This window comes from Simochromis diagramma, unplaced genomic scaffold (assembly GCF_900408965.1).
Source record: "Simochromis diagramma unplaced genomic scaffold, fSimDia1.1 OVJJ01000612.1, whole genome shotgun sequence".
In the NCBI taxonomy this organism is placed as follows: domain Eukaryota; kingdom Metazoa; phylum Chordata; class Actinopteri; order Cichliformes; family Cichlidae; genus Simochromis; species Simochromis diagramma.
In genome coordinates, this window is record NW_024387419.1 from 673,468 (window position 1) to 817,646 (window position 144,179).

The 144,179-nt window shown below is 39.6% G+C and overlaps 3 protein-coding genes and 2 long non-coding RNA genes across 7 annotated transcripts; 3 read left to right on the forward strand and 2 right to left on the reverse strand.

Moving 5' to 3' along the window:
• Window positions 1-19,271: 19,271 nt before the first annotated feature.
• tnfsf10l (TNF superfamily member 10, like) lies at window positions 19,272-96,494 on the reverse strand. The gene is made up of 7 exons (XM_040012519.1): window positions 95,997-96,494; window positions 65,982-66,131; window positions 31,948-31,984; window positions 31,739-31,846; window positions 28,340-28,503; window positions 27,902-28,012; window positions 19,272-27,788 (listed from the first exon to the last, which is right to left on the reverse strand). The coding sequence occupies exons 1-7, from the start codon at window positions 96,237-96,239 to the stop codon at window positions 27,603-27,605; spliced, it is 999 nt and encodes a 332-aa protein (XP_039868453.1). The 5' UTR covers window positions 96,240-96,494; the 3' UTR covers window positions 19,272-27,602.
• LOC120721883 lies at window positions 64,887-84,918 on the forward strand. Its single transcript, XR_005693281.1, has 3 exons — window positions 64,887-64,983; window positions 75,713-75,716; window positions 84,908-84,918. It is a non-coding gene; the product is annotated as an uncharacterized LOC120721883 (long non-coding RNA).
• Window positions 96,495-96,688: 194 nt separating the features above from the next.
• LOC120721884 lies at window positions 96,689-99,867 on the forward strand. The gene is made up of 2 exons (XR_005693282.1): window positions 96,689-97,038; window positions 99,490-99,867. It is a non-coding gene; the product is annotated as an uncharacterized LOC120721884 (long non-coding RNA).
• An 8,731-nt stretch (window positions 99,868-108,598) lies between these two features.
• On the reverse strand, window positions 108,599-115,376 carry si:dkey-171c9.3. The gene is made up of 2 exons (XM_040012543.1): window positions 115,308-115,376; window positions 108,599-111,108 (listed from the first exon to the last, which is right to left on the reverse strand). The coding sequence occupies exon 2, from the start codon at window positions 111,100-111,102 to the stop codon at window positions 110,239-110,241; it is 864 nt and encodes a 287-aa protein (XP_039868477.1). The 5' UTR covers window positions 111,103-111,108; window positions 115,308-115,376; the 3' UTR covers window positions 108,599-110,238.
• A 3,861-nt stretch (window positions 115,377-119,237) lies between these two features.
• On the forward strand, window positions 119,238-128,418 carry ccnb3 (cyclin B3). 3 transcript variants are annotated; one of them, XM_040012541.1, is made up of 12 exons: window positions 119,238-119,517; window positions 119,706-119,888; window positions 120,119-120,202; window positions 122,956-123,070; window positions 123,184-123,356; window positions 123,449-123,547; window positions 123,675-123,767; window positions 123,854-123,991; window positions 125,302-125,457; window positions 125,573-125,722; window positions 127,859-127,989; window positions 128,078-128,418. In XM_040012541.1, the coding sequence occupies exons 2-12, from the start codon at window positions 119,805-119,807 to the stop codon at window positions 128,145-128,147; spliced, it is 1,293 nt and encodes a 430-aa protein (XP_039868475.1). In that variant the 5' UTR covers window positions 119,238-119,517; window positions 119,706-119,804; the 3' UTR covers window positions 128,148-128,418. The 3 variants fall into 3 exon arrangements, with proteins under 3 accessions (XP_039868475.1, XP_039868474.1, XP_039868476.1); XM_040012540.1 differs by having other exon boundaries at window positions 119,239-119,517; window positions 119,746-119,888; XM_040012542.1 differs by having other exon boundaries at window positions 119,252-119,517; window positions 119,743-119,888; window positions 122,956-123,068; window positions 123,185-123,356.
• Window positions 128,419-144,179: the final 15,761 nt, after the last annotated feature.

Genomic DNA, 144,179 nt, shown 5'->3' on the forward strand with positions numbered 1-144,179 from the left:
AATAGTGAGGTGAATCTTTGTTCTATTCAAAGACGTCATGTAGGCACAATTTTTCCGATGACTAACCACCCAAACAATTTTCAAATGAACGGAAAGTGATAATTGTTCAAATTTTAGTTGTTTAATCAGGTTTGAAGCTGAATTTAGGCATTAACATGGTGATGTCAAAGTATATTACTCTGTAAATGAATCTGTATGCCATTAAACCCACCTCAACATTTTAAAATAATTGTGTTAATTTATAAAATGTTCTCACAGGACTAAATGCATCCCATGGCCCTCTCTTCTTTATTACAGGGTTTTGTTTTGGGTTTGTTTATCAGCATTATAACCAGGTCTGGACTTGGACATGACCATTGCAGCACCTTGATCCTTTCCTTTTTCAGCCATTCTGTTGTAGATTTGCTGCTGTGACTGGGATTATTTTTTCTCCTGCCAACCTTTCCAAACAAGTCATATTTGTTCAGGCATTTTCTAATTTGACAATCATGAACTAACTGAGGCCTGTGGAGTCTGACATGTTGCTCTTTGTTCTTTTACATTTTCTCAGAGCATTTCACAGTGAAGGATCTCAGGAGTGAGTTTGCTGAATGTTCACTCCTAAGAAGATCGCTGCTTTGTGTTAACACATGGCTGAATGCCCCTTATTGCTGATCAGTTAATCGAGTATATTTGATTAGCAGGCTGGCTGCTACGTACCAGTCATAGTACGGATTTCCCCCAACCCAGTTTATTTCTCCAAACTTATTCTTTTTTATTTTGCTTAGCACAAAATTACAGAAAGGAAACAACGGCTAACAGAAACCATTTTATGAGCTAACTGGTGTTTATTTCAAGTGTCTCATGGCATATTACATTAATTACAGGTTCATTCATTTCTTTCTTTGTTTTGAATTTTTGGCAGCTTTGGTCCTCCACACAAGTCTGAATGGAGAGGGGGAAGCAGCTCATATTATCTCAGACGTTATATCACCATCCAGAGAATAATATTATTCTGGGCTATTTTTAACTCTTTAGAAATTCAGCGGGTCAGTTTGAACTTCATGTGCTACCCTGTAAATGTTGGCGGCCCGGGACTCGTAAAGTTTCACCTCCTCTCTGAGCGCTTTGTTTAGATGGTGAATTGATTTTCTTTTTTCTCACAGGCTGCTCTCTGCAGCCAGTAAAAACATAAAGTAATGGTGAAAGTTTAGAGAAACCATCATGTGTCCTGGGAACAAGCACCTGCTAGAAATCCTGTACGTTATGTTGACTTAATGGGACTTTAAAATGGAACGAACCCTGTGAGCTGGCGAGGTCCTGTTTATTGAGCCTTCAGAAATACAAAGACAGAGATGCATAAAAATGTAATGTTAAAAAAAAACACACTGGGTGAACATCTTAGAATTCATTTGGGAGTTTTTCCAGTCCACACAGGATCATACAAATGTACATACATATAGATACAAGTTGTAAAGTGTGTGTTTAACTATGACAATGCCTATTAAAATTCAGTTGTATTTATATAGAGCCAAATCTTAGCAACGGTCACCTCAATGAGCTTAACATACAACTGGTAGGTCTTTGTCAGCATGAAAGGGATTTGTTTGACAGCAGTCACTGACCAACATTCAGAACAGTGGAAAAGTCCAAGGAACTCGGGAAGATCTAAGCTGGAGAAAGGTAGATTTACATAAAATAGGAAGATCTCCGGAGACACCCTCAATGCTGGAACGCCAGCATCGCTGTCCACAGAGAATCGGCACCTTCCAGCTTGACTGAAATTTGCAGCTGCCCACACGGAGAAGCCAAATGCTTTCTGGAGAAACGTTTTCTCAGTCGAGGCAAAGATGCAGTCTTTTGATGCTGTGTGGATCATAGAAAATCCCAAAAAAACTTCAAGCTTTTGCACCCAATTCTTGTTTGTTAAAGGCAATGAAAAAGAACAGTTCACATCTTTAAATGCCCAAAATTACAATGATTTTCATGCCCGTGATGACTGTACAGCTGTAACCTACAGAATGCTTGTCCTGCTCTCACCTGTATCCACCAGAAGGATCTGGGAGGATGATTTACTCATCACTGCCCAGTTTTATGAGCTGCATAACTGCAGGGAGTGGTGAGCTCTGAGATCCCTTTATCACTCCTTGTATATCAGAGTCTGCAGCTCATCGACTCGCTCTCAGCACATTTATATAAGTGTTTAAAACTAGTTAAATGAATGCTTTTGTTATATACAGGGATGAGATGAGTGTCTCATTACCACTGTATTTTGGTTGGCCCACTGCTGCAGCAGCTTTATTGATTGTGATTGACCATTTCCTTTTAAACATCATTACCCTAAACAAGATCATCGCCATGATGATGATGGTGATTTAAACTCTAAAATCAGCCTGATTGAAACATAAAAGCACCAGCGTTCATCTACGTCACGTCCCACCTGACTCTGGCGTGGTACATCCCCTGCCAGTATTTGGATGCATCTGTATCGATGCATCTGTTTCCAATTGAGCTGTAAGAGAAACTTGCTGCTTGCTTGCTTTTTGATTTCTTTTTATGAGCTGGTGCCAGAGAGACGGCAGGTTCGAAGCTCCTACCATTTCAGTTAATTCAACATGCTGGTCACTGATAATGAGCTTCGATTTGCCTGCAAAATAGAGTGCAGAATAGACACATACAGGGGATCGCTCCAGAGAAACGGGCATTTAATGACCAGAAAATGAACTGTAGACTTTAATTCTAAGCACGGAGACCTCGTTACTGATTATTTCATGGCTTAGATGCAAAAAGTGACTCATTTTGGACAATACACGAGTCCCTTAGAGTAATTATGCATTACCTTTCTAAAGGATTTTGGCTAATACATGGTTGTAGCTTGGTTTACCTCTGCATATATAAGCTGGTGTGGATAATTGATGTTGGAGGCATATATAGTGTTGGATGGTAACGGAGTAGGAAAGCTGCGTTAATTTAAATCAATATTTATTCATTTGAGCCACATTTCACATCATGTGAAAGCACTTTCAACTTCTCCTGTCTTATAAATGATGTGAAGTGGGTAGGGAGAGGTCTATGGTGTCGGCACAAGACCCAAAACATGATAATTTCAGGAGACTGGCTGGTTATTGATCGGCGGACAGAAAAGCTTGTGCAACAGGCTGACAGGTTAGACAATGGTTTAAGATAAATTGATCATTTTTACTGTACTATTAACAAAAGTGCCTGACTTTTTTAAGAATACTCCATCCTGGCTGTGCTTTCTTTGGTCACAAATAGAAACTGACTGACATACATCTCACTCAGTCATAACTGTGGAGGACCAAAACTGCCAACGATTTGATGAGGTCCCAGTAGGCAAAAGAGCGAATTACTGCGGCCGTGTGCAATGAACATGCGATCATGTTTTCTTTGACATCACAAGCGCTGAAGATTGAGACCAGGTCTGCAACACCTTCATTCGTATTGTCTTCAAAGTGACTTTTGTGCTAAAATGACAATAAGATGGATTCAGTCTGCCATCAATTTAGAACTAAATCAGTTTTGATACTATGGTGATAAACAGCGATAAATCACCGAAAATACCACATCTGTTGAAACTCTATTGACATGCACATTTTAAACATCTAAGCATTTTTATTTTAAATGGAAATTTGCATTAACTATTTACAATCGGTCCAGACACAACCTCATAGATTTGAAAGAGAAATGTAGAAATTTCTCCTCAAAATACTCACATGGGTCCTGGAGAACAGTGATTTAAAATGACATGGGTGCGGTGCCGCTTTGGTTTCACTGCTGGCAATTGATTGAAAAATGCAAATATAACTAATGCAATCAGTAATTATAAATCAAGCAGTAATTGATTTAAAAAATATGATGGAAGATAAAATACAGTACTGTGCAAAAGTTTTAGGGAGGTGAGAAAAAAATGCTGTAAACAAGAATGCTTTCAGAAATATAAAAGATTGTTTATTGGCCCCAAATGTATTCTGCAGCAGGATAATGACCCCAAACATACAGCCAAAGTCATTAAGAACTATTGTCAGTGTAAAGAAGAACAAGAAGTACTGGAAGTGACGGTAAGGCCCCCACAGAGCCCTGATCTCAGCATCATGGAGTGTGTCTGGGATTACATGAAGAGACAGAAGATCTGTGGTTAGTGCTCCAAGATGTTTGGGACAACCTACCAGCCAAGTTCCTTCAAAAACTATGTGCAAGTGTACCTGGAAGGATTGATGCTGCTTTAAAGGCAAAGGCTGGTCACACCAAATACTGAATTGATTCAGATTTCACTTTTGTTCTTTCACTGCATTTTGTTGAATGATGAGAATAAATGATTATCACTTCCATTTTTCAAAGGATTCTTTGTTTACAGCATCTTTTTTTCCTCACCTGCCAAAAACTTTTGCACAGTCCTGTAAATACTTTTTTAAAAACCAAGTTCTGTGTTTATTTAGTGATTTCAGTCCTTCATAATATGTACTGAGGCATTTAACCTTTATTTTTATGACAGGTCAGTAGAGCGTGCAGGAAAAGAGGGCGAGGATATGACCCCTGCAGGAGCTACAGCAACGCCACCTTCTTTTTAATGGTCAGCAGGGGGCGATGTCTGTAATTTTAAAAACACTTGTGTTTCTTACAGAAGCCTACGGGAAAACTGGCTTCTGGCTTGATTGCTAAGTACATAAAGTAATAATTAAAGTGTTCTTAGTCACTTGTCTTATTTGATATCTAAAAACTAAGTAAATTTTGTTAATTTTGGTCATTGATAGAGTGTGAAAGTAAGAATGGTGTTTCGTCAGAAAGGGCATAATACTTGGCCAAATCTGAAACTCTGTGACAAGAGAGCAGCGCTGATAAGGTAAAAAAAAAAAAAGGCCTTATCCAGCAAATCTGTCAACCACAGGTTGTTATCCAGTGAGATTACATCCATCTCACTTAGATCCTCGTCACATCCATTTTTAAAAAATGGTCAACCTGAGGACTCGTTACGAGACTTCGCCAGTGGTTCGGTCATACTACAGTAAGAAATGCACACCATCCTCCTTGTTACAAGGAAAAATTAGGAGTTGCCTCGTGACGCCCTCAACCTCTGGACCACCACTTTTGATCGCAAGACAATTTTATAGGTCACCTGGTGGGAGTATGTCTGTGAAGGTTCTCAGTCATCCAGGGCATCATAGTCTAAGGAGCTTGGTAAGAAAAGCGTCTGGACTTCTTTGAGTTGCTTGAAGATGTTTCACCTCTCACCCGAGAAGCTTCTTCAGTTCTAAGGGTGGGAGGCAACCTGTCTCCAGTCAATCACAATTAAAATGCCTGCGATCACTGTTTTTCCACCAGTGGGTGAGGTCACAGTGACTACATCCATCTTTTATACGAGTGATGTTGATCTCATTTTACTTCGAGGGTCATACTCGGGCAACTTTGCTATGAAATGGGCTGGATGAGTAAAGATCATCTTTCTGTTAGCGTAAAGATGTTTAACTACACATTTAATCCCTGAGATTAAGTCTTAATGTCAGATTTTAAGAACTGCCGTTTCAACAGATTTGTCAGGCCATTTCTCGTTCCTGAGCCTTATGTTTGGCACCCCTGTTTTAAACTGTCGTAAGACTGAGAGCTAATCATCTTGGTCACTTTCTTACTCTGTCTAATATTTATATTTAGAGTTCTTTTACATGTTTTTCCTTACACACTGGAAAAGTGCATGCCAAAGCTTAAGGAAGCAAACACTTTAACTGCTAGGCAACAGTTTGCATTTAAACAAAATAACGCTGTCGTGGGTACTTAAGCAAATAACTCCACCTTTGACTCGAAAAGGTATAATTACCTGCAGGCGTGACTTTACTGACATTGTTGCCTCTGCCCTCAGAGGTCACCGTCCACTTTAGGCGCCACTTGCTTAGACGACCTCGTTGGCCCTCGGGTGTCAAAGGTGTCATGTGGTCACTCTTGACTCAGCGTCTTCGAAGTTGAGTCAGAGCTCGTTTGTGGCCACATAATCTCTGTGAGAAGGAAGTCAGAGGCATGAAGATGGAGGGGAAGCATGGGTTTATGCGTGCGTAGGCGTCTGCATATGGATTCACTTTTTGCACATGAGTGGTTAGCATCTGTGTGTGTGTATGTATGCGGGTGTGGGTGTGTGTGTTGGGGAATGTGAGTGTATTGTAGCCAGCTAGTAATGACTCAGTGTATTCTTGAGTTCAGTTCCTGCGGCTGAGCCTTCACATGGGGCTCGGGTTACCTGCCTGCTCATGACTTCTACACTCTCACACCTGAAAAACGCTACACTCGCACACACAGGTTATACTTTATACTTTTATATTGTCTTTCCTTCCTACTTTTTTTCCGTAATAACTCTGACTTTTTCTTTCCTGTGTTCTGTTACTTTCCTCTAAGATAAGCTTCCTTGCCTCATTTACTGCTCTTTGTGTCATATCAGTCATCCAGTTCCCAGGCTCACCATTGTGTCTGTGCACATTACAAAGCAGCAAAAACATCTTGATGTGGTAATAGGCCAAACCGAGTTGTCATCCTACACCCTAAAGTGTCAGATCTCTCTCTATCTCTCTGTTTTTATGCCTTACCTGTCTGGGTCTGTGTTCATCAGTGCAGAAGGAACAAAGGAAGCATGCAAAGATGACTTGTTTGTTTTCCTGAGGGCTGTACAAAGTGAGCAAATATTTATGATCAATCACTGCCTTTGTGATTTAAGTGTCTATGTGTATGCAATCCAATCTGCACCACAGTGCTGCCCTGCAAGGCACACCTGAGGTTATCAGGTGGAGTTTCCCACAGTTGCCTGTTAAAAGATGTGTAACTCACAAACTGACCTGTCATGAGAAACAAGCTAAGGCCAAGATATTTTAGCAATGGATACCACTGTGTGTAGTCTTTGAGGATGGGGGTCGAACAAGAAGCATGTACTGTAAATTCATAGCTAAAGTGACCTGCCTAGCTTAGGTTGCTCTCCTACCCTTCGAAAAAGTCAGCACATGAGTCCTACCTTTTAAGAAAGTAATAATTATACAACGTTAAGATGTTTAGAGGTGCTGTCCGGAGGATTTTGCTTTCTTTAGCGGAGTACCATCTCATAAAATATTTGGCTCTTGAAGTACCGCCCTAACACTCACATTAAAGTACAGTAGTATATTTACCACCACATACAGTTTACATGAGACAATTTTATTTCTTATATGAATGTTATTTATTTTAACTGTCATAAACAGGATGTGACAAGTGTAATAATAACAACTGTAGTGCATTAAAACATTCACAGCAGGTAGGATATCCAATCTTTAAGTGATGACTTGATGAAACCTGCTTCCGGGTCCAAACTACTCTGCGTTTATTAAGACTGTTGTGTTTTTAACATGTTTTAATGCTTTATATTTTGTTCTGTCTGTAAAAACAGTCAGTGATCACTGTCGGCCGCTCTCGGTTTTTATTACCGCTAATCATTTTAAAGCTCAGTTTTTAAAACCTTATCGTGTAACTACAGCCCAGCCCATGCAGCAGTATATTAATGACTAACCTCACATTATGGATGGATTATCTCAGTTGTTCTCCTGACGAAGTTCGGTCCGTTTACAGCATCGTGCTATGCGATTGCATTTGACCCTAACCATCAGGGAACCTCACATTAACTTTTATTGAGTGGAAAAAAAGTTAGCGTTCAACCTCTAGCGTCACTGTGTTTATATTATGCTAACCATAGCTGTGTAGTTAGCCACCACGCTAGCACATCATTAGCTAGTCCAACTTCAGTAACCCTACAAACGCCACTGCTGTTTAGTTTTCTGTCTTCACTTTTGTCAGAAGTGACAGCAGAGCTGTATGTTTTGACTTTTGCTTTAGAGAGTCATTGTAAATATATTGGTAGTTGTTGCACGCTTCTAGCTTAGACTGCCAGCCAGCGGGTTAGCATAAAATGAAAGCCACTATATGGCTGCGAAATGTGGCACGCAGGTTGAATGTCCTTAAAGAAGCCTGGACAACTATCCCTAAAGACTGCTTAAAAAAACATTACAAGAAGGCTAAAAGTTTACAGGAGTTCAGGCTATGTTAAGGAATAAAGGTGGTCATACCAATTATTGCTAGAAATGTACAAAGGAAAATATAAACTATTTTTGCCTCATATACTATATTTCCATGTATGTTTGCACATATTTCAATTAATTAATGTACCTATTTCCTATTTTCCAAACAAAATATAAAGAAATTATGGTTGGCTCAAGACTTTTCCACAGTACTATATAGCAGAATTAATATATCTATTTTAACTTATGTAAATCTACCAATATTTTCGATTTACTTTCTTTTTTAAAACTGAAAAATTAATACATAGGTTATATATAGTTTAAAAATATATATATTTTTTATCTTTGTTCATACACTAATTAATGTCTATCTATAGTTTTCTTTTTTTTCTTTGGTTTTTGTTTCCATTTTGTATCCTTATAGTATTATATAATTCAATTGATTTCGGCAGCTTTGGTCCTCCACAGCCAGCTGCTTGTTTAAGAGGTTTCTCTTTATAATATTATAAGGTCTTGGTCTTACTCTGAGCTAAGTCAAAACAAACAAATTTTTTTTTTATAGATATGACTACATGGGACTGCTGTTAAAAAGCCATGTAGCCACTACTCATCCATCAAATATCACGAGACTTCAGGTTACTAAAACACATCTGCAGAGTGTTTTGGAAAGGCTAAATAGCATCCAGACTGGGAGCAGGCGAAGTGTGTGGGGAGCATGTAGAGTTTCTGTACAATGGTGTATGGTATGAAAATAAACTTGACTTGGGGTTACTGCAATGTAAATCTGGCTCACATTATTGAAAAGACTGGAAAAAACATCAAGAAAAAATATGCAATGCAAAACAAAGAAAAAAGTATTGCATAGATTTTAAGCCACATTGCAAAAAGTATGATTATTACAGCATGAAAAATGTTTGTAAAGACAAATGGCTAAGGGCAGCGCGGTGCCACGGTCGAGTGGATTGGTCGCGGTGGCATTGTTCATTAACTGAGCGGCAGGCGTGACGGATTGTGGCACAAATAAAGCTCACTGGTTGTTTGTGGAACTGAAATCTGGGAAAACTTCAGAACAGTCTGAAATAATTTTCAAACAGATGCTACAGCAGTGAGTAGTAAGCAGAGAGGAGTAATGAGATGACAAATATATTTAATAAATTACAATATTTCCTACACTAAAACTGTGAAGATGCTTATGGTGGAAAACCTCAATCGGCTCATAATCTTGATCAAATCTATTCTGCAACATTTCCGCTTTAACATCAAAAAAATAAAGTAAGACAAACAAATACTGAGCCAGTGAGACCTGTTTTAGTAAAATACAGCACTTCTCACATATGAGGCCTACTAAGAGTTTAGCAGGCACACCCTCCGTAGAGAAAAAGTGCAAACAGATGTATTTTAAACACCATTTCCATCCAGTTTTCATGTTGATACACGGTGCTGCTTGTTTCAACCAGGCAAAATCAATGTGAAGGCATGGAAAGCACAGGCTGCACTATAATTTAATACAACCATCGCCATAAAGCTAAATCAACGTCTCTCTAACGGTATAATATTTATTACGGTGTTGGCCTGGATTGCGTTACAGTGTGCAAATGCTTGTATTTTTCTGGTCACAGTATTTAAAATGTTACAGCCAACATGTCATCCTGATCCCCGGCCAAACATTCAGCTAAACCTGCAGATTTATAGGATGCAAAAGAATTAAGCTGTGCCATATTTCTGTCTTGTAACTGTTTATAAAAACAAGCACCGAAAGCACATTTTTAGACATGAGGAATTCTTGGCAGGACTGGTCACTCATCAGCATTTGGCAGATTGATTTAAACCTCATTTAGTCCATTTGTGTCGAGCTAAAGTCATCAGTCTGCTCATTTTACAGTAATTAAGCAAGCAGTGCATGTGCTGTCTTCCTAAAACGTAAGGTATTACGTTGTGCTTTGCACAGATGTAGTAATTCTGAAATTCCCTTTCTAATCATCTTCAAAATAAAGTTTTTCCTGATGAGAATTCTGTCACAGTAGATGATCGACATGTTTCGGGTTATTTTAATGTCTGCTAGGTCTGTTTGAATGAACGGAGCAAGAAAATGTAACCAGTGGTTGAAGTGGGATTTGGCAAGTGGTGGAACCCTAACACTGGATGTAGTGGTGAGGGAGGAGGAAATTAATTACTCTGAAATAATAGAAATGTGTGAGTCTATGATCAGCTGACCTGTGCTCCAGCTCTTTGGGGATTTACTCTACTGAATTTGACAATATATAAGCCAATAGGCAGATGTTTCACAAGTTGTAAGGCTGATTCTCTAGTCCCTGGACGCTATACTAGCAAGCATATTTGAGTAAATCCAACATTTCTGACTTAAATGCATGTCTACATTAATGTCTGCTATCCTTGATGTAACATCACCACCAGTTGTTATCAGTCCAACATATGGATCTCTATAAACTTCACCATCATGTAAAGCTTCAGTATCTGATTTAACAAACTGAATGATGATAGTTATATTTCAATTTCTAGTCTGGCACCTGTCACTTGCATAGTTCTTTTGAAAACAATCTTTCAAATTCATTTAGCTAGCTAGATACTTAAAGTTACTGCGAAAGTAACTTAGCATCTGCACCATGAACGCATCACAGAAACGGGCTTTAACCCGTGGACATAGCCACCATAAATTCACATTGTGAAGCCCAAGTTTCACCGTTATGGTTGTTGCCATGTTGTTTTGTTGGAGCCAGATGTTATATTTGAACTAGAGTGAAGACTCTAATAATTTGTGCACAGCAACATAATGAAATAATAGATTTTTTTTCTCACTTTAGCTGAACTTCAACAAGAAACTTCTTGGAAGGTCTGCAGGACTGGTGAGTGACTCAAATTAGCAAAGGTGAGGCTTGGCAGACTCTGTCAGTAAAATCAGCCATGCTTCTAACTGTAAGCCCTTCCAATGCGCACACGGATGGATCTTAAATATTTTGCCCGCGGTACAGAAATTATGCAGGGTGAGACTAACCACACAGGCTTAAACGTTTTCTTCCTCCATGCTGTAAAAATGTTTTTTGATGCTGTAAACTTGGGCATTTAAACATGACAGTCTATGGGGGCTAAATTGCTTTGGTGCCAGCCTCAAGTGAGGAATTTTAGCCATTTCCCTGTTGGTTTTGTTTTTCAATTTTTTTTGAAAAGCACAGATTTCGACAACAGATGTTTTCCATTTAAACTCTTCCATGTCACAGCACTGGTATGTATGCTGGCTCACTGTAACGACAAACATTTAGATAACATGGAGCCATTGTTAAAGTTTCAGTAACACTTGTTCTTAAAAGCTTAGAAAGCTGAACAGAACAACAAGTAATTTAAATGAACTCTACCAATTCTGCCAAGAAGACTAGTCAAATATCCAGGCAAAATTATGCCAGAATGGCCCTCGAGGCCTGGAGTTGCCCACCCCTGGTGTAAATGTTAGCCCTGCGACAGACTGGCGACCTGTCCAGGGTGTACCCCGCCTCTCCAGAAGAATAGCTGTAGTTGAGTATGTTAAAAGTCTGGCGTGAGTTTCATGAAGTTACACAAAAGGCTAGATTTTTGCACAAAATGGAAAATATTTTAGCCTGGGGACAAAAATTGGCTCTGTTGCTTTCAGTGACCTCAATTTAGCTTCCAGTGTCCAGAGAGGAAAATTACGACACACTGTTTAACACTGGAACAACATGCTGGATAAAAACCAACATGATTGCAACCACGGGTCTATTTTCTGGCTTTGTCACGGAGGTCATCACACGATGGCGTGACCCAAGCCCCTCAGTGATCAGGATTCCTGTACGTTATGTGTGTAGGGTTCAGTAAAACTACCTGAGAGAACAGAAACCCGTTCCACCAGTACATTTAGATCACTTCCAGAGTACGTGTTGGCCGTATGTAGGATTTATTTTCCATTTCCCACTTCTCTGGATTCAGTCAAGCTTTTTTTCACCTCTTTAACCTGTGTTTTTGATCAGAAGTCTGCTCCCTGCGAGCTCTTAAAACAAAGAGGTGCCGGCTCGTGCCACCTCAACCCAGCTGTTCCATTTGATAAACTATGAGCAGAAGCCTAGAGGCTACAAAATATCTGATCCGTGCATTGCTGCAAGAGACTAATTCAGCACATAAATATCAGTAAAATAACACACTTTTATGGTAGCACTTGCACAAGCTGCCAGCACAACCCGGGGTTAAAGGTGTAAGGCATGCTTTTGTGTTGAAAATATTATCATACAGGCTCATAATTCTGAGGTGCTCCCAGTCCTCCTCAAAAGCTTCTTTAAAAAAAGCAGCTTCATGGAGCATAAATAGTTTGACACCTACCTATTGACACCTTCCTTAACAGGAAGTAAATGTTACAGAGCATTTTAATGTCTCTAAGTTGGTTCCCAAGAAGCGGAATCTGTTCATTTGGATGTTCTCAGTGGGAGAAATGTTTCATCACTCATTCAGGTGACTTCTACAGTCTCATCAACTTTTTAGGATTTCCTTACCCGGATGATTGAGCACACATCAAGACACTAAGCTGGTTGTTTTTGGTTGAGCTCAAGCTTTCTTGTTTCAGTTGCCCTTAACACTCTCATCAATGCAAAGTTTGCACAGCCAAGATAGCATGGTTGTTCGTGCTAAACCTGTTGGTCTCAATATTTCACAAACTGGTGATCTGCTGGGATTTTCCCACTCAGCCATCTCAAACGTTTACAGAGAATGATCTGAAACAGAGAAAATATCCAGTGAGTGGAAGTTCTCTGGGTGAAAATGTTGATTGTTGATTTTAGAGGTCAGATGAGACTAGCGAGACTACTTTGAGCCCCCAGGGCACTTTATATTCTAAGGTAGAGACCCTGCAATAATACACAGAAAAACCCAACAATCAAACAACCCCTATGAGCAAGCATTTGGCAACAGTGGGAAGGAAAAAAATCATTTTAACAGGAAGAAACCTCCAGTAGGACCAGGCTGAGGGAGGGGTGGCTGTCTGCCGCAGCTGGTTGGGCGTGACACAAAGGCTCATCAAAATTTGGAAATTGGAAAATTGGAAAAATGTTGCCTTGTCTGATGAGCGTCAGTTCCTGCTGCAACGTTTGGATGGTGGGGTCGGAATTTGGTGTAAACAACATGAACATTTGGATCCATCCTGCCTTGGATTAAAGTTTCAAGATGATACTGTGTGGGCGATATTATCTTGGCACACTTTGGGCCTGTTAGTATGAACTGAGCATCATTTAAGCCTAGCTGAGTAATGTAGATGACCATGTCCATCCCTTTATGACCACAGCGTGACATCTTATGGTGGCTGCTTCCAGCAGGATAACACACCATGTCACAAAGATCAAATCATCTCAAACTGCTTTCTTAAACTGTAATCAGATGGCCTCCGCAGTCACCAGATCTCAGCCCAATAGAGCAACTTTGGGATGTGGAGAAACAGGGGATTCACCTCATGGATGTGGAGCTGACAAATCTGCAGCAACTGTGATGCTGTCATACCAACATGGAAAAAAATCTCAGAGGAATGTTTCCTGAAATAAGCCACGACTAATGAAAGCACCTCTGAAGGCAAAAGGCGGTCCAACCTGATACCAATAAGGTGTAACTAATGAAGTGTCCTGTGAGATTATATAGTTTGTTCTCATAGTTATAAAAATATCAAACACATAATCTCTGTGTGAAAACGCACTTTCTCTGATGCACACACCTTTTTATTTTCTCATTCTCTGTGGGTAGTTTCCTGCAGCTTCCTGTGACAAACCCTTTGTGTGCCAAGGAGGGCTGCTTTAAAGGCCTTATCAAAGGCCTAATAATGTTTGTTGCTCCGCTGCAGGAATAACTGCATTGTTTAGGTGCCCTGTAAGGTATTCTGATAGCACCACTCCCACTGATTCTGAAATTCCCATTTCCAATGGCCGGTAGTCAGGGCAGCGGGGTTGAAGCAGTGGTATTGTTCTTCCAAAAAAAGTGTGTGTGTGTGTCAGGTTGAACGCTTGTCTGGCCCCACTTAGTCTCTTCAGGATGTTTGGGATTTTCTGTGTGTGTCTGTGTGCATGTATAAGTTTGTGCATGTCTGCTTTCCAGCTTTATAAAACTCATTTCCTGGCTGGCTCTTAGGAAAACAGAGTGTATGTTGGGCAATAATACAGGCGACATGGAGAGAACGGCAGCGCTGCTGATATGCCGCAGTGTTATGATGGATGTGTGTGTGTGTGTGTGTGTGTGTGTGTGTGTGTGTGAGAAAGAGAGAAGATGGAGGGAAAGCGGGTCCAGTATGAGGAGAATGCTGATATGAAGATAACAGTAAGTAGGTGACTGCACAGTGCGTGTGTGTGTGCTTGTGTGTGTGTCAGGAAGGGTGGTACTCTATGGATGGGGGCAGGTTAGAAAAACCAATAGGTCTTTTGTTAACACTTCTATGCAAACACAGCAGGTCAGAGAAAAAGCCGTTTAAGTGTTTAATATGACCAATGTCTCCATTAATCAAAACGTCTGTCTGGTCTCTGGAGCTGCTTGTATGCCTGTTACTGTACTGGTAAAAGCAGTTTGTTGGTTAAAATTGGCACAAAAAGAAAGTGTTTTGACAATTTCTACATTCCTGGTACAACTTAGGTATTACTAATGCTTCAATTATACTCAGTTTTGGACACAGACAGGTGGAGACCCGACAGACATGTAGTTGCTTCTGTTATACTTCTTTGAAGTCTGCTTCTAATGTAAATTCTCCACAGATGAGTCTGTTTAAAAAAAAACGGCAGGGTCAGGGTTAAGCAGGTAGGCCTAAATCTGCACGGATCCTCTGTTCACCCTCTGATAATGAAATTTACATGGCATGGCTCTATGCAGACTCTAGTGGACTCATGGATATAGAAAGTATAATACTCGTCAGACAGGTAGCCAGGAACTGCTTGGTAATCAAGGATCATTAAGTCCCAATTATTATTATAAAATGAAAACCACCTCCACCTGCTTCAGTTCGGTTGTAGCCTCACCAGGTGAAATCTCATGCTCAATCTTGAAACTCTACACCAACAATGCAATAATTTATGTCTATGTTTGACTTTGAAATGCACTCTTCTGGTCAAACACGTGCTTTTCTTAGTTTCAGATTAGGTCTTTATTAGTCTTGGAGCCAGTTATCACTGATGGATCTACATGCTGTCCAAGCATGCTGAAATTACACACATTCTTAGCCCTTCTGCAGGGTAATGAAACTGAGCTTTCCTTTCATTTACCAGGATGCACACACTGTCCCTTTGTCCACACAGTCTCAGGGGGAATTTACACTACTCGTTATGCGTCTTCATGAACCAGCCGTCTTTGTTATTTAACCAGTTTCTTTTGTCTGGTAAGTTTTCTACTGTGCCCACTAAAACACACATAAAGCAAACCTCTTGAGTTAGGAGTGACTGATTTCATGTCGATTTCCTCAGATTCAGGAAAAGAAAAATGTCTAAAGTCGGCTTGAGTTGAATGGTTCTGGTTTATGCTAATAGTCTTTCAAACATCAGCAGGACGTTAAGCAAAGCCAGAGACAATGTAAACTTAACATGAAGCTCAGATGTTAATGCGGTTTCCCTCAAGTGTTTTGTGTCACCGTGGCTGTCCTTGCTTCACCCTGGTGGTCTGTACAGAACCATCCTGGTTACTTTATTCATGTGGCATGCAGAGAAGATGAGGGGCATCAACAGGGAACAGCTTCATCCGCCTGTCTGCAGCTTGCCTAAAATGTCCATCAGTCATTTGAACCCATGTATAGGCAGCAGATTTTACCAACTTTAAGAGCCTCCAAAGAGCTTTGAGCATCACAAAAGTGTTCACGTGTTTGTGCTTCAGATGAAAAATGCCACTAAGAAAAGAGAACAGCTCTTTCTGCTTCTCATGTTCAAAATAACTCACTGGTTACTTCGTTAACTGAAACTGGCTTGTGGTCCAAGCAAGAACCACATCTTTGGTAACTTTAAATTTACACGGCAATTTTGGACGGAGACCTTCCTTAGTTAAGCTCCACTGCTCTGTTGATTCAGATCACAGGGCATCGTCGGCATTTCCTGCATCTAAGATGAAAGAGGAAGGAATGTTGGTGTTGTCTTTTTTTCCTTAAAGGTGGGGCAGTCAGAAATGAGATACTCTAAAGCCATCCCCAGAGGATAAGATGGGCATGCACAGCATAACTTCTCATCAATTAAGTAATTTTAATAAATAAATAAATATTCTGCTTAAGAACGAGCCGTCTTTTGTGATGTGCTGACATGGTACTTGTGGCCCATACAGTCCTAAAGCAGCACACACAAATACACACACACTGATCTTATTTGGATTGGTGGATGTGTGTTTGGTTCATTGGTTCAGAGAAACAACGCTGCTGGTTATTATCTCTCTCTGATATAACACAGAAATGAACCCAAAGAAACGCATATCGAGTTTGACAGGAAGATATCCGTGCAATTCTGGCCTGCTCCACATCTCTGCTGCTTCCTGCTGTTCTTCTTTTTCAAGCCGCTTCACTGGCTCAGTGATGGTTGGTTTAGAAAGCAGCAACGAAAATTACTCCATAATGTCAAAGAAAAATGCATTACATAAGAAACCGAAGGTACCAAAGTTCAAACCAGCACAGCACAAGACTCAGGTATTGAAGTGGCTTATGTTATATAAGGTTAGATTCTAAGGTTACAATTTTAAAAGTCTCTTTTCTCATAAAACAAACAAACATACCAAATACATTTTGGTATCAGTCACATAGTATGTGATATCTAACACGCCTAACAGGTACATAAAAAAGAAGGTAAGAAACAGATAAATAAAAACAATAAAAAAGCAGTTATATTAAATATTTGTATGGAGCTTTTGGGCATAATTTCCCAGTGTCTCACCAGTGTATTTCATCGTACAACATTGTACAAAAGTCTTGAGCCATCTCTTGTCCCTAATTCTTTATATCTTACTTCCAAGCAGCCAGACTTTCTTCTAACTTCTAACTCTGTTAAATTTCATAAATTCTGTTTTCATGGATGCCTGGATGTTAAACTTGATTGTTACACCTGGGAGGCTCCTGACTACAGTATCTGTAATACTCCAACAGTCCATCAAGTGGTGCAGCTTCGTAGCTTACCAAAGTCGTACTAAAACATTTTTTGACACATTTCTGATCTTGGTGTACCACGTAAAATCAGTTCAAGGTCAGTAAGCACAATCAGAATTCATACATAAGGCGCACGGTCGATTTTTGAGAAAATTGAAGTATTTTAAGTGCAGCTTTTTGTCCAAAAAACAGGGTAATTTTCAGTCTGGAGGAATGTTTTTTCAGATTTTTCTTTTGGTTAACACTGAACTATTAATCATTTACATATAACAGAAAACCATTTCTTGAGCTGAGAAGCATCTGGCCCTCCAGTAGACCCATCTGCTGTTTGCTGAACTCTCATCAGAAATGGTCTCACTGGAAGGGTGGCTGTAAAAAAGCCGGAAGGGAAACAGGGAGAAAAGGCTGAGGTATGACGAATTACACAAGAACTGGAATGAAAGTCGATGCAATACCATCTGGAAAATATCTGATTGGCAACACCTTCATTTTTGTAGCATGACAATGATCTCAAAAACACTGTTAATGGAGTAGAAGCATACCTGAATAGAAAAATACACAATGGAATGCTATCAGTCCTGGTTTGGCCTCCCAAGAGCTCGGACTTCGACATTACTTAAGGGCTGTGGGATCATCTTGACGAAGAACAGAACAAAAGGCAGCCAACATCCAAAGAGTTTTGAATGTCCTTGAAGAAGCCTGGAGTACTATTCATGAAAACTGCTTCAAGAAATTACAACAATGATTGCCTAAGAGTTCAGGCTGAGCTAAAGAATAAAGGTGGTCATACCAAATATCAACTTTCACACACATTTTCCTAGTAAAATATAAGAAATAGGGGGTCGCCCAAGACGTTTGCACAATACTGTAAGATGCCATGTTAAGATACAGAAGTTTTAGTTGAAGATTTCTTTGTAAAGTAAAACCAACATTTCCTTTGGTCATTAATTTCACCTCTGTGGCTGTATTCCCCTTGATGAAAATGGAAGTATCCTGCCAAAATCCAAATTACAGCTGCAGTTACAAAGTGCTCAGTTTGCACAGGATCGGTGTTATCAAGAGACCATCGTAAGGAAATTGTGGTGGGCAATTTGTGTTGGAATTTGTACTTGACAAACTGGAGACATTTTGAATTCACAGAGGGTTAAAATTACTGATAGAGTCAGCAATTATTACAAATTACTGGATATCCTCAATAAAATTCCTGTGTTGAGACGTAGAACAAAGGTGAGCCTTGGTTCTGGATTAACCTTTTAACCAGTTGGACAGAGGGAGCAGTAAACATGTGTTGTAATTACACTAAAATCTTGTAATTGCAGTGCCAAAGAGTTTACATCTGCAGCCAATCATAGTGGCAGGCAAGATAGCTTTGAGAAACTGGGTCTGTTGTTTCAAGACAAACCGAACAATCTTCAGTAAGAGTTTTAGATCCTAAATGAACAATTGGTATAGGTTGCTGGTGTTACCATTATAACACCAGCAACCTATAACATCCATACAAGACAGGATGAATTCATGCTTTTGTATTTTTTTTTACACCAAATTCTTACCCTACCATCTAAATGTGGCAGCAGAAATCGACCCCCATGAGACAAGGCAACGTTTTCTGTTGTCCAAATTTTGGTGAGCCTGTGTGAACTGAAGCATCAGTTTGCTGCTATTATCTTATCAGGCAGGAGTGGCACCTGCTGTGGCTTTCTGCTGCTGTAGCATGGCTGCTTCAAGTTTTTTGTGCATTCAAAGATGTTCGTCTGCATAACTTGGCCATAACGAATGCTTTTTGTTACCTTCCTGTCGAGTTTGGCCATTGTCCCAGCACGTTCTCACTCCTGAGCGTACATGTGTAGATTCATTCCAAACCGTTCTCACGTTTTCATTTTTTCTGATCTCGTAATGTAGAGACATGTTGGGCGCCTGGAAGCGTAATATATCGACGATTTGTCACCTAGCGTAAAATGTTACGCTTTGGGAGTGAGAGCGTGTTGATTCTCCTCACCTCTGAAATCAAGAAGCCATTTACAGACCATTCTCTGTAAATCCTAGAGATGGTTATGTGGAAACATCCCAGCAGATCAGCCCATGTGACAGCAACAACCATGCCACATTCACTTACACAGTCACTTACATCGCTATTTAAAGCAAACAACTTGGCACTGATATTCCTGTTTGACAGTAGGCACTTTATTTGAGCACAAAATAACACAGAAGAGCATTATTTTTAAAAGGCACAAGGCAATCAGCAGAACTTTACATGTACATTCTTCAGTTGGTATCAAATGTGATTTTAAGAAAAGCAAAAGGATATGTGTTGAACAGTATCTACATTCATAAACCGCTTTAATGGAGAACTGTTTGTTTCACTGATCCCTGTGATGAGAATCAGTTTGTAGTGTATTAACATGTCATTTTTTTTTATAAACTAGAAGACATATATGAGCAGAAACAATCATGAACGAAAATCTCCACCTCGTGACTGTAGTGTACCAGTGACCTCATAATCTCAGATTCAGACAGTGATAGCTTCATACGCTGCAAGCCTAAGAAATCAATTCATCAATGTAGCTGATTTGTCAGAGTGGGGAATTGGAAACAAGCTTTATCTAACACTAACAACACACTAGAAGCTGTTTCATAATGAAGTCTAAGATTTATGTTGTCTATGTGCACTTGATTCATTTCAGCTCAGTGTAAGTCTGCTGCTGTTTAGTTGCTCTCTGTTTCACCGAGTGTGTCCTCTGCTAGACTGTTTGTGACGCAGAGTGGAGAAGAGGAGTGAAAACCACAGTAGCCGACTTGAGGAAAATACAATACGCTACTGTGACTGTAATAAAAAGTTTCCAACTAGTGCTAATCCACCTAAATTCTTTGCTTGTGATGATAGTTTGCTACAGGAACTGTAAACATTTTCATGCGCTCAGGGAGTTTTTTCTCTACTCTGACTGACAGGAACAGAATACTATCTCTGTTATGGGTCTGTCTGATTCACAAATTCAGCCCTGCATTTTCTTCACACAGTGGGGTCTAATGCTGTTCTTGTTTGTCTTCAAAGAAATCTCGTGAGTGAGTAAATGAGTGTAGCTTCCGTGCGCCAAAGGGTGAGGTTGGGGCTAATTTACATATCTACTGAGCCATGAATAGTAAAAGTGATGTTTACATCATTTTAGGCCATGGAGCGATTACTTTCTTGGGAAAAATTCTAAATGTGTAATTTAGTGGTAGAGTGGGTCACCGGAATTCAAAGCACATTCACTCTTGTACTCTTAGTCAAGCTAGCATTGGAAAGGAAATGTGTTCATTTTTGGAAAGAACAGAATTATATGTGAGGTTTTGGACCAAAGCTTAGACAGCCAGCTGATTATGAGATTGCTTGTTTCACATCCTTGGAAAACACAGGCATACAGGCAAAGCATAAACAGCACTTGTTCTGCTTTTGTGCAAAACATTTAATGTTTAATTATGCAAGCGGTGCTGCTTAGTGACAACTGATACAAATCTGCATAGCGGTGCACATCAAAGTCAGAAATAGAAGCAGCAATTTAAAAAAAGCACTCTGCTGTTTTCAGATGCTTGTTTGGCATATGTTCGACAGTGATTGTCTTTTATTTGTAAGATATTCAAATATGTACACAGTTCCAATCCTCTGCAGTGGGGGAAATTTGCCTGTCCTCGCCTCCTCGAGGGCTGTTTCGGTGCTTGCAATAGAAATAGAATATAAATGTTTGAGTTCTGACAAGTACGCCTGTGCAGATATAAAGACATTTGGGGGATCTGGTTGTGTTTGTCCTCTTCAGTTGCCGTGTTCAATAAATTTGCCAAATAATACAAAACAGTATTTATCATTGTGTCAGTTCCCTGCAAAAACTGGCAAAAGGAAAACTAATCTGGTCCTGATGAGTTGATAGAGTTAGTTGTTTCATGTCGGTGCCAACAGAGCACTGCGGCATATTTGCTGTGCATGTGGTACTCCACCAATATTTGGGGGTGTATTTCAAAATCTGCCAGTCCCTCGAGCTGTTAAATAGACTTAAATTTGATTATTTCTTTAAGTGTCCTGCAACATGCAGCTATTTAATAAGCAACAGATGTTTCTTAGAGCTGGTGTTGAAACCAAATATAATGGCTGGGTTGCACCTGGGGAACAACTTGAACCATAGAAAATTAGCAAACTGGCAGGAACTGTGGTCAAATTATAACATATAATGGTCTCACTTGTGGTTCTGTGCAAAATCATTATGGTAACATGTTAAGATATGTAAGGTAGATGGTTGCTATGAATTTAGAATGTATGCTTCAAGTTCTTCCAAAATTTGGCTCTCAGTGTGTGTTTTATGAGAAAAGATGCATTCAGCTTGTTTATTAGTGTCCAAATGGTTTATTGTGTCGGGGAATCACGACCTCAGACCCTTAAATACAGCTACATCCTCACCGGGATCAAAAGAGGAGCTCGAAGGTGGTGTTTTTCCCACCCCGTGTAAAGCCAAGACTGGAGAAGCTGTTGTGTTTGGACACCCAGTTTGTCAAAGTGAAACTGGACTTGTGAAGCCCTCCCCTTCAAAATATATATCTATGTTCCACAAGCTACGCTGCTTGCAAAATATAAACACAGCATGAATCTTGGATGGGAGCTCAAAACAGAGCATAACTGGAAAAGATCTCAATGCTGACTTACATGAGGTCTAGATTTTAGAGTGCCCCACGGTGATGGCTTAGTTTCTCTTTTCAGGTCTTGTAGAGAGCAAGAGATGGACATGTGTGACTCGCGGTCTGGCAGTTTCAAGCGCAATGCTTTCAACTGTTGTCCAAAACCACTTTTGTGCATTTTTGTGCACACACACACACACACACACACACACACACACACACACACACACACACACACACACACACACACACACACACACACACACACACACACACACACACGCACAGGAAAACAGACAAGATCTGATTTCAAACTAAAAGCAATATTTTACCAAAACACATCAAAAACAGGCCTTGCTCAATAATAAGAACTGAACTACAAAGGTAAACATCGCTGGGTGGTGATGTTTTATCATTCACAATCCAACAGATTTAACCAAACACGTGTTGGATTCACAGCAGACCACACATATATTTGTACTCTTCCTATCTCACAATACGACCCTTCTAATTATCATCTGCTGGATGAGCAGCATTTACATATGATAAACTTTGGTTTTACTTTAAGTCGCCTCATCAATTTAACTTTATGCTCTTGCTTTCTCATGCACTATACTTTCAATCTTGCCAATATAATAGCAACGATTTTGTATTTAGTAAGGCTTAGAAGTAGTAATTGAGACCATAAACACATCAGCAATGTGTTTAGAGTGAGATAAGTTAAAAAGTTAGACTTTTTGCTCATTGGCCTCCATACAATCTGACTTCTTTTTGCGACCACAAGAGTCGCCCCCTGCTGGGGATTAGTAAGACTGTAGGTTTAAGGCACATGAACGTTATGTCCATCTTATGTCCAACACTTAAAAGAGCGCCCACAACCACAAGACTAGACAGTGGCAATACCTAATCTTTGATTCATTTCAAGTTGTAACATTTTTGTCATTGTTTTACATTACTATCGTGTTAGTTAATATTTCTGTGATAACCTTGAGTAGTTTGGGGAAAGCTTTTTTTATTGACCCAGTAATGTACTCTGAGTTTAGGACCGACTATTGTTGCTCATCAGCCTAGTAAAATCCAATGACTTGGATTTATTTCACCCCCACCAAACACCATCTGATGTAGATGTTTTGAGTTACTTGGATGATTTGTTGTGACATTACCCCACAGTGTGCTGACAAGCTCATGTTTTATGTTTTTAAATGATAAACTAAAGCAGCATGTGTCCTTATTTATACATTATCTAACAGAAAGTGAAATGCTGAGAGATGAACACACTCACTCTGCAGGGTACTCCACATGAAAAACATTTTAGCTTCAGAAATTTAATTAACCAACCAGCAGGAGTAACGAGTGTGTACACAGAAATGTAATGAAATGATCTGTAAATCAAATCATAACAGAACAACTGTCCAATTACTTGCAACATATGGATCTCTGAAAATCTTTGGCTTCAGCGTAATGAATACATCTCAGAGGACAATTATTTATGGATGGAAAAGTGACTTTACATGACATAAACTTCTCAGTTATTATCTTGTGACTCTGTGACACATTGTGAAACATTTTAAATCACTAAATCACTATGCACAGCGACCCCAACACAGCTAAATGCTGAAATATGTTATTTTATAATCCTTTCTGTTAAATCTGGAGCAAATTTGTAACATTGTTTTTGCCTGCAAATTGTAAAACCTAAGTTAGCCTAGCATAGCACAAAAAATAAACATGGAAGCCATTACCACGACTTTTCCCAATGCTCACTAATTGCTCACAAATAGCCTGTCTTCTATACTGTGAATTTAATAAAGCTGCTACTAGTACACATTTGAAAAGTTTCAATGCAACTTCTTATCAATTCTACTGTTTCTGATACCTATGCTAATCTAAGCTAATTATCTATTAGCTATTGCCAGCTACACCCCAGTCATACAGGCCTAGAGAATGACCTCTGTGGCAGCAACAAGTAAAAGTGTGAAGTCTCCAGTATGTTATTGAGTGATTAATGGAGGTTACTGGTAGTCACTATGTGAAACTGGCTACCAAGAGGATGTTGCACCAAAAACCTTGTTAGCAGATTGCTGCTGTTGCATGAGAAACACTGACTTGTCTGCAAACCCTCGCCAATTAGTCACCAAAAGGCAATGAAATTAAGGAAAGTACAACATGAAGACAGTTCTCCATCAAAGTAAAAGGTGTATCTTTTGAAATGCATTGGTTATAGCAGCAAAGCACAACATTTACTTAGTTAACTTTCTAGATTTCTGGTTTGAATCGTATATTTTTAAGTTTTACTAAGGCTTGGCCAGTAAATGGAACATCTTTGCAGATAATTCTACAACTTTCCTGCAAATTATTGGCAACTTCAGTAATTTGCTAGCAACCAAAGCAATCACACAGGTTTTTGTGTCTGGCTAACAGTTTAGTTGGCAGAAAGTAAAATTTTAGCTTTACCACAAATACCTTTCCACATCAAACCAAGATACTACCAAATCTTGGTTAATGGCTGACCTACACCTAAATCAGCAGATGAAAAGGTGTTTGTCTGTTTGTTTGTTTTTTCACTCAAAAAATAACCATTTAAACTGCAAAAGGTAGGAAAACTTTGTATACGTGGTACAGAGATTTACAGTTATAATATTATTTAACATGTTGCATAATTGTTGAAGTTACCATATATTGTTTTAACTGGAATATAACTTGACTTCACACAGGGAGCGTTAGAGCAACAGAAACATGTGCAGGTGCGTGCCACCCAGCAAAAATTGAGCTTAAAACAGTAATTTAATGCAATATGAGATTTGCCTTTAATTTTGTGATTTGAGTAGAAAATAAACCAGCTCTGTTGCTGTGTTTTCATAGCATGCCTGACAAAACTACACCATAAAATAACCTTCTTCACGGTATGCATACAAAGATATCCTGTGCTGTATGGGAAGGAGGGGCTTAGTCTGGAAGTTACCCTATCAAATGTGTGCTTAAGTGTACAAAGCAAACTGGAGCTCACATTTGCAAATAAACACATGTGAAAAACATTTTTTTACCGCATTTTCTGAATCATCTATGTGAACCAAGCCCTTTGAACAAACATATATTCTTGTGTGCGCACCCTCGCTGTATGCCAGATCACTGACAATTACCAGATGGCACAGGGAGGCTAGACAGCCCAGATTAATCAGGGCATATGTCTTCACGCTGGATGTGACATTGGATGATGTGTGTGTCTACATAGCACAGGTTAGCCTGGATGTAGTGTGATGTGATGTGTGTACTTTTTTTTTATGTGCGCACAGAGAAAAAAAAGCATGTAGGGGTTGTGTCTGTGCTAGGCGGTGGATGGTTTATGTCTGCAAATATCCTCTCTCACTCGTTCCAAATCTTGGGTCTGTGTTCGCTTGACTTGGTGTGGGATCCTGTGTTTCAGATTTGTAGCATCTGAGTGTGTTTGAGGATACAGTTTCTGAACTGCTCATAATGTTTGCAATTGTTATGTGTATGCACCAGTGTTACTAAGTGACTGTCAGCCAATTTTAGTCAGCTGTTTGTGTTTCTGAACAAACAATTTCAGCACCGATGCATTAAATTAGTTTCCATACCCTATTTCTTTCACTGTCACTGACGTCTACAATAATAACATAGCTGAGGTTACATAATGAAAGTATTGTTTATCTTCCCTTAACCTGGGCACAGGCTGCTTAAAAACCAGCTTTTTTGCCAAGTCAAGTGCTTTACAGTTGTAGTCGTTCTCATAACCAGCAGGGGGGCAAATCTCTTGTTGCAGAAACAGGTCTGATCATGTAGAAGTCAGTAGGAAAATTATCTCACATGACGTCTGACCTCAGTAAACAATCTCCTGATGAGTAAATGTTTGCAGACGCAAGCTGAAGGTACCGACCACCACAATGCTAAACTCAAAGCTCGAGAATGTCCACAAACCAGTGGGTGACTGTGTATTCAAACTGTCAAAACGTTCCTTTGAGTTTTTCTGCTAAACCCATGTTCTTGCTTAAGGTGTGGATTTTTTGCATTCTGAGTGTCCAGATGGTGGTTAAAATGTTTAGCACCAATCATTTTTCAGCAAATAGAAGGACAATATGTTCCACTCTAGCTAGCACAGAGAAAGCTTTTATTGGCTGTTCCCTTATTTAAAACGAGTCGCCACAGCAGATGCATCCACATATTTGATTTGGCACAGATTTTTAGGCTGGATGCCCTTCCTGATGCATCCGTCACAGGGATCTCCACCTTCTCTGTGTTAGCTACTATACTAGAGGATTTTTCTTTTTTTTTAACTGAAGCATTGACATTGCTAGAGGCTTGACAGGTTTTAAACTTTCCCCAAATGCAGAAGCTAGACCAACAATTACAGTGAAAGAAAGCATAGAAAAAAGTGCTCATGTGAATGGGTGAATGAGGCAAGCTGTATGAACTGCTTTGAGTGCACTATATAAGAACCAGTCCTTTTACTAAATGCTGCAGTCGTTTTAGGTAAGTGCACATTTTGCCATGTTCAAGTTGAGCTACTACCCTGGAAAGATAATGCAATACACCAATAACTATGTTAACTCCATGTATCCAAAATGAGATTTTTATGTTATGGAACCAATGATCATTGCAGTGAAAACAACAACTCCATGTAACCCAACCTAAATGTCACTTTAATCCATGCTCTCTGTGATTGTGAAACTAGAGTATTTGCATGTGTTTCTGTCATCTTCTTCTCACATTGTTGCTTTGTGGTTGGTTGCATAACTGCTCCATGAACTCAAATATAATGCAGCTTCACAGGTTCGACAAGATAGATAAAATAGTTAACATGAAAATATAAGAGAAGGAATCAAGGGAAAGAGAAAGAAAAGACATCAACCACGCAGAGTGGTCAGGCTGCATACTACCCACAGCATCGCTCTCTGTCCTTTAATCTTTCAGTGCCGGGCTAATTCTTATTGGCGTTATCAAGATTTCTCCCTCCTTGTTTTCACTTCTTCTTGGCTTGCAGACTCCTCTTCAAAAAGCTCTTGGCTCTTTCTACAGTTTGTCACAGAGGCAATCCCCTTCCTCCACTAAAGGTCTTTACATAAAATCCACAGTTTTAGTGTTTCGCAAGTAGGAAGTCTTTAGATTCCCCAAGTGGTTTTAAGTCCAGTCAAAGGTAAAATAAAAATGAATTACTTTTAAAATCACCACAGTCCATTGTGTAAATCTCATTCTCAGCCATACATATGTACAGAACTCCCATCGCACACTTAAAAAAGAAGTTTTTGCTTTGGTTTGATTGTTTCATTTTCTTCTGCAGCCGTTAGAGAGTAAAGTTTTTATGTTGTGTAAATTCTTCAAATCCAAACCAAGGGTTTAATTTTTTCCCATAAAAAGGTCACTGACATATTCACACATGTAGGGTCGTGTTATATTGAGATCTAGATAGCATGGTGGACTAATTTCTGAACTTCACCTAGAAGGTTGTGATTTTATTTTTTTCCTGTGGCAAATTCCCCCTTAAGAATCAACTGTAAATCAAAGTCCTCACATTTATTTATTTTTCATAATTGCACATGTCTTTTATCTTGAAGTCTTGCTTTCTCTTAATCGAGAGAGTAGAAAAGGCAAATCCACTATCCTCCTGCAGCATTCTTCACCCATGTAGATCTTTCAAACCCCAGTTCTTCCATCCTTCAGTGCATCTGCCCAAGCAAACACTGACGATCCAGACCTCCATTTCCTCTTCTGTCTATAGGACCATTTTCTCCCCCAATCAGTGGATATTCAAAAGGCCCCAAGCTCTCCAGCCCATCTGTTTATCCATCCATTGTCCCATCGCTTCTTTTTTTTTTTTCTCCAATCCTTTCCTCTCAGAGGTCCAGACGGAAGGCGCCAAAGTAGCTAGCAGATTCTTCTGCATTTACCATGGTGGGGGAAGAGACAGAGACGAAGATCTCGTCACCGGCCCTCAGTTCAAAAAGTCCTCCCTGGTAAACGGAGTGTAGGGCGTACTCAGCGTCTGGAGCCCAGCACTTGGTTCCCACACCTTTCAGGAGCTGGAAAAAAATTACAAAGAAGAGAAAATCATCCCAGTGCTAATGAAAGTGCTGAAAGGTACAAATACTTCAGGGTGATCTTTGATTGTTTTAGGAAAACAGAGATGCTGTACCTGTATGGGGCTTGGGTAGGATGTTTTCTTGTAGACGCACTGCACCAGTTGGTGGCTGACGCTGCGCTGGTCCCCCTCATTTGCAGATGGGGATGGATAACGGAAATACACCTGGACAAAGGTGGAAATAAGTTAATGCAGTGAGTTGTTTTATGTTTTTTCCTCTTTGACGTGCCCTTGTTTTTGACAGAAAAGCAGGTTTCCTGCAGTCTACCTTACAGGTAGACCCTACTTGTAAGGTAGACCCTACGATAATAAATCCAATCATGTTGTAAACAACAATTAATGGTTAATAAAATTGAATATACAACAGTCCCAGACACCTTTATTCAGCAGCTATCACTACAAGGTTAATTAATGACAAACTTGTCATGTTAAAACACACAAAAATATGGCAAAGTGCCTGGAGCATCTCCTCCATCTGCATAGCTTTCTCACCTGTGAGTACAGATAGTACCTCCCATCTTGGGGCACTCGGAGCTTCCCATTAGACAGGGTCATGTTGTGCAGGTGAGCTCCTAGGCTCTGATTGGCCCATGAGCGGACCAAATGGCGGCAGGACTGATGAAGACCAGGCATGATGCTCAGGGAGGAAGAAAACCCTGTAGGCAAAGATTAAAAAAGTGTCAAGAGACAAATTCTAAACAGAAGAGGGAAGAAAAACTGTCACATGGGGATGGAAAATAAAAGGAGTGGAGAAAAACAAGCCAGCTAAAGCCTAGAAATCATAGATTGGATGTAGTAAAAAAAAAAATCAATACCAGGTTTAAAAACTAAGCAAAGACACATATCAGTGAGTGTTTGCCCAAAGCTCAAAAGCGGCAGCAGCTGGCTAAATGAACCTTGAATAAATACAGTTTGTGACTCCAGAGTAGTGCTCTTCTTTCTTACAGCCGCCAAAGTTGAGCAATAGTTTGCCTTTTCCCCTAAAAATATTGCGAAACATCTGAAATACTGAGTTAAAAAAGATAAAATCCTGTGATTAAAAAAAAGCACTTTTAATTACAGTATTATTTAAAATTTTGGTGAACGATGTTTACATTACACAGTTGAGCCAGCTGCACCATGTCTATTGGACAATGCAGGCGATGTGGATTTTCCTTCTGAGTACTCTGTAACAGGGCACTCTGAAGTGCACATTCAAACTTGTACAATGGCCACTTAAAGCAGAAGTGGCGATTTAATCTTTGGTTAAGCCTGTTTCACCGGTAAGAGGCACCAGCTTGAAGCCAAAGTCCTGTAAGATGCAGGAAATACTGAATACTGCTGACTAGAACCATGTGTAGCAGTCTTCCTCATGGCAGAAATTAAACATTTAACACAAGTGATTTCTTGTGCATGCTGGCTTTATTTCCTCTGCAGCGTGTACTTGTGTGACTAGTGTGCAAATCTGAAACACTGCCATCAACAATAGAAGCTTAAGTCTATAACACTACAATGTAAATGCTGTGATTTATTAGCACATAACAATCACAGAGACCTTAACTGAATAAACTCTTCCATCTGATCCAACGCTGAAAAATGATTTACAATCCAGAAGTGCGAAAAACTGCAGTTCCTTTAGTGGCCACTTGAGGCTCCAAAAACAAGTCAGTTTCCAAAGGCTTGCATTAAAAAACATGTTTACAGCCTGATACCAAAAACTGTGTTAGCTTTTCTCTTCATAAGAACTCCATGCTGGGTGATTTTTTTTATTTTAGAACACATCCACCTGGATACTGAAGGGATGGGGGGGTACATTCACTTTAAATGAAAAGTTTTCCCAAAAGAGCTTCACCTCTGCTAGTCAATGAAGTGGACTGCACCATTGTGTACGTGCTGTTTTAGCAGGTACTATCCGAAAAATAATACGACTTACTGTATGGAACAAACCATCCAAGACGTGTGTTACTGACCTGTTGTCTGTGTGACAACTTGGTCTTCAAGATGCACTGAAACTGGAAAACGGTAAACGGAGATGGTGTGCCTTTAAGTACAAGTTGCATTTTTTGAAACTTGTTGGCTGCACCTCTGCAGTGCAACTTTTACTTTGAATGTAAAAGTAAATTTATTGTACAGTTTTTCAAGTTGCACTGCTGCTCAGCTAATAGTTAGCAAGCATTCGCAGACAAACATGAAAAACAGGAAACTGAAGCAGTTTGTTACCAAACAAATCGATTGCTTGGAGGTTTTTGGTGCAGCAACTTCCGTGCAACCAATTTCCAGCCAAGAACTATCAGAAACCCTAACAACCAGTCAGGAAAGACGCAGTTGCAAGTAGCAAATGGTGATGTCCAACATGGCGATAATTCACGGCATAACTCTTAATGTCTGCAAAATGTGTGCAAGCTTATCTTCATTAACTAATATGTAAGCATGCTGTGCTTTTGCTGTGCTTTTGCTGTGCTTCTGTCCACATAAGGTACCTTAGGGCTCCAAACAAACCAACGTGGCAGCAGCCAAAAGGCTAACTCTGAAGCTTCAAAACGGACAGTCCAAACCCAGATGGCAAAGTCATGGTGACTACTTCAGTTCTTTACACTCTCAGTTGTAATTAGTCGGGTCATAGCTTGTGTGTGCCAGCGTGAAACAGTTTTCTTCATGTGTAGGATAACTTCTCTTTCTAAGAAACACCCATCGCGGATCAAAGTTCCTCCTGTACTTCCTTATGAGAAATCCAGGCTTAATGTGTGAACCTCACCCTCTTACACACACACACACACACAGTCTTTCTAGCTCTTGCACACACACACACACACACAGCACATTTCTTACCCTTTGTCAGCTCAGTGGAAATAACATAAGGAAGGCTTTGCCAGATTGTCAACACCCTTCAGCTTGCACGACCGATTCAGATGAAACAATACCAAAGTCATGAAAAACACATTCCAACTTTAAATTCCATGTTTTATAACGTGTGTGATTCTGATCTGTGAGCTATATAAATATCTACTTTACTGCCACATACAGCATACTGGTAGACCTCACAGACTCGGCTTAAAACTTCAGTGTTTCTTAGTAAATGCCTCGGGCACACAGGAAGTGGTACGAAAAAGAGCAGCAGAGTAGACTTTAATGTGCTTCTAAACATGCTACACAGGAAAATGGGGAAGAAAATGTGATTTGTAACTTTAACAGATGGAATAACTTAATAATCCACCCATTCATCTTTTTTAATTGGTTATACAGATAGGACCAGTGGAAGGGCTGGAGCCAATCTCTGCTATCATTGGGCAAAAAGTGGGGTACAGGCTGGACAGGTTGACTTCCATCACAGTTCACTAATTTTGATTAAATAAATAATCAAACATAGATGTTTTTGGTTTCTGGGAAACCAGAGGCCCCAGTGTACACCAAAGAACTCAATAATAATACATTTTATTTCTTTGTGAATAATTTTAATAAACAAAGCTTCCTAAACAGGACTGTAGTGTGTGTAAATCTGAAAATAGCCACTGGGTGTGCGTGACACTCACGGACTGTAGCGCTACATTTCTGTGATCTAAGGAGCTTGGAAAGAAAAGCTCTAGACTTCTTTAAGTTTCTTGAAGATTTTTTATCTTTCATCCGAGAAGCTTCTTCAGATTTTTTTCTTTAGATATTTTTTAAACTTCATGAGCTGCTGCTCCCAATGCTTCTCAGTGTTCCTTAGTCTAATTCAGCCCAGATGTCTGCACCATGTAGGAACCAAAACTGTTTATGTGCTTATTGTTGGTTTTATCCATTCAACCCACAGTTTTGTGCATGCTCGGCACATGCAAAACATACGGCTCAGCGGCAAAACTTTCATTTTCCTCTCCGACTTCCCGAAATCTTTCGCCTAGATTAATGATGACCGCTTAAACACAGATGCCTCACCTTGAGAACTGGCGTCTCTGAGGGTCAAGTGGGCAGATGGCCTCTGGGTCACGGGGCTCATAAACTTTGACCCTGAGTTGTTGAAATTGTGAGGCATGGTTCTCGCCTCTAAGGGAGAAAGGGGATCAAAGAACATTAAAAAAGTTAGTGAGAAGGTGTGTGTCTGTCTGTGTTTGTGTGTGTGTGTCTGTAGACAAAGGGATGCTCACCAGTGAAGATGCGCTTTGAGATGATGCTATCTGCCACCTAAAAGAAAATATAGAAAAACATACAAGTCAACAAAAATGTGAGAATAAGAAAAAAAAGGAATTGTTCACTTTATGCTGTTAAATTTAACATCTTAGCGTGACCTAAAAAAAAAGAATGTGCAAACTCACTGCTGGATAAAAAGTAGGTTAATGTAACATGGTGAGCTAGACTAGCTTGTTTCATCTGAGTAACGCAAATAACAAAGGATTATTCACACAGGGCTGGATAGGATACAGCTGATTCATCTAATGCCATCCACCACAATTACCGGACATGTAAAACGATATAAAATTGTAATATTTGTGTAAAAATCTAACATTCAAACTTTTGTTGATAAGTAAACTAAATCAGCAAAAATAAAGTAATTTTTAAAGTGTATTTAATTTATTTTTGTATATTTTGTATACTTTTTGTTTTTTGTCCAAAATTAAATCTCTATGTACTATTTACATGTTTTAAATACATTTATTTATTTAAATTATTATATTTCTATTTTTTCCAATGCTTTTTCAAGCATAATAAAACATTAGCAATAAACAAATAAAATATAATGGTTAACTTAATTCTCTAATGCCTGACAGGAGGTCAACTTAGGTCTGATGACTGTTGTAAATACACGAGCATAAATCAAAGTTACATGAACTTTCCATAATGTTCCAGAGAGAGGGGAAACTGCTCTTTAAGTTAACTACAGTACAAACAGTACATATTAAATAACTGAGAAAACGGGATTGTAAATAGCTTGATTGAATTATTTCAGGAAATCAGAGTATCTCCAGTCACAGCTCTACATTGCATAGCCACAGGAGCACAACATCCTTAAACTATGCACGGAATCAGTCTTTAATTAATCATTAAAGCAATTAAACAGCACCACAATAAGGTTTTGAACTTGTGAATTATTGGTCCCATAAATCACTCCCCCACAAATGTTGTCTGTAATTGGATAAAGTACAAAACACTAAGTGTATGTAAGTCAATTTAAAGATAAATGCGCTGTGTTGTACTGTAAGTGTTGTCTGTCAGTCCATTTTATAGCTTTGTAACTGTTAATAAAGATGAGCTTGTCCAGCTAAAGTGAGAGTCGGTGTTATTTAACTCTGACTGTAAAGTGAATCATTAACCTGCAGTTGTTTCTTCGGGCTCCTCAGACAGCCAGAGCCAGTTTTATGGGTGTGAAGTGGCTGCAGTGGACACAGTTGTTTCGTTTGTGTCGACTGTTCTGTAATGAATTTATTGATTCTATAGTTGAGTAATATTTGTACAGCCCTAAAGTAGAAATGTGTCATGGTTGAGCTTCGTGATGTTTACGACACCGTCCCAGCTTTGATTCACATAGGGAAAAGAAAGTTTGCTAAGAGAGGAAACCTTAAGGCAACAAACATGTTCTAGGGACAAGACAAAAGGAGAAGTATTGAAATTACAACACGAATCATTGTGAATATATCAGATAAAGATAAAGATGTAATATTTGGTTTTTTAAGTTTAGCTGCTAAAAGGTAAAAAATATTTTCTTTTTTCACAGAAAAATCTTCAGTTGACCCAAAATGCTGCACTGAGAGCACTAACTGGGACTAGAAAGAGAGAGCATATTTCTCCCATTTTGGCTTTGTTTTGGCTCCCTGTTTAATCCAGAATCAAGTTTAAAATATAAAGTCTTTAATAATCAGGCCCCATCTTATCTTAAAGAGCCTTCAGCTTTCAGGCCCCTCATCTGTGGAAACAGCTCCAATTAAGGTTTGGTAGACAGACTCTTTCAAGATGAAGTTTTCCGTATAGTTATGCTGGACCCTTAGTTACGCTCCTTAAGACTGAGACTGCTGGAGGATTTCCCATGATGCCATTAGCACTTCTCCTCCAATCCCTTCTTTCTCCCTTTGTACACCACTATTGCATGTCATTAACTTTTGTCCCAGACTGCCTTTTGTCCTGTTTATTGCCTATGCTGCTCGAGTCCTCACTAAGACCAAAAAAGTGGACCACATCAGTCCAGCTCTGAGGTCCTTACACTGGCTGCCTGTCCGTCAGAGGATAGACTTTAAAGTTCTGATGCTGGCCTATAAAGCTCTGAATGGTTTAGGACCAAAATACATCAATGACCTCCTGACCCAGTATGAACCATCCAGATCCCTCAGGTCATCTGGATCCGGTCTTTTATCAGTTCCCAGAGTCAGAACCAGACACGGAGAAGCTGCATTCAGCTTTTATGCTCCTTATATCTGGAACAAACTCCCAGAAAGCCTCAGATCAGCTGAAACACTCAGTTTATTTAAATCCAGGTTGAAGACTCACCTGTTCTCAGCTGCATTTGAATAAAGCACCAAATCCACACTTTATGCTTAAATTTCAAAACTTACATTTAACTACTGATTTTATCTACTGTTCTGATTTTATCTGTTTTGATTTTATATACTGTTTTGTTTGTTTGTTTGTTAATTAGTTAGTTAGTTTATTTGCTTGTTTTAATCAATTTTAAATCATGCTTTTTATTTGTTCTTGTTTCTAATGTCTCTGTAAAGCACTTTGAATCACCTTGTTGTTGAATTGTGCTATACAAATAAACTTGCCTTGCCTTGCCTTGCCTATGGTCTATTACCCCCTCACTCCCAAACCAGTTGCAGCAGATGGCTGCCCCTCCCTGAGCCTGGTTCTGCTTCTTCCTCCCCGCCATCGTAAAGTGCTAGTGGAGCTCTTCCTCTAAGACCTTGCAGGTCTTCACGTCACAACAAAGTGCCTTGAGATGAGTGTTGCTGTGAACTGGTATAATTAATCTGAATTATTTTAGCGTAGCTCAACTAACTTTACTACACTTCTCTCAGTGAGAATGGGGGAGAGGGACCTGATCCTGATGAATAATGACTACAGGAGAAAGAACATTCAGGACATTTTCATCAGCGGAGAATGTGTGGAGAGGTTTCAGACTTAGCTTAGTTTTAAAATTGGACAATACACTACATGCTCTTTTTTTCTTTCATTTTACACTCTCCTGTCCATTTTGCCTTCTTTCATCATCTCAACTCTAAAATATAAACTTTCCTTTTCTTCCCTCAACAGCACACACGTCCCCGTCGTCCAGTCTCTGGTTTATTTCTCCTGCTCCTCTCTATCATTTATGTTCCCAGCGAGTGGCTTTTGTTTCATCCCAGGTGTAGACACAGCCAGGACCAAAATACAAACAACTGACAAATTCAAAGAAAAAAGAACAAACAGCCAAAAACCAAGCCGACCCTCAACAGCACAAAGTGTGTTCTAGTAAAGTGTTTGGGCACCTCGTGCTGCCAGAACAGCTTCGGTGTGCCTTGGCATTGATTCCTCAAGTCTCTGGAACATCAATCTAACAAACGATATTCCTTTATTTAGTGTTTTGATGATGTGGTGGAGAGTGCTGCCCAAAAATCTCCCATTGGTGTTAAACCGAACTGAAAGCTGGTGACTTAAAGCGAAAGCATATGATTCTCATCAAACCACTCGGTGGCATTGTCATGCAGGAGTCTGCCATGAGGATACAAGTGTTTTAAACTGATCTTTTCCTCTAAGGCAGTGGTTCTTAACCTGGGTTCGATCGAACCCTAGGGGTTCGGTGAGTCGGTCTCAGAGCCTCCACCATGACATGCACGGCTCATTTTGTGCACCAATAAAAAACATATCTATGTCTTGAATTTGAAAAAAATCATATTTTATTTTTCACTAAAGAGGGGTTCAGTGAATGCGCATATGAAACTGGTGGGGTTCGGTACCTCCAACCAGGTTAAGAACCACTGCTCTAAGGAATCAAGAAAGCCAACCCCTAACAGAGCCACCAGACCCCATAACGGCAAGGGTCAAGGGTTTAAGTTCTTCCTTTAATTTGTCACGCGTGCACACACACACACAGATGCGTTTTGTCTCTCACACACACTCAGTAAATCTTCTTCTCCTACACACTGCTTTCTCTACTGACACGTGTTCCTTTTTTTTTGTCTCTCCCACTTTGTAAATCAAGCTTCAGTTGCCTTTTGTGCATGAAATAGATTTCCCTCAACTTTAACTTACTTAGCGAGCTTTTAATTTATAATTCCTTTTACTTCTCTCCCCCCTTTTGCCTGTTCTCTCTCCTTTCCCCCCTTTCTACTACATGTCTGCCCACTCTGCCCACCTGTTGGGCTCATGTGGTCGATCTGAAGTGCCCCGAAGCTGGGCACTGAGCTCCTATTGAAATAAATCTCTGCCATTAATTTGCAGAAATACCACAATATCCTGAATATGATTAATTCCATTTTTAATGGTCACCCAGCTGCCCACGTGATGTTATTCTTGGCAGTGGGATTGTTTCTCCTGCACTGAACACTCAGCTCAACCTGCAAATTGAGCATGATTGCTCTGGGGTTCAGTATGTGTGTGTGTGTGTGTGTCAGCGTGACACCACTGCTTGTGTATATCCTATGTACTCTAAGGGGGGAACACAATATAGAAAAGCGCAACACAGAGTGTCGGCTGGTCTCGCTCGGCGTAGCGTGCCTGTCTCTGCCTAACGTTCCTTGGGTCCTGAAACCAGAAAATTACCCCCACACACACTTAAAGAGAGAAAATTGCCAACAGACTTTCTGCCCTGCATGTGGCTGCAGTTGAAGAAAGAAAGGGGGAAAAAAAACGACCCAGAAAAACACAGTGTTTCAGAAGCTTTCAAGCTCTTTCAGGGCAACTCTGGAGCAACATGTTTTCATTATGTCTGCTGTCTCTGATGCTTAAGCTCTCGCTTGGGAAACTATGGGATGGCTACAGCGTGACATCGGCTACATGCATAATGCTGCACACAGGATTGGAAGGTTTCAGTGGCATCCTGAAAGATTCTGGACCAGCAGCACTTTTAAATGTGAAACCAGTGTCACTTGGAGTTATAGTGCTTTGTTTCCTTTACTGCCATTTGCCATCTGGTTTTTATTTACAACCTTCACATATGCTCACTGGCCACTTCATTAGGTACAAGGTGTCAACCGCTCACTAATGCAATCAGCCAATCACATGGTGGCAACTGCATGCATTTAGGTATATAGGCATGGTCAATACGACCTTCAAATACCAAACAGGAAATAAAGCTGAGGAAGGAAGTAATAATAATCGCTTATTACAACCAAGGTATTCAGAAGAGTGTCTCTAAACAGACTGCAGGTCAATCCTTGAAGCAGATGGGCTACAGCAGCAGAAGACCACACTGGGTGCCATTGCTGTCAGCTAAGAACAGGAAACTGAGGCTACAGTTCACAGAGACTTATATATTGGACTATTGGGGAAACATTGTCTGGTTTAATGAGTCTCTTTCTGCAGCCACATTTGGATAGTTCAGTCAGAATTCAGTATAAACGACATGAAAGCATGGATCCATCGCGCCTAATAAAAACAAACCGGGGTACTAGTGGTGTAACGGTGTAGGGGATATTTTCCGACTGGGTTTTTGAACATGACAGTGTCACCAGATCTCGATCCAATAAAACACCATTAAGGTGTTGTGTGTTTTGTGTACAAGGTGTCAAACTTGCTTGAAATAAATGGCAGGCCCTGATGTGAAAAGATAAAGCACATTTTAGATAAAAATGATTCCTGCGGGATTTTTCCATAAAGACATAAAACACACAACTGGCCGCGGTGAAAGTAAATCATATTCTGAGCGAGGATGATTTTTCTTGCACTGTCCAAGTCCATTGCTATGAGAGTTAAGAAACACTTGCTGAAAAATGGAGTGTGAGGGAAGGAAAATGAGTTCTGACATCTTAAACATATAACGTAAAAACACATCTAAGTGTTGTTCTGCATAAGTAAACACAATATCAGGTGAGCCGATCGCATGAATTATACCTCAGTGGAAACTTGCATGGGTTGTTTTCAGTATGATGAATTGGTAATAAAGGGAACTTCTTTCTTTCTTTCTTTCTTTCTTTCTTTCTTCCTTCCTTTCTTTTTTTTTGATTTTCCAACTTTCCACTCTGGTTGCAGCTTGAAGTCATTACTCTGCCCTTTTAATGAAAGGTTAATTATGGCTAGGATCAAGAGATAATTCTAGGTAATAGGGGTTTGTTGTAGGAGTAAAACAATTTCAATTATTTAATTACACTTTTAAAAACAAATAGCTCGATTAAATTAAAAGCTGGAAGCTGCATTTGGATTACTCTGGGACACACTTTAATTGAATAAAAAACATGGAAAAGTTTTGCACAGAAAGCCACCCTGGTCTTGAATCCACGGGATATGAAAACTTCAGCATGCACACCTGTTCTTTAGCTGAGTTAAGGGCTGTTATGGCCTTAAATACAAGTAAATAAAAATAATTCCTTATATTCCTAATTAGGTTTGATTGTTGCTAAAGGGCACATGCTTGATCACAGTTAGTTTGAACTGATGCTGTAATGACTGACATTGTGAAATATTTCCAGCATGCTAACATGCTAAGTGTGACACTGACATGGAAGTCATTCCTGGTATGAAACTATAGAAACTATTTGAATTTGATCTGTTTTCCTAATTTGGCAGCAGACCTCCAGTGAGGGGACTTTTCCATTTCAGGCTTCACTGTTGGAACAAGAAATAAAAAGAAACTTGGACCCATCAGTATAGAAGAAGACGTATCAAGATTGTGATATGTTTTTCAAAGTTAGAACCTCTTGTAATCGTGCAAAGTAGCTGAAAGAAGATACTGATGCCACACACCACACTGGAGGTCTCCAGCCAGCTCATTCATGGCCTGCTGCCACCTTGTAGACTTTGTTGCTCAGCCAGTTTTTGCCAATAACAATTCACAAATGGCCTTTAAAGTGTGTTTTCATGCCCATGTCCACAAACAAAGAAAAATGAATATGCATGAATACTCATCAGTTTTGCATGGAGACTGTTGTGAGTGGGTACAAACATACCAGGCATGACAATGCTGGTGCTTTAACACCTGGTGCTTTAAGACCTACCATAGAACCAAGTCCGCCAGAGCTTATATTATATTTTTACATGCTGTGGAGGCCATTTTGGGGAGCATTTCAAGTTGCTATAACATCAATACAACCATATAGACACCAAATTTTAATAATATGCAAGGCATTAAGTGCATAGTAATTACATAAAACTGCAAAAAAGTCAATAAACTACAAAAAAATTGAAAATCGTTTTGTTTTTTAACATATTTTCTATTTAGAGAAAATTTAAGAGGCTTATCATCCTCAAAACTGTAAATACAAAAATGTTGCACAAACTAGTTTCCTACCACAGAAATTTATTTAAGTGTCTTCTTAGTTGTATTTTTTCAAATCAACCAATTTTCATACACTGCAGGAAAAACGAAAATAAATTTATAGTGCAAATTTTGCAAAGAAAACAGCATATGCATCAAAATCAACTATTTCCAGCATTGCAATATGAGTCCTAAGCATCCAGAAACGACACAGAAAGTCATAAAGTCAAATATTAACTTTAAAAACACAAGTATAGGCTCAGTAGGGGCACGGATGGTAAAAAAAACGGACATTTCCGCAAAATGACGATCACTTCAGTTTCGGGTTAGGTCATGGCGGACATGGGATAGTTCACGCTGATGGAATGTAGGAAGGTGTTATGAACAGCGTGATCGTATCGGGCAAAAAAACAGCGTGTTTCTGGAATATTTTGTTTTTGGTGCTGCAAGTGCTTTTTATGCAGTTTTTGCAAAGCTATATGTGGAAGGAAACCGTGACCTAGGACAAGCTGAGGGCATCAGATGTAAGTACAACTCCTCCGGTTTCATATGCAAAAAAAATTATTGCGCTAGCTTAGGTGGTTGACAGTGCCTAACCGGGATTTAAAAAATAGTTACGCAAAATTGAGCGTGTCCGCTCCGACCGGCTTCAAAGGGTTAAAGGTTGAGGTAAAATATTTTTATGGACATTTCATTAAAAAACAAAAATGTCAACCTGTTTGCGGCACTAGAGAAGCACTAAGTCGATTGCCTGTTTATCTTCTGAGCAATCTAGGAATCCACCTTATCTTAGCCATTTATCTGAGGATTGCTTCAGCCAATATTTTGGACCTGCGAGACCAAGACTTCCTGTTCCATCCACTGATCGCTGTTTACAAATGTAAATAAATTTACAAAAGCAACTAAACAGCAAAATGATGGTCGTAGAAAATCAGACAGCTTCTAGTCTAATTTACATTTCAGCAAATAGGTTCCTTCTCATGTTTTGTATCTGCATGCAACCAAAGCCTGGTCAAACATGAGTGATATTACTGGGACTACAATCCGCAACCAGAAAGGTATAAATAGTTATTCATCCATGGGATCACAATTTTAAGTGATGGTCATTCATTAAAAATGTCAGTTACACCAAATCATCAGATCTGCATCTATCTGTTATTTATTTTTGCCTCATGTAGGTCTGACACAGTATTGTTGGAGAGCAGAGAGTCATAAAGTCAGTACCGTAAATGAGGATAACACATTGGACTTCTTGCCTGGAAGTAAAATATAAAAGTCTTCACTGATGCACATCAGTTTCCTGTGAGTTACACTCCAGCCACTGAACCCCACTGGACTTTGCATTCCATGGAGCCCATCTAAAGTCTGAAGCCTGGAAAGAGTTACTGCGTGTCGGAGGTCGAGACAGTTATTTGAGTCATTCGCCACTTAAATGGCTCCCCGCAAATGACTAAAGGCTGCGTTGACAACGCATTGGAGCTGCTGCATTTCAGGTGAGGTTGTTTTCTGTTTTCAGGGGTTTTATCTTCTTTACTTTTGATGTTTCACTTGGTATTTTTATGTTTTTTTGAGAACTGTTTGCATTGATTCATTTATGGTGTATCCTGACAGCTTTTTAAATTTAGGACTCTTCACTTCTTCTAAATGATTTTTCTTCTCATGTCAGCTGCCTGCTCGTCTAATAAGATGGAAAAGGCTTTTTTTTTAAGCTGTCTTTTCTAAACTGTTCATTCATGTCCTTGGAAATCAATCACACACAATCCTTCTAAGTGCCTCCTTCACACGCATGCACACACTATCCTCCACACTCACACTAATGTTTTGTTCTACAGCTTCATATGTCAAGATTAAAAATGAGAACATCAAGAAAGGCTCAAAGATAAGGCGCCAATGCTGAGAAAGGAATTCTTTACCTTTTCACCCTACTGAACTTTTTTGTGCCATGCAGGAAGAAGAATGACAGGAAAGAAAGGAACAATCAACCAGAGATACTTAGTAGCAGTTATATAAAATTGTTCTGACCAATAGTTCTCTAGGCTTTCTAAAGGTCTTTCACTCATTTTCCCTTATTGTACCTGACCATCTCTAGAGATTTTGTTTTCTTCAAGCCACTTAACATTGACCTATGAAAGGATGAATCAATGTAGTATCACAACAGACAACTTCGCGAAGAACCAATTTTAAATTGTATCTTTAGGCACAGCAGCTTTAGCAGCAGCTTTTCACAAAAGCACATCATTTCTTCCCATTTCTATAGTTGAAGCTAATGAAAAATACCACCAACAACACAGTTTGACAAAAGTACAACATAACTCACCATGGTGTCCTCAAGAAATTGGTGGAAACTGGACAAATGGAGGACAAAAGAGTAAGTGTCAGGCCTAAGAAACTAGCACCTGAAAGTCATGTGCTTAAGAAACAGAAAAACCTCCAGCAAAAACCTCTATCTAACCCTTCATTCGTTCACTGAAGCCTCACCAGAAATGGTCTCAGTAGAAGGATGGGTGTTAAGAAGCCATTCCTAAAGAACGGAAATGGAGAAAGGGCTGAGGCATGGCAAATTACCAAAGAACCGGACTGAAAAGCAGTGGCAGCAGAGTGATAGATCCTAATTTGAAATGTTTGGTCCACGTTGTTGTCAATATGTACGGAAGATGTCAGGAGAGAGATAAAACCATGAGTGTCTACAGCCACCTTTGAAACATGATGGTCCACCATTGATCCACTATGCAATTTGCCTGATTGCTGATGGATTCATTTTTTAGCTTGACAATGATCCCAAACACACTCCCAATGCAGTAAAAGCATACCTGGATGGAAGAACATACGCAGTGGAACACCATCAGTCACCCTCAGTCATGGATTGACCTCCCCAGAGGCCGGACATCAACATTTTTGAAGCAGTGCAGGGCCATTAAAAAAACAACTATTCCTGAAAAATACTTAAAGAAGTTACCAGAAAGCTGCTTCAGACAGTTCAGACTGTGCTGAGGAATAAAAACTGTCAGAGGAGGATTAAAACTGTTTCTTTCAGATAGAAGAGAAACCGAGGGGCCGCACCAAGACCCAGTATAAGCTACATATGGAGCTGGAGCTGATAATAAGCACAATCGCTGCTCTTCAGACGGATCATTTGCAGTCAAATGTTGTTTGGTCATTGCAAATTAGAGTCTTTATGTCAGTGAAAATTAAAGAATGCCTATCAGTGCATGAAACCCAGATGAAACACTAAATAATTGTTATAACTCTAACAATAATTCATCTAACCTTACCAAAGGGCTCAATAAAACCTCTTTCTCACCATGCAGTGAATGCTTTTGAGCTTATTTTCTGCAACAAGGAAGTAAGTTTTATGTGTTTGTGGCTTTACCCTTAATGAGGATTTTATCAGCCACTGTGTGCTGGTGGTTTATGGTGAAAGACTACACTCCTGCCCTCGTTAAGGAAACTGCTTTTGTTTCCAGTAAATCACTATGGAGGCTCTGATGTGACAAGCCTCAAAGTTCAAGTTCACTGCCAACGTGACTTTATGCGAGTGCATGTTGATTACACCGACCTGAGGGCATTTGCTGTGGTGCGTCTGCGAACGTGTACGCATTTGTGCAAATATGCATGAGCTTTAGGGAAGCCTGAAACAGCTCAAGTCCAAAAGAACCCCGTCCAGCTGCAATAACAACAACAAATAAGCCCTGAACTTTCCTCTTTCACCCTGTTTGGAACAACAGACAGAGATAAAAATAACTGGATTTCTTCACGTCATGCTATGTCTGGCCAAAACCTTAAAAAAGAAAGAAATGGAGAAATCGAGGGAAAAAATGTAAGGTTACGGTACAAGGAGAGAGACAGAGAAAGAGACAAGATAGCGAGTAAATCCTTAAAAATGTCTTCTTGGAAGCTCTGCTTTCTGTCAGCACTGCCGATGTGGGGGAAACACTGGGCAAGAGGGAGTCCAGAAGGGTGTTCTAACTTTTAAATAATCTGCTGGATTAATTTGTCAGAATGCATATTATCTTATGCCTATGGATTAAAAAATCTACTTAATATGTCCTAATATTTCTTAATAAACTGCCAATTTTACTGGTTCAATCTATGAGCTTACATTAAAGTCTCCATTCAATAATGGGAGTTAAAGTACAGAAGTAGCTGCATGTATTAAGAGTGATACAGAGGAAACACGCAGCCTGGACATGGCAGCAGTGAAACCAGAAGCTGGCTTACTAACACCAGAGGCACACAGCTGGAATCACTGAAAATGCCACTTTAACTGAAAAGCACCCTTGCTGTTCTTTCTGGGATAAAAACTGAATCTAATGGGGAGGAGACCAAAAACTGGAGTAACTCTAATGGCCACTTGAGGCTTGCTCCATTAGTGAGTCAATCCCAATGTTAGACTCCCTCCTTTATACCATAAATAAACAGGTTTTTTAACCAGTTTTTCTTCCCCTTATTCCCACCGAAAGGCCCCAGCAAGCCTGTGGATTTAAACCCAGGACCCTCTTGCTGTGACCCCCCCTCCCAATGGTAACCACAATTTGAGTCTTTATGACTAAATTTCCTCATTTTGGAAATCTGTAAAGGGGGATATTACCACAACTTACATATATTAAGGCTTAAAGGGGGCGAGCGTGGTTCAGGAGGTTGGGAAGCTCATCTTGTAACCAAAAGGTTGCCGGTTCAATCCCCAGCTCTGTCTGTCTTGGTCATTGTGTCCTTGGGCAAAACACTTCACCTACTGGCATTGGCCAGAGGGGCCACAGGGCACCTGTGGATACATCTGTAGCTTGCCTCCAGCAGAGAGTGAATGAGTAGTGGAATTGTCTTCATTAACCAAAATTTTTCTTATGCAACAATACACATCACTTAGCAGGTCCACACGGGATGCACCTGCCGATCAAGTTAGCTAGCAAGTACTGTCCCTTCCCCAGATCCATCCTGGTGTACAAATATGGCCACATCCAGTCTGAAAAAGACAAGACTGTATCTTTCAAAACGAACAACAAATAGGATGAAATAGGACAAAAATCAGATGCTGGCAGGGTGAAACACCAGTGCCAAAAATCAGAAACTGGTGGGAAAAGAGGGAAACGGATCGACAATTATGGGAAATGAGAGAAGAAGAGGAATGATGATAAAAAAAAAAGAAGGAGAAGTTGGGAAAACACAGAGGAGAGTCACAGTGGACAAGTATGGAAAAAAAAGAACAGAAGGGGAACTGAAAGGGGGGATTGAGGGGGAAAAGAGGAGAGTGAAAGAGGGACAAGTATGCACATGAAGGAGCGTTTCTTCTGCAGATTAGCAGTAGCTGCAACCCAATACTTTAATATGCTGCTCGACCCCGACAGGCCTGGACTGGCAGTATGTGTGTGCGTGTGTGGTTCACTGTGTATTTCTGGAAGCTACAAACTCTTATCAGGTCTAGGAGGCAAGTCATACCTCACTGTCTGAGTGCAATAAAAAAATGACATTAACCAAAGACAGAGGTGAACTACCACGTTTATGTACCTAAGGGCTGTCAATACTCCTTAAAAGTGGGTAAAAGATTAATCTGTAACTCAAATGTCATTTAAGGCCATGTCAAAGGTGACTCTGTGACTTTGGTCTTCTTGGTAAAGCCATACTGTTCAAGACTAGCACCAGTTCCAGAGCGATAAGAGCACAAATGAAAATTTTATGGTTGAATGCTTTGAAGGTGTTTCTTTTTCACATTTGCCTTAATGTAAACCAAACACCTCAGTGTCAGGAGTCGGTATGCATCAATAATGTTTTGTTTTTCTTTGACAGTCTTTCCTTTCTTAAATCTCCCTCGAGCCAAACCACAAATTTATGCTTGACAGGGTAATCTCCATGGAAAGAAATCCGACCACATTACGGGCCATGCACACATTTGAACAGATGAAGATATTTTTCACATTTGATGGCAGGATTTATACTTTTGGTTTTTCATCAGTAAATAGAGTAACTGCCAGTTTACTTGAGTTTTGGCCTTTGGATTCATTGGCTGACCTTTTGATGTTCTATATCTGCTGAAAAACTGGTAAATATTTTTTTTATTTGCTTAAAAATTAAAAAATCATTTAAAAATGAATTTATCAATAGAGATGTGGCTTTAGCGCTACAGTCGTACAGGTGTTTCCAAATCAGCAATGTTGATACAGAGTTACAACTTGAAAGCAGCTTAAACATCCCCACACACTTCTTCCTTTCGACAGTGGAGTCAAACATGGTACAATAAAGGAATAATGGGCCATAACATTAGAAATGAATCAAGGCTCAGAACAGTGTTATTCTAATCCACATGAGCTCCATTTATGGTTTATTTAATGTATGGACTGTTTGGTCTGGAGTGGTGTCAGGACGGGTACTTCCAGCATCGCCACAGGAACGTTTCCAGCCAGTTGAGTCCAAGTGCAGGGAAAAAGAAAAAAAGAAAGAAAGATCATTCACTGCTTTTGTTGTAGAGAAGTCAGTGGAGCCTGAACTTGCAGACCCAACATTTTAGTGGTTCCTTTGCATAATCAGATGAGAGTAGAGGAGGCAGGAAGGTTTCCATGCGTCGTATTCCACAAAACTTTCCTCTCTGTGCTTAAACTTTCTCCAGCGAATACTAGAGTAGCTCTGCATTATTCACAATCTTAAAAAAAATCTGCTTTAGGCCTCTAGTCAGCAACCTCTACTCCCTGTAAATCCCGGTAATCCCTGACTGGTTGGCAAGTGATTGCTTGAGGCTGCTGCTAGTTTCTGGGTAAAGAGAGAGCTGCACCAAAAACCTCCTTGTGACTGCACTAGCAGATTGCCACCATATGAAAAACATTCATATATCTGTAAACACTTCTTGACAAACTACCGAGCATATGATGCAAAGCAGAAACTGACGCTGTCTGACTTCAAAGTAAAAGTTGGGCCTAACTGCTGAAACCTGTTTCAAGAGGTGCAACTTTTACTCTGAAGTGATATGGGAAACTGTCTCTGTGTCCAGTTTGTGTTTTTTTTTCTTGTAGTTTTGCTGCTGCTTGGCGGGTAGCTGTGCTGTGCTGTGCTAACTTCCAAACAAAGCACACAGATGTTTTCAGTGAAGCAGCGTATACGTTCTTGTGAACTTAGTAACAGCAAGTCAAGGAATACACATTTTTCCTGGTGAATGGTGGTTACCAGGGAGGTCACTGACTGGTCTCCAGGCTTGTGTGGCTGGGGCATTGGCAATCGATTTCACGTTGACTGCCAGCAACCACCCACATCTGGTCAGGGAATATATATTTTTCCCTAGTGATCGGTGGTTGCAAGGCAATCTCCAACTGGTCTCTAACCCCATGTGACTGAGGTCTTAGGTCTGCTCCCTTTAAGCTACCTTTCTTCTGACTGGCTGCCTCTTCTCACAGCCAGAGCCATGTGCCTGAGATCATTACATATGGAAACTGGTCTTATTGACCTCATAAAATCCAGTTGGAAACAGAGTGTTTACATCAGTCTGAAGCCTGAGCTTTTGGCTCACAGCCCTACCTGCACATAAGTTGGCCTCATTATTTTAAGTTTGGTCACATTTAATAAGAGCAACCACCAATGTAACAGTACATACACAACAGCAGAGAAACCATAAGAGGTCTTCTTTAATGCATTCCTTCTTATTTAATGTTCTTTATTGGCTTTAGAATTGGATGATTGACAAGATTTTCTTGGCACAAGGAACTCTTACTGGGAATTTTTCCAAAACCTTCCAGCCACGTGATAGCAACAATTCATTTGATTAACGCCGTGAGATGAGGCTGAACGCTGTCTTAAATTTGTGTTGTTATTCAAGCATTTAAAATCCCCTTTGTTTGCCTCACTGACATTAAAACAAGAGTATGCTATAAATGCCTAAAGTCTACAGTATATATCCTTTTTATATTTCTATTTAACTTGGAGCGGTAGTCCAAGGTCTCTGCATACAGTTGTCCGTCTGTGATTTATTCCCAGTGCAACCAAACAGGAGTCGTTCATTAGGTTTATCTCTGAAAAGCAGCAAGGAAAGGTTTCATGACAGGTAACACACCAGCGACCAGCTCGATGCCAGGAACTGATTACTGACCTCTTTTGCATGGTAGTTTCCTGCCAGATAAAATGCTGTGTACAGTTGAGAAAGCCATTGACTGTACACGCTTGAGAAGAAAAAACAACAACAACAAAAAAAAAAAAACGGGAGATTGGTATCACCCTTTATTGCTTTTGGAGTTTAGTTTCAGTCACATCAAGAGGACTCTGAGTTATTAGCCCTGCTGTTCTCAATAACTTTCACAATATAGTTTCACAACCAAGAACGCAAACAGGATAAAACTGTTTATACGCTAGAAATAGTGCATTATCGCTTCTTTCTTATGTGTATTTACCTTCCTATAAGTGTTTGTGTGTTTTTCTTTCTGTATTGTTCTCTCTGGCTTTGCTGCAAAAGAGCTAATCAACTGTAGGGCTGCATTCAAGGAAGCAGTTTACTCTCTTTCCTCCCTCCCTGCATCTCTTTATCTTTCTGTCAGTCTCCCCGTAATCTCTTTTAAAACTTGGTTATCGCCCCTAAAGAAGCAAACAACATTAACACAGGCCAGAGGCGGAGTTGTCTTACAGCCTCGGCCTTCTGTTTCTCTGACTCAGTATTGTAGGTTTCATTTCATTGCAAATAGTAATTATAAGGTATGTCATAATGAAGACAGCAGTGTCTGGGAGATCTCTGTTCTTTAATAAAGGACAAAAAGAATTTTCATGCGACACGTGTTTCTGAAAAAAGCATTTTCTTTTTGTGTTCCCAATAAACGTCCCATAACATCAAATTGAGGGAATAAAACAACAAAAAAATCTCAGCAGAACTGCAGCACGTACACAGCTGGAGTCATCAGTGCTGCTTTGTGTCATTTCCCAGCAAGAATTATAAAAAGCATTTCTGCCTATGACATGATAAAGCACTAAAACAAATACCACTGGCTCAGCAGTGACTTGTGCATGATAACTGACCTGCACGATATCCTCATATCTCCCATTGCAACCACTTTTCTTGTTTCAGGAAGCACTTTGGTCTCCTCAGTTGGCACCAACCCATAAGGACAGTTGGTGAAATGAAAGTGCTATTATAAAGTTATGATACATGTGTATAAAAATGTACTTCGGGTATGATATAGTATGATGTCATTTGTTACCTCTCAATCGCCACTAAAATCCCAGATCAAGCAACACTGTAGCATATAGTAGTCTTACTATAATTCACTAAATCTCCTGCCCGTCTCTCTGTTTGTCCTTCCTTGACTCTTCCTACGCAATCAAGAGTTAAGCAGCCAGTTGGCTAGGTACATCTTAACCTCTGAAGGTTTATATATACTACAGTAGAGCAGGGGCATTACAGGCAAAAATTGCCTAGCACTCAGTCCCATATTTCACTTTATTTATGAGGCATCTATCACCCTTAATTTATCCCTTTTCTCAATGTGATTAATTACATCAGTTTGCCAACAGCACAAACAGACCAAACAATACTGTTACATGGGCATGCACCAGAATCTGTGCTTATACACCTGCCCTACTTTCCAGGGTTGACATTTTGACACAAAGGCAAGGCAAGGCAAGGCAAGTTTATTTGTATAGCACAATTCAACAACAAGGTGATTCAAAGTGCTTTACAGAGACATTAGAAACAAAAACAAATAAAAAGCATGATTTAAAATTGATTAAAACAAGCAAACAAACAAACTAATTAACAAACAAACAAAACAGTATATAAATTCAAAACAGATAAAATCAGAACAATAGATAAAATCAGTAGTTAAATGTAAGTTTTGAAATTTAAGCTTAAAAGGAAAAGATTTGACCTGCATCTCGAGCACAAGGGGGACTGATCGAGTAACAAGGCGATGACCTTGAAGTGGAGATTGGCCAAATTTAAATCAAGTTTAAATTTGAGTTTAATACAGCTCAGATTTATATATGTAGGGTTATCAGTGAAGCATGTATGTATGAATAGTTTAGGTAAAAACTACAGGGTAACTATTGGGTAGCACTTGTAATACTGAAGGGAAGTCAGTAATGGACTGGACTGAGATGTGACATTTGGATAAAAACATTTGACATTTTTTCCAAAGTTGAAAAGTCTCAACCAGATTGTTATTGATTTCCTTCCTCAGCTGCTGCTTCAGTGTTTCTTTTAAGAATGTGTGTTTTAAAGTCTTCTGCTTTAATAATTAGATGAATTAGAACGATTGTGTGTCTTCTTTGTTGCACCTTGACTATGGCAAATATCCAAAATAAGAGCACACCATAAACACACTGACTCATCAGATGAATATCTCTCTCTAACTTGGCTCACCTCTCTGTGTTGTCCAGTGACCCCACCCATTTGCTACATCTGGCAGGTTAAAACAAAGCTCTCTGGTTAACATGACAGCTTTTTTCTTTTAATACCGTGAAAAAAAACCCAAGCCCTTAAGCAAAATATCTCATATGAAAAAAACAAATCTGTTGGGTCTTTCCAGACTTGGAAGGTGGTGAAACTCTAACTTATTCTGTTTATCCTGCCAAAAAGGACACATTTATCAAAAGTGGCTTTAGACTTTCTTACCGTGCTGTGACTTCATTGGGGTAACATATTACTATTTCATCTCCAATTTGCATTTATGCCAGTTTTTCCATTTTTAATTTTTATGCCAATAGCAGAAAAGGCAGAGTGTGCTCCAAGAGGTCAAAACACATCTAAAGAAATGCTGTAAATAAATAAAAAAAAGATAAAAGTAAGGGCTGCAGATAGGGCTGCCACGATTAGTCGACTAGTCACGATTACGTCGACTATCAAAATCGTCGACGACTGATTTAATAGTCGACGCGTCGTTTGAAGCTTTGTAAGATCACAAAAGACGCAGGAATAAGTAGCAGGATTTAAGGGTGTAATAACGGACTGAAACAGAAGATGGCAGCACTGCATGTACAAGGATGCCAGCTGCCGTTAAACACCAAAGAAGAAGAAGTAGCTCTGTCCCAGAATTCATAGCGCAGCCCAGCTCAGTTTCCAACAATGGCGGCAGCTAGTTAGTTTTAATGTTACTCTTATTCTTTCTGGGTCACAAAATAAACGTTTAACATATTTTCAGGCGAGAATGTAGCTGTGTAAACCTCAAATATCTGCTCAGTTTATCAAGACACCACATATTTTCAAAAGCGCTCCGACGTTTTTGGAGACGTCTGTTACCCACCAGCTCGATAGCTAGCTGGGGGCAAGGCTCACTAGAGCCGGTGAGAACACCGGACTCCCGGCCAATCGTTTTCAAACCCACCGCCGTCTTTCACTACTCAGGTTAAACATATATAAGTCACTTAGATAACTTAAAAATGTTATTGTTTGGCTTTTTTTTTAGTATTTTATTTGTTCCTGAGTAAATCTGTTTGGCTGAGATTAAAGTTATAGTTTTTACACAGCTGAATAAACGTAAAGCAGACAGCTGATTATCAGAAGTGTGAGATGCTCGAGAATTTACTCCGGTGTCCTGTTATATTTTAGATAGCAAGGAGTTTATTAAACTCCACCGAAACAATCTGCAAATTTCATTAAAATTTAATAAACTATCATCTTGTCTTTATTTTTAGTTAGCACCTTAAACACTTCAAGCTGTAAGCTAATGATAATTATATAAGAGCAGATGCTGCTGGTGCAATAAGCTGTACGTTTTACGTCCAATGGATGATGATCTGATTAGTCGACTAATCGCAAAAATAATCGGTGACTAGTCGACTATCAAAATAATCGTTTGTGGCAGCCCTAGCTGCAGATAATATATTATAAAACCATAGTACACAGCAGAGAAGCCACAGAGAAGCTCTTCCTGTGACTGTTATTTCCCCTGAAGGAAACTCAATAAACAATAAACCCTCAACAAGAGCATCCTTGATTGTGAGTATGAAACCATGACTTCATCAGACCCGACTCAAATGTCACATTTTTAAGGATGCAACAAAGCAGACAGTATGTTTTAAAACAGATACTGTTTATCCCAAAAGACAAACTGTAAAATTTTTAACCAAGGCTAGAAGCCAAAGAGAGGAAACCAACCAGTTTTGATGTTCTAACAATGTTTTGTCTGTGAACGCTCCATCAACAAATATGTGTGTGTGTGTGGAGGGGCTGTTTCCCAGAGGCTTTAGATCCTTATACGGGTTTATTAGAGCAACTTGCCTGTTTTACCCTCAAAGATATGTTTAAATCAGATTCTGTGAAAAAAAGCAAGATAATAAGACCACAAAAGGCACTAGAACCTAAACATTTGTAAAAAAAGTGTTGTAAAAAAAGACGATGAAACGGTAGATCAGACAGAGAGAAGGGGGGAAGAGATGCGGCAAAGGGACAGACTAAAACCCGGGCTGGCCGCTCTCGGCCGTATGACATGTGGTTGCCCGCTCAACGCACTCAGCGAAACGGGCGCCCAATGAGTTTGTAAATAAAATCAGCAGAAGAGTTTTCTCACTGACTTTCACCAGGCTTTCTGAAACCACAGGAATCTTCACCTGCTACCACACTAGAAAACCACTAACTAAAGCTAGCAAGCTCGGAGCATAATAGCTCACTTGAGTTGGTCGGAATTGCTCATGCAGCCTCTTTCTGTTTAGTCTGAGTTTTTCCATTTACTCAAGTCTGACATTTAGTTCCCTTTAAAGTCACCGTTGACAGTTTGTTTTTTTGGCAGTATGCCAGTGAATCCACTCATTGCAGTGATTTTCCAATAAAGCTCTTCCAATCAACTTTCATTGGATATGAAGTGTAATACCAAGATTTATGTGTGTTTTTGATCCCCAGGTGTGAGCTGAGTGTGTTGCAATCGGGTGACGTTTGTTTTACTCGTTCCAAGTTTCATTTTTAACCCTTCTGACTTCTATTTGCTAATTACTGATTCTGCTTATTGGTTCTTGTAGAAAAAAATATGCCTGCACTGGTTTTCTGCAGACATCCAATTGTTTCAGTATCTCTCACAATGGAGAAACAGTGGAAAAGTTTGCATATACAAAAACTCTGCTGTTATGAGTTTGACATCATTGTTTTTTCAAGGTGCAGCTGTCAGAAAATGATGCCAGGAACCGATAAACTCAGACATTTTGAAACATGTTATTAACTAGAAGGGGTTAGAGATCCCCGCTGCAGTTATCGATATTCTGCACTAAATCAGATTCTCTCTCTCTCGTTGTTTTTTTAGAAAACCTTTGAAAAAAACTAACACAACAACTTTAAAGGATATTCAGACTGGGTATATAAACAGGATTCACTGAGCCTAAACTGACTCACAGCTGTGCCATGGTCTCACCAACAAACCCGCGTCTGTTGGTTTCTGGTGAAAACCCTGCAGAGATCCACAAAATATTTTGCGTTTTCATAACGCTGGCCAGAGAGCATGCAGTGTAAGCCAATACAAGAACACGAGAGAAAGAAATACATCTGTTATGGGTTATTGGAAAGAGTGAAAAATTGATTGGCGCACCTGTACATCTTGTAAGCTTTGCTTTTTGTTAGCACCAAGTGTACAAGGTCACTGTAGGCTATTTTTTTGGTTGTTTTTTTAAGTTAAGGCATTGAAAGTTAATGTAAAATCTGTATGAAATCTATTACATGAAGTTGAAATACTTTAGGGATGTGCTATACATAAATGATGGATGCATTGGTCATGTGAGGAAAAACTTCTGCTTTGGGGAAAAAAATAATGTGAGTCTGGAATTTAGCATTTAATGGATATTTCGTGACAATATGAAAGCTTTTCTGATGCTTAAGAAACTCAGCAAATGTGAAAGCTACAGTGAGGTATTTAGGGATGTGAAGATGGAGGTAAGGGGGATTTTCAGGGGTTTGCTGGACAGGAACACGTCCCAAGGAATGAATGGAGAGAGAGAGAGGGAGGGTGGTCGACGCCAGACACAGAGGTCTTTTGTGTTTGTCTATCAGCTGGAAATCACTAACAACACAGCAGCCCACCACTCCACCCTGTGTGTGTGCTAGTGCATAAACAGTATGTCAGTGACTGACATTTGCTTTTCAATAGCCAACTGTAGAGCAGAATAAGATAAGGGAGTTTTGCTCAAAAGCCAACTTGTTCCTTTGGCATGAAACAAATCCTCAGACAAATCCAAGAGTCTGTCACTCCAGTTACATCATGCTGCCTTCAATCTCTTCATCACAGATGAAGGTCAAACAAGTGCCTTCTAATTTTTGTTTTTAAAAAAATATATATTTACATTTCAGTGAAATATGAATTAATGAAATTATGTTCTCCATGTTTCTCACAGTCAAAAAGTCCAAAGATCAAACCCAACAATGACCTCATCTTATTTCATGGAGACTAACGCTCATTCAAAAATTATTTAGCGACAGCAGTGAGCGAGATGTTCTTGCAAGATACTGAACACTGTGTGAGTATTTTGCAAGCCACTTTGCAACCCAGCATCAAAATCGAATCTGTTTTCATGAACAACTGCACAGCTTTCCATATTTTCCAGTGGAAGGATCGAGGAGTCCCAGAGCAGGACCATGCTACCAGATGCAAATTATAGTGTTCTTTTGAATACAGAAAACTTTATTTCTTTGGATGCAATAACCTTTGCACTCACTTATTAGAAAGTATTACTGTTTCTAGCTTGACAAGGTTGAAACAACTTACTATGTTAGTTTCAAGTTCATATTTTTTACTGAAATATAACCGTTCTTGCATTATTCATCAGCCCAGGCTGCGCTGTCCTGAGTTGACCACATTGAGTATATTCACACACATTGACTTCATCAACATCTACAAGGAGGAGAAACTCAAAGCAAGAATTTAGAGCAAACTGAAGGAAGAATTAAAATAGGTCAATTTGTGGGGTTTTCCCTGGTTGAAAAAAGCAAATAAAAATCCACAAATCATTACTGGGAGTTGTTTATTAAAGACAACGATGTCCCTAAAGGACACCACATGTTTGTCTCCATGGAATAACGTGACAGTTGATCTATTTCATTTGACAGCCAAAGAAACAGTTAAGGTACTGTAAGAGCAAATGTGTTTTTGCGAGGTCTGTCATGTGGAATATAGACCAGTTGTGTATTGTGACACTTTTCATGAGCAACAAGACACTACTGTTTTTTGTCGACAGTGGTACTTGGTGTTCTTTATGCCCACTGTTATAACAATGAAGCTCTTGATAAAATATAAAGTCTGATTTCTGCCTCTTTTTTCCTCAGGAACTTAAAAGGAAATACCTATTACAATTACACAAAGTATCATTTGTGCACACACTTGCTTCCTGCTAGTGTGCTGGTAAAAAAGGCTACAAAATGCATTACAAGCACCTGTGTACTTGTGACAGTCAAAAAGTTGGAACACTAACCATTATCAGCCATCATTTTACATGTAAAAATCGAAGGTGAAGGCCCACCAACCAGTTTTCAGCCAGAAGAACGAGGACACATTGTTGATGCTGTGAGTTAGCATTAGCTAGTTAGCCTTAGTAAAGTCAATGCTATCAAGCTAGCAGGACATGTGACATTATATGTATTTAACGTTATTTGGTGTGTATTCATGCTGAATTTGTCAGAACCACCATAAGGTATTTATTCTCAGCTAGCATGTGGCTAGCAACCAAATGCTAGCAGGCAAATTGCCCATTTCGAATCCTGTTGACCAACTTCCATTACATTATTTTATAAGAGTTTTCTGACTGATGCTAATTCTTAGAAGATAAAATAAAAGTCAGGGTTCTCCTCCAGCAAAATGCAGCCAAATCAGGTGCTTCAGCTTGAGGACAACAAAGGGACCAGAGGACACTAGCAAATACGTCCTTTAACTGTAAACACCAACGTTTTAACACTACACTGTCTTCATCAGAGTCCTAAAGTGAACTGGGACCATTGACTTTAATATCGGCAAAACTTATTTTAAGGACCTTTTCATCATCAAAGCCTTGCCTTGAGAACTCACAATGGTGATGAAATGTTCATGCTTAATAAATCGTGAGTCATGGGTCTGACTCTTTGACGTCTATCAGGGCTTTGTGAATTCATAACATACTGTTTATTGTTAAGTTTGACTCCACTTACTTTCCTTTATGTGTAGAGTATTATTTGAGTGCAATAAAAGAGTTATTTCAGCAAAGATTTTAAACCGTGCATTTATAAACCACAAACATCTTTCAGACACAGGGTTCGCTCAGACTTCAAGTGTCGAAAGAAGACGAGAGTGGCAGAGAATCAAAGACACACTTTTTTCTGTTATTGGTTAATATAATTAAAGACGTTTTGGTGTGGCATAATAAAGCTGTTGAACAAGACTGCATTCTTGTCTTAATAGCAGAAGTCACAGTGAATAATTAAGCTTCAAAGAGTAATTTAACACTACATTGCATGGTGCACTGCTATTTTGAAGGTTAAACCTTTGAAGCCTGCAGCTTGTCTATCCACACCCTAAACACTGATGTCAAAGCAGCTGTTTTGCATCAGCAGCCAAAAGCTAAATATTTGCTGTGACATCACCGCTTTGAGACGGGGGCAGATTTAGAGATATAACATAACAATGCTTTCACAAAGAGAGACCAACGGAGCTTTGTTTCCTAAGGAAACTGAGCTACGATTGCAAATAATACACTGGAGCGTAACGTGTCTACAGGCACAAACTATTTCATATTTGTCATCTGAAACAGTTCTGAAATTATTATTATTATTATTATTATTATTATTATTATTATTATTATTATTATTATTATATAACTATGGAGTAAAAAAAGAATTAAAGAGGCGAGAAATTACTTTTTTTTAACTTTTTTAAATTTTACTTAGTTAGTTTTTTTTTTTTTATACCAAAACAGGTCTTAAACTGTACACATTTCACATGGTTAGGTGTGGTTTCACTTTGATGTCATGTGTGCACACTAAACCCTATTTGAAATATCTAAGGTTGGTGTAGTGGTAGTAGTTTACTTACACCCACCCAAAAAGAACAGTTCAAAGAAATCATTAAAACCCTCAAATTATCTCAACATTCATGTCCATGAGGCGTGTGTGGAAAATTCTCACCACAACTTCCTCTTTTTCTTGTTTTCACCACATATCCAGTATCCATATGCTTCCACCTACTTGACACTGATGGGTTCCCAGATGGGCATTCATCTGACCTCAGCATGCTGTAAGCTCAGCAGGTAGCCTACTATTGCCAATTGGGTGAATCAAATAAAGTGAATGAACAACTTCCTTTTCTTAACGCCTCACATGCTGTTGATGCTTTATGTGGCATAACCATTCCATTCTCTCCCTCATCCTTTGAGAAATTCTTGTCTATTTTCTAACACATTGAACCGTTTTTCACATTAGGCTCTGCCTGCTCCTTTAACTGGGTGTTCCTGGCACCCATTTATATGCTATAACCTCTAAAAGCTGGCTAAACTTTGTGTAAGGCGACCGTGGCTCAGGGGGTTGGGAATCGCATCTGTAACCGGAAGGTCGCCGGTTCGATCCCTGGGCTCTCTGTCCTGGTCGTTGTGTCCCTGGGCAAGACACTTTACCCTACTTGCCTACTGGTGTTGGCCAGAGGGGCCGATGGCGCGATATGGCAGCCTCGCTTCTGTCAGTCTGCCCCAGGGCAGCTGTGGCTACAACTGTAGCTTGCCTCCACCAGTGTATGAATGTGAGAGTGAATGAATAGTGGCATTGTAAAGCGCTTTGGGTGCCTTGAAAAGCGCTATATAAATCCAATCTATTATTATTATTATTATTATTAAGCGCTGATATCTGCAGGTGAACATGCTGGCAAAAGATAAGATTTTTAGTAATAGAAAATGTTTGCAGTTAGAGGAGTACTGGCCAGTGCCTGGCTTATGGTTGTGTGTTGATATACTCCGCGTGGAGAGCAAAAATATGAAATGTTTGTTTTAAGTGCAAGAACACTAGCCATTGTCCAATCAGGATTCAGTTCTTTATTGGCTTTTTAAAATTTATGTGCAAAACCTTAAATAACGTCCAGCAGAGGAAGTCCTAAACTGGGATCCCCTCACCACACTGGAATCCCCGATATATTAGCTGTTGACCTCAGACATGTAATCAGCATACTAACTGATCGGTTCCCATTTTCCTGGATTACTGTAGGTCTCAATGTCTTAAACATGAAGAAAATGCTGGAACATTAAACTAAACCTTGGTTAGAATTTATCCAGACCAAGACAACTTTTTTTCATGTCACGACCGTTTGGCTATTTGTCCCAAACTGTGCTCCAGGGAAGGTTTCAGCATCTGTCTTTTTGGTCTGGAGAAAATCTATGTGTCTTGATACTCAAGCCTAGTTGTATTTTGTGAACTTTGGTAACCGTCAGACATTTGGTAACATTTCCATCAGCGAAGCTGTTCAACGGTCACAAACGTGGATCTGAGGAACATAAGTAAATGGGATTTCTAATGTAGTCTCCTCTTTCTGTTAACTTTTCACACATTGCTTGCATACAATGGCCAAGATGCAAAGCTAATAACAGAAGAATCTGAAGGTCATTAAATGTCTCTATGGGCGCTTTCCATCATCCCAGTTGTAAAGTTAGGGGTTTCAGATTTTCACTTTTTCTGAGACTCCCTCCATGTTGGCCAAAGATAAAGCAGCAGGTTTAGATAATAAGGTTAATGCTCCTTTATGTGGACTTTGACATGACAGAAAGGAAATGTAAAAACTTCTTCCTTTCCATGACAATAAGCAGCCCTGTCTCCTGATAACACCACATGAAAGCTCGTGTTAAATAGAAGCTGAGGTCATATGAGGATAGCTATGATAATGTTTCGCTACAGGTCAGAAAAGTCTTAGTAAATCTGCAGCTCTACAGCTGGGTGTGGATCGACTCACTCGCCCTAAATTGAAAGGTAAATCCTTTTCCTTTGCTCTGAACAGTCAAGACGAGCTGGTTTTGACCCTTTGACCTATAGCAGAGCGAGCAGCAACAATTCCCCCTCAAACAAAATGAACTTCTCCTCAATCCCTGTATTCATCTTTCCAGTTTCCTTCACTCAGTTTTCAGAAGTTAGCAAAATAAGACAAGAAGCCAGTCTGCAAGTCAATGAAGATAAAGATAGAGTAGCGCTGAGACCATGCAGAGGTCTAATACAGTTTCCTGCTGTGTTTTGAGTTCAAACCAACCCAGTCCCTGAGCGTCATCAATCACTGCAAACTCTGAGCTGTGAACTGATGCGCTGATATTGGCAAGGTTGTTTTATGCCATGAACCATCTGGTCTCTTATTTAGATACATACACCGGTAAGCACAGTGCAATAAAAGTGTTAGACAGATATACTACAGTCAACTAAATAATTTTATCTAGAGTGAAGTTTAACTTGGTCCCCTTTCCTCGCCTCTACACAATGTGTATGTTATTGAAACCGCGCTGTGAGACGTTTTATTGATTCTGGGTCAGCTTCTCTCCGTTTCCTCTTTCATCTGCAGAGCCCCTACGTGTTTCCTGTTTGCATCTATTCCTCCACATCTCGTCTCCCTCTCTTTTCTCTTTACTTTTTACTGCAGCTGAAGTACACATGAGGCTTCAACTGTATGAAATAGGAAAATCCATCTTCAAAAGTATTTTTGTGCAAATGTTTTTGTTTTTCCTCCTACGGCACATTGAAAAAATAAAATCAAGCAGACCTGACACATTTAAATGTGATATTAATAACAGAAAGAAACATGTTTGTTGCTACACATGAAGATATCTCATTTAGCAGTTACCGCTATTTGTTTTCGTGGAATCCACGGCAACTGCTTCAGTTTTCTCTGTTTCAACGTAATTATGAAATAATTTTATTTTTTACAATCTACACTCATGGATGAATTCACAACACATGTTTATCTGCAGTTGGAGATAGACAGACTGTTTTAAAATTAGCTTCATGTACAATAACTCACTCTCCTCCATAATGATAAGAAGTAATCAGTGTGATTTTTTAAAATAATTGTGATATATGCTACTGCCAAAAAGTAAATGGTATACAGACTGGTACTTATATAGAACCTTTCTACGCTACCTGAGCACTCAAAGTACTTTCTACAACATGACACATTCGCCCAAGCACTTCATCTACACTTACGCGCTTTTTTAACAACTTGGGGTATGCAGACTAGCATAGCCAAAGATTTAACCACCGACCTTCCAATTAGTAGATTGGAAGATTGTTCTCTATGGCTACACCTATCCTTCATAAAGTGTATAATACTGCAACGTGTACTCACGGTCTAAGTGTTGATATACATTATACAAAGCTATGGCGGTGTCACTGTTTGCAAGCAACACAACCAGTGCGGAAACCACAATGGACCCATGAGATTGTAATCAATGAAATGTCTTTTTGAAGAGTTGTGGTAGACTCATGTTCATAGCTTCCACTTCCATTCCAATTTGAAAGTGCCAAGAAGAGTGTTGACTAAGATGGATTAGGAACACCGCAGGCAGGTTTTAAGTGTCTGCAAGTTGAAATGAACCAAGAGAAGAGGTCTAAATGGTCATGAGATTTAATGGCGGTCAGAAGCGAAAAATGTCTGATCTCATGGTGTGCTTTTTATTTCTTTTCTCTCCTGCCTGTTTTCCGTTCTTCTTCAGCCTCTCATCTATATTTTTCCCCTTCTCCATTTGTTTCTGCCTGGTTGGGTTTGTTGGTGGCTTCTCGTTTTTCTTACCGGTTTCTATTTGTTACATCATCACCGCATCACTCATACACAGTTTGTAGGAATGTGCATTTGGTCCATGCGCTCCATGGATGAGGAATCTCCACGTGGAGCCAACGCATTTTATAAGATAAACGACAAGCCAGATCTGCTTTAATGCTACTTTTTTTTATCGTCGCCTCTTTATTAGTTTTACATTCTTTCCTCTCAAGCTCATTCTTAATACTTTGTCCTTCTCACACTCTCTACTCATCAGTCTGTTTTTTCTTTTCTAACCAAAACGTCACGGCCAAGCCCAAGCCTATCCAACACACATAGTTCATCAGTGAATCCCATCCAAGCATCTGTTTTGGACTTGTTGGATTGTCGGTTTCGTGCCAAATCTAAGAGGCACAGAGCCATTGCCTGTGCTTGAGCGAGAGTTTGTGAAGAAAGAAGTGAATTCTCAAAATTATTAGTGAAAGGTTAGATAGCTTTTTTTGCTTTTATGTGGATAACTAGAGATCTTAATTTTTTTTACCTTGGACTTGTCAAATATCTCTTTAATAATCTTTATCCAAGATTAACCATGTCCTCTTGCCATGTGCGTTTGTTTGTTAAATTATGCACTTAAATGGACATCACCCACTAACGCATTTTCACCCAAGCACAGTAATAAAAGTCAACAAAATGTCAACATGTCGCAAAAGAGTGCAGCACCAAATGGTTTTAAGTGGCTGCAGTGAGGATCCGCGATAAGCTCCTCGCTTCCAGCACCTGTTAGCTGCAAACAGCTGGTGTGCCTTACAGACACCAACAACATGCCTTATAAGTGGCTGTGGTCAGACGTGACCTATTTTTGTCATATAGAATTGTGCTTGTTGTTTGGCAGTGACTTTTTGCTTTATTCCACTTACACAAAGACATGCTGTGGTCATCAGTTGAAGGAGGAGAAGGAGGAATAAACGTCTCAATGTTAGTCAGTTCAGTGAAGCAGACTGTGTGAATCACAAAGGCTTAGCAAATCACTAGTTTAGCATGGGAAACTGACTCTGAGACTAACGGAAGAGCTCTCAGCCTCTTAATGTACTGACAGTCAGGTGATAAGTGGGTATATTTTGCCCTGTGCTACACAGATCACGACGTTCCCATCAGAGCTCTTGGCTTAACCCTGCTGTCATCTTAAACTGTCTGGCATGATGGGGTGGACGCTTGTTTTCTGAGTCACCTGTGTTGTGATTCCTGTGAAAGCTACTGATTAGCTTTAGTTTGTCTCAAGGACACAGTCTGATTGTTATATGACATTCTCGCTCTTGTAAAGCTGTCATAATTGAGAATGTATAACTGCTTTCCAGCTTCTCCATTCATCTGTTAAAAAAAATGGCAACAAAACTTTGGAGTTTCATCTCTGGTTCTCCGGTCACTTCACTGGAACATTTTATAAGAAAAGGGATGGCGCCTCCTTGGTCTGCCAGCTTGATTTAACCACCATCTTGGCTTTTTCGCGTACCAGTTCCACTCTTTAAAAAGTCAACCTAGTGACGCGAGCTGAAGAAGAACAGAACGTGTTGAGTTTCAAAACCAGCTCGAAGGAATCAGTAAAAGTGGACAGGCTTCCAATGGCTTACAAATGAACCGAAGGGAAATTCCGGGGGGGTTTCAATTAGCACGATAGTACGTGTGTCTGCATGTGTGAGCATTTGTAGGGAAGTAATGAGATGTAAACATGTTTAAGTGTTTGTCACCAGCGATTGCCCGCCTGCATTTTCTCTGTTATCCACTTATGCATTGGAGAAAAACTAGACATTCCTGTTCCCGTCCACTGAGGACCACAGGGGCATGGAGCAGCACTCTCTGATTGTTTCATACAAGTAGAGCAGAGAGAGAGGAGGGGGTGAAGAGGTTAAAAAAAAAGGTAGAATGTAAGCCAGACACAAAAAGAGATTTAAAAAAAGGAAAAGAGAGTTTATGAGTGGGGGCAACAGGAACTAAGGGGGCTGAAGATATACTGCTGTAAGCGTCCAGACATTCAGACTGAGGGGAAAAGTCCTGTTGGCAATGTCTGCAAGAGGATGACTTATATCAGTGGAGTGGGTTAGTGGGTTTATGAATGACTGTGTGTGTGTGGGTGTGAGAGCAGTGGTGGGATTCTCGAAGGGCTCTCTGGAGTCACTGGTATGTTGAAGCTGATTCAACATATGCACTGAGACGAGTGTGACGTTAATGTGTGTCAGCTGCAATTTGTTTACCTACAGCAGGGATGTTGTGTGGGTAATTGTATTGTGGTCTTACATTGGTGGTCTACATTGCTTATGCGGTGGCCAAGTTTGGACCTCTGAGCCCCAAGGAAACCACATGCCAGTCGACCACATCGACTGGCATGTGGTAAAACTACTGGACAAATACTGTGCAGTCCCCCACCCCCTTGTGTCAAATAACCAGATCATATTCATTGGGGTATAAACATATGACTTTCGGGTGTGTCCTGGGGCATCCAATGCCAGAAGGTTAGAAGCAGCTACTTTGGGCCCTGTGGTTTGAGAGTTTGGATCTTTGGCTCATTTTGGCACAACTCAGGATGGGATCTGGGTAGTTTGTAGCAGGGTCAGTGCATCAGATCGCAGCAGGATGCATTGTACTGTGGCTTGAGACCAGTGCCATCGGGGAGTTCACTTGAAATGTCACAGCGTACTAGGTCTCCACCAATATTTAGGTTGGTGGTGTATGTCAAAGTAACATCTACATAGCTGTCAGTATGCAAGGTTTCCCATCTGGTCAATGTTTTGCATTTCACCCTTCAGTAGTTTTAATGCTTTAGTGTATAAAAAAAAGCATGATTCATGACACGTGTGAGGTTTTTCACAAACTAGCACATGTGAGTGCAGCAGTATTTTCTGGCATGTCACGTTAGTCTGTCGTTAGGTCGTTGTTAGGCAAAACAATGACATCATATCATATTAAGCATAATTCAATATTTTGTAAATAGAATTCATATGTTGTGAATATAAATGACAAGTTACTGCCATGAAACGAAATGATACTAATCTTTTCCATGGTCTTTTAGGTGCATAAGCAAAGAAATTGTTAACTTTAGCCTGTTGGTTGCTAGGAAACATGATGCTGTCTTAATATCTGATATAGATAAGAACCCTTAGGGGCCTAAAATGAACTTGTGTGCCAGCTTTGGTTTCTCAACTCTTGATCATGTAGGAGAAGCTTGCAGGCAAACAAACTGAGAGTTTTTTCATCGTTAAAATATAAAACTACAATTGTATAATCACTTCTAATAAGTCAATGTCAAGGAAGACCACATTTTAAAATCTGATTATGGTTGAAAGAGATGAAGACTTCCCACAAAGTTTTATCAGTTCTATAAACAAACCCTCTAGCGCCTGAGCTGTGGGTCCAGGAAAACAAAACAAAAACAAGACACACATTTCTTTAATCTGCAAACAAAAGAACATCATTTTACAACTTCGAAATGATGACCAGAGAATGCAAGCTTTGCACAAAATCCATCAGGTATTGCACAAAATCCACAATTTTTTCAGTAACACAAGAATTTGTAACAACCCTGCATGAAGAATCTTGCCTGCAAGTCACTGCCCACATTTGTTTGACTGGCCAAGTGCTTTAAGAGAGCAGTTTTACAGATTACAATGATAAAGGCCAAACAGGTTTAAACCAAACATTTGGCAGGCAAACACACGCACAAAAAGAAAAACACATTTGCAAATCAAGCTTTTCAAATCAAGCTTGTGTTGACAAGTACAGAATTGCGTAAGATAGAGGTTACATATGGTAACGTCTAGCAAAACAGCGGTGTTAGATTATAAATGGATTAAGGCTCCAGTGGCACACCTGATGCAGTCAATTATTGACTGGTGTTGTGATGACTGCATGACTCTATAAACACCTGACAGTCTGTTGGGTCAAAGGTTAATCTCTACTAATACTATCAATAAACTTGCCACAGAATCAAAGAAAATAAGCCAAACTATAAAAAAAAACATGCAGGGATTCTGACTGTTGAGCACAAACTTAGAAAAATTAGGTGTTTTACTTACAGCGCTCTCATTTCCAGTACTAATAATGATTCCCTTTCACTTAATCCATCATAAACATCTGGGTTTCCAAGACATTTATATGACTGATATGGTATTCTTTCTTTATTTTTTTGTTGAAAGGGTACACTTGACCACAAAGCCAACACCATGAAGTAAAATTGAAAGAATGGCAAAACATCCTGCCATTTTCAGTAATAGAGAGTACAATGAACAACCAACGAGTTCCAATTAAACCATGAAAAAAGTTTAGAGTCGGAAAGCTTTCACAAGAGCCACACATACGATTGGTTTATTTAAATAATCTGTTCTGGATACAGCTATTAGGCCATTGAAACTTGTCACTCAGTAAAAGCCATTTAGCCATTTACTACACATACTGTATATTAGTGGACTGCTGTCAGATGCTGCGGGACGTTGTGTATATTTCAGACAAAAACCTTGGTTGGTATCTTTACAAACTGTCCATTCCTCTTAATTCAACTCACATGTCCTATACACATATATAGTTATCTGATGATTGAGTGATTCTCCCTTGGAGCTGAAGTTTTTTTTCTATTATAATGACAAATACACCCAATTACTTCCAGCCAGAGTTCCAGTTCTGCATCAGTCACTGCAGATGTTTCTAAATTCACTGTAACTGTGCAGATTCCTTCATGCTGAAACCAGGCTCCATCTGGTCTTTAACCCAGGGTCAGCGGAGTTGTCTGGGCTCACATCATTAGGGGCAACATTAAAAACTTTTAGTTGAGGGCTTTAAAAATTCAAATCTGGATTTCATCAGTTAACTTAATGGGATATAAAGATAATCATTCAGAAAAGTACTGGATGAGTCTTAGCTGGTAAAGATGCATTTAATGTACCATCCAGTCTACAAAAAGTATATTTGCAATATTTTTTCTTGAATGAGCAATACTACATTCTAACTTTTGTTCGTTGTTGGGGTTTTTTATACAAAGTACCAGACATACACAATAGCCATTGACTAAATTAGTATTCTTGAAATCAATTTTATAACATGTTAAGTGTATCTCAAACCTTCTACTTCTGTACTTGCCCTTCTTAAGCACATGAGTGCATATTCAAAAAGATATCTAGTCTTATATTAAGCACATTAAGAGTGTGCGCGTCATGTTGGTGATGTCATCACAATGATGTTTGCTAGTTAGCTAAGTTAATGCTAACTGGCTAGCATTCAAGAGTATATATTTTTTTAAATATGAACTTTTAACATATTGTGGCATTACTTGGGTTCATGCAGTTTTCATTGCAGTCTTTACCGTCTGTACTCTGTACCACAATAACAGCTGTTGACAACAGAAAGGTTTCTGCAACAGTTTGTTTATTGCTTCTGGTCTTAGCTAGTGTTTGCTAACACCAGTGACTGGAACTTTATTTGAAGTGGATCTAACACTGTCAGACTTGGGCAATTAGCCAATGAACTCTCATTTGATATTAGAATTTAATCAAACTCTTTATTAAAGAAAAACTGTACACACAAATCTTACGTGGTCAGATATGGTTTGAAAAAGCTATTTGTGATAGCTTCCAGTAGTTTTTTTTATATATATATTTAGGTGTTTGAAGTGACAATCAGATTTCCAGTTTCTTTCAGAATTCTTAGGAATCTGGAATTTTCTATTAGAAGTTTATTGGGTTGCAGAGGGTTAATGTAAAAGAACTAGTGTTGTGTTTGTTCAGGTGTTTGACAAATTGCAATTGTGAGATACACGCAGTAGTTAGGTTGAGTCACTGTCAAACATTGCACTTATCATTCAATCTTTTTTGATTTAAGACAACACTACTCTGCCAAAATACATGCTACATAGCTAAGTATTGCACACAGTGCACTCTTTGGATTTGTATTAATGGAAGAATGCAAACTGAGGCAGTTTTACGTCAGTGTGTGTGAAGCTATTATTTCAAGATAATATCGGCACTGTAAAACTAATAGACCTACAATGTTGAAGGCTGTATTAAAACTAAAAACAATGCCCTAATACGAGAGGCAATTAAATCTTTTAAATCAATTTATTAAACATAATGTTTTGCTTAATAATATTGTTATTCATTTGGTTGATGTGTGGTAAATGTAATGTTCCTTTCCTTCCATCTCTTACCTTGGAGATGTAAGCTTTGATGCCTTCGGCCAGTTTGATGCAGGGTTCGCCGAAGAGCTGGGCTAGCTGATCTGGGATGTCCTGGTCCTTATCCAGAGCATTTAGTAAACTCAGGCATTTTAACTCCTCTGTCACTCCCTGGCTACGCACCTATAAGACAAACATGAGACAAAAAAAGAGAAAGTTAAACGACTGTTAAATGACAGTAATTCTTGATGCAAATTGATCCTCATGAGATGCGGAACCCAAAGATCCAGCGTATCATATAATATTTATCAGTAGCTAGAAGACAATTGTTATCACAACTGTTTCCACAATAACTATCCCAAAATCAAGTCTTATTAATCATTTCTGATCGCTTACATGGGTCCATAAACATCCTTAAATTGATTTATTCTTTCCCTTTACCCTTGATATTTATGCATGTCAGTTAGTCATACTCTTGTGTATCATCACTCTGTCAGCATTTTCAGAGCATCAGCTCATGTGCTGTCAGTTTCCTTGAGCACGTGTTTCTAATTTCTGCTATTTTTTCTGCACCATTATCTTGAGGCACCAAACCTTTCTGCAGGTTTTCAAGGATGGAAATAACTGATATAAGCAGGTTTAAGTACACAAAAGTCAATCAGAAGCAATAACAACTAGGATAAAATAATAATTTGGGGATTATTTTAGAATTTGTGCATTTTTTTAAGTGTTTGGGGGGGGGGGATGGCATTCGTCTCGGATTGATTTGTAGGCTGAGACCAAACGTTTTTCCTAGTGTGAACATTTCTTACCATATGTGCAGACATACACACATATGGAGTCTAATAAGAGACAATTGAATCAACAATTCCTCAGTGGGCAGAGGGGAAATTGTTTGTTTTGCTACGCCTCCTGTTTGGCAGCGACTTCCATCCCAAATAAGAAATGTTTTCATGTAATTTTAGGCAGCATGGGTCAAATAAAACATCTTTGGGAACCGGATTGTCCACGGTGCTCTAGCTTTGGAGTTATGCACACAGATGTGTAAGTGTGTGTATCCGTGTGTGGATATCTTTCAGGGAGGTTGTCGGCATCACGATCTGAAAGCCCTGTTAATGACTCTGTAACAAGCACTGATGAGGAGAGAGATTACAGTCCTGCCCTCCTTCAACCCTCCTCTGTATTTTTATTAATTTCTTTCTGCTTGACCTCCATTTTCTAATGAAACCCTTTTTCTTCCTCTGTGTTCTTTTCCATCCCCTGCCTTTTCTTTTCCCACACCAGCTCATGCTGATGCAAACGTCTGTCTCCCTTTCCTTGCGACTGTGTGGGCAATTTAATTCAAACCAAGTGAGAAGGACAGAACCTTTACGGGAAAGACCACCGGGGCCACATCTCAACATTGCTGCCCAGCCCTGACAAAAGATGACTCACGTCTCTAATGACTTCACTTCAATTCAAGGACAAATCCCAACGAGTCTAATTAGACACACATGTCAGCGGTTCCAGTTGGTACACATTCCAGTTACAAGTCTATGTCTAGTTTGAGGTCAACTTTGAGAGGCTCTTATTATCCATTACAGTCAAATTTACAAAATGTGCAAAGCTGACAAAGAGGTTTTCTTGACCTATCTGACCTTTGCATGACCCAAAAACCTGTGTTTCATATAAGACGGTGTCAGTAGAAACACAAGCATGAACCCGACACAGTCAGCTTTTTGGGAGAAGGACAAGAAGACAAAATATCTAATGGAAAGTTGAGTCTTCACTGGATACATTACTGTTAGGGAGAGCATTTGCAACTCGACTGTTTCTCCTGTAAAAAACAAGTCGACATCTGAAGTTATCACATAGATCTACAAGGTTTTTATTTAAGTTGTAGCTCTACAGAACAAACTCTTTCAAAGTAGCTACATTTTGTCTAATTCAGCATTTTAAGATTATCTGTACAGCTTTTTATTTATATATTATAATACTATATGAAACTGAGCAGCCTCAAGTAGGTGCTTGTGGCTCGCAGGAATTAATTTTATATGCTGGCCCTGTTATTTGAGAGCTGTACTAGTGTATATATATGAGGCAGAAAATAAGGAAATGCATAAAAGGTCTTCTTAAAATAGCTACCAAAAAAGTCCCACGTATTCCTTGTTTAAACCTGCAGAGGGTAAAAATGTGCAAATCCTTAAACTTAATGGCATTTAATGTTATTCTCTGCATGTGATGAGGTTAAACTTAATCGCGCACAAAATTACATACTGCTGAGTTAATTAGAGTACACGCTCATTTTAAGCGTTTTGTGAAACTTTAAGGGTCATTTGTGACTGTTGGCGTCACTTTTGAAGACTTGGCTCAAAAACGTCTTTCTTTGAGAAGTGACTTATTGCGATGAGAGAAAAGGAAGCACAGCAGGTCATTTTAGATCATCCGAATACAAGCAGGATACATCCCAACAAAAACTGCTGACAGTGGAGTATGGGCGGAGACACCCCGTGCATTGCGAGGAGTGATGACAGCAGAAGTGATAGGGAGTTTCACACATGCATGAGTGGATCTGAGCTCACTCGGCACACGAAACAGAATGAAAGTGAGTTGCGTTTCTTTCTGGCGCCTTTGCCAAAACACACTCCCTGCTTTGGTGGATCTGGTTGAAGGATTTAATTGCTATTAAGGAGTTCCTTTGTATATAAAAATAAAAGATTTTACAGACCATGCTTTGCAAGTGTGTTTGCACGCAAGCATGTGTGTCCATTAAGTTTTGACAGGGCCGGTAGGGAGTGTTTGATCTATTATGGGAAACAGTCTTGTCCATGTTAGTGAAGAGATAAAGCCCATGCACATCACTGCACAGAGCTAAAAACAGGATTAGAAGTAATCTTTCTGCTCCATTAGTGGAAGGAAACGAGGCCAGAGGCCAAACTGAGCTTCCACAGAAACATTATCACAAAGTTAATGCACTTATTTGTTTCTGAATTTAAACTAATAGTAAGTTAAGTGTGAAAAAAACATCCTACGTCCTCTCACTGGAGAAATGATGACACCATCACTAATTAGGACTAAACCTTTGAATACTTAAAAAGACACAAATTGTAATTTGCAGTAAACTAACTGAATGTGAAATAACCTAAAGGTATTTAAATTGCACTTACAACTTACTATCAATTTACCACTGTGAATATATTTATGTACCTCCAATTATGATTGCATATGCTTTTCTTAATTTGTGATCATTTTCTTCTGATTCTGTGTCAATTGGCACTGGGTAATTGACCCTGAATTGGGAAACTGGAAAAAGATGGATTGATGGATGGTTTTCGGTTGTACACATACAATGAAATTGCAGGACAATATGAACCATCCACTGAAGGTTTGGCTACCTCAGCTGGAATTCTGTTATGTATAAATAATAAATACCTCTCCACAGACAAATCTCTGCAGTCAGAAAAAAAAGAAAATTGTTAAGAAAATTTTAGCCACTTAGATCTAAGGGACCTTACAGAAGTCATGGAAATGCAAGCTACGATACTTTGTTTAGGGTACTTTAATTTCCCCAGTGTACAGGAAAAAACAACCTGTCCGACCTGACTGATACCGACACGTTCAGTAGGTGATGTAGACAAACGTTAAAGGCAGCTGTGTGGAATAAAACCTTTGAAACATTGGCTAATGTTGGCTGTCTCTACAAAATTGTTCAGACACGTTAGTGAAGACCAACCTGACCAATAGTGGATTGACCAGCTAGCAAACCAACATTGCTGATTTTTGTCCAATGCTGTGCAATCTGACTAAAAGATCATTGTTTGAACAAACAACCCAATGACTTCCAGTCCCAACTGAGAGATGGGTTGGAGGAACAAATTTTGTCACATTTATTTAGAGTCTTCGTGCTGTAGCTCTCATGGTTACAATGCAAAAGCTGGCTGGTGTCTGGCTTCAGCTGGGAGCCAGCACCACCACAGAGCCAAGCACATCCTTTCTTACTTTCCATGTTTGGTTCCCCTAGAGGATCTTTCCATAAATACTTAATCTAATTGTCTGATCTGTCCGTGTAAACCAAATTCTTCCGATCTGTTGGTTGGCAGTTTGTCTTTCATTTACTCATTTTGAGGCCATAATATTGAAACGAGCTCTTCATTTAAGCGATTGCGTCGGTCATTTCCAGAACTCAAAATCCTTTTGATTTAGTAAAGCTGTTGGAAAAGCAAAGAAAATGTGAGTGTGTTTTTTTTCCTGTAGGCCAGTGTGGACATGCAGGCCTCTAGAGATGGAGGAATCAGCCCCTACATCATTACCATGCCCTGAGAACATCCATCTGGAACGGCTCCACAGGCTTTTAAGCATGAGCATTATGAAGAGGTCCCTCCCCTAATCCATCCTGACTTCTCCACTGACAGCAGTTTGTCAGCCAGTTCCTGAATCCTCTTTGCCAAAACCCCTAAATTGCAAAACTGCCTTTATTAGCTATCATTTCAGGAATAAGTTACACCCCCGTGATTCGACAAGAACAAATCAATAAGCTGGTGAGAGGACAGAATTACTTCTTTACAATTTGCAGAAATGTCTTCTGACAAAGACTTAATTACTTTTAATTCTTAAACAATGGTCTAAAGAGGGTTTCTAATCTTATTGATAGCATGTAATCTGCTTTGCAGTTTTGCTGTTATTATTTTATGAACGCACACTTTAATTTTCTCTGAAGCCATATGATATATTTTACACAAACAGTCTTAAATTCTGGTCTTGCTGCACTTATCCCCTGAGCAAAGTATTTTCTCAGTGTATTGACATCAATCATTTATCCTTCCCTTGGCTCCTAAGCAATGAGTCCATCGGGCCCCCTCCGCAGCCCAATCCAAACCAACAAAAGCTAAAAACATTTGCAACATGCAAAAATCTTTTGTAACTCTCAACTGTGTTGTTAAACTTGCTCAAATATAACTGTATAATGTTGGCTAGCTTGTCAAAAGAAAAGAAAAATAGATATGAGAGTCTGTAGATGTTGTTTTCCTTGGAAAGACTCCTGACAGTTGTTGCATCGCGACATATCCATTTTTTTTCTCCGCAAAACATTTGATCATTGGATCATAAAAAATATATTTTCTTAATCCAGGTTACATGGTGATGTAATGCACCCTCAGGCAGCCTTGCTAAGAGGACTAAGAGATGAAACATCTGGCTAAACTCTTTGGCAGAAGTTTGTAGAAAAACAGAAAAATGGGTTCATTATTATTGTCTTCCCAAAACGTACTTGCAGTGCTTTGGACCCTGTGCTTCTATTGTGATTACAGTTTGGCAGCTAAAGTTAGAAAACAATTACTCTGACGACTAAAACAAACCAGCTTTAACTGTTGTTATCAGACACAACATGAACTGTGGTTTCCAGTGTCACACACTTAGTACATCAAAACCATATCGAAACTGACTTTGAAGATTTTAATGGAGCAATTAAAAAAATCATTTTCCTGTGCTCAAATGGTCAGATGGAGTCTTTTTTTCTGAGTGTGTGTGTGTGTTGTAACTGCTGCTTGTTTTTGTGATAAAATGGCAAGGCTGGTGATTTTTTTGAATTGTTAGTTAGTTTAGTCGAGGACATTGGGCAAAAAATAATCTACCATCAATTAAGTTGAATATACTGGAATTTTCAGTACTCTGCAAAACTTCTGAGCCACCCATCATTTCTTCATATGTCGCTTCCACAGTTTTAAAGAGAGCAACAATTCTCCAGCTCCATTTTCAGTCATTTTAATTTAGGTACAACCATGAGTGTATACAGCCATCTGTAAAACATGGTGGTGGCCGTGTCATGGTTTGAGGCTACATGTGGTGTTAGAGACCTTGTCTAAATTTATGGAACTGTGAATGCCAAAAAGTACCATCAGATTTTAATCCAACTTGCAATACCATCTGGAAGCTTTGGATTGGCAGCAGCCTCATTTTTCAGCATGACAGCGATCCCAAACACACTCCTACACAAACCGACGTGGATAGAAAAACACACAATGAAACACTATCAGTCATGAATTAGCCTTCCCAGAGCCCAGACCTCAACATTATTAAACCAGTGTGGGATCATCTAAAGGCAGACAACATCCAAAGAAGAACTCTGAATGTCTTTTAGAAAGCCTGGAGAACTATTCCTGAAGACTACTTAAAGAAATTACAAGATATGTTGACTAAGAGAGTTCAGGCTGTGTTAAATAATAAAGGTAGTCATGCCAAATACTGACTTTGAAGGTTGTTGGAATTATACAAGCTCTGTTTGTATCCTATATACTGTATTACCAAGTAATAAATCACTGCATGTATTTCCCATTTTCCAACCAAACTATAAAGAAGTGAGGGGTGGCTCAAGACTTTGGGACAGTTCTATGTATGTATGATCAGTTTAGAATTATGAGTCAAGCGAAGATTAATTGTCCTTGTGAATCAAACACAAAGACACAGAAACAGAGACTTTTTGCTCTGCTAAATATTGCACCACCACACCGCAGGTTAGATAATGCTCGTTCTGGTCCTGTTGACAAATTTTTGAAATGCACGACTTGTCGTACATAGACACCACTTCAGGACCCTTTAAAACCCTCCATTCTGTCCCTCAGGCCTGTGGTTGTAGTATAGAGAATATATTGGAGTATATTTTAAACCTCAGTAGATGCCCTGGGATGAGTGCACAATCCAAAATTAAAATTAGATGGCATAGTAATCATTGCTCGCATCTCATATCTAAGACTGGTAACTCAGTAGAAATGTATACTGTACTGACAACTGTATTGACATGGTGCAACTACACTTTTCCCTTTAAAATGTAATGAAGCACAAGTTATGTAACGACTCTGTAGCTTGACTAATATCTCTGCACACCAACATCCAAATCATATTTTTTTCTTGCCAGTTTTGTGGTACAGCAGCAGACTGCTTAAAAACAAAGACAGGAAAAAATAAAACATTTCTCAGCCTGTCAAAAAGTTATTTTACTGCTGAACCTGAACTTGAATAATTGATGGAGAACTACTGTTCTCCAGACACAAGAGCTAAACTGGGATACACTCCCCATTGGTCTGCCTTTGGAACTGATCCTCGCTGCAACGAGTGGAAAATCACACACACAAACACATGCATTTATGAGTGATCTATGCGCTTTTTAAGCGTGCTTAGCCAAAAGTCATGTGGTCTCTCATGGCTGTCCATACTCAATTAGATGCCTGGGCTTCAGAGAGAGGCTGACAGAGCTCCTGTGATCCTGATGCCGGCTCTCTCAGGAAGTAGCAAACAATGCTTCACTGTTTCCTCCCCTGTGTGAGAGGTTTTGTGTGTGTGCATGTACATCTGTGTGTGTGTGCATATGTGCAGTTGAATGAATGTGTGTCTATGTGCATGACCGTTTGTGTGTATGCTTGGCCCTCGGTGGGACACCAAAGCCTGAAAAGAATATCTCAGAGGGCCACTTGGAAACCAAGCTACAATTTTGTGTTTCACTGTGTATGTGTGTGTCTGGGAGTTCTTTGGCAGTCCACAACTCTCATTTTAGGGGATTAGGAAGAGGAGAAGGCAACCACGTAACTCAAATCCAGCAGGCCAGAGGTCTCGATCCAAGAGTGTGTGTGTCTGTGTGTGTGCATTGCAAGATGAACGGCTAACGTAGAGGAAGACAGAGAGCAGGCTGAGGCCTCACTCACAGTGGCACTGCACATAAATCACTTCATCCAAAAACAGCGGCAGGGAGACACACGAGTGCGGGAGTCAAATAAAACATACTGAGTGTGCAACACGGTGGAACGAGCTTCATCATGTTTAGTTACACCCCAGCCCGTGGCTGTGGGAGGGAAGAGTCTAGTTTTTAGGGAGCAATCTACATGGTATCACTACAAATTACCATCAAATCGATCGGTGTCTTTAGGCAGAAGGAGAATCAGTAGCAACAGTACACAAGAAGGTAGTAACTTGGAAAAAAAATGCCTTTCACTGGTTCATTAAACTATATGTCAAATTTGAAGACCATTCGTGAATGCCTCTGAAGGAAATGCTCTGAAGCAGAAGTGAACCAAGGCTCCTACAGTAACCTTTGGGGTATGGTTGCTTGCCTCAACAGGTGAGGTATAGAGGCAGAGCCCATCCTGCTCATCCAGTATTAGCAATCTGCTGATGTATCGATATAGATACATAAAAATATTAAAAATTAAAGAAAATATGGAAAATGCCCTTTAGCCATTTTATGGGTGCTGATGTTACACAGTTTGTCCACTGTTGGCAACACATGTTACAACATGTAATACGACCATGCTTTTAAAAAATAAACTTGGTTTAGTCTTACAAGTCATGGCCATTATAAATGCCAAGACTGATGTATTGGCGAATAGCTAGTTTCAGCTGATATATCGGTGGGGCTCTAATTGACAATGCTTCCATCAATCATTTTCTTGCCACTCACAAAAATGCCTAAACAATCATTTCACATTAGATAACAGAAAATAATCTTTTTTTTAATCATATAAGATGCCAGAGGGAAAGTTTTGAGTGAAACTGTGCATTCGGTTATTATTTAACTGACGCACGTTCAAAATGTTTGAACAGTAAATTTATCAACTTTAAAAATGTGACAGTATTATGGAAGTACAGTTAAGAGAAAAGCATTAATAAAAGCTAATCTACTCTAATCATTTCCTGGACTAGACATGTATGCTATCCAACTCACATACTACGTATATAGTTTTCCATTTTTATTTTCCACAAATAGACAGAGGGGACATGTGTTTTCTGGGATTTTTAGTAATTATATACTATATGTGGGTGTTTCATTCTTGATACTTCCAAATCTCTTTTATGTCACTTCACAGTGTAGCCTGTATCCTGTTTTGGCAGTATTAAGATACACTATGATTTCGTCTTGCTGAATAGCTAACTATACAAAAAGCCGTTTCCACAGCTAGGATGAACATCAAGAAAGAAATGGCCGGAGCTTATCACAGCTGTGAAATCTGTTTCTACCTCATCCAAACTGTTTCTAGCAACTGCAACCACAGCTGTTTGGTAAACTGGAAGTAATGGATATATCACTTTCCACTGTTTGGTTTATACAAAGGAAAATGAAATAAGCCGCCTCCTTGAATACAAACAGCTAAACAAGAACACCATACCACACTGAAACTATAAAGTTCAATGAAACAGCAGGTCAGTCACGCACACGAAAATCAAAAACATGAGAAACTGTCACGGTCCTGGGTCTCCTGACCCAGCGTTTTTAGTTCTTTGTGATGTTTGTATTATTGTACTTGTGTGAGTTATTCTATGGTTTCTAGTTTCGATCCCTTGCCCTTCATGTTTCTCTGTGTCCCCTCTGTTCTGTGTAAGTCTGTGTCTGCATGTTTGAGTTCCCCTCTGTGTCTCTCGGTTCTTAGAGTCCTCTGCCTTATGGTTTATGTCTGTGTGTTTCTTAGTTGCTGTCTCCACTGTGTCAAGTTCGCGTCTCTGTGTGATCCTTCCTGTTTTACTTTGAAGGTCCGTGTCTTATGTAAATGTGTCCTGCTTTGCTTGTCTCGTCAGTCCTGATTTCTCCCAGCTGTGCTCTCCTTCTGTGTCTCATTCCCCTCGTTACTCCCCAGTGTATTTAAACCCTGTGTTTCTCTGAGTCAGTGTTGCGTTGTCCCTCATGCTGTGTGTGATTCTCCCTGTGTCTCCTGGTATACGTTATGATTAGCTTTCCCAGTTTAGTTTTGTATTGCCTGTGTTCTATTTTTTCCAGCAATTAAAGCTGTGCTTTTGAGTTCAAGTTCTGTCCCCGTGAGTTTGCGTTTGGGTCCTCTCCTGCCTGCCACACAGCCGAAACATGACAGAAACTAAGGGGCATCTGTAAATGCTGCAAAAAACAGGCAACATGTTTTAGCTTTAGCAGCTTTTCATACTTCAGAGCTGTGATTAGCACGTATGTTTCTGGAGGTTCTGACACCTTCAGAAAAGTACACGTTTAACTAATTTAGAGAAAGTCTATACAGTCATAAACACTGGAGTATTGTAGGCGTTGTGGTGATTTATTACTTCGGCACTTAAGCAACACCCAGCTCACTGTAAAGATGAGCCTTTGGCAAGAGAGTCTGACTCTTCATCCACTACTCACTTTCCTTTGTTAAGTAAAAGGCCCAGAGCAATCGTTAAAAGCTGCAGTGAATGTAGTCATGTGTTTGCATCGGTGTACAAGCTTCTGGTTATTTGTGCATGGGTGGGAAAGAGCAGTTTTATATTTAACAGATAGGTTTGAGACGGTTTTCAGTGTCTGCAGGTTTATGAGCACACTGTGTGCAAGCTTCACTATCTGCTGTATCTGGCAGGCAGCCAGGGTGGTGCTGACACTGATTTATTCGACAGCGTTGTCCGTTACACGTTTAATGGCCGGCCATTTTTTCAGCAATCCATCACGTTAAACACCAGGATCTTTTTGCTAAGGAGCTCTTGATTGCCAATAAGGCACAAATGGTATTTACAAGGGAAAATAAAAATATAGGCTGCTTTCATTGTAAATAGTGAAGTAAACTGCGAGTTTCTACCTCACTCCAATGTGCGGGCCAAGTTTTTGTCTGGAGAGAAAAGGCCGACACTCCCCCACATGAGGCCTGCCAGATTGCAGCACAAAATACAAAACAGCTTCCAGGGGAGTATTTTGAAAACTCGAGCCAAAGACACAATCATTAGAGCACCGGGGAGCAGAAACCACCATTTTTAACATGGGTTCATGCAACCACATGAGTCCCAGCCGGGCCTCACATGCCAACATCAGTTTGCTTCAGGAGAGTAACCAACCCGGGAAAGTCTTGGAGAAATGCCGACATTTTTAAAGAAGATAAACTGAAAAAAGTGTGCATCAACATGCAACTACATTTGCAATCATCATTTAAAATTCTGACTATTGGTGGCATAAGATTTATTTCCAACCAATCCAAATTACAACATCTTAAAGACTCTAAAACATTATAGAAAGAAACCCAACGACACAGCAATCCACTATGAGTAACGGTTTGGCAACGATCGATGGAGTAAACAGGAAAAAGAAAAACCTCAGGCTGAACTAACTTCAGGGAAGGCAGCTATCTTCTTTCGTCCTTCAGGTCCCACTGTGACCAAAAGAACTTGATTCACTGTTTATCAGAAAACATGAGGAAGTCCCAGTTCTGGCATGGAAGTGATTAAAAACCACGAAAAAACCAATCCTCGACTTGTAAACTCTACATCTTCTTCCCCATCTCGGTGACTTGCTTGTTTTGCAGTGACATGCCAGTCATTATTTGGGAGTCAGTGTTTGGTCTTTGCAAATTTCCCCCAGACAGCAGCAGCAGGTGCCTTAAAATGTAAAGATGAGCTGACTCTGTCAAGGTCGAGACCATATTTTTCAAAACAATTTTTTTGATGACATGAATAAACAGAAGAAGAGTTCAAATAACAAGATCGCCACTCATGCCCTGTGATAAGGAAATATTGCCATTTCACACCGCATTTTCGGTGCCATTTAGCTGACCCCGTCGCCCTAGTGCAGCACTGAAAGCGCTTTCGTTATGAGCCGCAAATACTATGTAAAAGCCATTATCGGTTTAATGGATCACACGGCTTTGCCTAAATTTCTTCTGCATTAAATTTCAATCACGCTGTTGCCATAATCTTCCCCAATTTAGAACAACCTTTGCTTCATGGTGACGTCTCTCTGACTCTGATCTTTCTGAAGTTCAATTTCTGCTCATTTGCCTTTAATGAGTGTGTATTTAGCCGCTAGCTCCTACACAAAAAGCTCCACTGATTGCAGCCAAAAGGGCAATTTTATAAATTAATCAGGGAGGTCCTGAAAAATCTTGATTTTTAATCACAATCAAAGAACAAGTCAGGCTCTGTGAGAATAATAGTGAGCCTTCAAAGACAAGTTAAGAGTACACAGATGCATGTGACATGAGTATAACAGAGTCCTGGATGGGTTTTGTCTAAAAAAAAATGTCACAAAAAGCTATGAAAAGTTACTGAATCTTGTGGCAGAGTTACTATGTGAACTGAAATATCATGATCGCTGTTGGGTATTGGGTAAAAATGCCAAAAAGCAAATTGCAGAATCGTCAAATATTCAGGCACAGTGCTACTTATTCAGAAAGGAACTTCGGACAATGTCACTCAGGTTACATCAGTGTCCGAAATCTGCTCCAGATGTGTTCTCACTACTGGAAACACTTGCTTGTCTGCTCTGTCACTGAATTCACACAGTGACCTTTTCTTTTCTTACGTGGGACCTCACACAGATTTTGTACTAGGAAGCTGGTTGGTTAAAGACTGTGTTATGTCCAGTTAAACTGGTTCTCACATACATCAAGTAATGTCAAGAACATTTCAGGGCTACATTGCATGTGTATAATTGCTTCAGAAGATGTTACTACAGGTGGTGCAGTGCTTTGCAATGCACAGCACAGTCATTGCCTCACAGCAAGACTATTCTGGGTTCACGGGTGGCTGTGTTTTGCCAGTGCACCCCGTAGCCGTGCAGTTTCTCCAGGTTCCCTTTGAATTTGACCATGAGAAGCATGTGGTTTTCTCTCTGTCTATACGTACCCCGCTGGCGCCCAGGACAGACTCCAGCTGCCCACAGTTTCTCCAGAATAAAAGCAGGTATAGCACGGATGGATATATCGCTACATTCAAACAATGAGTGTTTTATTGCAGAGTTTCCTGGTGAGAAAAGATACTCAGCCGCAGCCAGATCCACTCAGGAACTAGATCATTTCCTCCAAATCAAGACAAATTGAAGGTAACCATGTGCGAACATGATTTTAACAAAAGACAGCACACATGTTCAGAGAAACTTCACCTAATCTGATTCGATAAATATTCAAGAGATGAATTACACCAATAAAAGCCCATAAATACACAATTGAACAAGCCCGTCTCCCACTGTTAAGTCAAAGGTTTCTCTTTGAGCTTTAAATCACAAAGAGTCTGGATTTTATACATGCTTGGTAGATGTCAATAAGGCTATAGCTGCTTTTTTTCTTAATTCTATCCAGAAGACAGGCTGCTTCTGCTTGCAGGCATTAATGACATCAGGAGCAGGCAGTTACTTCCTTCTGCTCTTATTGGTTTCCCGTATGTGCGTTTGGATGACTTATCTGTTCTGTTTATCTAGCAAGTATGTTTTTTGAGGCCTTTGACATATTTATTGATCATTAGTTTACCTGCCGGCTACAATACAAATGTATGCATGCATCTCTGTGCATTCGGGCGTATGCATTCATGCACGCCTTTCCCTGCCAATATGCGTGACAGTGTACGCAACCCCCATCGAGAACGCAGAACGCCACTCCCAGCTTTAGCGTGTGGAACTATGACCTTTCTTTGTCAGCTTTGCTGTTTTGGAGTACCTCCAATTTAAATAAAGTTTAAAGACATACAAAAGCAGGGCGGACCTGCATGCTGTTCTTCTGGCTGTGTCCCCTTTTTCTTCTTTAACTTCCTTGTTAGTAAAACCATTGAGAATATTGCTGTTTAACTAAAAAAAAGAAAGAAAGAGCTGTTAAGATTAGTTGTGATAAGGACACAGGGCCTATTGTAATGCAAGGCTATGGTTATGCGAGCTGTGTTATCGAAGTTGGTTTTGCTGCTTGATTTGGTTACAAGGGTTAAGTTTCTGTTTCTTCATCATCTTTCCGAGAAGAAAGAAAGGGGAAAAAGACATTATGACAAAAGCGAAGCCGAGGAAGAGAAGAGATCAGGACTTTCTGGTTCAGGCACCTGTGCACAAATGACAACAGAAACACTTACAGTAAATGTGTTAATTATGCCTGATATGAAAGCTCCAGAATAAGAGAGTCGAGTCTCAGCGAAATCAAAAAAATGTTTATTCTGATCAGCATGGAGATTCTCGTAAAGGATTTGCTGCATTTCAGCACACGCTAGAAAATGGTGTATACAAGACAAGTTAGCACCTGTGCTATTTAAACCTAATTTAAACCGGATACTTCACAATTTAAGTCCTGTCAGTAAATTACAGAAATACAAATACTTTTAAAATCCATTTAATAGTGTATAAAGCACTTAATGCTCCGGCCCCTTGGCATATGTCCATCTAACTCACTATTTAAAATCCAATCCGGGCTCTCAGGTCATCGAGTGGATTATTTTATTTTTCCTGTGGAACAACTTTCCTGCTGACTATAATTTAGTGTTTCAAAAGCAACATTAAAAATCTCAGTTTCTGCTTAACTGTTGGTTCGAAGGTTTGAAGATATTTTTGTTTGTTGGTTGGTTTTTGTTGTCTTTGAACGTAATGAGCTTTGTGTTAGAAGAACTACTACAAAGATGATTTTCATTCTACTTTTTTAAAAGATTCATGTATATTGATCTGTTTAGACTCATGATCACCTTCACACAGTCTGTGTAGATATTTGAACACACAAGCCCCGATGTGGGAAAACACCAGCTGACATGTGTGTACTGGTTGTGGGGACAACCAGTTTCAATCAGACAAACAGCTGGATATCATTAGCAGCCCACATGTATACTTTTACCTGAAGTAACCCTAAACTGTTTAGCTGTAGTTCTTCCAAAGAACCACTTAACATTTCTGTTGTATGCAGTAAAACCCAAATTACAGATTAGATGTTATACTACTGTACCGTCCCATCATGAATCATACTTGGGAAAAATCAAAGTGAACAGAATGGTAAAACTGTGCGCAATACGACCAGTTAAAAGCAGCTGTTAGACCAAATAATACACAGCAAGTGTGGGGAAAATGTCACTATGGGAAACAGAGTGGGTCAGAATGCTGCTGTGGGGTCCTGTAGATGCTTCTGGGTGGGCAAGTCCACCATGTGTGGGCAAGGGTGTTAAGTTAAATGTGTTTTTGTGTAGAGGTGCTGAGCAAGTAAGATTCAAGAGGAGTCTATGCAAGTGTTACAATAATGGTACAAATTGTAGTTGATGTGTTTTCTCTACTGATGTCCAGGCGGCTCCACAAGAAGGAAAAAGCATGGAAAGTCTGAGTTATCTTAGGGTTTTGTGTTAGAAGTGCATTTTCCTTTCATATAGTAAACTTAGTAAGTAAGTAAACTTTATTTATTAAGCGCTTTTCACAGACAGACAATCACAAAGCGCTGTACACAAATATTAAAATATTAAAATAAACAATAAAATCAATAGACATTATAAACAATGTAAAAGATCAAATGTGAATAATGTAAAAAATATAAAATATGTAGATCAACAAAAGGCTTGTTTGAACAGAAGAGTTTTTAACTGTTTTTTAAAAGAATCCACAGAGTTAAGCAAACGTAATTGTAGTGGTAGACTGTTCCACAGCCTTGGTGCAACAGACTGAAAGGCTCTGTCCCCTTTTGTCTTCAGTCGTTTACGGGGAACAACTAAGAGAATCTGAGTCTGTGAGCGGAGATGACGAGCAGCAGTGTATTTTATAAGAAGCTTGGATAAGTAATCTGGAGCCTGGCCATTTAGTGCTCTGTATGTTAAAACAAGAATTTTAAAGCGAATTCTAAACTCTATTGGGAGCCAATGCAAAGAATATAAGATGGGAGTGATGTGAACACGCTATAGCCCTAATTCTCAAAATTAATGAAATAATAGTAGAGAGAAAAAGTGGCACTAAATTTGTTTCCATGACCATTTTAATTAAAATTATTTAGGATTAGACAACTTTGCCAACCCTCCGAAAAACATTATTAGCCCTTGAAGAACAAATGAGGAACAAATTAGCAACAGCAAGTCTTTCGGTAGTTACTATTTACAGAAAAACAATTGAAATTCTAATATTAATGAATCATTAATTAGTCATTAAGGAAGTGTACATATCCAACATATGTACCAAATATACTGGATTCTGTTGTCCACGGAGAGAAAGTAGGGCTACTAACACAGAAGTAATGTGACCTCTCTTTCAGAGCAAATTGTATTACAAACTTTAGTAAATTCGTCTACACTTTCTTACTTAGGTGTTGCTGATTGGTCCTAATCTAAACCTTTAGTTTCACTAAAAAGGTAACTATTCTTGTAATATACAATAACCCCAAGAAGCCCTTCTTGCTATGTTTTTAGTTTGTATTTGTGTTAGCAGTTCTTTAGTTACTTAGTACTTAATGAATACTTCCTCATCAGTAAGTTAGTTTTTGTGTCCCTTCTTTTAATGACTTTGAAAACATCTCAACTGAATTCCTGGTGGTAAAAATACATTGCCACCATTTCTGTGTTTTTGTTTTCATGCATAGATGAGTGCCTGCCTACGAAGCTACTGTTCAGACATGAGTAGCTGTTAGTGTTACCAGCCGCCACAATAAACACACAGTTGACCTCACAGACCGCTCTGGCTACACTGTCGTATACAAAACTCTACTACTTGGATGGTGCAGTTTGTTTGTGTGTCCTTATAATACCTATGTTGTGGAGACATAAACGTGTTTCCGATACCACACTGTGGACACTTTTGGGGACAGAAAGCAAATTGGCACACATTGCAGTTATTTAAATCTTGACAGAAGAATTCCCAAAGTAAATTCTCCCCTGCAGAGAACAGTTTAAACATTTGCTAGATGTAACATTATAGCACTGGATAACTGAGTAAATCTTGTCTGCTTTATTTCCCTGCTTGCTAGGTCAAAGGCTATCAGGAGCTGTCGCTAAAACCATGACTGACCTCAGGCTGCAGATCCTTGAAATATACTCAGTTTTCTTACTTGAGAGCTTTCATGATTTCACTACAAGTGCAGTACATTTGCACTTTGCTTCCAAAAGCACAGCTCCGACACGTTCTCTTCAGAATATCTTTTCAACTTGTTGTTCATTTTAGCCGTGAACTGAATCAGCCTGGCATTATTAAATAAAACCAGACCACTTGAGATCTTTTGCATGACTTGCAATTCAAAGCTTCACCAGCGTAGCACTACTTAAAACCTATTCCGCGGCTGCTATTTGCCAATGCGCTCCAATTCCTCCATTCAGTTAAAACCAATCATTGTGTATTTGTGCAGTCTGTTGAGAAACACCTTGAACACCTCATGAGAAGATTAAAGCGGCCAACTCGAGAATTTGCCAACTCCCAAAACCTGTTCGACATGTGAACTGATGTGATTCTTTGCTACTGTTATGCTGCTTCCTGGAATCCAAAGCAAGATGGTGAAGTTACTCCAGCTCTCGCTGACAACTAAAAACCTTCCTTTACGTGAGAAGATGAGGGTTGGGAGTTAAGCTTATCAGTGAGGACTAGACTGTTAAAGATATAGGTAATCTTCTTATGATTAATCTCTATGCCAATGGTAGATTTCTGGTTTTATTTGCATTCTGTCTGTGGTCCCAGTACATATCTGTTAGTAGTGACCAGTTACGCAATGGTTGCATGCAGGTAACAGTCCCTATGGAGAAATGCATCAACTTTCATAAACAGTGACAACAACACAAAACAGGAAGTTTTAGTCCAGATATTTTCTGGTGAAACTGGAAGTACCAAAAGGTTCCTTGAGGCCAATGGGTGTCCAAGATTGCCACACAGTGAACCCTAATACCTTTGATAAACTCCCTCTGCTATCACCACCCTGAGGTGAAATTAAGTCAAACGCTTGAACAGAAATAGGATGTAGTACAATGCACTTTGGTATCATCCTTAATTTCCCCTTAAGTTGAATAGTAACACTTACGGACACTCTTACTGTTGACTATGCAGCTCTACCAGCTCAATATTTGAGTAAGTCTGTTATGTCAACTACTGCTTTCATCCTGATAACCTTTAAGAAAAACTGGGTGAAACTACAAATCTTGACTTCTTGGAGAAGCAAAAACAGCCCCTCTGTGTTGGCTACAAGGGTCTTCAGTATAAAAATAGGCTGTTTAAATCCTTTAAATCATTATCAAATTACAATCTAGAGGTTTCTTGGCGTCCCCTCCTGTTCACAATATTTTGGAAGACCCAGTTCTACATTGGTCTTGTTTTCATAATATTCAGGCAAGATCTCCCCTACAAGAAGCCAAGACATCCATGTAGCTATTTTTGGAAACAAGTCTTTTTTTGTCCAAACAACTGCAGCATGTTAATGTTTCTTTCCGCCTCTGGAAAGTCTGGGAAATTTGATTAAGGCACTGAAAATAAGGTCAATGAAACCTTAAATGAAAGCACTGAATCGCAATCTTTTTACATGCATGCCAGAGGAATGTTTTAGTTCTTGTATTCTGATGACCCTGCTTCACATCTTGATCTAGATCTGATTTGTTCATCCAAAGCCCCATTACATTGAGAGCTAAAAGGTCAGTGTTAAAGGTGCTCTAATTTAGCAATCAAACCAAGATCTGTTTTCCAAAATTTCCTTCCTTCCAGCTTTTAACAGACAAAAATATCTACCCGCACTGACAACATTAGTTACAAGTCAAGGCCCGAAGGGAAAGCGGCTGCCTGACAGGTCCATGATTTCACTTCTTTTCCCAGAGCTTTATATATTGAGGGTTTTTCATCCAGCAGCTGCAGACAAGCCAAATCAGCGCTCAGAGGTTGATTCATTGATTCATGGATGGCCTGTCCAAGAATTTTAGAGGTTTCTAATGAAGTAGTGTTATTTTGTGAAACACGAAGCTGGAAAAAAATATGTTTTGGTTTATAGCTCAGTGAGGCGCTAAGGAAGTGGGACAGCGGCGATAATATTTTTGTGGTTTCTTGATCTGAAAAAGCAATGATAGGTTACGATGGGCTCTGATCACAAGTCAAAACCACAGTATTCCTTACAGTCAGTGACAGACTGGGTGAAAACAAAAGGATAGACAACACTGTGGTTTAGGGAGGTAACTGTTTTTAGAAGTGGGACCTGAGCGGCTGGAGAAATTTGGAAATGATTAGAAGACAAAGCGCAGAAAGGAGTTCAGTGGTTGTTTAATTGGTAAAGGAATGAGAGCTGACAGAAGATCAGGCTGGCCTTATTACTCAGCTCAGAAACAAAATGTTGATATGAGAGGGAGAATAAGTGTGTGTATGTGTGTGTTTGACAGAGAGACGAAGGAAAAGACTGGATTTAGAAAAACTTTATGCAATGACTAAAAAGGGTCTCCTCTTTATGCCAGGAGAGATATATCTGTCGATTCCCAAGGACAGATAATGTAAAAGCAGCTAAGAACTTCCCATCTAATGAACCAAGGGCTAATCAGCTAACACACAGTCTGGGAACCCATCGACTATCATTACATGGCCTAGCCTCTGGGGATGATGTCCAATATTTCAAGGGTAGTAGTTAGGCTAGCGGTTATCCAGTCCAAGACTTCCTGCTCCATGATGAAAATGAAAAAAAGTGTATAAAAAAGACTGCTTTCCTCCATAAAGCCTGCTCAAACTTACAGTAAATGAAAACCAGAAAGCTCCTGGTGCTTAAAATCTATCCCTTTTGAACGCAACATGCAAAGGAACAACACGTCAATATGAAACCTGATTTCACTTCAAGTGACTTCAGTTGTTGCTTTGTCTTTTTCAATTTATCATCACTCAAGGGAAAGACAAGCAGAAAGGCCTTTTTAGGTGAGCGCCTCATTCTTGGGAAAGTTTGTTGTTTTTGCTTGATTATTTATTTTTTTTATTTGCTGATCAGTCACTTAATGATTTTTCCCCACAGAACTGAAACCATGGAGTTTCTGATATGGCACAACTTGTACAATAAAAATTTGCAGGGTTTTCAAAAACAAAGGTGTATTGTTCTGTCGTAGTCTTTTTATTCTCCATGTATTGTTCCTATTACTTTTTCTTATTTAAAAAGAAGTAGTGATATAAGGTTTCCCTCTGTCTGTATTTCTGTTTTGCCCCTTTGAAGACTGGTTTCTTGTGCTTTTACTTCCATTCTTTGTTCTTTTCCAGCTTTCATTATTGTCCAGTTAAGTCGATCTGCTTCTTTTTTACCGTTCCGTTTGTGTTTATCTTTATTTTTTTGTATATACAATACACTCACATGTGACAGTGACTTCATTTTTACATTGCCATTACTTTCATCCTTCAGAAACCCTTTTACCATTACCAAAATTACTCATCCTATACAACCACTCCAATACCATATGCTGTGGTTTGGTCTCTTTTGATGACACATGTATAGAAAATAATGAAAAGGCTTTAGTTACCATGTGATGGAAGCCATGTGGAGCTTGACAGTGAAGAGAGGAGAGCCACTTTTTGTAGAAGGCAAATGCAATTTGTTTACATCACAATAAAATTCACATGTTTCTTGGCAACTCCAAGACTCGTAAAAAAACTCTGCAGAGGTATCTGTGTATCACCTGGCTAATTTTGCACAGGCACTGTTTTGGTGGTTATTATAGCTTATTAGCTTGAGGGGGGTCTCTGTTAATGTACAACATTTGTATAATTTAATAAGCTTCTACTAAAAGAAAATGGTTTTTAATCTAAAGCCAAAAACATGGTTTCTCTTAGAAGACTTCTAATAGAACAATTGTAGGGGTTTGTTGTTGCTGTTGTTGTTTTGGGGGTTTGATATAAGTACTGCCTGTTATCAGGCATCAATAATTAATACAAAAACTCATGTGAATATATTAATTTAATAAACCGAAAGCTAACGCTGCAGTTAAGCTGAGATTCTTAAAAACTGAAACAGGTTTATAAACATGAGCAGCAAGGATGACAGTTATGAGATAGCTCTGTTAGGAGCATCAATGCCCTCAAATCTCATGAGCAACATTTATCAGCACTTTATAGCCATGTTGACCGAGCAAACAATGTGATAACACACAGTGCTGCACCAGCTGTTGGCACATGCGCGCACGCACACACACACAGCTGTAGCCACAGCCTAATGAGCATTCCAGTGTGGGAACACAAATATCCTCTTTTTAAGTGTCAAGCTGTCAACCCAAGGTCGTGTGTGTCTGAGTGTGGTGGGTCTCTGTATCTGTACTCAATCAGATAGCATAATGTATAGCAGCAGACTCCTGTCCTGCTCCCTTTGAACTTACTAATAATCTATGCGGCACATCACTCCTCTATTAATCATTTGCCTCTTTTAACACAACTCCTTCCTCGTTTTAGTTATTTTAATTTAGAGACACCTTTTTTACCACATGTTTTGGTGAAGAAACCAGGCATCCCCCTGTGCTTTAGAAGTTTTACAATTTAAGATCACAGTGATTTTAAGGAGCATGGCCACATGTAGTGAAACCAGACTCATCAGTGAGAAGCGGGAAAGACTGGAAGTATAAATGAAAACCACAAACTTGTTAAACGAAGCCAAAAACACAATTTTGTGCTGCCTCATGGCAATAATTAGCAGGTTGACACATTAAAGCATTTGTCATAAAGAAAGAAGAAAAAGAGCAGTGTTTTCCCCCCTGATTGCTTGATTTATCTTTAATGATATTGAAAATTGTGCTGGTTCTACTTAAAAATTTCACAGTTGAACAATAAAATATTTCGAAATTATGCCTGTGAAGGTTCTCAGTCATCTCTCCACCATTTGACCCTTTAGAACTGAAGAAGCTTCTTCCGAATCCAAATCCAGTTTGGATTCGGAAGAAGCTTCTTCAGGAGACAGACACTATCTCTACTTTTAAGATTAGGCTTCAAACTTTCTTTTTTGCTAAAGCATATAGTTAGGGCTGGACCAGGTGACCCTGAATCCTCCCTTAGTTATGCTGCAATAGGTGTAGCCTGCCGGGGGATTCCCATGATGCATTGAGTATTTCTTTTTCACGTTTCTCACTCTGTGTTAATAGACCTCTCTGCATTGAATCATATCTGTTATTAACCTCTGTCTCTCTTCCACAGCATGTCTTTATCCTGCCTTCCTTCTCTCACCCCAACCGGTCTCGCAGATGGCCGCCCCTCCCTGAGCCTGGTTCTGCTGGAAGTTTCTTCCTGTTAAAAGGGAGTTTTTCGCCAAAGTGCTTGCTCATAGGGGTCATACGATTGTTGGGTTTTTCTCTGTATGTATTATTGCTGGATAGTTTCTAGTGTGAAATTTGGCACAAAATGGTAGACCTTAAATATGACTGTTTTGGTCACTAGCAGGTTGCCAGTAGTTTGCATGGCATTGCAGACTTTTCTGTAAACACTCACCAACTACTCCACGCAAAACTGTGCCACGCAGAGTAAGTAAGAGTTGCGCCTCGCTGTTGAAACCAACACATTTCATAAGGTGCAGCTTTGACTTTGGAGGTGAACGTTCTACGGTTCTGTATCAGGTTTTAATACTGTGTTTGTAGGCATGTCGGCATCTTCCATCTCAACCTGTGTGACTATGGCAGTCTGTTGGAACACAGATTTTTCCCCACTGGCTGGAGGTTCCCAGGGGGCTCACCAGCTGACCTCTAGGCCCATGACTGATGCTTAACTCACTCACAAAGTTGAAAAAAAAAACAAAAAACAAACATGCTTTTTGGCACAATAACAGGAATTTAAAAATCTAACTTGCTATTTGAAGAATTTCAAATTCCAAAAAAAGGGAAAAAAGAATTATGTACATTATGCTATGCTAAACTTTGGCCCCCGTGTTTATCTTCAAAGCTTAAACCCAGAGTTTGACAGTATCACATTCATACTTTCTGTCTCCTTGGACAAACACTCTACCTTTAATATTAAAAATGAGATGCCTTAAATGGCAATATTCTCACTGGGCAACAGCAAAAATAACCCTGGAGTTTTTTTGGTAAAATTCATAGCTTAACTTGTGTTTACAATGTGGATGTCAAGGAAGTGTGCATATCTTGCTTGTTTCTGTGTATATACTGCTTCACGGCAGGTTAACGGTTTTAAATATTCAAATCAAATCCTCCTCTGTCAACTCTCAGGTCCAATTTCTCTTCTTGCCTCCCTCTATCTTCCTGCAATCCTTGCTTTCTTTTTCATCCTGCTCCAACTGACCTGGCCATGAAAACATTGAGTGCACATCCAGGCACTGACGCCACACTGTGCTCCATGGACATGTCTCCACAAGTCTCCCTGTGTGTGTGTGTGTGTGTGTGTGTGTGTGTGTGTGTGTGTGTGTGTGTGTGTGTGTGTGTGTGTGTGTGTGTGTGTGTGTGTGTGATATAGAAAGCACAGGCATCACCTTTTTCTCTTAAAGCTTCTCTCTTATGGGATCAAAAAAGACAAAAATGTTTTATGATCATGGTATCTTATTAAGCCCAACCAACTCTTGACAGAAAAAAGCCAGAACTGTTTATTTGCCTGTTTATAGCCAACACGTTTGATTCATATTTGTCAAGAGGTTATTTAACAGACATCACTGGGACCTTGTCATTTTAATTTAAGTCGCGTAGACATAAGGTTAAAAGCAACGCCAACTATATTCGTCTTCCACCTTCTTGAAGTAATCATGTGCATGCAAGCCTCTTCTTTCCTCATTCTCTTTCTCGTTTTATGTTTTACACCACTGTAAACACCTTACGTAACTTTGGAGATGTGCCCAGGCCCTGTTTAGATGCACGCGCACACACACACACACACACACCAGCTGCCAAAGAATCACTTAACTTGCAATTCTCATAAAAGGCAAAAAGAAAACCTCTGCTTGTGTCACTCTTGAAAAATCCATCCCACCCTTGAGTCCTGAAACTGACTGTAACTCGATTCCCCGATGTGGACCTGAAGCATAGCACACGGAGGGGGCAGGAGGTTAAAGAGAGAGAGGGAGATTTGTGTATTCTGGCAGTGGAGCCTGGTGTAGGGTGGTTAGTTACTAGTAGCTTTGAATTAAATCTAAATATTTGCAGTGACAGATTTGATTTTTCTCATCATGAACATGCGAGTGTGTGCAAAAGAGAAGTTAAAGCTTGAATGTCAGTCTCTCTCGCTGTGTGTCACACACACACAGACGCACACACACACACACTATTGCCCACACATTGACACCTAACCCCCTGTTATGCACACGTGCTGCACCCCCTCTGCACATGCATGTATTTCCATTCTCGTTAGGGCAACCACTGGTTCTTTAATGGTAACTTTAACCTTGGCCTTCACCAATAAAACCTAATCCAGTGTGAAAGGCTGGGGTAAATATACGGCTGATTTATGTACCAGTGAAACAACTGGCTCACCTTATTCAATCCTGTGATCCGAGTGTGCGTCAGAAAGGCCTTGGCAAGAACGTCCGAGGCCACACAGGGAGGTAACGAGACTTTTGCTTGTCTAGTGAAGTGCTTTTTGAAACAAGTTGCCAAACAAACCCCGTGGATCGGTTGCACTTGAAGAGCCACAGGCATCTTTGATGGGATGTTATTTGTGAATTAAATGGCCTACCCCTGTGCAGAGATCTGCAAGAAGTCAGATATCCAGCAGTCCAACAGTGTGAGCTGTAGACAGCAATCAAACACAGCGGAGCCCATATTAAATCAACTCTAAAATTGAAGGGACATTAAGTTCTTGCTACCAGATTCCCAGTTTAATTTTGGTGCGAGTGAATGTTAAACTGGTTGATTTGTCCAGTCTGCTCCTTCTACTTTCACCGTGTTATAAAGAAAACTTTTACGGCTGTTAAATTGAGAATTTTTTCTTTGAGACAGGCTGGGAGAAAAGTATATTTTTTAATCAATTTAAAAGATGGGAACAGCTACTTTGACATTACTGATTGGTTTGTTCTCTTTTGAAGTCTTAATTGTGGGATCAATTTTTTTTTCCAAACACAGCAGTGGCTTACAAAATGAACATCAATAAAGATTTGGACCTAATGGCTGAGATCATAAATTTGCTAGAAAAATGTTTACTCAGGTGATAAATCAAGTGAAAAGTTGGGTCATTTTCCCATGAATTTCTACAGAATTTGATTTCTATGGAGTTGCCCCCTGCTGGCTATCAAAAAGAATGCAGGTTTAAGGCATTTTAACAATAGCATCAAAAACTAAGATAGGTTTGTATCACTGTCACTTCTTTGTAAAATAACAACAAACACATCACCAACATTCAATTTTCATGTTATAAGAATAAACAGAAATAAAAACCGGAAATCCCAAATCCCTGTTTAAAACTAAAAATGATTTATTAGACAAATAAGAAACTTAATTCACATTTTTATTTTTTATACCTAATTTTGAGCCGACACACTGGACTTCTCTGATAAACAGAAATCAATTAAGTGTAAGATATATATATATATATATATATATATATATAAAATTTTAATAGTAATATAGAAACTTACTACTATTTTTTCTCTTGCGTTTTTGTAAAACAGTAAATTTGAACATTTGTGGAAAACAAAAATACTTATATTTTTGCATTAAAAATGTGAATTTTGATTCCAAAGTTTGTGAATACTGGTGAATTTTTAAAAAAAAAAAAAGAAAAAAAAAGACTTTTAGTAATTAGCAACAGTGTTAATTTAGGGCACCACTCTTACACTGGGTGGTGGTCTAATAAATGTGTGGAGCACTACAGTTTCTGATTAACTTCCTGTAAATATGTCCATCACCTGCAGTTTTATTACGTTTTCCCATGCTGAATATCTCAAACAAGTCGATCTAAGAACAAAAATGAACAGATTGCTTTTAAATTTAGCCGTTCCCTCAAAAACATCTGAGCGGGTGTTTGTTTGCATTGTGACTTCAAGATGTCAAACAGCTCAGCTCAGAAGCCAGCTTCTTGGCTTGGCTTCTGCTTTGACCTTTAACCTATAAAGTAACCTAACACTAATCTCTAATCAAAAATGTAAAGTAATTCTACACCTGAAACCAAAACTGTGATGGATACGCTGTAGGCCGTGGATTTTTCAGTATTTTTAAGATTTTTTCTTCCTGAGCTTGGAACCCATCTGTTCATAACACAGATAAAATCATGAGAACACATACATAAAAAGACACGCTTAAATCGCACAAATACAGATTACAAAAAGTGCTGATCTTTGGGGGTGAACAGACCACACACACACACACACACCCTAATGACCGTCCACAATAAGTAAAAACGACATCTGTGTAAATCTGGCCACACACTCACAGACACACACACACACCGGCTCTATTGTTGCATGTAAGGGTGAGTCAGACCCTATCAGTGAACCCAAACAATAATAAAGTGGACCAGTGAAGTTTAAGGAATGGAATGCCAGTCAGTCAAACACAAAAGCACAGATAACGCCAAAAAGCCCCAAATTTCACACAAATTTACAGAAATGGCATGAGAACCCACAGTCTTACAGGATACGGATCTGGAGGCTTGTGTGTGATAAAAGAAGTTTCCTTACAAAAATATGAGACTTGTAATTCACTGCATCGTAGCAAGCACAGCTTAATCTAATCTCTACCTCTTTCTCGGAAGTGAAGATTTTAACTTCAGAAAGTCATTAAAAGATATCCAACATATCTGACAAATTACTTGTTGTACAAAAAAGTAATTTCCTCATCTTAAGAACCCACTAGTAGTTTTTGTGAAATTCTTTAGAACCAAGTCTTCAGTACGTCATCATGATCGCTAACTTTTATCTCTTGACTGGATGAAACACAGATGATTTTGCTGTTAAAAAATGTATGTAACCTCCTAGGACCTGGCGTCCACATATGTGGACATCACATTTTGGGTTATTTAGACCAAAATACTAAATTTTGCTCATAAGTGGGCCTGATATCCACTTATGAGGACGTTATACTGCTACTGTTCTTTCAAAATTTTAAATGAATATCCTAATACGTGGCTCTTATTTTTCCTAAAAACAAAAATGGGGTAAAAAAAAATCTGGTAATTCTTTGTTTTTACATTCATCGGGCCCCAATATGCCCAAATATCAAAGAGAAATTTAAAATGAATGCTGTGGAAGAGTTCAGGTCTTAGGAGGTTAATGTAATTTGTAGAGCAGGTGAAGCTCAGTCAGCCACCCATCAATCCATCTATTTTCTCCTATTTATCCCACTCACAGTCATAAGGAGCTGGTGTTTATCCCAGCTGTCATAGGGTGAGAGGTGTGGTACACCGTGGACAGGCTGCCAGTCTATCATATGGCTATCATGAAGAAACTGGTAAACATTCACACCTATGGGCAATTCCACATTATCAGGCTCTCTAACAAGCATGTCCTTTGGACTCCAGACACAGGTCCAGTTCCACACAGGAAGGGCCCAGCGGGCTGGTGGAGTCAAGATATTTGGTGAGTTAAAAAATCGGATATATTAGCAGATATTTTTTTCTTTCCGATACATGAAACAAACAGATTTACATAAATTTCATACATACATTTCAAACATATTGTAAACAATGAAGTTACAAAGGGCCCTCTGGTGGACATACTATGGTTGAAGGGATGCCTCTTCTATTTCTTTATTACAGTTTTAAATATTCATTTATTAACAGTTATAAATGCAGATACAGCTATGTCTGCTGGACTCTTACCAGGACCTAACTAACCACAACACCAACAAATACAAACAATGGCTTAAAAGCCAGTTTCTCAAATAATATGCAAATTTTTTCTTGATTAACACACTAACAGGTTGTTAAAAACCAAAGTCGCATAAACTGAGAAAATTCTGATAAAAGACATTTGGTCTTATTTATTTATTTATTTAATCCCAGCATTTGGTAATCAAAGAAATGTTCATTAGAACTAAATATCTAAAATGTTTTAAGTTCTTTAAGCTCTTTATCACACCACCTCTGGACATTTAGCAAGCCACCGTCATTGTCCACTGTCACTGGTAAATGGTGATTGACTGATATTACTCATCGAGACCGATACTGGCCAATATTGAGGTTTGAATGATGTATCGGCCCAGACGAGTACTGTGGCATTCTAACCAATCACTGAACAGGCTTTAATTTAGTGTTTATGTCTTTACATGTTAACTCTTTAGGATGTGACTCTGCTAAAAGAGTTTCTCCTTCTAAGAAATGCTGCTTATTTCAAAGTAACGCTTCCAACATTCAGAGAACATGTATATTTATGCCTGATGCGATTCACTGTTTTGCTAAGCGTGCTTGATCCAGCAGCAAAGGACACAAAACGAAGAGCGGGCGCGCGACACACCCATGAGCTCAGAAGCTTCGGTGTTTATATGTGTCTGTTTGCTTGTATGTGAATGCCACAGCTGTGAGGCAGTGCCGGAGAATTCCTCTTTGTACGATGGTTATTGTTGCAAACATCTTTTGTCTTAAAACAACCAGCACAGGCATGGGGTGTAACTGTTGCAATTCAAAGAAGGGCCTGTTTCCAGAATAGCTGGCCTTCGCATGAGAACCGGGGGATTCCCCACATGCAATTCATTTAGTCTCTGTCCAGTATCATCTCTAAACTATTCCTTGTGCGATTTCCTGCTACCTCTGACATGTCAAACAAAAAAAGTTTAAAAGAAAAAACTCCAGAAAGACTAAAATCAAGTGAACTGCTTATAAAATAACCTTTTAAACCCATAACAAGAATCTCTATCTTGACATTAAAAGTCAATAAATCCTGATTATGGTAAACTGCTCAATTTCTGATACAGGATTGTTACTTTTATGCCAAGTGAGTCTAAGTTGGATAAGCACAGATCAGGTCACAGCATTAAAACCACCTGTCTAGGTCCCGTTGCTAATCTTAAGACAATGTCATGTGTTTCAAGTGAGTACCTTTCCCCATCACTACAGGGTATCCTTGTCTTTTTAACGTCTCTACATCCACTTTTATTCGCGACTGGTATTAAACTTTTCACTAAAATGAAATAAAAGCTGGACTCTCTGACTTGATGGGGACAAACAATAAAATACATGGTTTTATAATGGTTTTATGTTTTCACATGATGTCATCTTTGAACCACAGATAGGACCATTTCAGTCCTGCCAAACTTCTCTGACTCTCTTTGTCACTTTGAATGCAAACCTGCAATATCATGATTGAAAAAAGTGGCCATGAAGCATATCCAATGCAAAATGTCATTTTTCTTCTTCCATGCGTCACACGCTTACAGCTGTTGATCTCATATAGAGATAGACACAGCGCACCACTGTAGCAGATTTCATGCACCATCAGGATCATACATCAGTTTCCTTCTTCCCTGCAGACCAATATATGTGCACCTCCCACTGCAGTGTACCAGAAATCACAGGCAACGCTTCTCAACACATTTCCTTAATGCCAAAAATAAACTTCTGCTGTTTAACTAGCAGTTCTGACTGATAAGCCTATCTCTCCCGTATTTTATGCCCCCTCCTACACTCAAGCACCACCAGCAATGACTCTAATTGTCATCGTGTACTTTCCCCTGCTGGGACTAAATGAGCAGCAGCTCACTGACGCCACTTGTGTTCCTGGAGCACATGTGCAACAGAACAAGTCGCTGCAGTAGCGTTTTATTGATTACTAGACGCGTAAATAAAACCGAACCCAGTGGAAGAGGAGCCCACATCCACACATGCACCAGCGACGTCCATATTTCTGCACACATTCTTGCCCTACAGCTTCTCTCCACTTGCCGCCCTAACCAAATGCCTCCAATGTGTGTGTGTGTGTGTGTGTGTGTGTTTTGTTTTTGTTGTTTTTTTTTACACACGCGGGTAAGCTCGTGTATTTCCGTCTACCTTGACTGCTTGTAAATTCCGCGTTCCGTTGTTTAACAAGTCCGATCAGGCAAATCTGCCTTCCGAGCGCCCGGCAAGTCTAACTCCCGGGGCGAACTTTACTCATAAACCTAAATGAAGAAAAAAAATGTGTAAACCCGCTTAACTCTATAATAAACAAACAAATAAATAAATAAATAAACCAGCAGCAATGCTCCTATAACATTTCTTAATCACCTGCAGCAGCTCTGCTGTCAAATGCCTTGTTTCCCTCGACTTTTTGTGACTGTTATTATTATTTACTTATTTATTTTGCAATACTCCAAATACTGTGCACAGATTTTGGTGTGTGTGTGTTTGTGTATGTTTTTTTTTTTTTCAGCCTTGCAACAATATTCAGAGTGTGCATGTGACGCTGAGCTGTGAATTTGAACGCACATTGGATCCGTTTCTTGGAAGTTCCGAGCCCAGCGAGGACCTCTCACGAGAGGCTTTCTGGTAAATCGGGCCAACACAGGAACCACATGTGGCTCCAAATACAAACAAACAAAAGAGGGGGGAAAAGGTTAAAGTGAGTGGAAACCAGCTCTCACCTGTGATATCGACATATTCAGGTAGACAAAGAGTCCCGTGGTCGAAGCAATCTGCAACACTACCACCACTATCACCACCATAGCCACCCACATCTTGGACGGCGTTTCCCGGCGCGCTGCCGCGGTCGGCCCGCCTGCCGGGACCATCATGTAGGTGGTTGATTCGCTGCTCACCGATCTGAAATAATCCTGTTGCTGTGCGCTCGGAGTGGCCATGGCATTCCCGACGCATGAGTGAACCATTAAAACCAAGGGAGCAGCGAAACGACAATAGCCTCCACAGACCTGAGCGACTGACCGAAAATTAGAGCAAAATTAGATTTCCATGAGACGGCAGCTGCCAGCGCAGCTTCTCTCTCGGAGCTCAGCCCAGCGGGAGACGGAAAGGGAGGACAAGAGAGGAGAGGAGCGCGGGCAAGAGAGGAGAAAGACCTGAAAGTTAAAGTTCGGATGTGTCCATGTCCGCTCAGCGCTCAGCTGCCGTTTAAAGCGGGGCTGGAGCCGCAAAAGGAGGCAGAGAGCACAGCGGAGAGGGGCTGGTTTAACCTCTTCATCACCCTGGAGCTGTGGAGGAATTCGCTCTCTCTCTCTCGCTCTCTCTCCCATGCACTGTTCTTTCAGTTTCAGCGCGGACTCTGCTGCCAAATGTTTCAAAAACACAAACTAAGACAGAGAGACTAACTTCAACTTCAAGGGTTCATTATTTCCTTAAATTTACTGTTTCTTACTGATTTTTTTTAAATCTACCTTTTAACATTCACACACGCACACATCATTTTTAATGATCTGTGGTGTCCCTATGTATGTACTGTGTGCAGGTCTAGGCTCCTGGGGGACTCCCATGATGCATTCTTCTTCAGTCACCTTTTTTCACTCACTATGTGTTTATACACCTCTGCATTTAATCATTAGTTATTATTAATCTCTGGCTCTCTTCCACAGCATGTTTTTGTCCTGTCTTCCTCCCTTAATCCTAACCAGTCGTGGTAGATGGACGCTCCTTCCTGAGTGTGGTACTGTTGGAGGTTTCTTCCTGTTAAAAGTGAGTTTTTCCAATCCACCATTGCCAAAGCTTTGCTTGTAGGTGGGCAAATGATCGTAGGGGTTTTCTCTGTTTTCTTTATATTATTGTAGGGCCTTTATGTTGTTGTGATTTGGGGGCTGTATAAATAAAATGTGAATTGAATACTGTGTCTAATGATGTATCAGAAGAATACAAGATGTTTACACTGATGTCCTTCAGTATGCTATACAAGGTGACAGATGATAGATAACTCAACCTGTAGCTGGTACATGTAAGTAGCTTCCTGTTTCATCTAGAGCAGCGGTCCCCAACCCCCGGGCCTCGGACCGGTACCGGTCCGTGAGTCGTTTGGTACCGGGCCGCGAGAGTTGAGGCTCAGGTGTGAAATGTATGGTTTTCAGGGTTTTTATCGGTTTTCAGCGTTATTTTGTTATCGTTTTTATCGTTAACTCGGTTTTCCTGGGTCTTTTCACGTGTGTTATGAATAAATCTTCTTTTTTCGGTACCGGTACTAGTTTTATTTTGTTGTATTTATCCGCGACACCTTAAAGGCCGGTCCGTGGCGCAAAAAAGGTTGGGGACCGCTGATCTAGAGGACCAGGACACCTGCCAATACAATGCTGAAGGCCATAAATGAATAAATAAATAAATAAAAAGTTAAAAGTTTTTGGACATATCAACAAACGGGTCAGCTGGGTTAGTAACCTGCACTCAAACTGTATGGCGTGCATTGCACACAGACACAGACAGCTGCTTAATAGTGTTGGCTACAGCTGAATCCACATCCACACAACTGAAGCAACATGACAACATAATAACACATGAGGTAATAATAATAACAACAATGATTATTATTATTAGCATTGTCATCCTACAATCAATAAATAAATCAGACATGAATAATAATTCTTTATTTTATTATATTCCACTGTATTGTAAATGATAGTTGACATTATCTTGTTATGTAGTTTAAGTTGCGTTTCTTATTATTTCTCTGCGTTAGCTGCCTGCTGGTTTGGTTGTTCCTGGTTTGATGAGGAGGAGGCGGTAGGCGAAGCTGCTTAAAGTTCAGATGTGAATTTGCAAAGTTGATTTAAACCACCTGTCACAGATTGAGGTGTGTTGCACTGGGTTTGGTTATTGTTCCTCCACTATGCATTTATCCTGTCTACTGGTGGAAGAGTGAGTTTGAGTAATGCTGTTTTTAATTGACTTTTGGTGTGATGCGATTTATGTCTTTAAATAGCTTAAAATTATATCAAAAATTGTATTTTTAATATAATTTCAAAGTAACATAAAACACACTTTTTGGCCTGTGCATTTTTACCTGTGTGTGCTTTGACTGTGTGTAAAGTACAACTAAAACAACACATTTCAACTCATCAAAAGTGGATCACAAATGGTGTGCTGTGAGGAAAGGTGTGCCCTGGTCTTTTGTTATGAAGATCCTGTGATTAAAAAAAACATTTTGACACCAACGGGGAGATTGATGATCAGAACACATTATTTTGCCGTGTGCAGCAAACCACAAAAACCACTGGTGGACTGGTGACTCATCTCCGAAAGATTTTTTAAAAAAGAAGGCTGTCAATAGGAGCTCCTGCAAAAGTCTACCTGCCTTTTGGCTTCAGCTGGATTGTTTTGTGTTAATGCCAACACCGTGTCAAAAGCTTAAGAGGTACTTAGGCAACAAACATCTCTTCTGAAAGTAAGTAGGATTACTTCTATAGAGTGAGTATAGAGTGAACCAGATTCTATAAAAAGGCAGTGAAAGGAGAGTCTGAGTGCCATAGTCTATTAAAAAAAATCACAACAAAAGACTTGTTAAGATTACTGTGGAAGCTTGTTTCCATAACTGCAAAAATGAAAAATAAAGATTATATCTATATATATTTTATGTTCCTGCTGTTGTGGAAACAAGCATCCATGTATACTCCACATATTTACCAATCCATTTTGATTTATTAACTCAAACATATGAGAAATAACTTGAAATTTCAAAAATAACTTGAACTATAAGCAACATAAACAAGATTCCATAGCTTATAAGCAGGGCACAAAACAGAAAAATCAGCATGCAGACTAGATGAGCTTCCAATAAATAGATAACCTGCTGTACATCCTGAGTCACAACCTAGCAGAGAACTGCCAGCTGTAGCCTGCTGTGTCAGCATCCATCTGTCATTAAAAACTGTCACACTTTCATTCGTGCAAGACATTTAATTCAGTTCAAATCAGTTTTATTTATTTAGTGCAAAATCACAACAATAGTCACCTTAAGCACCTTATATTGTAGGGTTTTTACCTTACAATATACAAAACAATACAAAGAAAACCCCAACAATCAAAACACTATGTGTCATGGGCCTGAGTCTGGGAACCCAGAGCTCATGTGTTTTTTGGACTTGTTTATATTTTTGATGGCAGGTGTGTGCGTATTGTGCTGATGTCCCTGTGTCCCTGCTGCAGGTGTGCGTGTTGGTGTATCCGGTAGGCCGGTTTACAAGCACCATCAGGCCCGGCGAGTGTGCCCTTCCAGGTGGCTGGCCACACCCAAGGATGATGACACACACTTTCAGCTGATCAGCCTCATCGGGGGGAGCTACTTAGCAGTGTGGCTCAGTTTCCCGGCAAGTCAGTCTGAGTGTAAGCTTGTCGCTGTGAGAGTGTTCGTACGTCTGCCTCTGTGATTTATCTCAGGAGGACTGAAAATGAGAGGGTAGCGAGCACGGGGTGAACGGTCACTAGGGAGAAGACACGGCACGAGAGTCGGGGAATAAAGGGATTTATTGTTGTTGTATATAATTTACTTCACTGTAAATAAACTCACAGCTTTCATCACACAAAGTTTGTTTGGGTCCTACTTCCCCACATCCCCACGATCTGCCATCGCAGTCTGTGACACTATGAGCAAGGTATTGGCAACAGTGGGAAGGAAAAGCTCCCTTTTAACAGGAAGAAACCTCCAGAAGAACTAGGATTGGGAGGGGCATCCATCCGTCTCAACTGGTTGAGTGTGAGGAAGACTTGACAAAGATGCTGTGGAAGAGAGCCAGACATTAATATATACTAGTATTTAAATGCAGAGTAGCACAAAAATGCAGTGACATTCAACACAGGCTAAAACTAATATTTGTTTCAGGCTGTAAACATGTTTACTTACCTCTCCTGTAAAGTTCTTCACTTTAACATGGAAGTCTCGAGTCAGCCTATTGTGGCCGTTGGATCTTGTTGCCTTAAATACGCAGTCTTTCTAATGATCTCATGAAGGTTCTCTGCTTGTTGAGATCTGGAAAGACCAATCAGATTGCTGTTTACAAAAACCTTTCAATAATCACACACACACACACACACACACAACTGAATCTTGTGGTTCCAACTTCTCAAACCTGAATTTTTGCCCATTACTTAGTCTTCACTAATAAATATGCTGAAACAGATTGATGAAATAATGTTTTTCCTTTTCTGTCTTGTAATCTTTGTATTCTCTGAGCGGCTGTCTGAGCCACATTTGTGTGCATGTCTGTGGTCTGTTCTAAAGCTTTACCCTGTCTGAGAGCAAATATTTACCCAACGCCCCCCAGTTTATCTGTGCAGCCACAATTATATATTTTAACATCAGTTTCCAAAAACATCACAGAGCAGCGTTTGGGTCTTTTCAGAGATGTGACCTTTGGGGATGATTTTATTAGGGTCTGCAGTCAAAATGTTGCATAAAGACTCCATCCTGCTTTAAATCACCAATGTCTTGGTTGTCTTTCTTATTGTCTTTGGAAATAAAATCATGATTTAGTGCATATCTAAAGCTTTAGTGGACAGTCAGAAACAGTGTTTGCAGTTCAGCTCTAAACAACGCCCTTTGCACACTGCCACAAACAGCTGCGTGTGTCTGTTCAGCATCAGAGCTGTTTATCAATGATGGGAGGCAATGAGTTGACAAAGGAGGCAACCTTGGGTTGCTGCCAGTTGGAGAGCAACACTTCTGTTTTTAAAACTTTAGTCTGAAGAAAAACTGAAACATTTTCAGGACTGACCTCCGAGGATGTTTAAGCTAGAGAAACCAGAGTCGGAGGCACTTCCCCGTGTGTTTCGTTTTTCTTTCAGTTTTGTTGCATTGAAGAATAGATGATACTTTTATGCGTGAAACTCTGTAGCAGTACAATCTGAGAGCGTTTACTGCTCTCAATGCCACTTTTTCTGGGAAAAGCCTTTTGAAGATTGGAAGTTGTTGTGATGTGATACAGAAGTGCCAGAGGTTTTAGAACCAGATGTAAAAGCTATTCATTCCAACTGGGACATCTTGCTGGGACTGAAAAATCTCAGTGTCCAAGAAGACTGTGATGTACTCCGCAGGTGAGACCTAATCAAATTTGAAATGAAAGAAATAAAAACACAGATGGTGAAAGAAGAGCCAGATTCTTTCCATGTCCACAAAAATGGTTGTTATGATGGAGGGGACACTGTTTTGGGTTTAAAAGTTAACCCCTGGTGGGCTGATTCTGCCACCACTGTGGGAGGTGTCTTTGACTGGATGATGTTTCAGCACTGCAAGGTCATGGGTTTGACCCCACATGTAATAGACAGCACCTGCACTGATACACATGCAAGTCTCGGACAAGTTGTAAGTGTTGAGATGTGCAAGTGATTCAGCCTGGAAACAATGTGGCTGGCATGCAGTACAATCAGTGTAGAATGGATATTTTCAAATCACTTAAAATCCAAGTTAAACTTTGCCAGAAAAGCCAAGAAAAACTGTCCATAACTGTCAGTTAGGGCAATAAAGTGGTAATGTCCCTTATTGTTCTCTAATATCTGCCTAATGTTTAAACTTATGCAATACTAACATTAAAAAAACGAATACTGGGACAATATCTAATCTTTTTACCTTCTAAAAATACCTTCATTTAATTTGGTAACAACTCTGACATAACGTCATGATGCATTACGGTGGACTTAACTGTTTCCAGAGAAAGGCGATCTGGACCTCCTTGTCTCAACTCACTTTTGCATTCATTTTTTAATAGTGACCCTTGGGAGCATTTAATGCAGCCTGCAAGCATGACAAGGAAAGAATGGGCTGCTGTATGTATTCTTCCACAGTTCATGTGATTCTATGATGTATATTCAGAGAACAAGAAAGCATTTCTCTTTAGTTTCAGGTTATTCTTTCTAAGTGATCACAAAAGTCTACAGCTTGATCCAAACTTTGAGAATGTCTGCTCCTTCAGATGAAACTTTAAATTTGACCATTATTTAATGTTACATATTTAGAAAACTCCTTAGCTCTGATTTGTTCACAATTGTCATTCATGTAAGCAGGTTAGATTACATTCAGCAGTAACCTCATACAAACAGTTTGTGAGGAATCAAGGTGAGTCCAGACTGCTGCACCTCCCTGAGCCTGCTGGAGGTTTTGTCCTGTTAAAAGGGAGTTTTGACTTCACACTGTCGCCAAAGTGCTTGCTCATATGATTATTGGGGTTTTCTGTTTTTCTTTGTATTATTGTAGGGTCTTTACCTTACAATATCAAACGCCTTGAGGCAACTGTTGTTGTGTTTTGGCACTATATTAATAAAATAAAATTGGGTTGAATTAAATTGATTACTACTGTCATCGCGCAACAAGTAAGTTGGGCGCTTTATGTGTGAAGTTTGCATGCTATCCCTGTGCCTTCATGGGTTTATGCAGTTCAAACACTCGCATGTTAGATTAACTGGTGATTCGAAATAGATGCAAATGTCTGATTGTTTGTAGTAGCCACATGACTGACTCATGACCTGTTCAGGACCTCTTGCCCTATGGAAGCTGGGATGGACTCCAGCCCGCTGTTGGACAAGTCAGCAAGACAACTGATATATGTTTATTCAATTTGGAAAAAAGAGGAACAAAGTGCCAACTTTCCAAACAGCTGGAGTATTTTCACAACCAGATGGTCAGAGGAAAAGAAAAAGAAAAGTGTTTAAGCATCAGTGGATACCATGCTAAATTGTCTTTTGTTTTTTCAAATATGGCAGTACATTTTTCTGATGAAAAGCTGTTTAACTTATCAGCCCTATTCAGCAGGGGTGCAACGATACACAAAATTCACGGTTTGGTTCGGTTCGATACTTTGGTGTCACGGTTCGATATTTTTTCGATACAAAAAAAAAAGTTCATGCCTTTTTAATTTGTCATTTATTAAAATTATAAATATATATATTAACTCAAAATTACAGTTTTTAAATTTAATGTTGCTGAAACAACAAAGTAATAAAAAAAAAATGATCGAGAAATCACTCATCTTTGGAAAAGAGAGTTTATTACAGGGAAATGTCTCTTTCCAAAATAAAAGCTATACTATCCGCTTCTTCTGGGCTATATTCTCAGCAGCATATTAAACATATCAGGTCCCCATAAGGAGAATCATGTGCTAACGGCTGTCTAAATGACTCGGGTAAAGTTTGTAGCATGCTGCTTGTTGTTTTTGTCTGCTTCCACTTGTCTTTGCACTAGGATGATGTCGGAGTAAATGTGCAGTCATATTCGTTGTGTTCCCACTAGTGCTGTCAGCGTTAATCTCGTTGAAATGACGTTAACATCACAACACGGCAAATCTCCGTTAACGAGCTACCGCAGATCACCCCGTGCGTGGGGGGCCAACACGTTAACGAGCAAACTGCGCTAACGCACTAGCTCCCACCCATGTAATTGAGCATTGCGTGGCACATCCAACATACTGTTTTACTTTAGTCCATGACTCGCTTACCTTCAGGGTCATACGTCACACTTAAAATCATCTAAGAGATTTTCATGAAAGTGTCTGCCATTGAAATAAACACTCAAGTACTCCATAAATCTAAAAATCTTATTATTAAAGATATAAAAGATTTTAATTATTGCAATTTTGTTTTCCTTTTCTTAATTTTAAAATTGGAGAAAAAAACATGGCTACGCCCTTTCGACACTAGAGTCCAAACTGCATCGAATTTGCAGATGACACCACGATCATTGGTTGCATTTCAGATGGAGACAAGTCTGGTTACAGAGCAGAGATGAGAGCCCTGACATCATGGTGTTGGGACAACAACCTGCTGCTCAACATCAGCGAGGCCAAAGAGCTCATTGCAGATTACAGCAAACTGCGGGGTGGAGAGCACACCCTCATTCACATCGACAGGACAGGGTTGGAGAGAATCAGATGCTTCAGGTTTCTGGCGTCAACATCAGTGAGGACCTGAGCTGGTCACATTACATGGATTTGATCACAAAAGCAATGAAACAGCTCTGCTTCCTGCGGTGGCTGAAGAGGTTTGGCATGGACTCTAGAATACTCACCAACTTCTATTGATGCACCATCAAGAGATTTCTGTCTGGTTATATCACGACCTGGTAAGGCACTTGTAATGCTCTGGACCACAAAGCTTTATGGAGGATGGTCAGATCAGCACACAGATCAGCAGTTTTCCTTTTCTACGTGCAATATTGAGAAACCTCTGAGACCAAGAATTTTAAGGTGTTCTGCTTATTAAATCATATTTATCACATAGAAAGCAATGTGTGTGTACTGAAGGCATCAAATGCTCATTTATTGCTTTAAATTTAATTGGTGACAGTTGCAAATAAATGTTATCTAATTATACTTGGCCTTAATGATCACAAACTATCTGAAACAAGCAGCTGAATTATTACTTGCACATATACAGACCTCATTATTTGAAACTTCTCTGCTTGATTTTGAGAAATCTTTCTTGATTTATGAATACATTGAGTATTTGGTGTTCAATCTTACGAACTCATTGGTGATTTTCTTTCATAAGAAATGTGATAACAGTGTAAAACCCCAAGTTTTTCCTAGTTTTCCCCAAAATGCTTATCTTGGTGCTCTCTTTTTTTTTTTTTTAAATTAATTCAGGGTTCATATACAGCAATGGCTTTACCTTCCATAGACTGAGACAGCTGCAGCAATTTATTTACTACTAGGGTATACAGAACCCCCCTGCTATGCCTCCTATGTGTATCATTACACTTCTTCCCTTTTCCATCTCTCCCCTCTCCACCCCCCTTCTCTTTCTGGCAGCCAACCACCTGACAACACAACAAGCATTTCTCCAGATGTGTGTTTCCTCTGACACCACAGCTGTCCACCCAGCCCTGCAGCTTATCTATGCGCCTGTGTGTCAGTGTGTATATTTGTGAGTGTGTCAGTCAGTTAGCGTCCCGTGGTAGGAAAACACAATGGTGATCAGCAGTGGGAGTTAAAAGTTCAGAGTAAGCATTCCATGACATATTATGTATCAGAGCTGAGGGACTATCACATACTGCTGCAGCCAAGCCAGCGTGTGTGTATTGTGCTCTCTTTGAATGTGTTTCTACCTTAAGTCAGCAAGTATGCTTTGCACCTTTTAGGTCCAAAATCTTCAGTTTCAGTTTTTTAAAGGCCAAAATTTTTGTTTCGATGACCGAATACATCCCTAGTGTCTGATTAAAGGAGCCCGATAATGTCCATTTCTGTAACTGTTCAACATCACAGAAAGATTAGCCAGCTGTGTGGAGGTGAGAGGAGTTTATTGTTGATGTGCTTGAATGCTATATCACCAAGGCAACAAGGCCAAGAGACTTTAGTAGTAGCTGTGTCAGGCATTTAAAATTGACATTAAGGCAACAAAATATGCTAAAAGGTTTAATCTACCTTAGCCATCTCAGGAGGACTTTAGATCTCTGTGGAGTGGGGACACAGCAATAAAATTCTTCTCAAATTTCATCCAGGAGACAGGCATTTACTCTATGAGTGTTGGACAGGCCTGTAGAAGCCCCTTGACCCATTAGCAGGACAAGTATCTACTCCTTTGTGCAAAGAGGAACAGGATGAGCACTGCCAGAGTCCTACAAAATGACCTCCAGCAGGCCAATGGTGAGAATGTCTCTGACCAAAACAGGAACACGAGGGTGTCTGAGGGCCTGTCATCCTCTGCTGCTCACTGCTTGGTACCACGGAGCCCATTTGACATTTGCTATTGAATACTAAAATTGGCAGGTCCAGCACTGGCACCCTGTGCATTTCACAGATGAGATTCTACAGTTCTAGGCAACTGCACCTTGACTGCCATCAGTTATCTGGATGACCCATATAGTTGATTCTGGGACAGTAAAGAATCAACTTTGATTTTTTGATTTGATTTTTTTGTACCTTGATGACTGACATGCTTAAAGACAAATTTTTGGACCCATTGTCAGACCCTACAGTGGTTGGTCTCGGATTCCTCCAGATGCACGACAATGTACATTTACAGACTGACATTTTACCAGAAATGAAAGTTACAACAGATAATTATTTTTTTAATGCATAATAGTGATGCATTCATTAGTCTTTTCAGAGCTTTTATTCATGATCTGAGACTGAAACAATAAGGTATGCTTGTGGTTCAGTTGTGCTCTGGAGGTTGCTTTACCAGATGTTGTTCTTTGCCTCAAAACTTTGGATCTTTTTTGCCAAAAACAGAAGTAAAGCTTTAAACTTCTGAGACTTTAGGTGCCCATCGCTGGTTAAAAAATACCCCTTCACAGGAAAAAAATGTTTTCTACTCTTATGATTTCTGGACAAAAGGCCCCAAATGTAGGACTCACAAAACAGACTTGAAGAATGACACAAAAAAAAAGGACTTTAAGAAAGTTCAGTACAGGGGACCAAGAAAGTCACATTCCAAAACAGGAAATAAATTCCTGTTTCCAAAAGTCTTTACAAACACATATAGCACACAAAGCATACCAAAGTGTGCTTTCACACTTGCCAAAATATCACTTAGACCTTGGAGGCGGTGGTCTCTATAGGGGTCCGAAGAAACTCCAGAGCAGGTTGTTTGTGGTGTGAATGTGATCAGACCCCAATCCAAACTAATTACTGTATTTTACAAGCCTTTGTATTCTCACTGTTGGAAGCTATTACAGATGTGTAATAATCTGTAAAGGCTAGCAGCTAGCCATGAAATAAAGGTAAGTTCTCTGTGTTTTCCAATAGCCCAGAACTCAGCACCTTCTTCCTCTATTTACTTTTGTTGCTCCTGCCCCAGACACATCTGGCCAATTAGCAGGCTGAACATTCTCACGTGGTTTGTAGAGCTGCATTTTAGTTTGCTTGGAGTTCACTTTGACTTTTCTTTGCGTGAAAACACCCAACCTGACAAAACTGAGGCTGAGAGTGGAGACACCTGGGAAACTAGACGCGGCTGCATTAAATAAAGTGATGAGACAAGGGAAATATAACTAAAATAAAGATCTGTGAGACAAAGGATTGTCAAAATAAAACAGCAAGTAACATAACAAGGAAACAACACAGAGATGATGACTTAAAAGAAGATATTCTGGAGGATAAATTAATAAATATAATAATAAATAATGTCAAAACATAGTAATTCTTCTCTTCTAAGTAGACTCTGAATACTAGAGTGAAAGGACACCTCCAGAGTCACAAACAGCTTCTTCCCGTACGCCATTAAGACTATTAACAAACACTAACCCCCACACCCTACAACTGCCCACCCACCTCACTCATCTGAGGCATAGTCTGAGTAACCCTCATCACTCAGGCCACTCACACACAGACTCCACTCAGACCAAGGCTTTTCTTTTCTTTGTATATATTTCTCTTGTTTTGTATCTATCCCTCTTCATCATATATATTTATTCTGCTTGCTATTTAATCCTGCTGTCTACTATTTATATTTTATTCTAGCACAGTTGTTGGGGAGCACTCACAATTTCATTGTACATGTACAATGACAATGTGTTCCATTCTCTTAAGTAACTCCATAACTAAAACTCGTTTATTACCAGAAAATCAACAAAAGAACCCAACAAAACACAAGGATCATGACATCTGTAGAATAATGTATAAGTTGGGAGTGAGACCTCTCTCACTGTTGAGACAACATGGCACTGATGGAAAAAGGACACCTCGTGCATGTCTGAGAGAGGGCATTGTATTTGAAAATAAGAGCAGACTATGACTTGCCAGGAATGAGGACGTACTGGTTTTCAAATATTTCCATCGTCACAGAAGCGACTGACTGCCTTCTTACTAGTGTTGCCTGAAAATGATAAAAGCACTAAGTCTTATGTCTGCTGTATGTTAGTAATTTGTGCTCGAACTCTTTGTTAATATGTTTATATCTCATCCAGACAAGTCTGTAAGTATTAACATACAGACCTAATTGGGGGTTTTTTAGTGGAAAGAGAGAAACATGCTTCATATCATCTGCACATGTTTGGGTTGTTTATTTTATGGTGGGGTTTTTGTGTGCGTGTTTTGTGTTTGTGCAAAATAAAAGGGAGGGCGGAAGGGGGTCTGAGTCTGTTTGTGTGTCCCACTTACCTAGTTTCTTGAACCAAAAAAGTGTGTGAACTCAAACAGCGGTGACTAAGAGGAACAATGAGACTCTTTATTCAAAACAGCACTTTAAAAGTTCAGCAAAGATTTTCTTGCAGTAAATTTGTCGATCTCCAACTGTGTTTAAGTAGTTACTGATTTAAAAGGAAAACAGAGTTTTTATTCGATTCCAGGATCGCATCAGTGTTTGGTTAAGACCTGTGGCGCCCTGTTTTTTTTTCTTTTTGTTCTTCCAAGATCTGACATCAAGGACTAAGTGAGTATGAAAACGAGCTTTCTTTGAGCCAGAACACAAATTTGTCCAAAATGCCAGTATCGTTGCTCAGTGTACGGGCTGAATGAGTCATGCTGGATACATAAAGATTTTGAGGGTGATTACAAAGAAAGCTAACCAAACAATTTGCCAATGTTATGTCTGATTATAATCCAGTGTGATACAAGTTCATCTACAAAACATCTGCTGTCCAGTTTCATCTTCTGTTACAGCTATAGCAGTCTGCAAGTCGTTGTACTCTGCATTATATTTAGCAGGGCTTTCCCTTTTGGCAGGGCCTGACCATAGAAGCAAAATCAAACAAAACAAAAGAATTTTACTGACAGGTGACCACCATTTAAAAATAAATGATTTCCTAAATGGAAAACAAAATTAATTCCAGTTGTTGTCATGTCCCAAGTAGGTCAGCACTGCTGAGCTCATGCTGAAAAATGCTGAAATTTATTTACTGTGCTGCCATCCAAAGGACAAATGTGGTTATTGCTTTTGGAGCCAAGTATTGTTTTGTAAGAAATAAATAAAAGTCAGATCCAGTGTACTTTAATCCATCATGAAATGTAACAGTTACTTATCATCCAGCAGTTTTCAGGATACAGAAATGCCACTTAACCTCAATGAAAAGTTCATTTCTGAACAAGAAACACAAACGAATACACAGTTGAACTCATAATAATATGTTATCATTAATAAATAGCATTAATATAATATTACAATTAAATGCAAATGAATCATATTAACTCCTGTACCAAATGAAATTCCCAAATCTTGGAGTAAGATAATGTGTGTTGCCTACTTTAGAGGAAATAACAGTAACAGACCCCACAGACTATATATAAATGATAGATTTAGCTTCTAAGTCTACAGAGTGACCAACAGAGAAGTACTGGCTTGGTAATGGGTAGGACTATGGACTTGCTGAGGATTGTAGTCAAAAGCTGCACAGAAAGGATATATATAGACCAACTCTAAAAATAGTCCACAATCCACAGTGTTTTAGTGGCTTAGAGAACTCAAAGTGGCAGGCATCTTCTCTCCCTGTGCTGCAGAACAGAATGTTTTGTCATGTCATCATGTGGCGAAGGAGTATATGGAGTAAGACAGAAGTATATGCTAGAGATAGTCTATCTACCTTGCTTTTACCTGCATTCTTTCTGATGCCCAACAGGGGGCGATTACTCAGGTTTCTAAAAAGCCTTCTGCTATTATAGAAGTACTTCCATACTCTCTGATGTCACTGAATACCTGGTAACTTTTTGAGGCTCAGTTGCTAGTTTTACATCATAGTGTACAGAGTATAAAATTCCTTTGTAAATTTGTCATCATTATTTGAGTCAGAAAGGTGGATAAACCAGAAAATGCTAATTGGTTAATGACTTGTTACTCATAAGCTGTTAACCAATAAGTGGTTCACTTTTCGTGTCTGACTTAAAAACACTAAGATAGCTACAAAAGACAATTAAACTGATTGTGTTATGGTGGCTATGTCCACCTTTTATATATATATAGTCCATGGACTGAGCTTGTGTGTGCATATATATATAGGCTATTCATCATACCTGACTCCATGAATCACTTTAAATCCTAGATAAGCACTTTAGCTTCATCAATGGAGGACGTGATAATGGTTTCAGCCAGCTGTTGGGCCAGTAGGTTGAGATCACTGTCATGTGACATCTGTTCTTTTTTTTTGGCAGCCAGAACCCACTTAGTAATATCACATGACAGAGCCTGTGCAAAAGTCTCTATAGTTGGTTCATGCAGAGGTGCTACTTCGAAACTGCCTCTCCCCAAATCATCTGTAGACAGCGACTGCATGAGATGCTCCATCAGTTCCACATGAGGGTCGCTGATCAAAGCGTCTCCGTTGTCCTCCTTGTCCTTTGGCGTTGGTGGAGGAGGCGAGGGTAGGAAAACCTTTGCCAGGCCTCCTTTTAGCTTACGGGCGAAGCTGCTTCTGCTCCTCTCCAGCTCTGGGAGAAGAGGCGTGGTCGGTGGGGCGTCGGGGTAGTCGAGGGATCCCACAGCGGGAAGCCCTGACTGGGATAGAGGTGGATGGCAAGGCTGGGTAGAAGTCTGGTGTTCTTGGTCTCTTCTAGATTTATCCTCAAAACACTGGTGTTCACCCTTGTTGTTCTCCATCTCTATTTCAGCACCCTCCATGTGGTCCTTTAAGTTTCTTCCTCTACACACTTCACTCAGAGCGATCTCAATCACTGCGGATGCTAGCGCCTCAGCTAGCATTTCGTGCTCTTGGTTATAAATGGACTCCTCAGGTTCTACTGTTTCCTTTTGGCTAAAAACTGATCGAAGTATGTGCTCTGACATGTTTTGGGCAAACTCCCCGAGAGCCTCTGTGTTTAGGGGGCTTGTTTTGAGGCCTTCGGGAATACCAGGGTCTTGTGGAGGGGGCTCTGGCATCCTCGAATCTGCACTTTCTGTCTTCATTGGATCCTGTGTGGATAAAAACAATAATCTCCGTGAAAGTGCAGGGGATATTGATTTTCCTGCAGCTTCTTTTCAGCTACAGAAGGTAATGGAAAGCAAAGAAAAATAACCTCTGGTTTGGACTGCTTGTTTGGAAAATTAGTTTATTTTTGCACTTTTATTTGAATATTACTTGCCAGCGTGCTCAGTGTAAGCTAAGTACGATGTCAATATTTCCCTTGGTGTATGCTTTCTCCTTTCATCCCCCAAAGAAACATTTTTCTTATCCCTCGGCTGTTTCAGATTAGACAAGAAATAAAATGAGATTACAAGAATGCTACAAGTACAAGAAAAATCAAACAAGAAAGTCTAGCAAGGAGAGCATAGAGAAAGAATAACGAGACAGAAATAATAGAGGAAGTCCCCTTGCAGAATGAGATGGAAAGTAAGATTGAGGCCTCAACCACAGCCTGTCACCATATGAGCTGTCAGCCAGCCAGGATGTGACAACCAGGAAGTTGGGTTTGCTATTAGATTAGCACGAAACACTCTGTTGGTCTCAAGTAGCACCAACTCGCCCGACAGCTGATGCACAATTTGTACAGAAATGGAGAAAGGTTTGTTACCCGGAGAGCAAATGATGATAGCTTTTGACAGGCGTAATAATTTTCTAGAAGGTCTTTGTTTTTCAAGTCCAGCTTCATTCTGAGGCTCCGAGTGTGCAGTATTGATATTAAATAGCATAAAATTTCCTACAGCTGCCACTGCTCTAAAGAGTCAGATTGAATAAATTTCAGGCAGCCTGTTTTGTTTTACTAATTCCTCTTATGTTAAATTAAAAGTTTGATATTGTAAAAGACACTAAGCCTTTCTTTATTTCCTCTTTTTGAGAGTTCAATGAGAAGCTAATTACCAACAACATCCAACAACATCCAAACACTGATGGTAATAAAAGTCTGCCTGGCACCATCTCTAAAGCTTGCTCATTAACTTTATGTGTGATTTGTTTAAATCTCTCAAAATATGACAATTAAGAACAGCATGTTTTATTTTTTATGGGGGTTATAGGGGAATGTTTTTCTTTCTTATTTGTCTGGCTGCGAGCAGATGAGCTATTGATCTTCTGATGTAATTCTTGGCAAAATGTGGCCTTTTACATAAACATTACTCATGACATTTGAGAGCAGAAACAGGCTTGTGTAATGGGATTTGCCCCTATTGTTAAAGTTATATCTTATTTTAATCATATCTTACTATTAGTATGCTTCTTGACTCAGAAACTACAAAAACAATGTGACACATTGTGAGATGTGTGTCACCACAGTGTGTCACTTAGAGTAGTAGGCCTATGACCACATGGTGTGAAATTCTGGTTAACTTAATAGGCGTTAAGCTGCATCCATATAGGGAGAAACCACAGCAACTTTGTGACCAGACACCAGAGAAAGTCAATGAATTTCAGTACTTATGGGTGAAAAAAACTGCTGACAATGTGAAGTAGGTGGAGATACACTTTTTTAACTTCAAGACGAGCGATTGAAGCAATTACCAACAGGAGCATAGGACACTGGTGACTGGCCTATGATTGGACAGTAAATACACTGAACTGCAGTGAAGCTTGAAATGACCACTAGCAACAACCTGTCAGCTTCAAAGGGATGTGAGATGTGCGAATTGCTCCCTGTGCTTTATTAGTATTAGTGTAACTTTGGCTGACTAATTAATTACTTCCATCAAATTGTTTCATCTAAAATACTGGGGGGATAACACCTTTTAACTACTTATCACTGAGTACTAGTTAGGTTGTGTTTCAAGGTATGTTTAGGCTGGCATAGAAAGATAAAAAGACACTTATTTAAAATGCATCTTATTTTAATACTTTCTAGTTGCCCTGCGACAGACTGGCGACCTGTCCAGGGTGTACCCCGCCTCTCGCCCTATGACAGCTGGAATAGGCTCCAGCATCCCGCGCGACCCTGAAAAGGATAAGCGGAAGCGAATGGATGGATAGTTGCTAAGTATTCCTTTTGACTCAGAAATTACAAAGCAGATTAAACTGCTTTCGGTATAGCTTGGTCTAACTAGATTACAAAGACATTAATACCTTCAAACAGCAGTTATAGCCGCTGAAAATAATATCTTCTATCAGTCCTTGCTCTGTGTTAATTTGGCTGTTTATTGGGACTAGAAAGCAGATGAGACGAGCTTATTTAAGGTCTCAGTTGTAGGCCTGGAGACTGGTTGGTAAGTCTGTGGCAACCTATGGTTGCTATGGGAAAATGTGTAATCTCAGTTGGCAAATTGTTAATGAGAGTCTCTGGATGACATCGACTGTAAAGAGGGTGCTGCACTTGACACCTGCTTTTGTTTGCTTTGGTAGCTCGAAAGTTTCTGCAGTTTACACGTAAGATGACTTTTCTGCAAACACAAGACAGACTTAGAAACTAGCTCTGTGAGCTGTAGTGAAACTTGAAAAAGCGCAATGGAAACCAGACATGATGAACATTCACCTTGAAAATAACATTTGTGCCTTACCAGTGTAACAATCACATTTCAAAATATGAAAAGTTTCTGGTTCATGTCTTACTTTTTACTGTTTAACTACAGCCTTTGGAATAGTTTGCAAGTGTTTGCAGACCTGTTGACTTCTTTCACATAAACTACCGATGACTGTGATAACCTCCAGCAACTAATTACCAACCAGTCTCAGAATACTTATTTCTTTCTTTCAAATGGTTGTTTTCAGATGGTAACCAACAGATCTATAGACCTGTATTTTAAGTATGTCTTCTCTCTCGCAAAGCCCACAGTGTGTTACTGAATTTGTTAGCACTTGTTAATGCTATGCTAACATAATTGTAATCAAATGTTCTCATCTAAACTACTGAAAATAATACCTTGCAACCATTCCTCACGAAGTACCAATTCTGGTGTTTTTTGGCAGAGACTTTGTTGTTGTTTTAGTTTGCTTTCTGAATGAGGAACTACAAAACAGATGAGGCAAGATGGAAGACAAAAATAAAGAGAGGGGGCTAACGATATAGTTACTCCTCTCAACACAGCTTTACTTTGCTAGTACATAAATGCATTAATGGCATAAAACTGTATTTTCTAAACTAATAAAAATAAGAATTTTGAACCAATCCTCGGTTCTAGTTGAATTGTAATTATGAGACAGAAATGTGGAAGTAAAATTAGTACCGTGAACGACTTCCTTAACTTTAGTTTCATCACAGTTATTGTGTTATTATTAGCTTACCGTCTCTGAATCTGGCTGTGAATGTCAGAATTGGCATTATTGGCCTTCTAGGCTGGCTGGTTCAGTTGCAGCTTTTAGAGGATCGTTTACCTCTTGAATGTAAATATAAATTAAAAACAATAATTTTCTCCTTCCCATTGTTTTCCTCATGTAGCCACAATGTAAAATGATTTTTACTTTACTGGCATACATGTTGCACATTTAATATGGTGTGTCACACCATTATCCTGTCATTACCCATTAATTTGACCACCATCCTCTGTTCAAAATGGACAGAGCCCAAAGATGAGGTTGAGACTGGGAATGAAGTGCAGATGTGGAGTAAATTGCAGCTAAAACAAAAAATGTTTTTCTCTTGGCAATATGACTTGGACCTCCACATGGAGACAGGAACATTTGGGCCTGTGATTGCTGTGTTACACAATCCTGTGAGTCCCTAATTTGATTACACTAACACACCTCGCCTACTCTCTCTAGCGCCCACGCTAACAGCAGGTCAGAGATGCAAATTACTGGTTAAAAAAAAGAGCCGATGCCTACAATGACCTTTTGTTTAACCTTTATTTCTTCCTCTTCCAGTTTCAGTGTTACAATCCAAAGTTTTTTCTTTTGCTTTGTATCTTGTCTCAACCTATCTTGAATTAGGTTGAGTCTTTGAAAGCTCAAGAACATCCGTACAAATAAGGATTTACAAATTTACTCATGCAACTAGACTTCTGCTCAAACAGAACCAGAATCAACTCACAGTGTACAATGTATGAAGTACGGCAGCTCAAAATGGCCAGCTTCTGATTTTTAAAGGTATATGGCAAGACTCAGGAGGAATCTTGAAGGCCATTTGGATACGATTAAAAGTAAAAGTTACATGCCTCAAAAGTTACGTACTACAGAACTGTATAAAAATAAAAATAAACAAGATGCAGTAAATATCAGGCAACTTAAACTGCCTACATTTAGAGAAACTTACCAGCTGGGAGAAGAGTGACAGTTGACGCTTAAATGCAGCCAGTGCAAATGCGTTTACAAGGAAGTGGTTTGACAAAGAAGTTCAGAAGTTTTACTCACTTCCTGTGTGTGTGTGTGTGTGTGTGTGTGTGTGTGTGTGTGTGTGTGTGTGTGTGTGTGTGTGTGTGTGTGTGTGTGTGTGTGTGTGTGTGTGTGTGTGTGTGTGTGTGTGTGCGTGTGTGAGAGAGTGAGAGAGAGAGTGAGAGAATGACACATTCATGGGCATTAGATGAACCTATTTGGGTCTGATATAAAACGATTCTGTCAGCTTAATCCTCTTCCTTTGTTCATGAGTTAAAACAGAAGAGGATCAGATGAAGGGCAGAGGAGGAGAGGTTATGAAGGAGGTAAAGCATTCCAGATGCTCGCCATTTACTCTTTTAAAAACACAGTACTCTTATTTACAGTTTGGTGCACCGCAACGGTCAAACAATTTTATGTATGAAAGGAAAACTCACCATGTTGTGCTCATTTGCAGGCTTGTATTTATTTTGTGCTTTGTCTAGAAGGTTTACACACTCGCATGTTCAGAAAACACATTACATTGCTGCAATACCTTTTTTTTAATCCTGTGTTTACAATGCTTACAAATTTTGATGACTTTGCTTAAACCTTTGTTTAAAAAAAATAAAATAAAAACCTTTATTAATAATTATAGATGGGTCTGAAACGTGTAGCCAAAACAAAAGTGCCTGCATTCTTTTCAATGGCCTCAAAGGGAGCAATGGCTGTGGTTACAGCAGCACTTTTGGTCTTATAGACGTAAGTGGACTAGTTCTAAAACATTCAAAGCAGTTTTTACTACAAGTGTTATTCACCCAATCACACAATACTAAAAAATCTATGTCTGAGTGCTTTCTAACACGGACACACTGCGATGGATGCATCAGGGCAACTTGGGGTTCAGCATCTTGCCCAAGGATGCTTTAGCATGTGCACTAAAGGAGTCAGACCTTCTGATTGACAGGCTAGCTTCTCGACCGCCTTACTTACATCTACCTTGAAAAAAGAAGATAAGGAAAAGTCTGGGCAAACAGCAGATAAAAGGCACAGATGATTTTACTGGTGATGGAAAAATTCAGAGCCTTTATGTGAAGCTAATCTGTAACAAGTAAAAATCCAGACACTTTAGCCTTAAAAATATCACTTTGATTAAATAGCTTGCACATACTGGTGAATTACCTATTAGAGAAACATATAAATGCTGTTAATTTTTAATGTATGAACATTACATTGGGGGGTAGTCTAATAAATGTGTTGTGTATATGATAAATATTAGTTGGAGACGTGAGGAAACCATCCATTTTATAATGAGCAATAAGCACTGCAATATTTTCCATTGCATAGAAAGAACATGACAAATCATAAAAAGAGGGTCCAAGTGCCTGAATTTGTACATCCAACCACTGGAACTGAGCCCAGAGTCTGATCACTTTTGAATAATATTATGTGATATACTACCTCCATGACCCTGAATTTAACATTGAAACTCCACTCTTTTCTTTGCAGCTCTAACCAAATCCTCAGAATGATACAAACTACTCCTCCAAGCTCCGATGAAAGCAATCTGGAAGACTTTTCGTCTTGGAAGGAGGACAGCATGGAGAGGAGATGAAATAAAAACGGTGTCGTGAGATGATATCTCTCTGTAGACTTCATTAGATACCAAATTCCACTACAGGTCTTGTAGCTGTTTTAGTGTGTCCTGTTCAAATAAACTGAAAGCATGGGGGGAAATGTTTAAACGGGTGAAGCCGAGGGACTTGTTTGGCCTTTTTAAAAATTTTGTTGAATCTGCTCTCTTGTGTGCTTGGCTTTGGCGTTGAAATGAAAACCGAGGAATGTTTGTTCAGTTTGGTGGTGATGAGGGCGTCCGGAGATATGTAATGATGTGATCAGAGGGTGGATTTGAGGATGACGTGGCTGAGGTCCCCTGGTTAGAAATGAGTTTATTTTGTTCTCTTAGATACACTTTATGGCCTCAATTCCCATTATTCAGAAAAGAATCATAGATGACACCCTCCCAACTCCTGGCGTGTGGGTGGATGTTAGCTGCCAGCTTCTCCCACTGTCCATCCTGAACCCATTTAATCCACAGTCCTGTGACTCTATTACCCATGCTGTTACTGCAGTAACGCTGTGTTGTGAGCCCCAGAAGGCCCTCTGTGCTCTTTCCCCTCCAATCCAGGAAATACTTTTCTCTGCGTCAGTGAGGTCATTGCTCAACACGATGATTTAAATAAATTTAAAGGGTCGTTTCGATCTTGTGTGGCTGCCCATTTTAAAAATCATACAAATGCCAGAGGTGTCTGACACACAGAAAATCTGAAAACCTGAAAAATATAAGCGGGGAAAAGAACATTTATAGGACTGCTGTGTAGCTATGAGCTGCCAAAACCTGTTAGTGTTACACAACCAGTTTTAGTTAGATACAGAAATGTCACAATTTTGCACAATGTTTCTGAACAAGTTCATGTTTGTCTGTGAGCATCTTTTAAACCACAGAAACAGATTCCTGAAGAGCACCGGGCCAGACTATGTGGAACACAATGTCAGTGACTCTATAATGCAGTCAGTTCAAAGCTTCTCTCTCACAGGATGCAAATTCAGACAGCTGTCGAGTTTTAAACTGAAACTATTTTTGTACTAAAACTAAACCAATCTTCTTCTTCTTTTTTTTCCAGCAGCTTTCTTTAGGGGTCACCACAACAGATCATCTGTATTCATCTCACCCTATCAATAGCATGCTCCTCTGTCACACCAGTCCTCTGCACTTCCTCCTTCTCTCCATCCATTAATCTCCTCTGTGGTCTTCCTCTTTTTCTCGTGCCTGGCAGCTCCATTTTCAACATCCTTTGGCCAGTATATCCACTGCCCCCCTCTGCACATGTCCAAACCATTTCAGCCTAGCCTCTAGTCTCCATCCTGAGCTGTCACTCTGACATAGTTATTTCAAATCTTGTCCATTCTGGTAACTCCCAGTTTAAATCTTAACATATTTAGCACTACTACCTCCAGCTTGCCCACCCACACATCATTCATAGGCAATAAAGATTTATAGGTTTCTACTTATTTAATAACACTTCTACTTTTCTTTCTACTTTTCTTTCATGGCTTAGTTTATTTGTAAGTTTAGATTTCATGTTTGCCTTCCAACACATCAAAATTTGAGCACTTAAAGTTGAAATATAAATGTGCTCAGCATCCTTTGCTCAGCTACATGACATAAATGCATAACACTGGCCTTAATCTGTTATGGTAAATGGACTGGTTCTTATACAGGTTATCATACTTTCAAAGCACTTTATTCAACATGCCTCATTTACTCATTTACACCCATTCATACAAATTATTCTTCTGCTTAAGTGCTTTCTCTCTAATAGTTATACACATTCATATTCCATTGAAGGGATCAAAGAGCAACATGGTGTTCAGTATACTTCCTGATTCACAGCTACCCCAGCAGTATTATAGTAGAAAGATGTTTTGAATTAAAACAAATATTGAATATTAAATGGTATGTGTGTATATATGTGTGTTGAGTATATGCACTAGCGTACAAATTCAAGATCAAATTCACCGTAATAAAGACCATGGTTAGGAAAAGCGTGTTTCAACCATATGAATGTCAATAAAATACAAGCCTCGATGCTTAAAACTCCTATTGGTTGCTTGGTGGTTTGAAAATAGCGAAAGCTCCTCCTTTGGAGTTTGCTTGATATTGTCAAAAAGATTTGGGCGGCACAGAAGTTGTAGCTGTTTAAACTCCGAACCGTAAGTTTTGCCTCCTTAATTAAATAGGAAAATACCAATTTTAAAAATAAACCTTAGTTAAATTATAAAATAGAGCCTGTTCTTTTTAAACAATCAATGATCTTTTTAACTCTTTTATTTTGAAATTGTACCCGTCGACGCACCGGGCGTAGCTGTTAACATAAAACCAGCGCTCCTTGGCAACTGCATCCTTAGCGACGTCCTGATTGGTCCGCCAGACTCAAATTCTATCCAATGAGAGCGAAGCGCAGCAGATTTGATCCTCGGCTGAACCACTTTTGTTTGAGCTCTCGTCTTAGTAACAACACAGTTGAATCGGATTATTAACCCAAACTATATGCATTTTTGCTTCTCTAAAACAAGTCACCGGACTAAAGAAGAAAGTTTTATACCATAAGGTAGGATAAACAAATTTATCTGCGCCATTTTGGCGTTCTAAATTTTTGAAATTTTGGTACACCTGAGAAACTCCGCCCTCTTAGCGTAAAGCTTTAATACCAGGGTTTCTGCATGTGATGTTTAGCCATATACGCTATCTCAAAACTATTTTAAATCTGTTTGTTTTTCTTTTACTGTTTCCTTTTAGTCATCCCGCTATTTTTGCGTGCTTTTCTTTGCTGTAGCAGAACACGGAGCAGCGGCTGCAGAGCTTTGTTTTTAGGAAGAAACCGTCAGGGAGTGAGCCATGCCTTTTCCAAGGGGAAGGAAACCCACAGCGGCCGCTGGCAGCAAAATACCCAAACTGAATGCAACAGCGTCCGAGAACCAGGTAAAATGCACGTGCATTCATGTGTCTTCTGGTGGCTCGCTCTGACGTAAACACAGCAGGTAGTGCTGCACCTGAAGGCTGCATGGGAAGGATGGAGATGATGATGATGATGATGATGCTTGTTTTGCAATGCAACGCAACGCAACGCCACGCAACGCCACAAGGCTTCTTTTGCACATGCACTGTGCAAAACTTTATATATGTGGTGTGTTTTCTGTTTGTGCATACAGGAGGAAGCGACACAGGTTAAGAGGTCCTCCTCCCCTCCTCGTGGAGCTCCCAAGAAGAGGACTGCTTTCATCGATATCACCAATGTAAGTACTCTTTTCTTTCTTTCTTTCTTTTTTTTTTTTTTTAAAGGTTGTGACTTGGGCTTTAACAGCAGGATCAGAGCTTCAATAAGCACACAAAGAGACATATTTATCACAAGAGTCGGGATTGAACTTCCTGACAGTTGATGTCACCTTTCGTAGGATTTCATGGGCTCCTAGTTTGTGTGCTTTTTTTGTATGTGAAAGGTTAAAGTTGTCAACATTTAACCATTTGATTGTGTTGACATATAAGAAAGTTATAAGTCCTGCTTCAGTGGGACTGTTTGTTTGTTTTGCCTAGTTCAGTTTTCACGCTAACGTCAAATATAAAATGATCCTTGACTTCTTTTCCTCTCGACACAAATGTGTGGTATGGCACAACCATTGTGATCAGCTTGTTCAGCATTGATTCCTCCTGTTTCATTTCTGCCACAGTTTTTGAGTTTATCAGTGAGAGAAAAACAGTTTCTCAGTACAATGAATAATAATCACAGCATCCATATAAAGACTCACAAATGTCAAACTCACGGAGAGGGAGAGAGACTGAGAAAATTTATTGAGAGTGATGTGAGCGTTTGTACAAGAAAATGGAGGGAAAAAAACTTGAAGGACAAATATATTACAACCCAAAACATCAGATCACAACGAGCGAGGACTCAGAAGAGGGATGAAACTCCTGGCTAAGGATGGGTACCGGTATCCGGTGCCATTATAGCACTGGTTCTGACGTAAACGGTAGTAACCAGACCGAAACGCAGCGCACATTTCGGTGCTTTATTTCCTCAGATGTCATACACTTCAGATTCTAGCCAATCATTTTACCTTTGCAAGCATAGTAGGCGGGCCCAGGTACGTACGTTCTTCTAGCTACAGATTAAAAATGCCCAAAGGAGGCTAAGCTGTCAAAAGTCTGGCTGTACCTCACAGCCAAAGATGCAAACTCAGCAGCCTGCAACAAGTGCTTTAAGGTGATACTGTGCAAAGGAGGTAACACCTCAAATATGATGAAACACCTGGCAACGTAGCGTTTTTTTAAAGCCGAGAAATGCACCGTACCTACTACGGGCGTGGTGCCTGTTATCGGTCCTGGAGTTAGCAACATCCCCCAAGAACCCGAAGAGGAGAGTCCTGGCCCCTAGCCCTGCCAGTGTAGCAGAAATGATGACGGATGATGATGGCAGCAGCAGCCGTTCTTCTCTGGGCGAGTAGCTTAATGTTGTTCGTGTGTAATTTACGTTGAGTAGGCTAACCACGTTATTAAATTAATGCAGGTAAGGTGAACTAGCAAACATCATCATAGCTACATGCAGCTGTCTTCTTGTTTGATGGCAGATGCTCCCTTCACCCTGGCCAAAAAGGCTAAAATGACCAAAGAAAAAGTGGAAAACAGTTAAACATGAGAGGTTTTTGGACAAAGTTTGTGTTTTTTCCATTGATTAAGCACTGCTTCCAGCCAAGAGTGATACCATATATGACCCATAGCTGCAGAAAAGGCTAACATTGTTATCTTTTTACAAAAAAAAACAGCTGAACATGAGAGGTTTTTGGACCAATTTTGTGTTCTCCATTCTTTAAGCACCGGTATCGGATAAAACCTAAACGATACCCATCCCTACTCCTGGCATTTCCCGCCGTTGGCTGGCACTGCATATAAAACACCATGACAACCATATGGTAACAAACATGTAATGCACCATCGCGAGCATAACTGCCAGCTACGACGTCGACCTCTTAACATTTAAATCGGACTTTATTCTGCTTTTGATGTAAGGCTGACATTACTGCTGCCATCAAAACTTACAGCTGCATCATACGGTCTGCACAAGGTACAGTCGTCAGATACGGATTCCATCAAAGTGTGGTCTGAGCACAGTTAGCACACAGTAGGAGAGGTGGTGTCACTAATTCAAATACTCCATTTCCAGCCTAGTCCAGCCTGGCTCGAGTGTTCAGTCTTTGCTTGGTGTATTCTACAGACAGCTACTAGCTCTGTTCTCATGTATGAGGACTTTTTGAATTTATTTTTCTCCACTTATTTAATTCAGGTCTTTGGGGGACTGTAGCCTATCCCAGATATCACAGGGCGTATTGATACAGTTCCATTTAATGTTTACGATCACTTGAAAAATGGCACAAAAAAAAAATCATATTTTGCATGGTTGGATCTTAATAAAGTTCAAAGTAGAGCTTCAACATGATGAAGAAATAGGAGTGAGAAAACTTTTTTTTGAGCATGCAATTTATTGAAAACGACGCTTAAACTGAAACATGCGTGGTTTCTTAATAAAGAAAAATTCTTATAAAAAGAAATGGCACACTCTTAAATGAGAAAGTGTGTCACTTAACAAAACATGTTTTAATAAAGCTGGGCAATTTGAAGTTTCAAACAAAATCCACTTTAAACATTTTCACCGATCCCACCTCTGTCAGGGTGGTGTCTGAAGCCTGTGCGACACTCTAATCCTACATTTTAGTGCGTCAGTGTGTGATGGATCTGCACTGTGGTGTGAATGTGTCCTCGGCTGCCTGGCGGGGGTGTGAAACAAACATTTTGCTTGTTTTTTCCCCTCACAATCACCTGAACGCTTGCTGTCAAACCAGCGGTGTGTCAGAGAAGGATTGTGTGGAATATTTGTCTGGACTTGAGTCACATTTTGAAATTGTTTCATGCATAAAAGGACAAATTGTAAGAGTCTGAAGTAAAATGTATCACAAACTGGATCCATGTTTAAAACTAATTCTCATCATGTTCCCAGGCTCATAAGGTACAGATCAGCTTTCCTGGGAAGAAGAAGGAACCAGGGAAGAAGACTGCAAAGAAAACCAGCTCCACCTCAGCGTCTGCAAGCAACCTAGCTAACCTGAAAAAGTAGGTCCATTTAACTGTTCTAATAACCCTCAGGTTAAATTTCTTGTTCCCCTTTCATGCCTTGCTCCAGTCGGTGGCAGACTTCTTTAATTCCCCTCTTCTCTCCCTCCGTGCAGGTCGTCATCTGTGAGCTCAGAGGGAACGATATCCGAGCGAGAGAGGACCGATACGGAGGAGGAGGAGAAGGAAGGCGACACTTCGGCCGATGTGGCAGCTCCTGTAGAAGAGCAGGCTGCTGCTACGTCTCCTGCTGCCCGTGAAGTGCCGGCACACCTTCGGAGACAAGAAGTAAGGGAAATTATAGATTTATAGAAAGCTAGAGACGCTGTGAAAAGCTTTTCCTGAGTTGTGTTTCCTTTTCTTTTCACCCATCCATGCAGATCCCAAAGGAGTTTGACATTGACTCTGAGAACTCTGAGGACTGCTACATGTGTCCAGAGTATGCAAAGGATATTTTTGACTACCTTAAAAACAGAGAGGTGAGACAAATTGTAAAGCCTTTATCGCACTGGACTTTTTTTCTTTTCTTTTTTTCTGAGTTAAATAAATTTAAATATACACAGGTTTTGTTTACATTTCCTTTCTCTTTAATTTTATCGTCCGCAGGAGAAGTTTGTCCTCTGTAACTACATGCCCACGCAGCCCAGCCTCAACTCAGAGATGAGGGCCATCCTGATTGACTGGCTGGTCGAAGTACAGGTGAGGTGTTAGTTAAACGTCGCATTCCTGCTGTGTTAGAAACACTTGCTTGCTCTGAGTGACACTTTGTTTCTCCCCTTATTTAGGAGAATTTCGAGCTGTACCATGAGACCCTCTACCTGGCGGTAAAGATGACGGACCACTACTTGGCTAAAACCCCGGTCCACAGGGAGATGCTGCAGCTCGTTGGCTCTACTGCCATGCTCATAGCCTCCAAATTTGAGGTGAGAACCCAACTGTGGCACATGGGAGTCTGAAATTTCTCATAGGATGTCTCACAAGCTATGGTAAGTAATGGTAAAGAAAGGTATTAAACTAGTATACAAGTCTATTAATGGGAACAGAGCACAATCATTTGCTTGTAAGGTGAATGTGTTTCTAAAAAAAAAAAAAGTTGTTTTTTGTTTTGTTTTTTTTGTTTTTTTTTTTTAATGGTGAAAAGTAAAAAAAAAAAACAAGGCTGTGAGGATAAAAAGCACAGGTGAACGGAGATATTCAGCTCTTAAGTGCTCCTGGGAGGCAAGTCACGGAGTCTCAATCCCAGGTTGATTAACTGCACCTATCAGGGCTCCTCGATGTAACAGAGACACGCACTCAGTGCACACTTCTTTACAGCGTGGTTGCAGGTTTTCTAATTCCACTCTGATCCTCGGTTTTGACTCTCAGCAGATCGTCTTGACCATATTTACATGCCATCAGCCATTTACAAAGCTGAGTGCTTTAAAAAAAACATAAAATACCATCTAATCAAAAAACATGAGACAGTGATGGATTTCCTTGAAAATGTTATTACAAAAAAAATTATGCAAACTTCAATACAAGGGCAGTGAGTTTAGGTCATAATAATGAGTTATCTCTCAAACTAACCACCTACTGTTACCAGTTTAAGTTCCCTTTTTACATAAGAAAATACATCTGTAAAACTATGTAGCTGTACACAGGTTTTAATTAATTTTAAACTGCACCCCCTCTGCAGTATCTTTGCGGCCCATCAGGGGCCCCCCAAGCCCACACTTTAGATATTTGCATTAACAAACAGTTGAACAGGTGTATCTAATGAAGTGGCCAGAGTGTACATATAGAAGACCAGCCAGAGAAGAAAGGTTGTCAGAGGACGTACTGAATTTCAGAAAAAACATAAACTTTTGACATTCGGTGCTTTCAAGCTCTGTACGTCTTTAGAAATGGGTGAAAAGTGTTATTTATTCTGTCGTAACCGCGGCCAGAGTAAAAGTTCAGCCTCCTCTGATGTCGGGCACAGTTGGCATGAGCTTTTCCAGCTTCAGATCAAGCATGTAAAAGTTCTTACAGCCTAGGGCTTTTATTTTGAAGTGCACGTAGAGAAAACTGAAGGGGAGCAACTATCAAGAGGCTCAAAACATGAAACAGAAATGAGATCAAACGGACTGTGAGACCTGACCTTGTCCATACGCAGTGAAATGACTGCAGGACTCGAAAATGCATTAAAGGGGACGGTCGAATTGCAATCAGGTTTCAACCTAATGCTTATTCGTGTTTTTTAACCATCCCGCAGGAGCACAGCCCGCCTTGCGTCGACGACTTCTTGTACATTTGTGACGACGCATACAAAAGGGAGGAGCTCATCTCCATGGAGGCCAGCATCCTGCAGACGCTGTCTTTTGACATCAACATCCCCATCCCGTATCGGTTCCTCAGACGCTATGCCAAGGTGTGCATGACCAGGAGAGGTTACTCCACCACTGACTGCAGCTCTCTGTTTGTTTTTGCGTGACTCGACCTGCGTTCACATCTCACGAGAATGTTTGTTGTGGCTGTGTCTGCAGTGCGTGAGCGCCAGCATGGACACGCTGACTCTGGCTCGCTACTACTGCGAGATGAGTCTCGTGGAGATGGACCTTGTTCCAGAGAGAGGCTCGTTGGTGGCCTCGGCCTGCCTGCTGATGGCGCTGGTCACCAAAGACCTGGGAGGATGGGTAGGTTACCTCCATATTGTTCCTTGTCTTGCTTGCATTAGACTAACGGACCAGTCTAAAATACTTCCCTAAAGTCTGACACTGATCTTTAGTGTTTTCGCTCTCCTAAGTTGATTTTTGGCAAGTTAGGTTTTCTTTCTTTTCGAGTTTTTACTAAAGCCATTTCTCAATACCCAGATACTCAAGTTATAAATAGAAGACCACAATCCACAGTTTTCACACGATGTCAGAGCTACTGGGATATACCCACACGGCGCCCTCCAGCCCAGTCCTTGGAAGTCTTTGAGTCTAACTTGGCCAAAGCTTGCTGGACTATCAGATTTCTTTACAGAAATGAGTACAGCACCAACATCTGAACACACCTGTCCTATTCCTCCCTTTCAAGCCAAATTGCACCAATCCCTGCTGTCCACAGCGACCAAGGCTGTCAGTGGCAACTCATTTACACTGTAAACACTATTTACCCAACATTGGAAAAATTCTGTCAGCTTTACTGTTATGACACCACATTAATGTGACAAATTAATCGTCCCATACTTGCACTACACTGGAAATGTCCAAGTTAACAAAGCGTAGTTGTTGATTTAGACATTAGTTATTAATCTCTGGCTCTCTTCCACTGCCTGTCTCTTGTGCTTTCTTCTTCCCCTCACCCCCACTCACAGATGGCTGCCCGTCCCTGAGCTTTGGTTTTATCAAAGGTTGCTTCCTGTTAAAAGGGACTTTTTCTTCTATCACCTTTTGATTGTTCATAAGGGGTCATTTTGGGGGTGTTTTCTGTTTTCTCTGTATTACTGTAGGGTCTTTTTCCTATAATGTCAAGCAGTTTGAGGAAACATTTGTTGTGATTTGGTACTAGATTATTAATGTGGAATTTTTTTTTTATTTTTTTTTTTAAGCTAGCTATGTAGCGTTTGCTTTTGCTGTAACAATGAACAATTTCTTGCTCTTCACCAAAATAAAACTAGTACCGGTACCGAAAAAAAGAAGATTTATTCATAACACACGTGAAAAGACCCAGGAAAACAGAGTTAACGATAAAAACGATAACAAAATAACGCTGAAAACCGATAAAAACCCTGAAAAACATACATTTCACACCTGAGCCTCAACTCTCGCGGCCCGGTACCAAACGACTCACGGACCGGTACCGGTCCGAGGCCCGGGGGTTGGGGACCACTGCTCTATAAGATGCATGTAGACGTCACTCAACCACTTTCAGGGATTTAAATATAAAAATGGATCCCAAGTCCCCAAAAACCCATAGTTTCACTTCATATATTTGTTTTCCTCCACGGATGGATGATCCAAGTAGTCTTGGCTCCAGTCAGGTGGAAAAATAAGCTTAATGCTTTTGTCCTGCAGTACTACAGACTGTCCACTATTGCCCGTTATTATGGAGGAAAGTTTTGCCCGTCAGGGTAGTGAGTCGGTCACATGACTGGAAAACGTGGATGAAATCTGACATCTGAACATGTGTTTTGTCTGCATGTTCTTGGTCACCCTGGTAAAGGTAACATAAGGCATTTGAAATAAAGACACCTGGACTGCTTTTTGTTTGTCAAAGTTTTGAGCAATACAAACAACTTGCATTATTATAGCTGACTATGAAGCAGGGGAAGGGTTTGGTTGTTGGCAACTTTTAACCTTTTTTCTCAGAATGATTTATACAAAGCACTCTTTTCTACAGTAAAGACCATCTAATGACGTTACTTGATCTGTTCTAACATGTGTAATGTTTGCAGCACTGAAGAAGCTTCTCTTCCTCGTGTTATTTCCATCCTTTCCATTAAATGTAGACTTTGTTAAATCTGATGCCGTGTCGGTTCGTGCGACATTACCAGCCTCTCATTTGCAGCTCTGTCTCCCGAACAGTCCTCCCAATTTAAATATAAATTGTTTTTTGTATGTAAAATTGAGCCCTTATTGCTTCCATTTTGCTGTTAGGGGTGGTGGGTAATTTCATTTCTTGCCTGCGCCAACTTCCAGAATAATCTCCTGTAAGCTTTTGGCAATTTAGAAGTAATATTATCTTCGTGTAATGTTGTATTGGATTTTAATAACTTTAAAGGGGTTCAACATGGCTGGCTTTTCTTTTTCTTTTTTTAAACGAGTGCTGCTCTTTTTTCCCTGCAGTCTCCCATCCTGCAGTTTCACTCGGGCTATCAGGCGTCAGATTTGGCGCCCGTTGTCAGGAGAATCTACTTGATGCTCTCAGCACCTCCTGATGATAAACTGAGAGCCATCAAGAACAAATACTCACATAAGTAAGTCTTCATGAAAGATTAAAGGCGCTAGAATAATTTGAAAATGTTGTTTTTTGGGTAACGATCGGTTCTTTTAATATGTTTTCAGGGTGTTTTTTGAAGTTGCGTCTCTGCCATTGCTCAGTATCGACATTTTGGAGAAAGCCTTGAGCTCTTAGTGACGTGTCTGGTTCAGAAGTTGGGAAAATGAAGCTTAAGATGAGTGAAAGTATTTTTCAAATTTCCCTCAAGAGGAAACATGTATATAAAATGTGAATATGTTTAATATTTATGTGTTGCGTAGTCTGTCCTTTATACCATAATATTATAATAAGACAATAATTCCCATTTGATGTAAAGGCGTTTTTAATGTGGGTGTTTGTTTGCAAGACGTTAATTACCTTTGAGAAAACTATAGCATGTATTTTATACATTTTTAAAGATTGGGGGGAAAAAAAACATCCTGATTATTAATTTGTCAACGTGTGTGTGTGTGTGTGTGTGTGTGTGTGTGTGTGTGTGACTGGATTTAAAATGTGTTTGTAAATCTTACTTTCCAAGACGTATTATGCACAGGCCCACAAGTTCTGTATGTTACCATGTTCTTCAAGTTAAAGTATGCGTGTGTTTGCGTGTTCATGCACTGTACAGTGTTCATCATGTTACTATTGCTATGCAAATTATTTGTATAAAAGACGATCAGACGATGCCGTACTACTTTTAAGTGGCTGTCATGCGTACTCTTAAAATAAAGAAGTGTTTCTGTTTTGCTTTTATGTTTAATAAAAACGCTCTTTACTATATGCAGCTTGTTTCTTCCTTAAACGAAGTGCGACTGTGGGAAAGAAAAACTCCATTTTGACAGGAAGAAACCTCTTTTTACCGATGCTCTTCCGGGACACAAATGCTTGAGGCACTACTGGAAAAGCAATAGGAAGTCAATCAACCAGTCAACTTTGAGGATAGCCAGGAAAGTGATTACTAATGAGAGTGTTAAAAAAGAGAGACTGAAATGTGTGATAGTGATTAACTGTCGCAATGCACAATGAGCGAACTGCTGACGCCTTGAAGACACAATCTAATATCCCTGTGTTGGTGTTCCTGGATCATGAAAGGTAGTGTTGGTCCAGGTTCAGCACCTCAAGTGACTAATCTCATTCTGATGTCAAGTTTTGTGATGTGGAAGCACCATCACATACACCTAACAGAAAGTCCCAACCCTAACCGCCCCTGTTTTTGAATTTATTTTTTTTCCTGAATGGACGTTGAAATTTGTTTTCCACATCAAAAAAAACTATGACATCACAATAATTTGATTGGTCACGTGCAATATTGAACCTGGGCTTGACATTAATTATGGTGATGCAAGACCAAGAGCAACCCACATTATCACATACACCCTCTTAGGAAGGTCCTTTATACAATTATTTCAGTTATTTGTTTAAAAATAAAAGTATAATTATTAAAAGCCTACAAACACTGAAAGTCTTTATGGATCATTTAAAGTAGATCATCGCAGCCATACTCCACATGAGTGCATCTATCTGGGAAAAGTATTTTTAAGTCTCGAGAAATTATCCGGCTCATAACTCATGTGGAGACTGAGTTGAGTGTAGATCTGCTCTGATCTGTAATGCTCACGAAATGAGACACGCTGTTGAAATTGGGCTTATTTTTAAAAGAAAATTAGGTTGATATTACATGTTATTGCTCCAGCCTACTTGAGATCAAACGGAGTTTGAAATCCTTGCTGTTATGTGCAGGATGTGATTTTGTGTTACTACCACTAGAGGCCAGTAGTGCGCCATGAGGGGCCCCACTCTTCCTTCAGGGATGATGCTTCAGACTGTTTATAAATTAAAATAAGAGTTACTGGGTTTGTCTTCATGAAACAAACATTTGATTTATTGCAAATGTTTCTTTTAGTCCACTGCGACCCTGTTTTGCCCGTGGGCCAAACAGTGACTTTTGATTGATGCTGTGGTTGTAATATAAACAAATATAATTAATAATTCATCCACTCCTCTAATCTCTAGTGTGATTTAATTCAGCAGACCTTGAGTTAAGGATTAATGTTCAGAAACGGAGAGCAGCAGATGTTTAAAGTCTAGACAGGATGCGTCCAGGCTGACCACAGGGCGCTTTGCTAGCATTTAGAAAAGAAAAAAGTGAAGATTGTCGTTCTCAAAAGTCGTTCTCAAAGATTGGAGTACCGAATGAGAATTTAGGGAGGAGATGGTGGTGGTGTCATAGTCTGAGCCAATATTTATGGACTAATTATATTTAGTGTTTGCATTCTGTCTAGTCAGAGTATGATTCAGAGTGTGTTTAACGCTGATGGCTGTCATTTTTATGCTTCTTTATAGTTTTGTGAAGTATCTATTGCATGTAATATTGAGAAGAGTCGAAACAAAAAGGACTGTGGCTAAAGCTAAAGCTATCCAAAGTTCGGAGACAACTGCAAGCCGGCAGCCTCGGGATGAGCAAAGTTTTGAAGCAGTTAAAACTGCAACCATCAAGATATTTAACCATCTCATTTTTATAATTAAGCCTCTCCAACATTTTCTCACAATCAACAGTGTCCATCAGTTGTTCAGTCCACATTGTCCGAGGTCAGAGTTTGAGATTACTTCCAAAACCTAAGGATCTGTGGCCGAAGTCACTAGACCCCGCCTTTGTTACTCTCATTACAGACTTCTTCCACTGTAGTAAGGCACTCCTGTCCCTGAGGAGACACATCCTTTGTGACCTGAGCAAAGCACACTTCAGTCATTACCTATGCAATCCCCCCCCCCACCCAAAAAAAGAGTAGTGAGTAAGTGATCGGTGTGAGTAACGGACAGAATAATTGCATTGTCTTCTACCAGAGACATAACTACCTACTCTAATTAAATGGGTTGCCAACTGCCAGTAAAACAGAAGAAGACGAAAAAGAAATGACATAATAGTCATGCTGCGAGAAAACGCAGCGTGTAATAGCAATAGATAAATATGGTCCTGGAGAAAATTACGACCCAGACGAAGGCCCTAGCATGAGTATTGGTCAGAAGAAAGCAAAATAGGTATACCAGGACAAACTGAACCAATTCTGTTATGCCTGGTGCACGGGTAAAATGATCAATATGCTTTTTGTGACATTTTTGTTTGGTAGTGTGCCCTGTGATTTTTCTAATGTGAAATATGTGGCTCCAAAAGGTTGGGAAACTCTGCCATAGAGCACACATGGATGGATGGATGGAAATTAGCCTCTGGCTTCCGTGTCAAATTTCCCATTTCTGGAAATAAGGGTCACTCCATTCCACATAATCAAACACACAGCCAGGTTCTCCTTAGGCTTTTGTTTTCCTGTTTATCCAGGTGCGCCTTTTGTACCACAAGCTTGCTTTAGGGAACATTATTGGAAGTTGTAAATAACATAGTGTGGAGTTAGCAGAGGTGTGGACTCGAGTCACATGACTTGGACTCGAGTCAGACTCGAGTCATTAATTTTATGACTTTAGACTTGACTTGAAAAAATGTTCTAAGACTTGTGACTTGACTTGGACTTTTACACCAATGACCTGGGACTTGAATTGGACTTGAACCGGTTTACTTGAAAAGACTTGATATTTCACCCCAAATATAAAATTTAACATGCATATTATATAGAGATTGAAAATGTGACGTCATTCACGGGTAGAACCGCAAAGGATTCTGGGAACTCGTGGCAAGCGGTACTAGCGCACGCAGGCTTTCAATTGAAATCAGTTATACAGCGATAAAAAGAAACACAAACATGTCAAGAAGCTGTTGTATTATTAACTGCAATAGCCGGTTGCATGACAGCCACGGGAAGCCGACGGGTAAAGAGATCGGTTGTTATCGGATTACGTCGTTGAAGAGAAATTGTTCGAGCCATGTTTCCGAAGTAACAAAGAGGCGACTGGATTGCAGCCATTCAAAGATCAAATATAACGTCCCAGAACACTCCAGCTCACAGGTTAGTCTGCTCCAAGCATTTCCACACAGGTCAGTCTGCTGTTTTAGTTAATGCGTCATTTTTCTTAACATAATTAGTGATATAGGTTACAAGCAAGTCTGGCGCTGAACAGAAATTGTCGCGCTATGCTCCTTTGTTTATTGTGCATAAATAGTGAATTGTCCTGACACAATATTGTGTTTCGCTTCTGTTATTATGGTACATTGACAAAAACATATACTTTTATTCACAGGATAAAACAGTTGTTTTGTATCACTAATTGCCCAGTACGATTACAGCATACAGTATTATTGTCACTGCTACATTTCTGTGATGCTACCAGAAATTATTTCCACTGCTAATTAATTACCGTTGAGCTCAAAGGTCCTAAACGGTTAACGAATGTGTATTTATGACGACGATTTGTGAGACTGGTAAACTTATGATACGTACGATGGTCTTTACTTTCTACACGGTGCATTTCAAGGTCCTGCACCCATCCGTCGGTAAACTGTACCTGGGCTTGTTGCAGTGACCGGAAGTTACTAAACTTCACGAGTGTATGCACTCACAAGAACCGTATGATTATAAATATGCATATAAATATGCTACGATGAGATAGCTGACTTCATCTAACTAGCAAATGTTGTCCAGGCTACGTTGGTGATGCAGTTTTTATTTTAAATGATATTTTAAAAAAAATATCATTTATGTATGATATTTTTGTCATGCGATTTTAAAGCCGGTCCTACAACCGCATCCAAGAATAACATGCAGCTTATCTCAGAACTGTTGGTGAAAATTATTCTTGGAGCTAGGTTTAATTGAGCTGCATTTTAAAGAGGTGCAATTTCACAATTTGTGTATATTTTCTAAGTTCACTATTTTGTCATGTGTTGAGAAAAACACAGATTTAAAAATTACATGGTCTAATATTTACATTTAGCATATAACTGCAACATGCTTTTTTTTCGTTGTTTTTTTTTTTTAAAGACTCGAAAGGACTTGAAATTCAAAATTTCAGACTTGTGACTTTACTCGGACTTTTACACCAGTGACTTGAGACTCGACAAATAGCTGTGGGAGTTAGTGCCTCGATTATTGCATCAAACGTGTCATTTCTTGACAGCTTTTTAGCACTGGTTCAATAACATCAGTGTCATCGCCTCACTGTTACAGTTTTCATTAAGAGAAAGTTGGTTGTCACTACTTGGAGGAATTTGTCGATTCTCTCTCTGTCTTGAAGGTCGAGATAAGAAGACTTAGTGTGTTTCAAAATTCTCTTCCTCCACAGAGCGAAACCTTTTTGCACAGTTTGAAAAGTCAAACAGCCTCCTGGGGTTTAAGGGGTTAATTGCATATGACTGAGATGCGAGCCACTGGTTAAGAATGCAGCGTCTTAACCTTAATTTGAAGTTTGCGTCCCTGACTTCTACTCCCAGAAGCCTCTTGCGGCTTTTCTCCCCTAAAATCCTCAGATGGCGGTCATCAGTGTAGCAGTTGAGCTCTGGAGATTTGTCCAGATCAATAAGTTCAATGCTCTGCTTCTAAAAAAGAAAAATCCTCCTGCTCGGTTTCGTCCTACAGACACCTTCAGTGGCCGAGTGACAGCCTGCAACAGGGGGCAGAGGTGTGGAAATTGATTTTGTGTCTTCAGATGGAGCTGGGACAGACTGAGTGCCACTTTTGACCGTAGCAAAGTGTACTTTTTCATTTTTCTGTTCTCCTGAGAGCAAACATGCTACATGCCTTCATTCTATTTACAGCAGCTCATATGTTGCAGGTTGGCTCTCGAGCTACAGCTCTCCACTTTCAACCACCTGGGCATGTCCTCATTATTCCCTCAACCTGCCTTCTCCTCCTTTACTTCAATTAAGTCTTAACATTTCCCCAAACAACTTTTTAACCACAAGCGTGGGACTCGAGTAGTGCTGCATTCAGATATGGATTTTATGTCTAAGTGGCCACAGTGGAGCGCGTCTACATCATCGCTGAACGACAACAACCCAATGTTGCATTGAATCGCAGTCCCTTAAGGCTGGTGCCACTTGTGAAATCGGCAGATCCGCCTCTGAATGATGGATTCCTTGCTTCATTACTGTCTCTGAAGCACCACTTCCTCAAAATGCATTTGTAGTTCTCCTGGAAACGCAGGTTATTTAAGGTGGAAATGTAAATGCAAGCAGCAAATAGGACTCATCTGTCTAGATTTGCAGGTAATTTTACTTTTTTTTAAGCATGAACACCTGATTGTGGCGATTTTTAAAAGATGGTAGTTAAGCCTTCTTGTACATCTACACAGATTTGCATCAAACCTGCCACCATCTGGACCACCGAGCACGTGTCTACACCTTTGTTTACTTTCTGTCTACAAGTTAAACTCAGAAACAGATTGATGAGTAAAGAAAAGGGGATAATTACAGGTGGGCTGTGAATTTAAAATAACCGTGCCCTGAGAATACACATGCTCAGTCATAAGCTTATCCTTTTAGTCTATTATGCACACTCTCACACAGACATACTGTATACAGATCCCTGCCAATTTAATTTCATACAAACACACAGTCCACTGGAACACACTGGCATGTGTTTCCAGAATCTTCTTCCTTTGTTATTCACCTGATCAATTGATTGTGTATGTGTTGTGTGTGTGTGGGTAAGTGTGTGCATCCCACAGTTCTATTCACAGTCACAGACCCACCAATAACTGAGGCTGATTAAATTGTGCTGGTGCAGATACTGCCCATTGGGCCGGGTGATACGCAACTAAACTGGCGCTGCCAAACCGTATATGAGCTATTGATCAGTGGAGGGCTGGGAAACGGGCTTTCAGTCTGTTGGCTTTGCACAATCAGAGGGAGCTGACTGAGAGCTGGCAGCTTTGCAGTCTTTGGTGCTCACCTCGGAGTTGCAGCTGCAGTACGATTTCTTCAAATGAGAGAGAGGAGGAGAGTAAAAAGATAGCTCGGCTTTTATGGGATTTCCCATTTTTCCTTCTCAGCCACAGTCACATTAAATCATTGAAGCACATGAATTTCTCGTATTTTCGGTACCACTGTTAAAGAATGTGAGCAAATATACTTGACTAACTCTGTTCTGGCTGAATTAGTCAATGCTGGCTTCCTACTGAAATGGGAAAACTGGTTAGAAATTTAGTTAGAAACAAATTCAAGTAAAGTGTTTATGCACCCAGACTGGCTGCTTTTGTGATGTGACTTGATTAAAATCATTTTAATATGAGCTTAATGATCCTTATATTGCTGTGATATTTAATGTTAAACCACTAATGTAGCAGATATCTGCATTGAATATTCAATAGAAAATACTAGTTATCACTTTCCCTTATTTAGTTTGAGGCTAGACAGGGTAGGCCTGTAGCATTGTCATGAAAAGTTTAGAAGACACGGGCAGACGTAGACCGGTCACGCATAACATTATGAACACTGACAGGTAAAGTGAATAACACTGATTATCTCTCTTTATCATGGCAATTATTAGTGGTTGGGATATATTAGGGAGCAAGTGAACATTTTGTCTTCAAGGTTGATGTGTTAGAAACAGGACAAATGGGCTAACGTAACGATTTGAGCGAGTTTGACAAGGGCTGAATTGCAGCTCTTGTTCCCGGTCTGTCAGTGTCTGTCAAGAGTGGTCCAAGGATTGAAGAGTGGTGAACCAGTGACAGGGTGGAGCAATGGCCCTTGTTGTTCCATCCAACAGATGAGCTACTGTGGCTCAAATTGACGAAAAAGTTTCGACAACAAAAAGGCTAACAACACCATGATCTATAAATAACGACTCAACTGTAGAGAAACTGAACAAAATCCATTATAAAAGCAGAATCCAGGCTCAATGAGTGACATGTTGCTAAAACATCTGCTTTTACAAATATGAAAAGTAAAACAGCACTACATGAACATAAGGCACTGATTAGTATGGAAATTTGTTTCTGCCACTGAACAAACTAAACAAAATTACATTAAAAAAAAACCAAACACTTTGTTTTTTTGCTTTGTTCATTTGACAAAGACAAGGAAACTCCATGAGTACTAGAATAACAATCAAGCATATGTTTTTTGTACGCCCACTGTTAATTAAAATATGCAATATGTCTAAGACAACTGATGAATAAAACACGTGCACTTAAACGTATAAGTGTATATGTAAGAATGTGTGAGCTGTGTGCTGTTCGAGCAATCATTTTGGAGAATGTCTCAGACAGATGACTACAGCAAAATAATTAAACCCCTGGGTTGAGTGATGTGATTCAGTGTTGCAGCAAGATACTCCCACACTCATACTTCCTCTAACTCTGTGTAATTGTACCTGGCCTCCGTAGTTTCCTGGTGGACAGGGATATTAATCTAAACAATAACGAGAGGTTGTGGGATTGTGATTGTGCCAGTTGTTGCTGAAAAGTGAAAATCACTGACATACTTCAAAGGAACATGCCAAATAAATTCAGTTAATTTGCATAGATTTTTGTCTTTCATTCAACATTTGTATAGTCTTGGTGATGTCACAACTTCGGTTCCCTGGCAACCACTATGGAAACCTTTGCTCAGCAGCAGAGCCTCTCGTGCACGCGAATAACTCCTGTGTTGACACTTCTCAATTCGCAATTTTTTAAAAATGTTTTAACATTCTCAGCTTAATACCATGTTATTTTTTTAGCTTTTAGAATTTTATGTTCATTTTTAATTATTTGTAACCATGGATTCTCAGTGAATCTTATTTTTATATCCCTATTCTGATGTTGCACTTGAGTTTTGCATGGGCTATTTAAATTAAATCATTAAATTATATGATCTGTTTTTATCATTTCCTTTTAGTTTGTTTTATAGCTTTGTAACACTTGTTTTGATGATTGCTATATTTGAACTTTATTCTTTCAGATTAGATTTTAAGATAATTAAGAATATAAGATAATATTTTATGATAGTGAAAACATGATTTATTGTCTGCTGCTTAACACAGAGAATACCATCTACTTTTGCAGCTTATTATAATCTAAAAGTTAATTTTTTCCCCCAACGTTAAAACTGTGAAAAACAGCATTTTGTGGGTTCAAGGGAAGGTGATCAAAGACTCACCCCAGAGCCCTTTAGATCTGCTATTACTCGGTGGGGGATCCCTCTCTCGCTTGGCCTTTAGTGATTTTTTCAGATCACCATAAAGACCACTGAGATGCACTTGTTATAAATCATTAATCGGCTAAGTTTAACAATTATGGGAACACCTAGGGAGATTTTCTGTGCAGTTGAGTTGCTCAGCTGAACATGCTTGTATTTTACCCAGGTTAGTTTTCAACTGCTACCCTTAAAAGTGAAGGTTATTAGAAATTAACCCAAAATGCTGACTTTAATTAATTACATGTATATCTTTTCATGTAATTTACTTACATAGTGTAAAATGTTACATTTAATGGAATCTGGTCAAATGGAATTTACTTGATTGGTGCACAGTCAGTTTACAGTGTACTGATTTGAGGGAGGCTGTGGAGCTACATGTGCAGCAGATGGTGTTGCATGTTCTGTCACGAGCTAACCTGTACAAATCAAATTAGCGTTCATTGTGCATGCAGTTAGCACTAGCAAAGTCTATCTGTTTCTTCACATTTCTGTCATTGTGTCTCTACCTCTCGCTTCTATTTTACTGTCCTGGACTGAAGTTCAGAATTGCAGAAACAAAAGCTAGACACTACCAATTGTTTCCTTTTATACATGGGGTTCAGCCTGCAAGTGTGTGTTTCCTGTTGTCCATTGACGCACAACATGTTTGAGTTTTGCTTACGCCATAGTATGTGTGTGTGTGTGTGTTTACTGGTTAATTTTCTTGGCCTCGTTGCATTGCCATTAGCATTCCCCAGCTGGAGAAAAAGGAAAGGGCAACCTCATCCTGTCTGAGAAAAGAGGGATAGAGGGTGGCAAGACAGAGCAGGAGGCGGAAAAATGAATGAGCCAAAACAATGGAGCCTTCTTGGTTTAGGCTGTTTTTGAGCCCAGCGATTGTGTTTGTGTGTGTGAGTAAGTGCCAGATGATTGAGAACCGAAACAAGCTGCATAAATATGGATGCAGCGGTCGGAGCTGCAAGGCCAACGGATCTATCATCAGAGACACGACTGATCGAGTGAGTTTAAAAATTCAGCAATATCTTTAAAGGTCACTTTAACACTTCTTAGCGGGGAAAACAAAGACTGCAGGGAGGCGAAAGGTGACAGTGAAGGGAATAATAATTTCCTGACTTTTGGAACTCTGATCTTTAGCTAGTAATGAAAACAGTCTGTAAAAAAAAGTCCCCGTGTGAAGATATTAAGTCTTCATATCTTGCCTTGTTATGTTTCGGTTAATTTTAGAGGTTCTGTATTTTGCAAGCGCCTTGTTTAGCATAGGCTCATAGGCTTAACCCTGCCTCTCTCTGTCTTTGCGTTTGGGTCCTCACTCCAACATGGCACGGTTGACAAATTGACAGTTCAAACTAGCATACAACTTCTTATACCATCTTCTCAACTTGGTGACATACACAGAGGAGGCTAACTGAATACATGTTTCAACACTAATACACAAAAGTAACACAAAAGCACATCACAGATGCACAAGTACAAATGGACTTTTTATAATGGCAGAAGCTCTCAAAGTAGGCGCTGTATGAGGGGATGATCCTGAAGAGATCAGTTATTTTTTCATGGGAAGACCTTCATCATATTAGCTTGCAGCATTTTGTTTGCTAATACTTCATCTGACCTATCAGGTAAACTTCACCTCCATTCCTTTTTTAAAATTTGTAGCTAAAAAAAAACCCTTTTTAAAAACTGCTTCTGCTTGAGCACACATTTTACACTTAATGGACTCATGTGTTTAAACTGCTTTACTGTGCTAATTTCATTCATTGTTCCTGGACTTCTTTAGGGCTTGAATCGACCATTACTGTAGAAGGCAAAGACTGTAATTGATCCATATTTCAGCTTTTTAGTCCTTTGACTTCTATTGATTTTTTAAACTTTTTTTTCAGAAATTGAATTAATTTTGGAGTACTAACTTGAAATATTTCTTCCATGCAAATCCAAATTTACCAGTCCTGATGATAGAAAATGCAGTTTTTCAGGTTATAAACAAAAGGCCATTTGAAGTTGGGTCTATCAGTGAAACAAATACAGAGCAGATTAATATGCAGATTTTAAACATAAGGGCATCAGAGATCTATTCCCCATGTCAACAAATGTTTTTTTTGGATGGTATGAAATTAGTTTGGGGATTTTAGCCCTTCATTAGTTTCCCTTAGTCTCATGTTGACAGTCAACAGTTTGTTCCTGTTGAAATAATTAGCATATGTACATTTGGAGATCAGCCACTCCCAAATCTTTTGCCTTCCAACTGCATCACCACTGAATAAGAATATTTTAACAGAGGGACCTGATGGGACTCATTAATCAGAGTGCAAAACACTTCTCATTACTGCCCTGTCTTTTCTTTTTTTTTTGTTAAAGTTTTCTCCACCAGCTCTATCTGGCCATTTTACAATCTCACCAACTTACATTTTGGTGAAAATGATTAAACGCATGCACATCATCCTGGGAGCGAGGTAATTCATTCTGAGCTCAACATTAATCAAGTCATCTGTTCTTGTCATTCATCTTTACCAAACAGAGTGCTTTGTCTCACTTCTCGCCTCTTTGACTACATCTGCAAGATCCTTTTTGCTGTGTACCCAGACATATTCGTTTTACTGCCATTTCTTAGCTTTCTTTGTTAGATGCTACGCTTTCCTCTTCAGTCTTCGTTAAAGTTTTGAACAGACCTGACCCTCTTCATTTTATCGCTGTTCTTATTTACTTAACTCTACCTTTGCACCAGCTCATGCTGTAAAGGATGAGATTTGGGAATTCAAAAGCATTTCACAACTTCAGTATTCCTCTCTAGTTCTTTCATCTAGCCTCCGAATATTTCCTGTCTTGGCGACTGATTTTGAAGCCCCTGAGTATTTTTTCCCCAGTTATGCTCACAGTTGACCTCTACATAAATATCAGATTTACTGATACTTTCAGTGAATGTGAGAAATGCTTCCCAGGCTGCCTTTTTAAATCAATTTACCTGCCCTCTCTGCTTGTGTTGTATAAAGAACAACTGACCATATTTTTTTTATTATTACTTCAGTCAGCATCTTTAATCAAAAGAGATTTCTTTTCTCTCTCTTTTTACTACTACTATCTTTAGTCTTTTCTGGGACCAGCTCGCCCTTTAGTGAGGGAAGCAGGGAGAGCAGCAAGTACTGGGCAGGGATCGAAGACAGTCACAACAATGAATGTTAGAACATTAAGGGTTAAAGTGGAAGTGGGTTGCAAAGCAGCTTGCAGAGGCAGCAATTGTGCAAGCTGAACTTGACTTTTTATGAAAACCTTTTTGATTAGACATCTTAAAACCCAGAGGAAACGGTCAACTTGCATTCATGTCCATCTCATTCCAGATGTTGATTATCTGATTGTGCATGATTATGATGGATGACTGTGTCAGACTAAGACATTACTCAGAGAAGTATTTTCCTTTCCACTTAGATGCTGCAACTATTATTATATGTGTGCAGCAGCAATACATCAGGTGGCTGCAAAGAGCAACTGTGTGTTCGTCTGAGACGGAATCAGAGTATGTGCAGATGAACATTTGTTCCTTTAAGCTTTCATATTGCTTTAGGTATGATTGTTGTGCAGGAACATTTAAAAGAAAAGAAAAAAAATACATGGCAACTAGTACAAACAAGCATACAAGAAAAAATACTAGAATTTTACTCACTAAAACTAGAGCGCAGACTTTTTAGCTGGGCTATATCTCACAGCAACATTGCATAAAATCAAAATTTGGATTGCAATGGCAAACAAAGCTTTCTCTGATCCAGCAAAGATTTTCCTTTAACTTACAGACACATTACACCTATCCTCACATATTGAGATTGGAAAATGAACAACAACATTAATGCAGCAGAGATGTGGTTCATCATGAAGATGATGGGAATCATACACCAAAAGACTAAGGAATGTTTTAAAAAACTTTGATATACAAAAAAGAGCAAACAACAAAAGATCAGTGTATAAGAACATCAGAGATAAGATTCTTTAGAGAAGAGGAGGATTGGAATACGATGTTACATTAGGAAAAATGAAAGTGAAAAGAAACAGAGGCAGAAGGAGCGAAACCATCACTGCTGGAATGAAAGACTGGATGAAGAAACGGCATTTTTGGAGGACCATGTTTGTCAACACCATTCGGCAAGGGACTTAAGAAGAAGAAGAAGAAGTGCCTCACAGCAGGCATTATTATCTTTGAGATGATTTCATTCAAAATCGTCCAAACAAACAACAAACCTATATTTGTCACACAATCACACAGAGTACAACATGTAGTAAAATGCTTGAGTCCAAGCGGTGGACGTAGCCGCGCCATTCCAGGGCTTGGTTTTAGCATGGGGGTTCTAACCAGGACCCTTACTGTATACTGGGTGGGAATCAAACTTACAACTCCCTTTCTAAAGGTGTGTAGTCTTGCCACTACACTGTCTAGCTGCCAACGTTTTGATTTCATTCAAAATCATCTAAATGACACCAATAACAAAGCTCCAAATCAATGTCTTGTCAGCAAGGGATACTGAGTGCATTTCAGCATCAAAGAGTGGGTTTTATTCAGGCTCAGGTGGGTAAGCTTTCAGGCTTTAAAAAAGTCTGTATGAAACTCTTACTTGCAATCATTAGCAACATCTTTGCAAATAAACTTTATGAGGCAATAATGTGAATTTAATAGTCTTCCACTCTGCCTGCGTTCACGTCATACTCACACATTAATGTGTTTTACATCACATTGGAGCTTTGTCGGTTCCTCAGTTATTCACTGGTGGTTTTGAACTTCAGTGACACTGACCTGTGCGAAGTTCACTGTGTGTGTGTCTTAACATATCAGTGTGTATGCTGTGCAAGTGTGGGATTGTTTTTTTTTTCACTTTAATACCCAGAGGCTATTCTTTTTGTTACTTTATCTTTTACTCTGACACCCACACATACACCTACTGTGTTATAATGAAAATGTTCTCTTTTTCAAACAAAAAGCTTCTCATGCAGATGAATTGATTTTTGTTGCATATCTTTTGTCAGATATTTCAATATGGCACTGTTCACTTCCTCCAAAAGAAAGCTGCTGCTTCTGGTTTTCCTGCGTGGATGTTCACAAATCATTCGGTGAATGAGCATCAAAACCAGAAAGATTAGCCGGAATGCCAGAAAACTTGGTGAAGGCTTTAGGAATGTGACACAGAAACAACAACTAAATATACTATAATAATAAAAGAGACTACAAGTCAGTGTAATGTCCTCCACATTGTGCGTGTCAAAGATTATAGGTTGCCTTTTCAAGAAAAAACATCTAATTACTATTCCTGTACAGAATAATTTATAATGCTTGAATGTCTTTGAATAGAGAGTGAACAGAGAGACTCAGAGCAGATCTCTGTTTAGGGGACTTCTTTATAGGGCTGGGTATCGTCACTGATTTCTAGAATCGATTCGATCCACGATTCGATTCGATTCGATTTGAATCTGGGAAATTTTGCCTCAGACAGTCAGAAATATTATAATTCAGATCAGGACATTTACATATTTTTGTATCTATAAAAAGGAAGCTGACACTTTCCAGACTTTATCAAAGGTGTGAGCGTCACAGCAGATGCCTTTGTGTCAAAGTAGCTGAAGATAAAACACAGAAAAACATGAAGGTGATTTTCCTGGCCTGGGATTTTATAAAAATATTCTGCAGTACATCAAAAACGAAAGAAAACCATTAATCAACACATGAACATTACCTCTGAAGTTACAGCGGTTTTATTAGAGACACAGCTGAGCGTTTTGCATTTTGCATCATTTTAAAAAGTTTACATTTGTTCAGTATTGAACAGCAGAAATTAGGTTTTCTTTTCGGAAGTAAGTAAAAGGAAAGAAAAGCTGTAAACAACGGTAGACTTGTGCGTAACAAGCAAGCGAATAATGAAGAAAACAGATTTTTAGACGGGAAACTGTTCTTGAAGTACAGAGAGAGAGAGAGAGAGAGAGAGAGAGCTGTGCATGAAGTGTGATTTTATTGTGGTGGAAGCAAAACAGCAAAAGTCAGAGGGAATTCATGACGATGTTTTTGTGAACTGCTGGTTCGTCAATATTGTTTGGAGAGAGATCAAACTAACAGCTCTAGAATCAGCGCAAAAAGGGCGTAAACACAAAGCGCGGACCCGCCGAAACATCAGAATCAGCGAGCTGTCGGCTTTCAGCCCCGACCGTGTCCGTGCCATTGGGTGAGAAAGGCGACATCTCACTGATTCTGATCCGTCGGCGGGTCCAAGCTTTGTGTTTACGTCTTTGTGCAGAATCCGTGTTCCTGCTCTCATTTACTGTTTTAGCTGTTTGGTGGTTGTCGAAATTTTGTGAGGTTTAACCTGAGATTCTGGCGTTTCGGGCAAAATAAATGTATATTTAAAAATCGATTCAGGATTTTAATGAATCGATATCATGTTATCCAAGCCAGAATCGATTTTAATCGATAAATCGATTATCAAAACCCAACCCTACTTCTTTATAATTCTTGTCGACAGTCACCGACAGAAAAATGAGATTGCCCATACAAGAATGAGCCGAAATCTGGCTTCTCTGGGTGTCTGGCCTTTTTCTTCATGGGGTGAAGAGCTCACTAATTCCAGATGACCTCTGTTGTCCCTGCACATCAAGTGGCGATAATGGAGATGGGGCCCAGCTTTCAGGTAATGGTGATTGAAAGTTGGACAAGTGAAAAAAATCTGAGTGTGTCCGGGAGTGCGATTCCCAGAGAGAGGAGGAAAGACAGGCCTTATGGTTAATAAAAAAATACCTCAGTCGAAAGAATATGAATCTAAACCGTGATATCTTCCTAACCCAAGGATTTTTTCTGCTTTTTCAAGCAGGCCTAGTTGAGGTTCAGCTTGACACGGGTGCGGCACAAGTCCAGTGGGACAATCATGCCTGGTCACGCTACAAGGCAACTGCATCGAACACTGCTGGTTTTCTTAATGAGAACAAATCCCTGAGGATGGTTTAAATTGTGAATGTGCATATATGTAAACTACAGAAGCAGTTTGTGTGTGTGCGTGCTATTTATCCCTTTTTTCTTCACTACCTTTGGTCTGTCCCAGTCTCAGCTTTCTTTCAAAATCTTGCCATCCTGTCCCCATCGCTCGATGCATCATCTACTG

Bases quoted from the DNA above. Each gene is read 5' to 3' on its own strand.
- ccnb3 (XM_040012541.1), top strand. From the start codon at position 119,805: ATGCCTTTTCCAAGGGGAAGGAAACCCACAGCGGCCGCTGGCAGCAAA. The intron at 123,548-123,674 runs GTGAGACAAATT...TATCGTCCGCAG, and splicing joins ACTACCTTAAAAACAGAGAG to GAGAAGTTTGTCCTCTGTAA. The intron at 125,723-127,858 runs GTAGGTTACCTC...TTTTCCCTGCAG, and splicing joins CCAAAGACCTGGGAGGATGG to TCTCCCATCCTGCAGTTTCA.
- si:dkey-171c9.3 (XM_040012543.1), bottom strand. From the start codon at position 111,102: ATGAAGACAGAAAGTGCAGATTCGAGGATGCCAGAGCCCCCTCCACAA.
- tnfsf10l (XM_040012519.1), bottom strand. From the start codon at position 96,239: ATGGTTCACTCATGCGTCGGGAATGCCATGGCCACTCCGAGCGCACAG. The intron at 31,985-65,981 runs GTAAGAGATGGA...ATTTTCTTTTAG, and splicing joins TCAAAGCTTACATCTCCAAG to GTGGCAGATAGCATCATCTC. The intron at 31,847-31,947 runs GTGAGCATCCCT...TTTCTCCCTTAG, and splicing joins CTCAAAGCGCATCTTCACTG to AGGCGAGAACCATGCCTCAC.